This window comes from Dreissena polymorpha, chromosome 14 (assembly GCF_020536995.1).
Source record: "Dreissena polymorpha isolate Duluth1 chromosome 14, UMN_Dpol_1.0, whole genome shotgun sequence".
Lineage (NCBI taxonomy): Eukaryota > Metazoa > Mollusca > Bivalvia > Myida > Dreissenidae > Dreissena > Dreissena polymorpha.
In genome coordinates this window covers 61,203,454-61,337,302 of record NC_068368.1, presented here as the reverse complement: position 1 = coordinate 61,337,302, position 133,849 = coordinate 61,203,454, and the positions used below count along the sequence as shown (strand labels likewise).

The 133,849-nt window shown below is 33.6% G+C and overlaps 4 protein-coding genes and 2 long non-coding RNA genes across 11 annotated transcripts; 2 read left to right on the top strand and 4 right to left on the bottom strand.

The window, feature by feature from the left end:
- Window positions 1-2,712: 2,712 nt before the first annotated feature.
- On the bottom strand, window positions 2,713-5,048 carry LOC127858870 (uncharacterized). The gene is made up of 4 exons (XM_052396208.1): window positions 5,030-5,048; window positions 4,679-4,865; window positions 4,147-4,344; window positions 2,713-3,139 (listed from the first exon to the last, which is right to left on the bottom strand). The coding sequence occupies exons 2-4, from the start codon at window positions 4,863-4,865 to the stop codon at window positions 2,895-2,897; spliced, it is 630 nt and encodes a 209-aa protein (XP_052252168.1). The 5' UTR covers window positions 5,030-5,048; the 3' UTR covers window positions 2,713-2,894.
- Window positions 5,049-12,371: 7,323 nt separating this feature from the next.
- LOC127858868 (uncharacterized) lies at window positions 12,372-26,052 on the bottom strand. The gene is made up of 4 exons (XM_052396205.1): window positions 25,860-26,052; window positions 19,475-19,648; window positions 18,356-18,646; window positions 12,372-16,199 (listed from the first exon to the last, which is right to left on the bottom strand). The coding sequence occupies exons 1-4, from the start codon at window positions 25,937-25,939 to the stop codon at window positions 15,425-15,427; spliced, it is 1,320 nt and encodes a 439-aa protein (XP_052252165.1). The 5' UTR covers window positions 25,940-26,052; the 3' UTR covers window positions 12,372-15,424.
- Window positions 26,053-42,368: 16,316 nt separating this feature from the next.
- LOC127858887 (uncharacterized) lies at window positions 42,369-43,897 on the bottom strand. The gene is made up of 3 exons (XR_008039174.1): window positions 43,612-43,897; window positions 43,181-43,370; window positions 42,369-42,749 (listed from the first exon to the last, which is right to left on the bottom strand). It is a non-coding gene; the product is annotated as an uncharacterized LOC127858887 (long non-coding RNA).
- A 4,928-nt stretch (window positions 43,898-48,825) lies between these two features.
- LOC127858886 (uncharacterized) lies at window positions 48,826-55,125 on the bottom strand. Of its 2 annotated transcripts, none has more exons than XR_008039172.1 (3): window positions 54,983-55,125; window positions 51,174-51,415; window positions 48,826-50,622 (listed from the first exon to the last, which is right to left on the bottom strand). It is a non-coding gene; the product is annotated as an uncharacterized LOC127858886 (long non-coding RNA). The 2 variants fall into 2 exon arrangements; XR_008039173.1 differs by lacking the exon at window positions 54,983-55,125 and adding an exon at window positions 53,732-54,020.
- LOC127858871 (uncharacterized) lies at window positions 53,208-93,612 on the top strand. Of its 5 annotated transcripts, none has more exons than XM_052396209.1 (3): window positions 53,208-53,303; window positions 90,929-90,968; window positions 91,647-93,612. In XM_052396209.1, exons 1-3 carry the CDS (start codon window positions 53,229-53,231, stop codon window positions 92,090-92,092), a joined length of 561 nt encoding a protein of 186 aa, XP_052252169.1. In that variant the 5' UTR covers window positions 53,208-53,228; the 3' UTR covers window positions 92,093-93,612. The 5 variants fall into 5 exon arrangements, 1 of the variants encoding a protein (XP_052252169.1); XR_008039144.1 differs by lacking the exon at window positions 53,208-53,303 and adding an exon at window positions 65,285-65,645; XR_008039142.1 differs by lacking the exon at window positions 53,208-53,303 and adding an exon at window positions 65,709-65,879.
- An 8,877-nt stretch (window positions 93,613-102,489) lies between these two features.
- LOC127858867 (uncharacterized) lies at window positions 102,490-106,725 on the top strand. The gene is made up of 9 exons (XM_052396203.1): window positions 102,490-102,615; window positions 102,708-103,019; window positions 103,394-103,648; window positions 103,804-104,046; window positions 104,185-104,481; window positions 105,050-105,184; window positions 105,391-105,525; window positions 105,645-105,678; window positions 106,124-106,725. Exons 1-9 carry the CDS (start codon window positions 102,564-102,566, stop codon window positions 106,203-106,205), a joined length of 1,545 nt encoding a protein of 514 aa, XP_052252163.1. The 5' UTR covers window positions 102,490-102,563; the 3' UTR covers window positions 106,206-106,725.
- Window positions 106,726-133,849: the final 27,124 nt, after the last annotated feature.

The following is a 133,849-nucleotide window of genomic DNA, read 5'->3' as shown; positions in this document are numbered from 1 at the left end:
TTATTCGATATCATAGGTTTTCACCAAAACCCAAGTAATAATAAAATGTGCATGAAACGGTGATAGCCTAGGTTCTTATTTGAAAACGAAGGTTTCGACATACGTTAAATACACGGGTCCGGCTATGTGCTTATGCCTACTTTCGAGAATCATCGTGAAATTATGGACGTACTTAACGAACAAACATGCCTAAGCTTATTGAATTAGAGAAAAAACAATCAAAACGGAAAAATTAAATGTTCATGCATATGGCAATGTAAAATCACGTCCGTACACTTAACATCATTAACTTAGGAAAGGAAACAACGAAATACAAAGTTTGGTATGATATACATGTGTCATTAAAGATCAGGGTGTAATTAAAGAGCATGTCAAGTTTTGAATATATATATGCTGAAACGTTATGTTATAATACACAAATGTTTTACTGTAACATAACTTTTTTTACGATAAGTGGTACAGAAACTACACGCCGAATATCTGTATAAAGATATTTCTTGTTTTTGTTAATGACTAACCATAATTCTTGTACAGTAATTTACCATCAATAACAAAAGAAACTCTATGGATATATTTTAATATACTAGTATGCTACTAATATATGTATGCAGAGCTCCAGATCAGACGCTTAAAGTCGTACAAAATGAAAAAAAGGTTTAGTAACAAACTTACATTATGTGCGTACGGTAACACATTGAAAAAATAAAATAAGAATTCAAAATTTGCGATCATGCGTAAAACTCAGAATCAATGCATATATTGTAAACATTTGATCAATGAGTTCTCACTCGTCTAGGCCCACATTAAAATTATGAAATCAACAGCACTTTGACGTTATTATGAATTACAGACCATCTTTAAAACAGTAAAAGCCAAACGTTTTCCATTATCTGGTCCTTTTTTCGCAAATAGTCTGCTGTAACCCGGAAATTGTCATGAGCTCTTCTTAGACTATACACCTAAATGCTGATGTGCCAAAAATTATACTTACCGGTAAAAACGAATTAGTACTACGCTGTAAGGCTGGATTTTTTACTAGAGTGTAAACCAATATTTTGCTGAAGAAGTTATCTGGAACTCTGTATGTATGTTGAAAGGAATGCCATTACTTAATTTCAAATTTACTAGAGTACACTTATATTGCACCACATAAAAGGCTATAAAACTATAAAATTGAAATGCACATATAAACTTAAATATAGATGGGTAGGTATTTCGTGTCAATCTCTTTCACATATGAAAGAGCAGTCGGTCATTTGGAAGTCATGCTATGCTGCTTAAAGTACATATAGATGCATGACTTAATTTAGATTAAGGAAACTAAAACACTAGGTATTTGCCAAGATTCATAAGAGTCAAATATATACGAGAAGTAAGAGCGTAATCGTGCGCAGCGAGACTTGACATATAGAATTGAACCTCTTATTTCTTTCTTTTGAATAGTTTCATGTCTCCGAACTAATATGCAATACGCCCGGTGTTTTTTATATGCGGATTAATACTCCGTTTTAGAGCCATAATTAATGAACGCATCAATATTTTCAAAAATAAACACCGGATTAATGTTCACCGACATTTTTCATACAGTTTTGATATAAACATTATAGAGCTGAACAAAAAAAATACATTAAGCCCTGTTTTCCCGGCACACGCGCTGTACATATACCTAAAAAAAAAACGCTATACCCATTCGAGTACTTGTGCACTTAATTGATTGTAAACAATGACGGTTGAAATCCGTGCGTGGGAATTTTTCTAGTAACCAAGAGCGACGTCAACGTTCATGAAGCGTTCCATTCATAAATATGTGCGTCGGATGTCAAAACCAGCTCCACCAACACATCGGCTCCGTTATGTCCTGAATAAAATGCATGTATATTTTCTTGAGTACCAACTGCAACTTACAAATATAAAAAACATTCACGGCAGTATTTTTTGTGCAGGCCTACTGGTCTTAATGGCAATTATAAACGCATTTAGTTTAAGGTTCATGTAGAGGCTTCAGTTTGAAAAATGTGGAACCCCTAGCATTAAACTCAAATTTGACTAAACGAAGAGTGCCACATTGAAAATGTTTACATATTTGCTTAAAAGGGTGGTTTTCATTCAAACTGCTACCAATTTCGTGCAGCAAAATCTTATACCATCGACAAAATCAATCAAAATACAAAGCGATTTTAACGCAAAAATAGACATTATTTTCAAAAATCTGAATGAAGTTTATTCAACGTTTTTCGGCGGAAAATTATATAACTAGTTAATAATATCGACATTGATGAGGGCAAGTTACGCTTAAATAATGAATCTTAATGGAGATTATTAAACAAAGGGAACTTACTCAGCTTTTTCAGTAGAGTAGTCAAAATGGATCGTATGTTTTCTCTTTTTTCATTTATTTAACATACGGAAAATAAACGTGCGCCAACTGCTGTCATAATTTTGTCACTTGCATTCTGCGTAGTTACATTATATTTACTGTCTGTTGCTAACTGCCGTTGTTAATGACGCTTAGTGGCATATCCGATTATGACTGGTTACAGGAATAATGAACACACAAACATTGGAAAGTCACCAAGCATGTTGCAACAATCATCAAGTATAACCGAAAAGACAACAAGCATGTTCGAATTTTCATGAAACATATTAGAATTAACATCAGGAATAATGTTTATATTCACCATCAATGATGTAATGTTGCCACAATCATAAAGTATAAACGAATAGACAACCGGCATGTTTGGAATTGTCATGAAGCATATTAGAATTAACATCAGTCATAATGTAAATATTCACCACGAATGATTTTTACCGAACTACCGTTCCATATATACCCATGAAAAGGAATATAACACAATTTCCTAATGAGTCATGATGTATTAAACTATCTTGGGAAATTATTCCGCTTGAAATGTCTGGCTATTGATGAGCAGTTCGGAGTAATGTTGCACAACATCTTCAACTTCGCGTGGCACTTCAGCCAGCGTCAACACCAGGGCACATGTGTTAACCCGAAGCGTGTCCCCAAATTCCACATCAATAACTTTATGGAAGCCCACTGCCGGCATTGTCGCTGATCCCGTCAGCCACATCAGCACGTCATTCGGCTGTAGCTTAACCCCGTTGACAGATGCAGTTGATCCTGAAATATAAATAAAATTGCGTTTTGTACAATAATTGTTTCCCAGTTGTGTGTGTGTACGTGCGTAAACGAGCGCTTACTTCGTTTTGGAATTAGCTATAATTATATATCAACAACATAGCATAAAACATATAGAATGTCGGCAATATGATTCTTAAACTTGGACGAATTCATTTAATCTATCATAAATGTTTCACACCAAAAGTCCATTATGCTTTATTTAAATCCCTTCATTGTAATGCTGTAGGTAAAATTGACTTCTTTCTACCACATAACAGTTAAAAATTGTTTATTTTGGTGGCCGTTTCTAATTTTGGCGGACATTTTTGGTCTGTAAACAGTATTAGATTGTGTCATTCAATTTAACATAGATATGTAGCAAGTTTAAGCTTTATGTAATAAACATAAGTCCGGCAACGATTATACAAATCCCGACAAATCAATAAGACTGGCTATACTAAATTGTAATGCTGTGCCTCGTATTGTCATACAGTTTAGCAGTATTGCAAAATTTTATAGAAATGACTTAAGCACGTACAGGGCAGAATCCCCTGGTATTTTGCATGTAAAACATTGACACATTAACATACTTAAATAATTATCTAAATTAATATGGGTGCTCTATTGCATTTCAAGGCCTGAAATGAATGAAATTATGTGCTATTGCAATGATAACCAATTAATGCAAGCACTCGCGCTTATATTGATACTGTTAGTTGCAACAATATATCTTTTAGTTGCCACAATATATATATATATATATATATATATATATATATATATATATATATATATATATATATATATATATATATATATATATATATATATATATTGCAATACGATTTCTATGCAGAGAAATATATAACAAAACGTTTTGCGCGACAAACCCCCTTGTTAACATTTTTCGTTGTAAGTTAATATTTGGACACACTGTGTCAGTCATCCCATGTGTTCATAATGTTAAATAATACGTATGATCTACGCTGTAAACGTTTATTATCTACCTTTGGTAGCTCGGAGGAACGTCAGAAAACCTTGAGCTGTCTGCTGATCAGTTTCTGCATGATTCCCAGTCCGATATCGGAAATGCAAAAGCAAGCGAACTGCTTCTACAGTCAAAGGTTTTGTTCGGCCGCTGAATATGCAGTAGCTATCATCAGGCCTCAAACGCAGCAACTCAAGGACCTGATGAGTCTTCAGTCCTATGAATATATTTAAAAACATTGATCAGTAATGTGTTGAACTTGATACGATTTACTAAATCAAAAAGTTACAAATCAACGAGCTATTTTTCACAGCGGGGAGCACAGCCTCTGGCTGGGACCTCCGGCAAAAGATGGCGCTATTCTTATTTACTACTTAGTAATTTCGCACGAAGAGGAATTTCAATGGATGCAGAAGGGTCAAATATGGGAAGGATAAAGTAAAAGGTTAAGCAGTTTTTTCAAAATAGGTGAAAGTGTCATTGTTTGAATGACTTATTTTAAAGAGTTCGGCATTAATTCAATTAGCAGTAGGCTGAAAGACATATCTTACCATCGACAAACTGGTCAAGCTCAACCCGACTGCTCTCAACCAGGTTATTGACTAGGGCACCAACCAGGGCTGGTATGAAGCTCTTGTTGAAGCTGGTGGATGGGATTAGAAACCCAGCAGTACAAGCTTCATCAAACATCTGTTGGAAGAGTGTTTGTGCTGCAGCGTCACTATCGGCCTCCTTCATCTGAAAGTTAATACGATCGACATTACACAGTGCTTCCATTCTTTACTTACATTATTGTAACTACACATGGACGTTTTCAACTAAACAATTACAACCGTGCCACCCGGCAGCGCAGCGGTAAATACATCCAAAACTAGAACATGGACACTCCTGCTCAAACCGACCAAATAGAACAGAAATGAGACAAATTCACAAACAGAATAATGCTTGGCAGTTAACCTCCAAACAATTAAATCTTCGGAAGGAGACCTATGTCCGGTTTCGAGCCTATCCTTGACCGTTCTGATAGCATAGGCGGCCCTGCAGTGGGAGCCACACTACCATACCCTGACTGTTATAAGGCATGCAGTTATATAACTATCTACTATATCGTCACAATTTCAGACATCCTTCTGCAACCATGACATGCAAAGTAACATAACAAATATACAACCGTATACACAAGAAAGCAAAAAAGACACAACCGATCAAGAAAACTAACAAACAAATAGGCAAGAAAAAATTGACACAAGTGTCCAAACCAAGGTGTCTATAGGATGGGACATTAACCCTTTATATGCTGAATTATCAATTTGATTGCAGGTCGTCATACGTGGTGGCCAACGGCAAAATGACAGTGCACTCCGATCGCCTCCCTAAAGTAATTAAAACGTCTAACAATATAACGTCACTTAAACATGATATGCTTCCCAAATAAATGCCGCTGAAGAAGACCGAGAGGTCGAAAGCTACGGCGAATTTAATCAAAGAGTTTTAATTTATAAACGGCTAGAAGCGACTTCGTTTTATAATATATATATTATATACATATATTATATATTATTTATTTATATTTATATTTATCAGGTCAGTAGTGTTTATGTCAAACAATGTATGGGGCTATTAGGGATTAGCTATCAAGCCAACAATTTATCTACAAATGAATCAATTTTAACATAACATACAATTTCATACGAACAAATACGCAAAACAGACAATTTCATAAGAAAAAATACTCTTTTTACAGTTCAATGACGTCATCTATAGAACATTTCATAATTTTAGCGGTATTATTTCAATTCAATCACATGTATTGCACAGAAAGTCAAGAACAATGATAATTTTATTTCTCGACCGTTCAAGATTTAAATGCCTCGCAATTATTTTTTTGTAAGTCTCATGTGATATATTTCAAAATGATGGGCAGTAATCTGTAATTCTTTTCTTTATACGCCCTACTCTGGTCAGGCATTTTACATTACATGTGATAACTTAGTTGTATAACATGACGGTTTGCTTTTGTGAAATAAGCTTACCCAAGCCCTTGGCTAAGAGCTTGCCCATGTCAATCCCAGCAGTAGACCTGTAATCTGGTCTGTCAAGGGCCGTAAATCGGACTTTGATTGTTGTTGTCCGCCTTCTGTCGCCAACATCGACCCGGTTTATTATTCCCCTCCTTCGTCGAATGGTTTCTGTTGGGGTGGTTCTCGCGTAGTACGCAAGAGTTGGCAGTCTCGACACCAGCTCCTCGCCGTGTCGTAACGCCGTTACATCGTCTGCAAATGCTGTCGTCTCGGCCATGGCTGCGTTGATATGTCGTCTAAATATGTCCGCTTTAAATAATCGATTATAAAGCATGAAAATCAACTTGCAAACAACATATTTATTTAGAAAATATATTTTTGTTAATTAGACATCACTTAAGTCATTGATATTGTCGTTTTAAATGATAGTACGTGATTAATGTTTTTCATACTCGTTAAAATCATTGGTAAACAAATAACAGCCAGCTGAAGTCTGACATAAATTGTACCCGGGTATTTGAAATTATCACATGTCTTATGGTAGATTTGGATATATGGAGCTTTAAGTATATTTAAATTCGCAGAATGATCCATATATGTAAGTAAATAACAGTTAACATATGAACGCGAAGTATGAAGAGGTTGCGTTGTGCGCTTTTACAAAATCAGATTACAATAATGAACATCGAAAACAGAAACGAATCAACATTTACCGGCATTTCTCGGTGTGTTCGGAATCCGGAACTCATCTAAATCCGAATCAACGGAGTTTGCCATCTCGCTTTCCACTGAAGAATTGAAAATTTAAATTGAACGAACATCCGAAGGTTAGCAACTTTGCATATTTTGAGGAACAATAACTCATTTCTTTAACCTCAATTGCATGGATATCATAAGCAGGATCTAGTGGAGATTGAACCAGCAACCTAATTATGGCTTCTGTCGTCACATTGGATACATTTGGATAGTGGCATGTAGTCACATCTTACTCCAACCCCTATAGATCTTAGAAAATGTTCTGTCTGTAACGAGATGAGTTTCATCACAGATCTTGAATTCTATTAAAATTACTCAGAGCAATTTACAACCCGAAAACAAAAGAAAAATGTTAAATTGATGTAACTTATGATATCTGAAAACCAACATTTTCTATTATTACTTTTCGGGGAAACCATTTACCATGCTCTTAAATATCTACTATATGCATCTTATGGTGATATGAAACGAAACGAAACGATTGAATTAATTGTTAAGTTCTGTTGTCGTGTTATTTTGGGATACTACGAGGATTGCTTATATTGGCAAAAATACATCTACTCTGAGCATGAGCATTGATGGCCGAGTGGCCTAGTCTTTTTACTCAAGGACTCCATAGGTCAGTGGTTCGAGACCTGTTGAGGCTTATTTATTATTTTCCTTTTTTAACTTGAATTCTTGTGTTGGTTTTTAACTGGAGATTTTTAGTTCAAATGTTTAAATTCCTCAATATAAATCATTTCATGTCAAGCTTCAATACATGCCAAAATCTGTTAGACGGACCCTTTAATATGTATTATGTACATGTTTTGTAGAATGATGTGTACTTTACTTGTAAACATGTCAACTGTTAATTCTGATTGTAAAAGAGTTGTAACATTCTCACCAATAATGTACTAACAGTCTGTATTCAGCGTCATATAGTCTAATAAGGCGTATACGAACGAACTTTGCGATCGTTTCATCATACAATGCTTTTTTGTTATACATGTTACCAATAGAAGATAGAAGTATTTAGCACGCGTAGTTTTATCATGATGTCATTTTCCACATGCCTGTCAAGTGGTCTTGTTCAGACTTTTAAAACGATTTTACTTCTAGAGAAAGACAAGTCAGTCATTCTTTGATATTTTTTGTTCTAAAAAGTACTTTATGCAAGCTATCTTTTTTGATACGTTAAAAAGTAGTACGATTCCTTTTACCAAAATATGAACCATTCTCTGCACTCATGAACTTCAAATTATGTCACTCTAAATGAGATACTAATAGACTGATCGTAATGACATCGATGATTTCGAAGAATGTGTATGTCTTACAAGTACACTATACATGACACGCAGCCATCCTTCGTTTATTTTATATATGAGCCGCGTTCAGAGAAAATTGGGCTTAATGCATGTGCGTAAAGTGTCATCCCTGATTAGCCTGTGCAGTCTGCGCTTGTATGATATTTTTAGTTTCAATAAAGTCAATCCTTACAGAAAATCTAATGTATGCGGACAATGTCGTACCTTATAAGCCTGTGTGGACTGCACATGGTAATCTGGGATAACTTTTTACGCACATGCATTAAGCCCAGTTTTCTCAGAACAAGGCTCATATATTTATTATAACTTTTATGATGAATTATTCCTTAAAAGGCAAAGTCATACGGAAAAACTTTATTTAAACTTTACGGATATAAAATACGGAAAAATCATGGTTATTATAATATATCATTCCTTCACTCAACTGAATAATATATCTTTGAATAGCTGTTAATTTTGTAGTTTTAATTTGAAATGATCTTACAGAGTATATTATATATTACGATTTTGTAGTGACTGTCATGTTTTATTGATAGCAAACACAATGTACCCATATCCGTTTTTTTTCATCATTTAAAGTTTAAAGTTTCAATTGGTTGAAAACTATAAGTTGGTTTGTTAACTACTTTTAAAATAAAAATGTTTCCTAAATTGACAATGGGCGTATAAACAACAAATAACGTCATTTTCTGCAATATCTTATACCTTAAGAATTGTCAAACTGTTCAATAAAGATACATGTTTGGCCAATTTCAATAAACAACATCAGTGTGACAATCGCTCCGTGTTGCGAGTAAAAATTGGTTATGCACTTTTTTTTATTGTCGAACTTAAACATTATTGGAAAACGATCTAGTATATCAACGGACTATTAATAAAAAAATCTATATTGATAGATCTTAGTGTATATTCAAAAACTTAAATTATTGTTTGCGTGATGCGGGTATGAATAAGCCAATCAAACATAATTATTTCTTTAAAATTGGTTACGCACGTAATTTCAATTTCAATCGTAATTGTGAAATGTTTACGGATATAGCCGAGATACATTAATGAATTAAATTGTGTGTGCGTAAACGATTTTTTTGTAAGAATTATAGCTTACCTTCAAACTCTAATCCAAATTCAATGTCGAATATAACAGAAAACAAGATATAACATGTAACGCGTTATTATCACGCAAACTTTCGCCAATAGGTTTCCAATCAGATGGGTGAACAAGTGTGTCTTAATTGGTATCGAGAAAATTGTATTGACTAATTGGATAGGACCACTGCATTTATAGTGTCGAATTATGAGCTATAACAACAGCATGTCATGAATGTTCGTGGATAATTATCTGCACCCTTTTTCTTCAGGAGGTCGCGAAGCCCCTTTCCTACCAACAGGCTCCTGTCAACTGTAGATTATTGTAAAAACAAGAGGGCCATGATGGCCCTGAATCGCTCACCTGACTCATTAAGATCAGATGAAAACTATGACCTCTATTGTCTACACAATGTTTTTCTATGATTTGACCTAGTGACCTAGTTCCTGACTCTAGATGACCCAAATACAATCCCAATCCAGATTTCATCAAGATAAACATTCTGACCACAGTTCATAAATATTGGATGAAAACTGTGACCTCTATTGTCAACACAAGGTTTTTCTATTTATTTGACCTAGATTTTTACCCCAGATGACCCAAATACAATCCCACCCAGATTTCATCAAGAATTCTGACCAAATTTCATAAAGGTTGGATGAAAACTGTGATCTCTAATGTCTACACAAGGTTTTTCTATTATTTGACCTAGTGACCTAGTTTTTGACCCCAGATGACCCAAATAAAATCCCAACCCAGATTTCATCAAGATAAACATTTTGACCAAATTTCATCAAGATTGGATGCAAACTGTGACCTCTACTGTCTACACAAACAAATTGTTGACGGACGGACGCACGGACACACGCAGGCACGCACAACGGACGCCGGACATCACACGATCACATAAGCTCACTGTGTCACTTCATGACAGGTGACCTAAAAATATGTGTCGGAGATAAACATGAACAGTTGTGGTTAAAATCCCATAGAAACAAGGGCTGTTTGTAAAACATTCATGCCCCCCTATATGGGCTATAAGTTGTAGTAGCAGCCATTGTGTGAATACGTTTTTTGTCACTGTGAATGGTGGTGGTGGTGGTGGTGTAGTAGTAGTAGTAGTAGTAGTAGTAGTAGTAGTAGTAGTAGTAGTAGTAGTAGTAGTAGTAGTAATAGTAGTTGTAGTAGTAGTAGTAGTAGTAGTAGTAGTAGTAGTAGTAGAAGTAGTAGTAGTAGTAGTAGTAGAAGTAGCAGTAGAAGTAGTAGTAGTAGTAGTAGTAGTAGTAGTAGTAGTAGTAGTAGTAGTGGTAGTAGTAGTAGTAGTGGTAAAAGTAGTAGTAGTAGTGGCAGTAGTAGTAGAAGTAGTAATAGTAGACGTGGTGGTGGTGGTGGTGGTGGTGGTGGTAGTAGTACTAGTAGTAGTAGTACTAGTAGTAGTAGTAGTAGTAGTAGTAGTAGTAGTAGTAGTAGTAGTAGTAGTAGTAGTAGTAGTAGTAGTAGTAGTAGTAGTAGTAGTAGTAGTAGTAGTAGTAGTAGTAGTAGAAGTAGTAGTAGTAGAAGTAGTAGTAGTAGTAGTAGTAGTAGTAGTAGTAGTAGTACTAAGTAGTAGTAGTAGCAGTAGCAGTAGCAGTAGCAGCATTACAAGACCAATACTTAAGAATGGTCAAATGGGAAAAGGTAACAGCACCAGCAGTAAATATGGGGCTCATTTACAGGTCAGATTTGGAATCTCTGCTGTAAAATGAGATTTTGAATGAATTAAAGGGAGGCAAATCTGTAATAAAAAGAACATGCATAAACCGTAGTTGTTTCCCTTGTTTGAACCATGCTAAATCCTTACAAGTTTGGAAAGAATTGGATGAAAAATTTGGACTTTATTGCATAAACACCATTTTCTCAATTCAAGGGGAGGTAATTCTGTACTTCATGGACCAATAATGCTAATTTTTTGTAGGATTTGTGTCCTCATTGATATAAAGACACTGTGCAAATTTGGAAAGGATCGGACAAAAAATGTGGAAGATTTTTGAAAGTTTTCACAAAATAGGCAAAAACGAATAAACATGCAAAGTTCAACGAGCTCCTGCGGCCATGTTTTTTGACGAATCAAATTTCTTTGAACAACTTTTTCAGGGGAGCCCTCAAAGGTCATCCCTGTGAAATTTTTTGAAAATCTGATGAGCGGTTTCTGACAAGAAGATTTTTTAAGGTTTTTACCATATATGGTCATGGCGGCCATCTTGGTTATGTGATCAAATTTTTTTTAACAATTCTTTTGTCCCATGACCTAGGGATGCTCCACATGAAATTTAGTTGAAATTGGCTCAATGGTTTAGTAGAAGAAGATGTTTACAAATTTGTATACGGACGGACGGACGGACGCCGGACGCTGAGTGATCACAATAGCTCACCTCGAGCTATCGCTCAGGTGAGCTAACAACATGCCATCGATTTGTTAGTTGTCACCAAAGCAATAATGGTAACTGTTAAAAATAGTTAATAAATAAATAGATGAATGAATAAATAAATAATAAAAAGAAGTTTGCTCTATCTGATGATTGGGGATCTTTCATTTTCAAGAATCACGAGAAAACAGTTTTACATGTAATACACGTTTATTCTCAACATAATTTAAAAATGCATACTATGTATTTTAATCTGTATACAAGTATGTGATAAAATACTGCAGAAATCTGCGATTGTCTCCATCAATATCCTTGTACTGAAGACAAGCGACCGAAAACTAACGGGTTACGGACATAAGCCGTCTGGGACATTAGCCCCTTCAAAAGTGTGCACTAGGACGTTAGCCCCCAGGTGTTTTTAAACGTTGATAACTTATTTTAAAGGAAGTATTTTTATTCCATTTTCATTTCATATGTAAATACATACAATTATTATAAAATGTTGAAGTCTTATATATATTTTTTCCAATATATAGCTTGTACAACACGTATTTTTTTGTGTTTTTTACAATTTCGTTACTGTTTTAATTTTTTGCAATAGTATTATGATCTTGAATAATTGCCCCCCCCCCCAATAAAAAAACACTCTTTGATGCCTTTTTTTAAATAGATTATAAGTAATTACATGTGCTTACACATACAGCCATTAATAAAGGTGTGAATGCATAATGATGTTAAATGCATAATCATTTTTCAACAAACACCAATACAAGACAAGACAGTTTATTTCAATCCAATAAGGCATTTAAGCCCATGAGGACATATATACAATACAAGTATTGGCAAACAGTGCATACAAGAATACAAAAATTTAACAAAAGTTGCAGTTGTATGTTTCCAACATTTGGAGAAGATCGCTTTAAGAACAATATTTCAAAAACATACATGCAAGATATTTATGGAACGTATTCTAAGCATTTAGCCAATAATACAAACTATAATACAATACAACTATAATACAATATGTTCTCATCTCATCTTTTTATTTTATTTTATTTTTTTATTTTTTTTTATTTTTAATTAAAATAGTTTTATTTTAATTAATAAATTCGGGTAGTAAGGCTGCCTTTATTTACTTTAGTCTTGTAACGATCACTGGATGATATTCTATTAATAAAGTAGAAAACATAGAAATTGGCTTTTAAAAATGTAGCATATATTTATCCTAATTTGTTTCGTGCTATCAAATATCATCATATAACCATGATAGCGTGTTGTTTAAAGAAGCCTTTTGAGGCTGTATTCGAAACATACACGACGATTTCACAAACAATGACAAAAGAGTACTCATATATACACATTAACATAAATATGCTATATAACATCACTTTTTCCTGCATTATAGGTTTCTTTACATCTGCCTCTTCACATGTGCATCTACCGGATATGTTTATAATTTAGTTCGATTTTACTATTACGAAAAACAAGTAAAACAACCAATCGCAGAGAAATCTTTAATTACAAAGAGATAATAAAGTTTAATCATTCAGCTTGTATGAATTAAATATCTATCACAGATGGTATTTTATCATCTATAGAATAACATTAAGAGTGCCATAGATATATATATGCCTTACCGAAACCAAAATGTCAGACTTATATCATTGGCAACTGCTATCACTAACATCTGGACTAAACTTAACACTATATATTTACTTGTCGTATATTTGTCTTACCGAAAGACAAATGTTGTGGAAACTAGAGTTATAATGACACGTTATAATACATTAATTGTAAGATCTTAAAATACCTTATGCTTTAACGAGTAAGACATTATGGATGTTTTTGTCATATTTATTCATATGATAGAACGGTTACATGGTATGATATTAGCATAAACATCAGAATCAATTCTGCATTTAACAATTTCAAATTAGGTCACTAAAATACTAGTTGTACAGAGCAAATCTATTATAGCCTTGTAACTATAATAATACAAAGGGGCTTAAGGCAACATGTCATATCTATTTATCGTAATACAAAAAGCATGTACATCGAGCAATGTGCTCGTATTTCACTAAAATACATTACAGTTGTAGATAGCAAACACTAGCATAGTCTGGTTAGACTTAACACTTGAAACGTCATTAAGGCCTCATATCATACTTTATTTTCCCATATTACAAAATGTATGTAAAAGTAACCAACAAACATGCAAACATAGTCTGCGTATGGTTTCTGTATTATACCAAGGAACATACATCATACATCAGATATATTACAGTTTCTGCAGAAACACATATAAAACACATAGAAAACATAAAAAATATAAACAATTCAAGTACAAATAAACACATAGAAAGCATGTATTTACAGTATCGCAAGGAACACACATTATACATAAGTCAGCCATCTGCTATCAATTTGGCAGGGAAGACAATAGATACTTTCAACCTTGGATATTCGGCACCAATAATAAAATAGTAAACTGTAATACCAATTAACCTCATAATGTACTTGAATTAGTTGATGCAACACATATAGTACAGATTATGTAATACTATTGTTTTTTATCCAGTTGCTAAAATCTTTAATAACTTTTTCTTAATTTTTAATCACTCTTAAAATAACACAATTTCACAGTAGAACATGATTATTTATACATATTAATTAAGTGCTCTGTTACTAAAAATCTTATAAAAGATATGTCAATCTGATATTTTTAGCATCTTCTACCTTTTAATTGCATTTTATTTTTAAAAAGATGACATTTAATACCTAAGAAATATTTAAAAATGGGTAGGGGCTAACACACAAAGGGCAAAAAGTCCTATGGGCTAATGGGGCTAGCGTCCTGAGGGGCTTATGTCCTAGGGGCTAATGTCCAAGAGGGCTAATGTCCTACACTCAAGCTAACACGGTTAATATCTATAATTTGAAATCTCGTTTACATACATATTGCTTAACAAAACTAAATCATTTATTCAGAAAACTTTCAAACATCAAAAGCTAGGAGCTATAAAATTCCAGATATCAAAAGTTAATTGAAGACAATATTAAACATTACATTCATAACGTTTACTAATATTCCTGATTCTTCAGATAAAATCAGAATAGATAACACATTTTCAGCATTTTCATTTACATCCATCTGTGAATGTCTACCAGATAAGTAAGTCACACTTTGGATCGTGTTTGTTATCTTTTTTTTTCTATCTGCAATCTACATCAATTGAGTATACAAATTGGAATTAAACATTCCCATGCAAAAACAACAACTAATTCTTTTAGAAATTATGTTAAGTTAAACCTCAATAAAACGCTACAAAACTTTAAAATTCAACATGTATTTACTTTTTACTAAATAAGTACGACAAATTAGTCCTTTGAGGAAACTTCATACTGGTGTTCATATGTATAACAATATACATTAGGTACATCAATCAAACACTAAGTGTATGATAGCTTACAGGTGTGAAAGCGGGAATATGATTGCAAGTTTGTATCCCCTAACCCTCTGGGGGGGGGATGACAACTTGTTCAACCACGCAGGGCAAGATAGAGCATGCGGGACGTGGTCATCGAGGGTGGATGACGTTCTTTGAACCTCAGGAACAACAACTGAGTAGATGAGGAAGCTACTGAAACTTAGAAAACGACGAAGCCAGAGGTGTCCTCTGTTACAACCCATTGACCACTTAGAACTGTTCAGTATACGTCATTATATGTTTAATGCCTGGGAACAAAAGGACACAGCCTGTTCAAACAAGTCAACAGCCAAACCATCCTCTGAATACAAGGGTCTAATTCTATTAGTTAGTTCTGCCATTTGTTCATGGTCAATGGGTGTTGTAACAGAGAACACCTGTAGCTCATCGTCATTTGCTGAGGCTACAGGAGCTTCCTCATCTACTCCATAGTCCTCCTCTGAGACACTCAGTTGTTCCTCCTGAGGTTCAAAGAACATGTCATCAACCCCTCGATGACCACGTCCTGCATGCTCTATCATGCCCTGCAGATAAAGCTGGGTGGGTGTTCTGCCCCTCTCCTCACTCAGTCTGTGGCAGTTCCATCCGTCACGGAAGCGGTCTAAGGCCCGCTGAATGAGTGGAACATACACGAGGTGTAAGCACCACATGTGTACTTCCGAGCTCAGGTCCAAGCGACCCGTCTCCTCTAGATGTTGGAAGAGCTGGTGGAACACATTGGTACATGCAGAATACATGTCCCTCCAGAGCCGCTCGATCCTCTGGTTGTGGACGCTATTCCCAGTAATGAAGGATCCACGACCAGGGCCTCGATAGGATATCATGAAGGCTCCAACTCCTGTGTTTTCCAGACCTTTATCCGATCTCACTCTGGAAGGTACACCATACTGCCTAGTACCATTTATGAAGGCTTTCGTCATCGTGGTTGCACGGTTGTTGGTGGATACTTTCAGGAAGACACACAGTCTCGAGTATCCATCAATCCCACCGTGGACGACAAAGCCCCATCTGAAGATAAATAATTGGCTTTGAAATGACAGTAATATGTAATAGCGACATTTGCATGATGCATTATAAATTGCAACATATAAACATGATAGTAATTACATATTAATTCAATAATGATTTATTATATGCCTTTTGCTGCTTCAGCGGAAATGTGTGGCTTAAAATTTTAACCACACATATCTCTCTTTACAGCACCAATAATAATTACTACCTATCTAGGAATTTATACCAGTATATAACATAGCTTTTTGCTATCAGATAAAAGGCGTATAGAAGATGTTTATTTTATATTCTATGTAAAAATAAAATATATTAATTAGGCATGTCAAATCCATAACTAGTTAACCTGTTTTGGTACATGTATTTTATTGTTAACCAATTGTCATCATTCCACATAAATACCAGAAAAAGTAAAGAAGGAAATGCAAATATACCCTGTCTACTTGATAGACTTGAATCCGTATTATCTCATCGATTAAAAAATGTTTGGTACTAATTTTCATTGATTTTGTTGGACACTTACACCATGATTTAAAATTCATTCTTTATTTTATACATTTGGAATCCTAAAAGGATTTAAATTTTGCAATACTCCACATCCAAGAGTTGAACAAGAGCTGTCAGAGGACAGTGCGCTCGACTATTCGAGTGCTTGACAGTATAACGTAAGCCATCATGGAGGAGAGGGGGGGGGTATAACGAGGGTGTGTGGTAATTTAATAGATGATCTTTCAAAAATAAGGAAAAAAAAATTATTATTTTTATTATTTTTCTTTAAGGGGGGGGGGGGCGGATTCTGGGGTGGAGCATGGGGGATGGTTTGGGTGGAGGGCATTGTGGTATGTCAGGTAAGTGTTGTTTTGTCAAAGTATGAATCAAATGTGATCATAAATAAAGAAGTTATGGCAATTTTAGCAAAATGTTCAATTATCTAAGTATAAAAGGCGCCATAATTCTGTCAAGATGCTTGATACAGTTGCCTGCTTTTGTTTATAGATTGGGATCATGTTGGTAAAGAAGTATGCAAAATATGAAAGCAATATGTCAAAGGACATAGAAAATATTTGAGGTGGTACGCAAATTATTGATCAATCTAAGTATAAAAGGGGCAATAATTCTGTCAAAATGCTTGATACAGTTGTCTGCTCTTGTTTATAGATTGGGGTCATGTTGGTAAAGAAGTATGCAAAATATAAAAGCAATATGTTAAAGGACATAGGAAATATTTGGGGTAGTACGCAAACTTTAACATTTGATGCATATTCTAAGTGGAAAAGGGGCCATAATTATGACAAAATGCTTGATAGATTTGTCTGCTATTGTTTATAGGTTGAGGGTCATGTTGGTAAAGAAGTATGCAAAATATTAAAGCAATATGTGAAGGGAGAATGAAAATATTTGAGGTAGTTCGAAAACTTTAACATTTGCAAGCGGACGCAGACGCTAACGCTCACGCCGACGCCGGGGTGAGTAGGATAGCTCCACTATATATATTTCATATATAATAGTCAAGCTAAAAATGAAGGTTTTGATGCTTCCAAGCCTGCTTTGTTGGAAGTTTGGAGAACAAAACTTGAGAATATTACTCTTAAATTTTCCTTAACAATAACCTTGCAATACTCAATATTTCTAATGGAGGACTGACTTTTTTTTTAGCTGAAATAAGGCCCCATTCCCCCTGCAAAATATATATTTTTTCCCCATATTAAATACAAAATTCTCCCTTCACTTAAGCAAATTGATTGCCATAGACTCCAACTTGTCAAGATGTAGAACACAGTGTTAAAACTAAATAAAATTGTAATACCTGTATAAGGTGTTTCATATAAGCAGATTGTGGCTAAGTGGTAAACAAATACTCTAATAATATTACGTTCTATGATCTATGCCTCATTTAACCCTTTATCACTTAGATATGTATTTTGACGCATTTGTAGTCTCTTAGAAAGTTACATATAATTAAATATCTTTTTAAATGTATTCAAGTTTTAAAGGTTTCATTTCCAACCCTGAGATACTGATGAGCAGCAAACAGCATAAAACCTGAACAGACTGCGAGTTACTCGAAGGCTGTTTTGGTTTTATGCTGTTTGCACAAAGTGATTTTCTTTTTTCTTCTGAGTGGGAAATGGTTATTAAACGTTAGCTGTTTTAACCTGATTAACTTGTGGTTTCCATCAATATGCCACAATGAATTTGGTGCTGCAACCTTGTAGACCCGTCGTCTTATGGAATGACACCATCTCAAAGCCACTGCTGAGGCATCAACTCGTATTAGGCTGTCAGCAACTCTCTGCCTCTGAACTCTATGTCCTCGGCTCTGCAGCAGGCCTTGAACCATTCTCTGACCAAGGGACGGGTTCCCTTGGGTCACTTCTCGTACAAGATCATCTAATGCATTATTTGACAGCACCGAGTATGTCTGCCTCAGCTTTAAACCAAAGGATCTGAAACAAATTCAGCAGGCTTTCAGCTGGTTTTCTCACATGTGTATCATGCAAATTGCATTTGAATAATGATAGACACAATCTTCACTTTAGCATTGTTGAACAACTAGCCCAAATCTTTATGCATTAATAGAACAGATTAAAATACCCACTAGCCCGATTATTTGAATCTGGAAATTTTAATAGCCAAAATTACATATCACTAGCCCCGGGCTGTCGGGCTAGGGGTTAGCGTCAAGACTGTAGACATATTTAACTATAACCAAAACTATTAAATTTACTTAAAACTAGTTAAACCATTTCTTTGTAAATAAATCTTGTCTAATTTATCAAAAAAGGTTCGATCTTATCCAAGTTCACCAACCAGACATGCACACAATAATTCATTGATCAATAAAAAGGGTTTAATAAGACCATAATTAATTATGAAATAAGTGACAAAACATTAGACTCAAACCATGGTTTAATGCACAATCACAAACTGAACTACTCAATCTGTGTCTATATCAGGGGACTCTCTCTGTTTTTGGGGAACAGTACCTGTACCCTCAAGCAGGTGGAAATTATGCATTATTTATCCAAATAGGGGAATTTAAACCAAAAATATAATGAAACACAAAAGTATGTTTTTAAATCTCTATTTTAAATCTATAATTATATTTTTTTTACCACAAACAACTAACATGATGCAGTGACACAGGCCTTCAGATTATCTGGGAAATTTGTGAAATGAAGGGTGCTTACAGGTAATCATTATAAACTTTCTTAGGTAACAGGAGAAACTTCATGTAAATATTTCTTTCAAATTTCAAATATTATGCACTATACCTAAGCCTTCGCTTGACCGATGAGTCAGACACATGCAGAAGATCTGCCATTTGTCGTCTTGTAAAGCCAGCTTCAATGAAGAATTCCAGCTGTTCTCGAGAAATTACATACACAGGACGACCTCTTGTCCTCTGTTGATTGGCAGAAAAGAACCTGACCGATGGAAACGAGGAACTAAAATCAGATAAAAAACACTTTGAACTATTAATAAGCAATGCTCCTTAATCATATGTCAGCATTCGTTCCCAATTACCTGGAACCGGACCTATTCCAATTATTGCAAATTAAGAACAATCCAAAAAGAACACATAGTTATACGAAAAAGGCTGAATACCAAAAAGACTACAAACATACCACAAAGGCAGAAAAATGGTTTTGGGTTTTGATTTTCTGCCTCTCTGGATCCCAATCATGCCCATTATCTATATTGATACATGTATGCATACTCATGATAATGTAGTGTTTCCTTCTGCAAAAATATTTCCATTGACAGTGAACATTCAGAATAAAAAACAACAAGATGTGTTTGTAAAACAATATGTCGCCCATGTAATTAACATTTGACCTTGAACAAAGACCTTGACCTTTCACCACTTAAAATGTGCAGCTCCATGAGATACACATGCACGTCAAATATCAATATCGCAAAAGTTATGGCCAATGTTAAAATTTGATGCAAACCAACAAACCAACAGACAGGGCAAAAACAATATGTTCCCCAGTATAGACCGGGAGACATATAAACAGTGTTAAGGCTTTTGGTCAACATTCACAAAATGAGTAACCGCTGCATTGAGCTGGGAATCCTGGAAGAACTATGCAAATAATATGTTGTTGATTAAACATAAAACTTATAACAGTGTCCAAATTATAAATACGAGCAACATCTATTTAATATTGTCGTCGGATGTTTCGGGCCCCAGGTGTTTCCACCATGCATGTTTCCCCCTTAGTCATTTCACTTCAAACTTGAAGTGTCATTGCATGACATGGTTTACCAAGTATCTTTATCTTCTATTTACAATAAGACGTTTACGATAAACTAAACTGTATTTGTTTTAAAAACGTTTTATGTGTCATTTCATGCTTTGTTTTGAATAAACTATACACGAAAATAACAAAATTAACAATAGCAAATTAAAATAAATGTTGTTTTATTTAAAAAAAAACGATAGCAAAGTGTAATCAAATTTGTTTAATGTATGCGAGTTAGTTTAAAAGTAAGTTTCAAAATAACACGGGTCATACAGATATCTATTATATGCAATGTTTAATAATAAAGAGGAAGTGGTATTTTGCTTTCTTTTTTTATTATTTGTTTTTCTATTTATTTATACGTATACTGTGTGTATGTACATTTCTGTATACTTATTTAAGAACGCGACCGATTAAATTTTTGGCAATCGATCTATTGTCGACCTTTTAATTGTACATGTAGCTTCATTGGTTGTAAATTAAGAATTGTTACTTAATGTAACTAACTAATGGGGTTGTCTACCCTCGGAACTTCAGTTAAAAACCATTGCCCGAGCACACTGCTTAACATAGATAATATACTGTGCGTTAAAAAGGCCGAAAACAGGCCATATGGTCAGCTCAATTTAACTGGGCTGAGCCATAAACATAATAGGGTACTTTGCAGCGTTGATGCGGTGCTTTAATAACAAGGGCTGTTTGTAAAACATGCATGCCCCCCATATGGGCTGTCAGTTGTAGTGGCAGTCATTGTGTGAATACGTTTTTTGTCAATGTGACCTTGACCTTTGACTTAGTGACCTGAAAATCAATAGGGGTCATCTGCCAGTCATGATCAATGTACCTATGAAGTTTCATGATCCTAGGCCTTATTATTCTTGAGTTATCATCAGGAAACCATTTTACTGTTTCAAGTCACTGTGACCTTGACCTTTGACCAAGTGACCTGAAAATCAATAGGGGCCATTTGCCAGTCATGATCAATGTACCTATGAAGTTTCATGATCCTAGGCGTATGCATTCTTGAGTTATCATCCGGAAACCATTTTACTATTTCGAGTCACTGTGACCTTGACCTTTGACCTAGTGACCTGAAAATAAAACGGGGTCATCTGCCAGTCATAATCAATGTATCTATGAAATTTCATATTCCTAGGCCAAAGCATTCTTGAGTTATCATCCGGAAACCATTTTACTATTTTGAGTCACTGTGACCTTGACCTTTGACTTAGTGACCTGAAAATCAATAGGGGTCATCTGCCATTCATGATCAATGTACCTATGAAGTTTCATGATCCTAGGCCAAAGCGTTCTTGAGTTATCATCTAGAAACCATCTGGTGGACGGACCGACGGACCAACATGAGCAAAACAATATACCCCCTATTCTTTGAAGGGGGGCATACAAATCTAATAAATTAAAAAAAAAAAATTACTTTAACAATGAAATATATAATATAACAAGATACTCAAGAATCTATGCATATAAAACTACGCTAAGAGACAAGATTACCTATTTGCTGACTGCATTTTAAAAACATGGCGTTGATTGGTCCGAATTCCTTAACTTGCAAAATCTGTTTTGAGATGAAAAATTTGCACAATGAAAGGCCTTGACATTAAGTTTACTATCTACATGTATAACGTAAACAATGTAGAATTTCATGATAGGAAATATATGGAACAAAAAAAGGATAATTACATCCATTAGTACTTAAATTTATTTGCATTTAGAATGATTGTTTTATACTGTTAAACTACCATGAAGGTGTTATATTGTTATTTTCATTATAATTATTATCATTATTATTCTATTGATGTTATTTGTGATAAAAAGAAAGAGGAAGAAAGAGAATAGCCCAATTTATATAAGTAGTGATGGTGAAAACACATACTATTATAAGTGGCATCATCATTACTAGACCCATTGTTCAGCGTATGCTGCAATGGAGTTGTTGTTGGAGTCTTTTAACTTTGTGATCTGTGTTTTTTGATGTTATTATAATATTAAATTATTTATAGTTTTATATAAATTAGAAAAACAATTCACAGGTGTGTACTTTATCTAAAATAAAAATAATATTAATAGTTTTGGAGTTTTCTAGACCACAAAGTGGTTCAACAATGCCACTATTTGTTAACAGACATTATATGACTAATGATAAGTATAAATCTGATGTTAAGGTTGTATTAATGCATATAAAGTCATAAATTTACACCGGTTGTATTAATGTATATAAAAAAATAGACAAACGTGGAAAGTTTTTTTAAAACTTTATTAAATTATGCAAGTAGAGCCTGGTAAAATAGCTCCCCTTTATAGTATCCCTATTGCTTAAGTGCATTAATTTATAAGGAAAAATGGTAAATATTGTATTTATATTTGTATTTTAGTACATAATTGTATGTGTATTGTAATTTAGTATATATTTATAGAGTGGTATAATGTTGAACACTTGCAGACAGGGAATATAGCGGTAATGCTCCAACATAAGATCCTGTCTGTATGGGACTTAGAGAGAATGGGGCTATGAAGAAGAAACACCCCCCAGAGTGGCGTTAAGACAATATTTAAAAGAAAGTTAATAATAATATTTATATATCCAAAGGTAATGACGTACTTGTCGCCATACAGTCACCTTTATAGGGCCACATACCGGTAACAATTTGAAAGTAAAACAATGTACATGTACTTTACAGTTAAAAATTAAACAAAACAACTATTTTATACATAAAAAAGGATTATTTACATCATGTACAATACTATATGCATTTATTTATAAGTTAAATTCCAGTTACCACCCTGGGGGCTAAAAGGGGAAGTTTTGGAAGTGTAGGCAGGAATGAATGGGGGGTTTCCACTTTCCAGCAGGGGTAATACCACTGGGGTGATCTAAGGGAGATAATTTGTATAGGAGAACTATTTGAGGATGGTTTTGTCCCCTGGACCAGAGGGAGTGCATGGTAAATAGAAACTAATAAGAGTACAAATGGAAAGAAAAATAAAACAATATGATATTTGAGGTACTGGCATATTTCCGATAAAATATAAAATTGGCAAAAAGACCAAATTATACTTGAATGATGAAAAAAAACACAAAAAGCTCTTATCCCTCCAATATAACTTAAATATAGGGGATAACATTAACAAAAGAGAAAATAGTACAAAAGTACCTTATTTGCTATATAAAATAGCATTTTTAACAAAAATTAAGGAAAATACAAAGGTACATTATTGGCTATAATGAACAAGATAGCAATATTAAAAAAATCTACAATAATACCAAGAAGTTGGCATTACCCCGGAGAGGGCTAATTAAGGGTTTTGCAAGGTATAAGGCACTGCACCGTGCACTCCAGTCTGACATGGCTCTTCGCATTTGAAGGGGAAAGGGTGGGGTGTCAAAGCGCAAGGGAGGCGGTGCAATGCAGCCAACAAACCCGGTTTACTGGACAGCCTCGTCCCTTCTTTTAATAAAAGCTGCCATAAAATATGGTTGTATTAAGAAACTGAGAAATGTAAATGGCGATCTAGCGTTATACTAAATTAAAAAATGTGTTAAAATAAAGAATATCAGGTCAATGCCATTGACCTGATTTATATAGGGCGGTGGAACAATAAGCCCAATAAAGCTAAAACAAAGTTGTGTCAAAGTGACACAAATCCAACACAATTACAATAGGATTATGTCAGATTTGTGTAAAGATTACACGGTTTAGAAGAATCAGTCTCATGACTGTATAATTGGGTGGGGATTGTCTGCTCTCCCTCCCCCAATGACCTAGATCTTGTCAGTTATCTGACAGTCTATAAGGTATTTGGCGAGGGCAGAGTAGACCGGGCCCCTAGCTGCTCCCTTGGGGTCGAGCACCTTGGAAAGGTTAAAACTAGCCCATGGGAGTGCAATGCAGCTTCGAGGTGGTCCCTCTGCGTCTTATGGTTTTGACAGTGCAGCAGCATGTGGGGCGCAGTGAAAAATTACGGCAATTTAGAACTTTTCTTTTTTTCGTTAATTGTGGTTGACAATCCCATTAAAGTCTTTATGATCTGAACAATTTTTAATATTTCATTATTTTGCAAAGTACTGAGCAAAATAAGATATAATGGTCAGGACAAGATGTTTTTGGGTCAGGACATATGAAATTTTGGTCCCTGGTGCGACCAGACAACTGGCTTCAAAAGTTTATGTCGAGCCCTGAAATGTACGATTAACTGACCATTTATTTACTCAAACCGATAAATATGACAAACTGTCACAAACACAAACAGCTGGCGATCTCTATCAAACTCTTAAAAAAGTTGGTTTACTAAGAATAAATCTATATCAACTTAAACTTATCAAGTACATGTAGTTAATAATTATTTTGTTTAAAAGATCCATGTATGAGTAATTAAACTTTTGTAGACCACACTAGACAATGAAATAAAGCTTGACATGATTTTGATATACATGTATGAGAGTGAAAATGTAATGTAACACTGACCCGATCTTATCCAGAAAATGAACTATAAAAGCGCTAGATGATCCAGAACGATTGATTGGACATCCTGAGTGCATGTGAAAACTGTTCAGACCACCTGAGTGTACTAAAGTATCAAACCATATTATTGATTACAATCTGCGATTTATGTTATAACATTACACACTAAATGTCCAATAGTGTAATTGACATGAAAAACTACAAGTATCAAATTTTTAAAAAATGGGGGCGAAATGATCAGGGAGGAAAAACCTTGGGAGCGAAACAAAATGCGAAAATACTTTGGCGCAAAACGTCCACAAATCTTTAACATAACAGTTAAGCAACTCCAAATGGAGTTATTGTTCTGCGCTTCGCAACAGTGAAAATAATATCTATGATCACTCATGGGCAAGACTGAACTTTAACTGTACGCAGTTGTTTACCACTATCAACAAAGCAGGGCTTTGGGGGCAGAAGGCTATAAGCCCCAGATACTAAGGAATTATTTAGGATAAAAAGGGTTATTAGGTGTTGCGTTTTGTGTTAGGTGTTGCATGCTAAGCAACGACGAAAGTATATGCTTTTCCATTCTTTTTTTACGTACTGGTTAAGTTCAATCGTCCACACTCATGAAATAAAATGATAAGCTACCCTGGTCCATATAAACATACTCCCAGAGCCTTTGATGATTTTTGCTATGGCGGCTTTGGGTTATACAGCTGAAGGTTGATTTATTGCAACTAATGCTACCCAAACCAACAAAAATCCAGACATAGTATCAGCCATAATTAACACTGTTAGCCATATATTTGAAATGATGGTCATCAAAATATTCAGTGACCTATTTATCAGACCTATTCACACACCCATGTGCATTGTCACTTTAAATATGTGCCAACACAATTAATCATATTATCATTAATTCAATTTATTAAAACAAAACTCACTTCTTATGTTGCTCTATGGATTCAATCATACGGACAATGATGTTAGCAAGTTCTTCCATCCTCGGATGTTCGGTGCACATTCTCCTAACATTCAGCAACAACGAATTAAGGGTAAGGAGAGAGTCGTCCAAAACATTCCTACTTTGATCACCAAGTACAATTCTACCGCATGATAAAATAATTTCTTTAGCTCTCTGAACGAATTGCGCCCCCATTTTCTTCGAATATAGCATTTACTGCGGGGTCAATATTTCTTTTTTCAAATTATTTTACTTAATAAAATCATTAAAGGACAAAAACATATGAACAAACACATGAATAAGCTCATTAAATATCTTTATTCTTCCGTATTGATTTTATTTAAATTTATTGTTAAATATTTAATTATTTTCTTTAAAAAATCTCGGTTTGTAGAGGCAAAAATGATTGGTTGAAAAATGACCCAAACAAAAAAATGTAACAGCAGGCATAAAAATATACCAACAGTCATAATTTGTGAACGCTGTGAAAAAATTGTAACCGCAGTGACAAAATAAATATCACCGCAGTGATAAATTTATTACCGCAGTGACAAAAATGTCACCGCGGTAACAATTTTGTCACCGCTGTGATATCTATTTTTAGCTGTTGGCGTATCTGTACTTTTGACCCAAAGGGTACGTCATAGATTCAACCGGGAGAAAGTTTATACACCAAGTCATCACAGAATCAACAAAAAATCACGGGTAGGTTCAATTAAAAAATATATATATTATGTCAACCTTTCAAATCGTAGTAATTTTACTAAAAGCTGGCAGTTGCTGCAAAGAATGATAACTATAAAAGTTGGCTGTTAATTTGTTTGACAGAGGAAAAAAACCATAAATGAAATGGAATTTTAGTGGTGAGACCGCATAATCTTTTAGCAAAAATATATATATTCGGTTTAAGACAATTTTAAATGTCAGACCAGTGTCTAATTAAATGAATTCATCTTTTTAAGATTGACGATACGCCTGATGATACCACAGGAGAAGGAAAGATCTACGAGCAGCCTGGCAGTACGTTTTGTCCAGTCCGATGCTTTGAGAAGTACCTATCTAAACTGAACCCTAAACTCGAAGCATTATTACAAAGACTGATAGAATCACTTTCAAGAGGCCAGTGACATTTTGGTATTGTGCTGCACCTTCAGGAAATAATACTTTGACTGTGTTAGCCAGTGAATTTTTTTATTTTTGTTATCAAAATATAAATGGTTATTCATTGCTGTATTTAAATACAATTATTGAATATTAAAATTGTTCATAGTTCTTATAAATTGTTCATGTTTGAAAAGTTTGTTCGGTATAATAAAATAAATATTACATGGCTGAGAGGGTGACAGTAAATTGTTCAACTTTTGGAAAAATACTGTCAACCTCGGCTCCGCCTTGGTTGACAGTATTTCCTCAAGTTGACAAATTTACTGTCACCCTGTCAGCCATGTAATATTTATATAATGTAGAGTAGAAAATGACTTTCAACTTTATCGAGATTGTCCAAGTTATGATGTGCTTATAGTAGTGGGCTTTCAGAGTGATTCACTGACCGAGACTTACATTGGTATATTTGCACATATTATTTATATTACAGTTCATTTGATGTAAGAACTTTTATACTAATAATGCTTATATGATTCCATCTCAGCTTGTACAGTTACCTTCTTTGAACAACATTGTAGTCCTGCATATATGTCTATGTATATAGAAAATACGCATTAATAAATTGTATTATTGCTATGATACGTGATACTTATTGTAATTTTCGGACTCATTCGTAGAAACAATACGTTTCAGTTATTACAACGCATGTAAAATGTTTGAAAAATGTTTTGATATGTATGAATGATGCATTGTAAGCGTTATTAGTTGTTCACTTGCGGAAAGTCGTTGAAAATTTGTTTGGTAATTTGTTTGCGTATTCTTTTGCAAATGGCGTCGTTTTGAAGATTATTTAAAGAACGAACAACTTTCACAAAATGATTCTGATTAACAAATCAGTGCCAAAAAGAAATGAAAATTACTTCATATAAATCAGAAAGAATTTCCAGTTTTCGAGTTTTGAAATAAGATCGTCTTGGTTAATCTTAAACTTCGGACCCCGTGATTAATGGTCGTTAACTGAAGTTCACTTGATGACACTGTAACAGTGCTGACCATATTGCAAAACGTGAAATCATTGAGGAAGAACTTAAAGATTACCAGCATCGTTTAAAGGAATCGGGAAACTTAATAAAGAACTTCACGGAAATAAATGTTAAATTTGCATCCTTTAGAGTGAGTGTGCAAAATAATTCAAATACTAACGTTTTTTACAGTTCAATGAAGAGTTTATTTCCTTATATTTTGTAATAAGTTTTCCACACCGTTATGCGTACCTTGTTGTCCAAAAGAAATTTCCTCCCCTCGCACTCTACGTCAAGAACATCCTTGATTTTACCATTATAAATACTTAAGTAATCCGTATAATGTTTCGCAAACTTTGCACAATATAATTTCAAGTATACGATATTATATACAAAGTTTAAATTAAATATCTTTTCTTACAGGGCACGTTTTAAAAATATATATAGAACATGACAAGTGTGACTTCCGTTCTTTAGAATTTGTATCACGAGAGTAAGTCAGGAATACCACTGATAACATGGATTGTGATTTGTCACGGCGCCACACTATTGTTACGCGAGTTCAATGAATGACAAATTCAGACTACTCGAAATGCACTCATAACAATTTGCTATACGTTGATTGTGTGGCTTTAAACACTTCGTTGACGAATTGCATAAAATACAAAAAAAACGAAAAAAATTCATGAACGAATACAACCGTAAGTGAAAACATTCAATATTCGCTGTCATTCATCAGAGGGTACATGTACTATGTTGAACTTAAAAAAGGCAAAAAATTCCCTCAATATAAAATACAGAATTTCAACAGCAGTTTCTTCTCATTTCTAGTCGTTCTTTATGCTTTTCCGCTCTTTATTTAACAATTTCCGACTTGGTTTATGTAGTACATATCTTTGTCATATGGCTGTTTGTTCCTGATAATATTGTTGCGAGATATTAATAAATCATAACAATGCTTATCTAGAAACCGGAATTTGAGGAAGAACTGTACATTTATTCTGAGATAGTGGTGAACACATGAAACAATTTACAATGTGGTATTGTTTGGATTTGACCTTATCGACAAAATGTCAATAGATTCTATTGTTTCCACAAAACTTTAAACTTTCGCAAGGAATGTCTCACGACGAACATCCGTTCCTTGTGAAGAAAACGAGCAAATTAAATGTGTATTTAGTCCTTCAGAAAGAATTTCACACCATTGTTAATCATTGTTCAAATGTATGGTCAAAATATAGTTGCAATTCAATATTTCTGTTACAATATAGATATATAATTTAGTATGCTCCAATATAATTTATAATTTCTCAAGTCACTATGTATGTTGTAAATAAATGTAGACGAAACTTTGGACGATAATGCGTCGTATAATAGCTACATGTTTATCCTCATATTTTGGAAAAAATGTGTAAGTATGTAACTTCATAGTACCGGTTACAGAGCTAGTACACGTGCATCTGGTATCCAAAAGGTGATGTATACTGCAACTAATTTCAATTATGAGCAATTAAAAGCAAGAATTTAACTATTGTATTCATACGAACAACATCAGAATGAAACACATATCAATACTTATAATCAGTCTAATGAGTGTAAGATAAAGACTTTCCCATAACTCTGAAGACTTCGACCCGTATCAGTTTGAAACATATGTTACATATAAGCCCAATGAAGCTTCCAAATTAGCTATTATTTCTAATAAATTATTAGTCTTCATATGGTCTTATCTACCATACTCTGTGTTACTCTTACTGACGTATGCAGGTCATCGTGCGTGGATATTTCTGTTTTAATACTTTTCTGATTATGAATCTCATTTCTTGCTCGATAAAAATATTTAAATTGTAACTGACAATACGGATTTTTATTTATTTGAGCGAATTTAACTTGTACTATTTTATGTTGCTCAATGTATACATATACTTCACTGCTTTGTAATTGGGCATTTTGAAAACTTATTGTGGCTTCTTCCTGAATAGCATAACGTTAAACTGGATATTGTATCTGTTTTGATTTCACTTCGTTGTGCTCAGAGCGTTACGATTCATGTGCTGTGGTCTTTGGTTTCGAAATATGACCGTTCCAAGGCGGTGCTCGGTTTTTTTTTTTAATAATGTGATATTTTTTTATTTTTACTTAGGAATCAATTCTAATAGATCAACTATAATTGCGTTATTTATAGGTGGTCAAATATTGGATAATACTTAACTATAACTAATAGTAATACGGACGGAAATTTATTATTTATCTTATGAGTCTAGCTTTGTCAGCATTTTGCAAAGCAGTATGATCCGATTGAAAATACGGTACAAGCATTGTATGGGTCGAGTGTTTATATAACTTTATATTCCTGTTAACCTGCTCTTTCTTATGTATATAACACTCTTTAAATACGTTGATTTTCTGTTATGGTTTTTGTACACATTTATACACTTAGCATGCTGTTTGTATGTTGTACTTGCAGTTGTAATAATTCATGCTTCATGAGTATGGTTGAACACCAGTTTACGGTTATCAAACTTGTCTACCCACTTGCAGAACTTCATAGTCTTCAAGGCGATAATCGTACATGGTTATGCCAAACTTATTTTAATGCTAGGAAACGTGTTCTTAAATCAGATATTTCAGTTTAAACCCGATTATGTACTGATAGAATCCATGTCGTAACAACAATTAGTTTTTTTTTAATTCCTGTTAGAATATAAGGTCAACTATATTTAATACACACTTAAAATGTGTAAAGAATTGAACATGAATTCATTCTAACTTTTATTGTCAACGTTCATAAAATATAATCTTATTGTGAAATTAGTTCATTTGAAACTTGTTAAACTTTATATAATAAGTTGCAATAAAATTATATACATTCAAGCAATGCAATGAACATTTTGAGTCTGGATGTTTATGTTACAAGCCTCGTACGAAACGTGGATACAATATCAATTAAGTCTTAAATGTGGACCAACAATATAAATCAGGAAAGTAAATATATAGTTAAAATGACAATCCCTGATTTTCACTGGACTTCTTTAAACTTTTATGCAATGAGCACGAGGAAATAAAGTCAAAGTTAAATCAAGGGCGTACAATAACGTATTCTTCGGGAATCACGTGGCTAAGTGCTGGGATGGTGTTTCGTTGTTGAAATGTTGAGTTGCTTTTAAATCAAATCGAAATGTATCACTGATTATTACAGCGACAGTATTATGTCCGATGCTGAGTACGATGCTATTTAGGATGAATATAATTGCAATGATGATGATATCACTTTTATTCATGTGTTATATTTAATCGTGATATAAAATTATAAGGCACCGACATTGTTTAACCCATTTATGCCTAGTGGGCTCTCCCATCCTTCTAAATTGGATCAATTTATTCCCAAAATAAGGGACGTTTAGTATATTTATTTCTATATTTAGAATATTTCTTACAAAAAATCCGTTAAGCAAACAACACAGACCCTGATGAGACGCCGCATTATGCGGCGTCTCATCTGGGTCTACGCTGTTTGCCAAGGCCTTTTTTCTAGACGCTAGGCATGAAAGGGTTAATCGAGACGAATACATGGACGTTTTAGTTTGATGTACCTGTTCCAAAGTGTGCTATCAAAACAAAAACTTCTGTTATGATTATTTTCACTTGTTTATATCTGTATCAACTGTTTTAAATTAGTACTCAAACTGGTAGCAATAGATGCGCCACTGTCAAGACATTAACAAAGGTGCAGTATTTTAATTCATCAATTGAATTACATTATTTCATTGTCAGATTTACGAAAATTCTGTTGTCCAAATGAAATAAATAAAAAAATAAAATAAAAATAACAATTCACTCATGGTACGTTAGTTTTTCTTACAAACAGATACGAATCCGTATTAATATTAATACATGTCAATTTGTGTGATATTATTTATGTTTATTGAAGAATCTCAGAGATTTTTTATGTAATTTGATTAACTTATTAACTTAACAGAAAACATGCGAAGTGGGTGAGATGACCTCTATCAAAGTACTTAATGCATATGCAATTAATATATTTCAAGATTGTGTTTTCATTTAAGAATTAGCTTCGGGATGACAATTATTATATTACAATAACAACGGTATCAATTACACCACTCATACAATCCAGTCAATTAAGCATCAATGAAAAGTAAAATAATGATACAAATAATATCAACCTAAACGATATTTCGGAGCAATCCTGTCTAAAATAATAATTAGCAAGGACTATCAGTATGTATATACATAACTGTTATTTTTGACAGTGCAAAACTTGATACTTATTGGTAATTAAACGAAAGTGTTTAACTATTTTAGTCGCCTGATTAAGAAAGTTTTAGTAAAGCGTACTTTCCACCTTTAAAGGCGATAATCGTACATGGTTATGCCAAACTTATTTTAATGCTAGGAAACGTGTTCTTAAATCACCAAGAAAACAACGAATAGTTGTCAATTAATCTATTTATGTATTTTATAATTTAACGGTGAAAGAATCCTTATTGCACAAAAATATGAAATTCACAGTTTCTGACATCGTTGCAACTCCAGAGTCGAAAAACAGATCGCATGAAAACCCTTGCATTTTTCATATTAAGCAGATTCACGAAATAAGAAAATTCAGATTGAAATATTGTATCATATCTGAGATATAACCCTGAAAAGTTCCATCATACAAAAACACTAAAGGGCAATAACTCGTATTAAAGAAAGTGAAGGGTTATGGTTTTTAATCATTAATCTTCTCATAATTAATATTAATACACCCATGAAGTTTCATGTTGAAATCTTGCAAGGTATCTGAGATATAGCCCTGAAAAAATTTATCATACAAAAAAGGCAATAGCCCTTATTAAAGAAAGTGTATAGTAATGGTTCTTAAGTATGGCCCTTCTCTTCATTGCTATTTATACACCTATAAATTTTCAATTTGATATTTTATATAGTTTCAGAGATATTGCCCTTAAAAGTTATGTGACAGACGGACTGACGTACAGACAGACGGACGGACGGGCAAGCCTTTGGCGTGGGATAAAAAACACATTTTGGTTAGTAAATTGAATGGATTTTTTTAATAATGGAATATTCCGACCATAATTCTTAAGCGATGTAATCAGAGTTGTTCAAATACAAATCATACGAAAGCAGGTCATAAACTTATAACTTTTGTACAAACCTGTGTATCGAAATGATAAATTCGATTCAAATTAAATTGAGTATGAGTGAATGAAAACACCCTAACATCAGAACAATACTTTTCATTCTTGAGAGGTTACAAACATATAAAGATCTGTAGTTTGGACAGCTGAAACAAGCTGCGATTTCTTCATCCCAACAAGATACAATTTACATGTATGTGTACTCTTGCCTTTCGACTGGCTATACATGTCATCAGAAATAAATTATTTTGCTTAAAGTACTATTTATAGAAAAGTAACAGTGTTTTCTATAATGTGTCCCAACAACTGAGTTTTGACCTTACATAACTGAGTAATTAATGAACTTCTCAAAAGGTTTCATCAAGGTAAAATTCAAATCAGGTTTAATTAAGTCTGGGAAAAAATGTCACTTAAGTGTAGACAAGAAATTTCCATAAATTGAAAACATGACCCAGATATTGTACTTTTCAAATGTCTCTAAAGATGAATATATCTACAAAGTTTCATTAAAATCACTACTAAAATATTGCTGCAAATGTAGATTTTTGCATTTGTTTTACCTGATGACATATATTTAAACAGTTTCCAGCCTGATAGAGATTTTACTAAGTCAGTAATTTTGGCTAAGGTTCGTGATGATTATAAGCAAAATATACATAATTAGATCAAATCAGCTTTGGTTCAAGTGAGCTTATAACAAATGTACCTTTTAACAATGAACTGCAAAGTATTAGGCATAAACTGGTGAAACATGTTAAAGCTTTTGACTTCCAAAACTGCATCTTTTCTGGTTTCTTCTTCGAGAACTTTTCTAAAACCACATGCTTCCAGCATACACAAATGTATGCCCATATTTTTCAAACAAACCACTCATGTCTGAATCTAAAATCTTTATAAAAAAACTAGAAGTACATGTAAGTCACCATTAAATTCGATGACATTGACGTATTTGTTAATAAATAATAAAATTCAAATAAAATTTATGTGAGCAAATATATGGAATCAAATGAAGAATAAAGAAAACATTTTCAATAAACACGACCTGTTGAAGAGACGGCATATTCTATGAGTCCAAAAATTGCAACTGAAAAAGAAACCTTATTCAAAATAATTTACCTCTGTAAGTGCAGCAAGGGCATCCACTCGTGTTACTTCTTCAATGGAAGTATCTTCAAAACTATCAATTTTTCCATTCAAAATGTAATCTACCACATCTGTTTTAGACTTCTAGACCCAGGATGCCCACTAAGGACAACCATCACTACCATCTTCCCCAATGCTTTCTTTGCAAAAGTTTGCTGTCGAAACTTAGTAGGTTAGTTTCGAACACTGGTGATTTTTTAAACAGAATTGAAAAAAATTCTCGGGTCAGTCCTCCTGCATCTACCCCTTCTTCGCCAATAATTGTTATACAAAGTTTCTTGTTCCATTCCTGGTCTAGAGCCTCTTCCATTTCTGCCATGACCTGTGGAATAAGCATTCGTCGTAAGACAGAGATGTCCCAAACCTTCTCCTGATTCGGTGTGTTTTTAACACATATTCTTGAAACGTTCTACAAAAGACGATATGAGTAAGAGTATTTTGTAACACATGCAGATGCAATGTATATCCTCAAAGTCATCTACAGTGCACAGGAGGGGCAATCAGCTGTTTTACAAACAACTTAATCAAATCTTAGTCATGTTGCTTCATACAAGTAACAATATTAACAATATTAAATCTGAAAATATCTTTACATTGACTTTAGCTCATTAAAATGAAAACAGTACAGCAGTTTCAGACAAACATAATAGACAGCTTCCATATGGTAGTAATCTTGTTTTTGTTGTTAATAACTAAATCGGCATACACTACATTCCAGCTTTTAAATGTGTTTCTCCAGTTGTTTGCGTAAATATGCAAGATTCTATTGTTAAAAATAAATAAAATTCTCCTGACTATTTTACAATAATTGTTTCCTAATGTAAATATATTATTACTAATGCATACCAACAATGTCAAACAAATTGAAAATTGCGGTAGAAAAACATATTGTAAAATAAGCTGATGTATACATACAACATAAAACTTGAAGTATATAATTTAAAAATAAATTATTCAAAGAAGACCATGCCATTAATCACTAAACCTTCACTGTCCTTTTCCAAATTGTATATAAACCGTGAGTCAAAGAATTGCTATTCCAATGGTTGTACCAAAACATCAAAATATCAATTACTGTTCCTAAATATGTTTATACATACGCATTCAAATCACAGTTAGTGTCTGTTATGTTTCATTTCTTTAAAGTCATTTCATTGTCTATTTTTTAGTGAAACCAGTTCATTAGTCTGCTGGAAATTTTGTTAACTCCTTAACTGTCTTTATTACTATTTTACAATAATTGATTAATTTAATGATGCAGCTTTTAATGAATGGAGGGATATTCAAATTGGAAATAGCATCTAAATGCCCTAATGTAAAAGGTTGCTTGCAGACATGTGGTGAAGGATAAATATATTTTTTTCTGAAGATCTATCAAACACAGGTGGATTTTGTTTTTTCTTCTATAATGCATTTACTAACCCAAATTCAATAGTGCAAGGGTACCAGTAAACTTCTTTAATGCACTTTCTACCATCACATGTGCTTTCTAAATAGCTTAATATTCATTGCAGTATGTTATCTCCTTACGTGATAATTACATTGCAATGTAATAATCTACATTTAATTTAACCCCTGTAATTAACTTTATTGAAAATGTTTCAAATATCACAATGGATGTATGATACAAGTTTTTGTTAATAATTATATTGGAAAGCAAAGAAGTGCAAAAGAAGGTACATTTATTTTACGTATCTTACTTTACATGATTTTTGTATGTCACATTTCATATGAATCTAAGTGTACCCACATGACTGCAGCATGCATATTATGGACTTATAACAACCAACTTTCACGTTTCTAACACAATAACAATCAAATTTCAAGATTCTAACAAAATAACAATCAACTTTCAAGTTTCGAACAAAATAACAACCAACTTTCATTTCAACAAAAATTTTGACTAGTGAAAAAACGTTTTATTACATTTGAATTTTACCTGAAGAACTGATGCTTTGTTTCGTTTCTGTAATACTAATAATGAGAAATAATTTTCAATTGTGAAATATAAAACATATCCCAAACTCTCATTAGCATATCAAAACAACAGCAGACTTGACTATTCTCAGTGTTGGATAGTATTATGAAATACTATTAATGTTTTTAAGATACTTAAAATTTTAACCTGTGACCAGAAATAATGACCCCAAAGTCATAAGAGGATAATCAACTAAAATCTTGTTTTGTTTCAAATGTTTAGCTATACACGAACCTTAACAAACAGTGATACGGAAGCTTGTGTACAGGTGAATGTAATATTCGTGGAAAAAGTTGTGCTAAAGAGTGAGGCTGATTAGGGTTTGGGTTTCTTCTACTTCGTCTGATGAGCACGGACAATTAAACATGAATGATTTGTTTTTCAAAATCCCCTCACTGATGTCACTATATTGCCCAAATAACCATATTGTACTATTCTTAGGCATAAACAAGTTCAGGTTAATGGTTGAGCACACAATATTTTCGTTGTGTCTCGCCTACACAAATATTCCTCCTTGAAACTTTTCCAGCCTATAAATGTGACCCTAAAAATGATCTATCAATATATCTGTGTCCATGAGGTTTAACTTTCACAGCAACTAAGGAGTAAAATCAAGCTTTTGGCATTTAATTCACTTTTTGTGGTTTAAATGTCAAGTAATTTAGATGCAATTTCTATCAGACTACCATTGAAACAAGTGCTTTGTACAAGATAGTATGCTTTTATTGGAAATGCACTTAACAAAACTAGAAATTGTATCAAAATTGAGTTTTGTAACAAGGGTCTTGATTTAATTGACCTTCCAAAAATATTCTATGATAAAAATGTACGTCAGTTGATTCCCCTTATTTCCGCAATACTGAATCACCACTAATTTGCTACAAATATAGTAAACCTGTAAGAAGTATCGTTTTTAATTATAATTCTATTTCCACAGATATAAATCTAATAATAAGAAATTCTCCTACATTATGTGACTCTTCTAGTTCCAAATATAAATATGGTCCAGTTAGACATGTTATTACTGGAGGCCTTAATTTCATTCAAAATAAAAATCTTAGAAATTAACTACGCAGAGGCTTTAAGTACAGACTGCCTATTCCTGTTGATTTTGATGACTGCATTAAGAAAATCGTAACATCCTTACAGGCATATTTTACTAAATGGTGCAGGGAGGAAAATGCTGAAATTACTGCACTCAATGATTGGAAAACAAAAATATTTAGTATGGCCATGAATAAGTATGTTTTTATTATACAAATCCTTTAGCCCTACCACATTCGCCTAAATGTAATAAACAAAAGCTCTGTAAATTGCTTGAAGACTTAAAATCTAAATTCGTCATAGTTCCTGCTGATAAGGCTGCTAATAATGTTATAATAATATGACGAGTGTTTTATGTTCAAACTATTTCACAGAACTTTCACAAACTACATCATATTGTGAGTACAATAAGCAACCTAATGAAATTATTGCCGACCATATTGCTCAATGCAAAAAAATAAATGTAATAGTCAATATTACTGACAAAAAATTGCCATCACTTTACTGGATACCTAAATTACATAAGACGCCATATAAAAGTCGTTTTATCGCTAATTCAGTGTCTTGTACCACCAAACAATTATAAGTGTATTTTATCATATAGCTACATTTTGTAATAAAGTTTATGAAAATAGTAATATTAACCTATTTTGGTCAATAAAAATCTCCTTAGAAGTTATTGATAAAATTGAAAAGAAAAAATATAAGGTGTCACAGGTAAGTACTTATGATTTTTCTACACTATATACAACGCTTCCTCACGCTTTAATAAAATCCAAACTTGTTTCTTTGATTGAAAAAACTTTTGCTAGAGAGAAGTGTTTGTATCTAGCTTTAAACACTAAAACAGCTTTTTTTACTAATCAGATATTAGATAATAACATCATTTTGACTGGTCTTGACTTTTGTGCAGCACTTACTTTTCTTCTGGATGACTTGTTTTTTGAATTTAATGGTAAAATATTTAAACAAATTATTGGCGTTCCTATGGGTACTAATAGTGCGCCACTTATAGCTGACCTGTTTTTATATTGTTATGAAAGCGAATTTATGTTAGAATTATCTAAAACTAAGCAAGTAGATTTGATTCATTGTTTTAACCTTACTAGTAGGTACATTGATGACATACTTAATTTAGATAACCCATTATTTGAACAATATATTCACAAAATCTACCCCAAAGAACTAGTCTTAAATAGATCGCGTCTATCCAATACAGATGCTGCGTATTTAGACTTACTTTTAACTATTAATAATAATTTGATCAAAACTAGTTTATACGACAAACGGGACGACTTCAACTTTGAAATTGTGAATTTTCCGTTCCTAGATGGCAACATCCCTAAAGGACCTTCCTATGATATTTACATTTCGCAGTTGGTACGTTATGCCAGAGCATGTTCATGTATTAAACATTTTAATGATCGTAATCTAATATTAACAAAAAAATTGCTAAAACAAGGCTTTTGTATTATAACCTTAAAAGTAAATTCGCTAAATTGTACTCTAAGTTTGGTGATTTAATTTCAAAATATAATGTTTCTTTAAAACGGCATTTAAACAATAGAATTTCCCATCCATCATTTTATGGAGATGTTTTTAAGCGTGTCCGCAAATTGAAATATGTTAAACCAAATGTTCTTATTACACTTTTCAATTTAATTAACTTGTTTTTATCAAAATGATACGATGCTTATGTACCTAAAAACACGTGCTTGATGGTTTTCGATTCACTATATCTTTCTTCTCTTAAAATTTGGAATCATTAGTGATATTATAGGCATTGTTCACTATTGAACAAAATTGTGTCTTTGTGTCGTATGCACGAATCTGCATAAAAACTACATTTGGACTCACATCGTACATCGAATCATTTCTGTCGTCAGTTGTCTAAACACCTATATACTGTTTGATTCCAATAATGTCGCTTTAATGGAATTACCATTTTTATACATTTGATTCTTAATATTTAATCAACTAAACTTGTTTTATTAGTAGTTCAATTTTGCAGTAGCCCCCCATTAATAGCTTTATCATTACTTTACAGTACTGCCCCTGGATTTTGTTCACGTCATTGTGTCTTCGCTTGTCAATTACGTCATAACGCTTTCTCTGTTCCTGGGTACATGGATTTTTTGACGTCATACGATCAACTTTCCAGTTGTAATCTACATTCATAGGTCATTGGGTTTATAACATTGAATTTTATTGATATTTTCTCTCTGATAGGCGTTTCTTGTTTGATTTAATTATTATTATTATTATTATATTTTTTTTACCAGTCACATAAACACCCAAGCAATGTAATGTGGAATTTTTACAACCATTATTGCTGCTTCTTCCTGTATTTGCGCGATGATTATCTGAAATATTAACTTAATGACGCTATATTCTTAAATCTTTTTCTATAAAGAAGTAACGTAGCTTTATTCATATTTTGTGTTTATATTGGTTTGTATTGTGCTGTATTGTGCTGTTTTGTACTGTTTGGGCTATCGGTCACTTGCCTTAAATAAAGGACCAACTAATTGTTTATAATGAGAATTCAATACTGCTCCAGCAGCTGGAGTTTCACTTCTTTAGATTGACTATTTTAAAATTTGTAAATCAATTAGGTAAAAACAGTGTGAACAATACTAGCTAAAAGATTAACGAACAAAACTTTAATGGAAACTTAAGTCTAACGACCCTTGATTAATTTCATGAAGTTAAAAAAACACAAGTTGTTAACTATAAGAATCAGCCTCTAAAACTTTGACTTGAATTTTTAGCCAATAAGGGTAATAATTTCAGATAACTTAAATCAATAACTATCTACCTTGGTATTGTAACATTTTAGATAAACTCCTGAACATATCATGTAGTTTCAAATACAAATGCAAATTACATAATCATAAAAACATTTCAATTTCTTCATCAGAAACTATAACAAACAAGAGCTGTCTCCATAGGATGAGATATGCCCCCGAATAACGCTTTGATAGATGTTATTAGCATATTTCGAAACCTTAAGGCAGATTTCAAAACCAAAACGCGGACCCTGAGTTTAAGGTAAAAGGGGTAAAATTTGTGTGCGTATGGAAAGGCCTTAAACATATACACATGCATACCATATATGAAAGTTACATGTTAAGCGACATAGAAGCTATGAGTATTTTTCGAAACCTAAACGCAAAACGTGACGGAAAGACGTTCCGATCACTATATGCCTTTCTAGGACATAAAAATTCTAATATAAAGAAGGGCAATAATTTGTAAGAAATTCAGTAACGAGTTATCTATTTTTGTAATCTTACACTAAATTATATATAACATCTCCTTAATACTGTTTTAAAGCAATGCAATTAGTAACAAGAGATGTGTTTGTCAGAAACACAATGCCCCCTATTGCGCCGGTTTGAAGCCATAAATTTCACCTTTGAACTTGAAAGATGACCTTGACATTTCACAGCTCAAAATGTGCAGCTCCATGAGATGCACATGCATGCCAAATATAAAGTTGCTATCTTCAATATTGCGAAAGTTATGACCAAGGTTAAAGTTTGGACGCCGCTTTGAAGCCATATAGTTGACCTTTGACCTTGACCTTTCACCACTCAAAATGTGCAGCTCCACGAGATACACATGCATGCCAAATATTAAGTTACTATCTTCTATATTGCAAAAGTTATTGCAAAACTTTTACCTTGACTTTAACCTAGGTTAAAGTTTTGGGACAGAATGACAGACAGACAGAATGACAGACAGACAGAATGACAGACAAACAGGCCAAAAACAATATACCCCCGAGCATTCGATCCGGGCGCAAAAAAAATGGAGTGATAAGCATTAATGTTCTTGCATGCCAAAATTTAAACCAAAATGCAACACCAATGCCAATTCATGGGTGACTGCAATATCTCTCCATATTCATCAAATAGTCTAGCTAATACTTTTTAATGATCATTCTGCTTTTAGAAAATACAAACACATGTGAAATAACAAAATGGCACATCAACAGTATTCCTGTTCCGTTTAGCTTCAATTGATGTATTCACTACATTCTGAAAGTTAATTGTTATGTATCAATAAAGGTAGTACAACTGTAATGGGCAATATTCCAAAATCCATTAAAAGTATTATTTTCATAAACTTCATACCATATGTAGTCTTAATACACATTTTTAGGTTGCTTTCAATGCAAACATATTTTTCGTGATTTTTTCTGTATAATATACCAATAATTTGAATTTTCTTCTAAATTAAATTACTCCTGGGGATAAATAAATTCAATAAACACATATTTTAGCATTTTTTGTTAACAATTTCGGTATATTTAGTACAGGATATGATTGTAAATGATAAAATAATATTATACAAGACAATTGAGTGATAACAATAATGAAAAAAATCTCATTAATTATTTAAGGTCCTTCAAAACTACAAGTTCAACCCGTGTATGCAAAAATCACCCCTAGATAATTTTCTTCATTTTTTATAAGTTGTATGTTTTTTTTATTTGAGCATTTATATTTCATCAGAGACATGTGATAAGCTTAAATCAAAATAAAAAAAAGCAATTTGCCCGTGTTTATTTTAAATAATTCACTAAAATCTAATAGGACTATTAGAAATATGTTTCAAGAAATTCAAAACCACATAATGGCAAATGGTAAAAATATGCAAAATAAACAGAGTCATTTGCCAATTCAGTTAACAACCTGCAATGTTCTTACTCTCTTTATACATATATTTACAACATTATGCATTTATGCTGAATCTGCCAATGTAGGGATGGCTTTTGTGAGGTTGGGGGGGGGGGGGGGTGGAGGCATGAGTAGGTCTAAAAAGTGAAAACAATACACAGTTGTATACTAAGTATTTTACTCTCAAGATCTATAAAATCGTAAGATTTTATCCATAATGACCATCTACCTAACAAGCTTGTATTCATCTAATAACAAAGTACAAAAAAATATTAATGCAAAATTTCATAACGAAACTAAATAAGGATATACATGTACTTATAAGTTCCTTTGACATTGACAGGGCTTTTTACACTATAACCTGCGGTTGGTTACAAATACTCCAGCAAATTTGGTGAAACTTGGCATGCATATTGAAGGCAATCTATGGGTTAATAAGTACAACCCGTCATTTACACCTTATGTGATTGATAAGGTCACTGTTACTAAAAATAGAAAAAAACAACTCATATTGACACTGGCTGCACAGCTGATCCAATGAATGTCATTGTCCGACACTGGCTTCACAACCTATCCAATGAATGTCATTGTCCCATCAGTCATTGAAATGCCTGTAATTTGTAAAGCCTCTTGACCTTAACAGTTGGTGTGACGTATGTTGCGAACTGACTACCAGACTGGACTTCCACTGATGCATTTGAGTAACCTGCGGGGGTTCCCTTCCTTCAACTGGAAACATAGTTGAAATTGCAATGTAGTAAAATATAGATATGCAATATCACATTTAGAATGCAACTAAACATAATATATTGGAATTATATTAGGTTAATAATCATACTGCTGATCTACCAGCCCTAAAATTTGTTTCTAGAAGAAAACAATCATGATGTTTATAAGAAGATTATTGTTATTTTTGACATATTATTTTGGCTTTTATTCTAGGATTGGAAAAATGTTCAACTAATTGAGCGTAAATACTTGTATTTTGAGTTGGGAATGGACAAACATTCTGACCCTCCGTATTTGCCTTAAAAGGCCAGCTAAACATTGTCTAACTTACACTTGTGAGCTTTACAACTCATTTTATATAGTTTGATGTTTTGCATGTAATTATATAAAAATTGTATTGTAACCGCTGATAATCCAAATAATAGTCTTACGTGATTTCATTTAAGATAGAATCGCTAGCTGCAATCCTTGCTGATTCAGTCGCAACTTGCTCCATCAGTCCTCACCAGCTGGCTGTTCCATTATTTTTAAGTTGGTGTCCAATATTGTTTTGAGGTTTAATGTGAACATCATATCGTTTACACGGGATGGTCCACCCAGGCTGTCAACCATTGCTAAATGCTGAAACAAATATAACTATAGCAAGGATACAAGTAAGTTCAAGATCTAAAATATATATATATATTTACTTCTGGTTACTGTATCTTGATATTTACAGTACACATAGCATAGACAAAGGCCACAGTATAATCATAATAATGCCAGTAATTTTCATCTTTGACCTAATTGTCCGTTTAAATGATTACAGTATGTGTATTTTATATAAACGTTCTGATCATAAATGATCTATCTGTGACCTTACCTGTTCCAAGTTTTGTGTTGACAACAAAGCATGGTATTCCACTTTTCCAGGCCCATTTTCCCCATTGTCTTTCACGTTGTTGGTTTTACCATCAGCTGCAGTGTTTACCAACTGGAAGTTAATTTTTCTACACTCTACGTATAGATACCCTCACAGTCCTTTCTGTAATTCTTTTATATATTTTAATGTCACTGGAACAGGTCAAAGTCCACATGCAGAACAATTCATTAAACAATTCAGCATCACGTCACATTTCACTAACCGCCGACCTATTTTCCACGATTCCGTCGACGAAGACGCTGGTGTGCTATCAATATTTTGTTAAGACCCATAATAGCGAGCGAAGCTCGCTTTTACGGCAACACGTGTTTTTGACTACTGGTTATTGTTTTGAAAAGTTTGGTATCTGCGCGCGCAATTACCGGATATCCGCAATATCCAAAACCGGAACTGGAAATTTTCGAAGTAAATAACCAGCGTCCCTGATTGATCATAATGATAAAATAGATAAAAATGATCAAATTTACGGCTTTAAAATATTCTAAAAATGTTCTCTGTATTTATTGATACTAGAGCGCTATATTTTTAATACAGCATCAGCATTATTCGTGTAAAACATTTGTCTTCATTCAGGGACTTCCCCGTTCGATGACGTCATCACCAAAGTGTTCAAAGTAACAAATGACGTCAGCGTTGTGTGTACATAGCAAGTATCGAAAAGTAAAACAACGACGGCTACTCGCATTTTTTATTAAAAATGATGACAAAACAAGTAAGTGCTATTATTGGACGATTGCCACTGAGGAACAAACACACGATTGGTTCGGCATGTAATCAGGTACCAAAATTTTCAAAAACAACCTGCACAGTCAAATACTCGATTTCATAATCATTTCATATAGTGTATTTATTTTTCTTTCACTGTCTAAGTCGTGCATTACATTTAAATTTACAGGTGGTAAATCACATTTGAGTATCATTTCAACATGACCAAAATTTATTATCTCATCAAAAATTATATATCAGTGGTTATATTCTGAATATCTATTCTCTTCTACTGAAAAATAACAACAAGGATTTAGCTTAATTTTGATGCCTCACAAAATGGAATGATTCAAACAAATATTGCTACCTTTGACAATATCACATAGTGAGGGAAATAGTTCTCTTATTGACATTTGAGCTAACCTTTCTGGTAAAGAACATTCTAAATTAATTTATTAATTATTTGATAATAACTACAAATAGTGCAATGTTTATAGATACTATAAAATGTGATTGATTCAAACAATCAAAAGATGTGATTTATCATATTTAAAACATAAATTCAAATAAGATATAAATAACTTTGAGGTGGGTGACGTGACAGTCGCTACCTTTAGTACGGTGGCTGACTTGAGAGTCTCTACCTTGAGTACGGTGGGTAACGTGACAGTCGCTTACCAAAATGACTTTTAGTATTTTGGTACTTAAAAAATATATACTTACAAGTGTTAAATTATCAAAGTGTTATATCAATTGTATTAAATAACATGTTTTGGTGGGTGATAATATTATTACTGACCTACCTTGCATTAATTCCTCAATTATGGTAATTTGAAATTACTTTGACTTTATATGCTCAAAAAAGAAAATAAAACAAATATGCTGCCTGGCCCTTGTGAAATCTAAGTACCGTATACAACATGGAAACATCATTGCTGATGCCAATGACGATGATGTGCACCTGAAAATTATAATTGAGAAGGTAGCAATTGTTGGATGTTCTAAATGTTTACTTTGTGTGTTCTAGTTGATTGTTTAGTGTTTTAAGGAGGTAATGCAAAGGACATACATACTAGATTAATAATTATGTTACTATATATAGTAACAAAATTGACTCGAATGCATGTGGTTATCGGTCTAAGCAAGGTGATTATCAAGTTTGGTCCAAGAGCAATATGTTGATAATCGATAATCGATCAGACGCGATCTTAACAGCCAAGCTATACCAAAGAGCTTTGGCTCTGTATTTTCTCGTGAATTTAAAAGCAAATACCGAGTTTCCTATGATATCTCTTATGATCGTTTTCCCAAACGCCTCAACTGCATGAACATTCACATCTGACCCAGCCACTATCTTATTGACCATGTTTTTCAGAATAGGTTTAGCTGTGTATGAAGAGCAGGTTGTAATATGTGTCTGCATTTTCTCTAGATCAAAAGAATCCCCTTTGATGCACGCCTCAGTTGAATCTTTGTTTTGTGGAATTGAAGTATAGGTCAGATCTGTGAAATCCTGCATCCCATTGTTGTGCTCGGATGATGCAGATAGGGTCCAAGGGGGTTGCATTGCCTCGGCAATTTCACTGCCGCGAGTTAGACCACATGTGGTCTATAAACCCATCATCAATGTGTGGTCAATGACAAGTTCACGTCCTAGCCAAGTATAGCATTGATGGCTCCTACGAACAACGTGACAACCAATACCGAACTTTTGATAAACGTCTGGGTGCGTTTCCTCTAGGTCGCTTATTTGCAGCAAAAATGGATAGCAAATCGGGCACTGCCTGCTAATGCATCAGCCAACACTCAGTAAGATATGCTTTTATGCTTCCTGGGTCATTTCGGCTGTACGCTGGCAGTGTGTATGCCCTTTTCAACAAGAAGATGGTCCCGTGAAGCCCTATGGACAATTTTTCGTGTCACAATGTGCACAATTTGCGCATTTTCTCTATAGACTGAAACATGCCAAATTTAAATCAACACTTTAAACTACTTTGTGGCGCATCAGTGACGATTTCGGCAGCCTTCCAATACAAGGGTTGGTCAAACGTTACAACAATGGTGTGAAGGTTGTAGCAAGGTTGCAAACTAAGGCTTATGTTGACAGAATGCACGCTTTGTCCCCATTGTACATATTAATCATAGGCAAGAATTTGAATGACAATTGCAGACCTGAGTACTGTATTTTCTGATTCAAGATACGCATAATTTCCTGCAAATTCAGTGTTGCCTGAAGCTGAAAAATATCGATCCTCTTGTCAAAATCCAAAAATCACGGCAGGTACAAACTATGGCGTTTCACAAAACAAGCATCACGTCAAAAGTATTGGACTTGTGGCCCTTCGTATTTTGTCGTTTGACGCCATGTGAGATTTCAGTGTAACATAATACACTTAAACTATGTCTGACAATCGAAATGTGTTCTTTGCCCCTCGAAATTTCGGTATAAACACCAAAATCATCAATTGTTAAAGTTACAATGATGAAAGGTATGATCATTAATAGATTCAGGTGGCCATATGGGAGGCCATTTTGGACGCCATGTTGGATTTGTGTTTAATATAATAAACTTCAACTATGTCTGATGATCTATAATGTGTTCTTTGCCCCTTGCAACCTATGTATAGCAACCAAAATAATCAAATTTGAGTGGATATTTACATATAGTTATGATCATTAATAGAGTTTTGCGGCCATCTTGGCGGCCATTTTAGACGCCATTTCGGATTTGTGTGTACTACTGTAAACTTAAACAATGTCTGATGATCTTTATGTATTCTTTGCCTCTTGAAACCTAGATATAGGCACCCAATTCATCAAATTTGAGTGGATAGTTATATAGTTATGATCATTAATATGTTTTGGTGGCCATCTTGGCGGCTATTTTGGACGCCATGTTGGATTTGTGTGTAATATAATAAACTTAAACAATGTATGATGATCTTAATGTGTTTTTTCCCCTTTAAACTTATGTATAGCCACCAAAATAATCAAATTTGAATGGATATTTACATAGTCATGATCATTTATAGGTTTTGATGGCCATCTTGGCGTCCATTTTGGACGCCATGTTGGCTTTGTGTGCACTATGGTAAACTTAAACAATGTCTGATGATCTTTATGTGTTCTTTGCCCCTTTAAACTTAGGTATAGACAACACATTCATCTAATTTGATTGTATAGTTACATAGTTATGAATATTAATATGTAATTGGCGGCCATCTTGGCGGCCATCTTGAAAAAAATAATTTTCCGGAGGTCCGATTGTGGTAAACTTTTGATATGTGCTTAAAGACCTTCTACCCTACCAGGATCAGTTAAAATACCCTTTGTAGCAATTTTTTGGTGGATGAAGGTATTATTTCATATATTGACCGTACTAGTACTTCTTGCTAGAAACAGAGTATTGGCGGCCATCTTGAAAAAATGCCGCTTATATGATTTTTCAAGTGGCTAACGTGCTTTTTGAAGAAAGGGGTACCTAATGGTAATGTATGCCAAGTTTCATGCTTGCATCACTAATTGAACGATTTTTTTTCAATAATCAGCGCAGCTATTTAAAGGGGATTAAGTATTAAAGAGGTTAATACCATCGTTGATTGAGGGCCAGAAGTGATATTCGGCCTTGGAGTGAATAATCGCCCGCAGGCCGCCCTCAAGCAACGAGGTATTAACCTCTAATTAATATATATGTCATTGGTATATACCAATCTTTGTTTGCTACACATGTTGTTGATAGTTTCATGTGTTACGCAACTATTACCTTCGATCTATCTTCTCTTCAGGTATACATAATTTTGATATGGTTTAGATAATTACTTATAAAAATATTAAAGTTATTAAGTTACAAGATTGTTCTGTTGCTCTTATCGCAGTTGGTATTCGAACAATACATATTTTAATAGATTTGTGCAATATAAGGTGATTTTATCTCAACTATACACAGTCGACAAATAAGCACCTTTTTTATACCAACATAGCTTTTGTGGGCTTTTCAAACATAACCTCATGTGAGCATTTGAACTAACAACATACCGTTCTATATCATAACAAAATATCAATAAAATGTTATTCTTTGTAACATTTTCCTAAGCAAGGTAATCATACTATTACACAGAATTGCAGTTTACCTATATATTTTTCAAAAGGTCAGATAGCTTAATTGGTAGGGCAACCCAGGCCAATATCATATGATCATTATCAGCAGACGGCGCATGGATGGATTCGGGTTCGAATCCCGATCTGACCGTCGTAGGTAAACCTGTGGTTGCAAGGCTGGAAAATGATAGTGTGAAAATCTGTTATGGGCGGGGTTTTGGGCTAAAAGTTCTGTTCATCAGGTCGCATGAAACCCTTTAATATGGTCCATTTCTTGTTTAATTGCTGATTAATATAATAATTCAAAGTTCATTTCTATATTTATTTTTTTATACAAGTGCATATATTATTACCAGTGTTTAAGAACTCCACGTACGTTCTTCTGTTAGGAAGTGCCAAATAATTTAATTAAAATATCATCTTTATTAAAGTTTTTGTTAGTTTCTTCTATTAAACATTAATCGAGCTCGCTTTGAGGCTTTGCCTTATTTCATATTATGAATGATCAGAAAGACTTGTTTTCTTTTTTTCTACTTCTTTTCTACTCGTTACCGTCTTTTTGGTTACGATTCACGATTGTTGTTTGTTTATGTTGTCGCGAAAATATATTACTTCCGGTTCAACTTTACACAATATTTTTATGAAAATCTATTTTGACGTCGTTATATATTGAACTATGTATATCACCGATACAATCTATTATGGAATTATATAAAACATGTTTTTATTTAAGATTTATACTTTGTAAATAATAAACCTAACACAACGGACATCGCACGACTTCAGTTGCGTTATTTACCGACATTAGCCGATGTCAACCGACCTTACAAAAAACGCGGGAAATGATTACAGTTGGACTACCTTAGGAGACAAATAGCACTGTCATTAAAACAGTAATGGTAACTGTTAAGTTAATTATTTTCGAACAAATTTCTATGTCAACTACACTCTCTATTATAAGCTATCAAAAGGCATATCACTTAGTTTTAATTAAGACATATAATTCCAATAATCTGTGACAATTAAGAAATAAAAATTAACATGTACCAACTTCCAAGGTATAAGTTCAAAATAAATGTATAGAAGATAAAACATTTTGCACATTTCCTCTCTCAAAAATAAAAAAAACTGCTTAACAACTAGAATGAGCAATTTAAAGATAGATCCTTGTACAAAACTTTCTCGTGTATTGATTGTTGTATACATTTACAGACATACATCTTATCCCCCAGATTTGTGCATGCTCTCTCAGAAGTCTCATAGGAATCATTGTACAGCATCTTATTCCAATCCTCTTGAATACCGGTCTCATCTTATAAGATGACACCGGTATTTCTTACAAAAACATAATGAAGAAATATGACAGATAACTGAGGGTCCTTTATGGAAAGAAATGCAAAGTCTATTGCTCTCATGAGTTGCAAAAATTCCTAAGGAATCAATAGGCATCAAATAATAGTCTAAAATTGCAATTTCTGTGTTAAACACCTCACTTATCTGTCTTGCTTCCTGAGAAGGATATTTGCCTTTTCATAATGGCAGGATCCCACAATTATCGGCTGGTAAAACTCAAGACTTTTTCCAAGATAGTTTTAAATATAAATTTCAGGTTCTAACAAAGAGGACAATCAATGAACGCTTGCAAATGAAATCGGCCCTGTTAAAATTACACATTATGATAATTACTTATAGGTTTTTACCCAATTCAGTTTGTACTTGTCCACATTTTTACCAATTATTGTAAAACTCACAATTTTTTGAAGCGCCGTTTTCTAGAGAACCCTGTCAGAGGTTCAAATTGAGTGTTTATACTTTATACTTACTGTGAATTCTTCAACATCATCCAATGAGACATTCCTCTGTATTGGACGAATGTAACAAACAGCTTGGCCGTTATTGTTATGATTAGCAAGAAAGTTGACATTATAACCGCCTTGTGGCATTTTCATAACATCTAGATCACATTTACTCCGGGCCTGCGTCCTCAATAATTTCAATCCCCCAATTCCTTTAAGTTTCGGGTGCTGTTCCTCTAGCTTAATTTAGAAATAAGCCGAGTCGTAATTCTTCTCAAATGGTATCCTTTTCTCTCCTAAACAAGCTTTATAAAGTTGATCTTTTTGTTCTTTGGTCGGAGCCGCAGTCTAACTGTAATACAAAACAAATTACTCTTATTATTACATTCCACATAATCAAAGTTAAAAGGGGAAACATTGTGTAAAAAATTTAATTAAGTTGTTTTGGGCCATCTGCTCTCATGTATACATTCTCCATATTAATGCAGAAAGAGCAAGATAGTCTTTTCCGATTTTAAGCAATAATTTTCTAAATAAGAAAAAACATAGAGTTCAAAAATTTTCATTCTATTTCATCCTAATTATCTCAACATTAATATTAAGAGTTATTTTTTGTACATATTGAATAAAGCCATGGGAAGAAATTGGCACAAGATTTTGATGTTAAAACTGAGTACCTATTCAAGGTCTTTTGTGCACTGGATAATATGTACAAATCAACAGAAAAAAGGTAAAAAATCAGCTGATAAGCCTTTACATGGTACTTCTTTGATAAAAATCAATACCATGTGCCTGAAAATGGCAAAAAACTAAATTGTGATGAAGATCTTTTTTATCGCAAAACTGAAATAAACACACTATGTTGTATTTTTCTAACAAAAATTAAGAAACAAGCAGGCACACCTCTGTTGTGTTTGGCAAAACACAAAATCTGTGATTCCGGAAACTCCTATTGTTTGAAGAAATTGCAATGGCTCGTCTTCCACGTGTATTTCGTGGATAAGGGGGACAACAAAGACCTGTAGCAGCTACAGATGAGGTTGTTGTTGGGGTCTGAACATGATTACTGCTTCCAGAAAACTGCGCACTTTCTTAGGAAGCAGCAGCTTGCTTTAGGGGTCCAAAGCTCTCTGTTGGCTCATGTTCTGAAAAAATAAAATAACTAGACTTCTATAAATATATTCTACATATGGGTTACCATTTCAACATCGATTAGAAAATTCATGCTCATGATAATATTCAAGAGGTCAATATCCAATTCTCCATGATTGAAATGTTTAATTATAGAAAAAATGAAAACATTCAGGTATAAATGGAAATAGCTTGTTCGGCCAAAACCTATTCGGTCTTTGTAAAGTAAGCACGCTCATTCAGCCCTGGAAGTTGGGTTTTGGGGCATTTAAATTCTTTTTTTTTACTTATTTAAAATAATTACATATTTCATACTTTGTTATATATTAATGGTTGGGAAACGGTAAAAAAATAAGGAATAAAAACGAACAATCGTCTTTGTTTTTTATTAAAATATATGTCTGAGGAATGTTTATGTCTGTATCAAAATACTTATGTATTTCTCAAAGCAAAACTGAAATTAGCATTACAAGTATTAAAAAAAAACATTTTAACAATAAACAAGGATATCAGTAAAACTGATTGATGCTCCCAAATGATGCTTTGTCCATATATGGGTTCATAGGTAGTGGTCCACGCAAGGTACCTACATGCCAAATATGTAAGAGATCGGTCAAATAGTGAAGGCGCTATGAGAAAATGTAAAAAAGTGTGACGGAAAATCTATAATTAGCCTCCGTGACTGTGACCCAAGTGACGTCAAACCGCATCAAACGGTCGAAGTTCATGCAAGGTACCTACATGCCAAATATGTAAAAGATCGGTTAAATAGTGAAGGCGCTATGAGAAAATTCAACAAAAGTGTGACAGAAAAATGTATTATTAGCCAAGGTACCTACATGCCAAATATGTAAGAGATCGGTAAAATAGTGAAGGCGCTATAAGAAAATGTAAAAATAATATGGCGGAAAATCTATTATTAGCTTCGGTGACCTTGAATCCAGTGACGTCAAACCTCATCAAACGGTCGAAGTTCATGCAAGGTACCTACATGCCAAATATGTTAGAGATCGGTAAAAAAATGAAGGCGCTATAAGAAACTGTAACAACAACCGCATCATGTTGCATACGAATTCACATGGCTGAATAAGACATCTACTTGATTTTCATAAGGTCGAATAGGCCATCTAAATTGAGGCCGAATGAGCTGAAATCTTAAAAAATAAAATTTGATAAATAAGTTTATCTGTTTATAGTTCTGTTGTACATGTATGCAAACTTTGTTGCATGTCTGCGTAAACAAGTGTCACTGGGGGCTGACGAGGTCAAAGCGTAGTCCGTTTCGCTACGACGTCGGGTATATGTTTTACTACGAAAACATTGTTTAAATACACATTAAATCGAGAACGGATTAGTCGAAAATTGTGTTTTAAATATGTAAGATTATGCTTTTCTAATAACGAAACTCTGAATTTAAGCACAATGACATTTCATAGGTCTGTTACATCAAATTATAATCCAAGATGTGTCTGGTGTATGCCGTTAAACATGAAATATACCGCTGATTTATCAAACCGAAGTCAAGTTCCCCTTTAAAAAAATGCAATTAAGGTTTACAACTGTGTTTTATTGACACAATTTTACAATTTCCATATTTATATATGTATCGTTATTAAAGCAACTGGTGTGTTTAGAAATGTGTAGGGTGACCCAGCTATCAGAAATAAAGGCTAATTATTATTATTAGGCATGATCATGTCTCTAACAGTATACGTATATGGCTCGCTACGACAACGCTTTAGCGTGTATGCGTTTCTCACAGAAGACGTATTGGTTACCTCTCAAAGGCAAAATAAAGAAAAGTGTTGTTTTTTTTAATACGGAGTCATGGAGTGGTTGGATGTTTCCTTTGAGGAAGAGGTAGTAACGGCACAACATGATCCGAAGCGAACAGTCGACATGGTAAGGCACATTATTATCATATAATTCAATTCACGACTAGGCCAAAGGAAACGATTAAAATCGAAAATCCATATATACGATGACAGTTGAGATTCGAGAACCTAATATCGTCGGTCTCAATACAAATGACGCATCTTCACCTTGTAACAATCCCTTATATGTTCATTTTGATAGAGACCTACGATTGGTTTTCAGCAGACGTTACTCTTTATCAAATAACATTCGATTCTCGTTATCCCCAACTCGCTTATCTCGAAACTCTGCTTAAGAAAATCCCATGTCCCAACTTCGATCATTATTTATCTCATACGGATTTTGATTTTTACATTGTATATATCAAAGCGATTTTCTTGAAAATCCGTTCTCATTAACTAATTTTGAGATGAATTTCATATTCGTATACATGATTTTACCTGTAAAATTCATACCTGTAACAGCCGTAAGGCGTGGAAAGTAGGACCCCAATGGCACAAATCCGCAATTGCATAATCAATATATTGTTTTGAAGGTGTGGAGGTGGGTTTCTGTCGCAGGTTATTGTTTACTGCGTACATGACGGCCGGTAAATTTACCTCGTATTACAATGCGGTTAAGGCCCAGTCTCAATATCATGCCGGCGGAGCCCAAGTGCGTGATCAGGCATCTACCGGGATGAACCGGGACCCTACCGGAATGAACCGGTGCTCCACCGGGATGAAGCGTGGACGACCGGGGACAACGGGGGCTCCACAGGGAAAGTATTAAAATGTTTAATACCTTCGGGATGAACCGGAAGTTACCGGGTAGGACCGGCATCGACCAGCGTGGCACCGGGAACAACCGGGACTGTACCGGGGACAACCGGGACGGCATCTTAGCTCCATCAAGGCCTAAACACACCCCGGCAGAGCTACGGCAACGCCCCGGTGGAGCCCCGGTGAATGCCGACAGCTTCCCTTTATAGCTACGTTACATTAGTAAACCGATGCTTTGACGGTACCGTCCCGGTTGCTCCCGGTGCAGTCCCGGTTGTTTCTAGTGCCAAGCCGGTCATTGCAGGTCCGGTAACTCCTGTTTCATCCCAGATGTGTTAAACATTTGAATACTTTCCCGTTGGAGCCCCGGCTGTCTTCGGTTAAACCGGGGCTTTGCCGCAGCTCTGCCGCGGTCTGATGCCGGTATAGCCCCGGTGAGTGCCAGCGTAGTGACGGTATACCGGGGCTCTGCCGGCTTTTACCGGGTTCAACCTTTTCGTTTTGATGTTCATGCGCACAGTGAAGCACGGCATCTTTTGCACTGGGCAATGGCAGTCTGCAGTAACTGCAAACTGCATGCGATATGTCCTAAAATGTATACAGAAACTTCGTTGAGCAACCTATATATTTGTACTTATTTGCGAAACCAATTCATACTCTGTGCGAAACCTTTACATAAAGCGACTTGTAATTTCCGTTGAAACAAAGCATTTGAATAATTAAAACACATGTTCGTAACCTGTTTTGTACCTTAAAAACGGTTATGAACACTGAATCAAAGTAACATGTAGTTTTATGTAATTTAAGTTACCGTTTTTGGCTATTTTAACAGAATAGCCACCTTATGCATGGCTTCATATCAAACTATTTCGATTATAGCTCAAAATAAACTTAAAGGTTGCAACTACGCGCATTTGTTATAAGTGTTTTATTGAAAATAAGTACCTATCATTACAGGATGTTCCGTTCTCTAATCCATAAACACCAGAAATGATAAAACTCGCCTGATAAAGTAGTGTATTTACACAATGTTTTCGTAGTAAAACATATACACGACGTCGCAGCGACACTGACTACGCTTTGACCTCGTCAGCCCCTAGTGAGTGTAGTATAACCGATCCATAACTAAACTACATGGTAGGGTTATGTCTGGCCAAGACTCAAACCAGGGCAGAATAAAGTCAGAATACTATTCCTCGGGCCGATTTCTCAAAAATGGATAATCTTGTTATTTGAGCTAATTGGCTTAGTAACTCGAGTTAAGCTTATCTTTTTACATTAAACAATTTCTCAAAAAAGTTAATTTTGATGTTTGTTTAATCTAATCCCGTTATTTAATCATGTTTAGTGCATGAAAATGTGAAAATAGTTCCTTTAAATATACTGAAATTGCATTTCGTTATGACTGTTACAGTTAAACAACCTCAATACGTGTCATCCTTCTCAACATCTCACCTGTCACTCTCCAATTGAAGAGTATTTTTCTGGTTTGTGAACTGAAACGAGCTGACCTGGGACTTTAAACGCGATTAGTAAGTCGTCATAAATTTTCTTTTCGTGAAATTAGGTTATTTAAACATGATTAGTTAGTCGAGTTACGAGACTTAATCTTTTTTAAATAATCCATTTTCAAGAAATCGGCCCTTGTATACTACTGAGCAACATGAAACATTATCTTATCAATTTTTTTCAATATAAACATGTAACCCGTAACATGCCATGGTTTACCCCTTACATGATTATTATATACATAACATTTCTATCCATGTTTTTTATTTGGGTAAGGACCAAGACAAAGTTAAAATTTGGTTACACATTCACAAATTCTCAAAGAGCGTCTCGTTTGATAACACATGTATGGATCTGGTCTTTTCGCTACCTGTCAGGTCGCTGCTTCTACTATAAACTGAAATTGTTATTCTGAACGGTACGTTTGATAAATCAAGCAACTATAACTGCACTCTATTAAAATTAATCTCGTTACGCCTGTCATGCTCTGACGTTGATAGCATGAAGATAACCCCATGGTACAAGCAAACTCAAAGTATGTTCCGAACTGTTTATTGTTTCGTCTTGTGACCATAATGCGATAAAATACTACAAAAGAAGAAAATACGAATGTTGACTATATTGCCACAAAATCAGTCAACAATCAGTCAACTATCGCCATTTAACGTTGGTACCGATGCAGCACATTTACTAAGAATACGATAACACGCCACTTATTTTGTTATAAACCACTACATAAGAGAATCCGAGGGGCTCTGGACAACACAATGTAAACAAATTATGACTTACTCAGTGTGGCTGTCTTCCCTTTTTTCGGCGCTGAAATCAACATCGCACGTCTTTGGATTTTTCTCTCGATGAAAATTTAGTCTCAACACCGGGCGGGACTAATTATTATTTAAACAGCGACTTCTTTCGTCATAATACAAGTTGTAAAAATTGGTTCCCCGCTTCATTTCTTTGATAATCATAACATTGTGATGAAGACGATTAGTTTATTTTGAGAATGCTTAGTAGACTTTTAATTTTTCAAACTACGTATTAGTTATTTCCATTAGGTTGCTGTTCACTATTACTGATTAATTCAAAACATCTAATTATGAACATGTGTTATGACATGTTTTTAATTTAAATTTATTAAATGTTATAAGCCAGTATCAATATATATTGTTAACATGTTTTTACATTTAAATAAGCAGTGCATTTATATAAAGGATATTTACAAACATGCACAAACACACAAATACAGCAATTCTATAAACAGAAATTCAATTCTTAAATTATCAATAGCAACATGGAAAATAAATTGCATCAAATACAATGCCATAAAGCGTAATGCGCGAACTGGTGGATATTCCCTTCCATACGCCTTAACCCTTGTACATATTTTAACGAACCTTCTCAGAAATTATCATTTGGTGACCCGCTTTCAACATTGTTAAGATCGATCCGGTTCGTTGCATAGGTATGTCATCAGAGCAATAGATTCTCAAACATCTCTGGGACCAAAAATGGTCACGTTTTTAATACTTGTTGAGTAACAACGTCCATTGGTACTCTACTAAGTTTTTCAAATCATGCCACTGGGGTCGAAGATGGCCACGCACAAAGGTCTCATGATTTATATAGACTTAAATAGGAAAATAACTTAAAAAATCTTCTTATCTAAAACGACAAGGCCTAATTGTGTAATATTTAGCATATCACATAATATGTTTGCCCTCCAGCAAATTTGTTCAAATCATGACCTAGGGTCAAAATTGGCCCCGTCCTAGGGATAACATATTTCTCCTATATCTATATAGTACAATCTCAAAACAGATCTCCTCTGGAAAAAAACAACCCCGAAAGGCCGAAAGTTTTGGTATTTTGAGCATAACATCGCATGGTAGTCGACTGCCAAGTTTGTTCAAATCATGTCCCTGTGGTTCAAATTGTCCGGCCGTTAATGCATACAGTTTGTTTGTACTTTTTTTCGTAAAATTTCATATTTATTATACTGCAAACAAAAACACACAATTTAACAAACCTCCTCAGATTCATTACAATTCTTGTTCGTCATCTAGAAAAACTGGCTCTTAACAAGGCTCTTGGTGTGTTTTAAAAGCCATTTAAACCCAGGGTTCGCACAGACCTTAAAAAAGTGCTTGAAATAAAGATTTACCTTGCAAAGTGCTTGAAAAAGATCTTGAGTGCTTAAAAATGCTTTTTTTCGACCATAGCCTTAAAAAATGCTCAGAAAGTGCTTCGATTCCAGACTGCTTGACATTTGAAATGTTCAATTCCTATGCCATTTCAAAGATCGATAGAAATCATGTTAGGTTGTTTAAAGGGGGCATGAGGCGAATCGTGGCTAAAACATAACAGGTGTTAAATGAAAATTCAAGAATCTAGTTTTAACCAGTCTCCCCAGTAACGGAACCACCCTATTGTTCATCGTAGACGTTCGTTATCGTCCGGCAGCGAATCATATTTTTCGCTGCATGTACAATTATAGCCTAAAATATGCTGATCGACTACATGTATATTTGTTTGTGGGAAATCTGCGCGAAAAACAACATAAATTGATCAGAAAACGAAAGGCCACACTTTTTTTACGAAACAATAGCAACGCAAATTGTTTTTTTTCTTCGATCAGCGACAGGAGTAACTATATTTTTTATGTTTTTTTATTTATAGCATTGTATTACATATATCTAGGAACAAATACTTCAATATTAAGAATAATTGTATAAACCATTCCTCTGCATGTTCTCTGCAAAAGACGAAATCTTAAGAAAAATACAGCATAGTTATACCATTGCACATCGATGTACTGCAATTTCATGAGAATGTTTGCTATTGTTAAACAATGTTTGCTTCATTGGGATTCATGATGAAATTTATCTTACAGGTGTTTTCAAATACTAGTCCATGAGGTATTATTAACTTAGCTATCTTGTTCAAGTCACCATGTTGTGTTTGCTTATTAATTTTATATCTATGTTCATTTATCTTGTGTCAAGCTTCGACATGAACAGCAATTCAGCAAATAATTTGATTGACACGCAGTCGCTTAAATAAACTTACGCTGATACTGGTTATCTTTTTCTGCAGGTAGAGTTATCTTGAGACCAGTTATGACGCAGATCAAACAAGGTTGATTGCCCAAAGATTATTATATATCTTTATCGTGGGCAAAGATCATGTTTTTTCTTTTCATGATGCACATATTACGAGATACTGCTGATAAGTGTCACATGGGGAGGTGACAACTCAGCCTGTTTGACTGTTGATTGTGTGAAACCCGAGTTTTAAAATGTGATAAAGCCTCGTTTGAAGGACTCATATAAGCCTAGGTGTATTTTAGTTACCTGATTCCTGTGTTCGTGATTACCCTTTTTGTATGTGCTCTAATATGAACATTCTTTGTCCCCACGTTGACCTACCTAATTACAGTATATTTTACATGGTCAGTTATAAAAAATAGTAAAAAGTAATTTATTTTTTCTAATCAAAATAACCACTGGGTATACATGTATGTCATGTAATTTTGCTATTAATTTTTCACAGATTTTCACCAGTCAGTAAACATATTGTAATGCTAATATCTAGTTATTTTAACCACTAGTTCATTAAATCATTGTCTGCAAATTTCAAAATATAATGATAAAGAAACAATATAATCACGGTTTGGGCATCACGTGTGCTCATGTAGTGCCTTAGTCATTTGTTGATTAGGGCTTTGAGATTAATTTGAATTTATGATAAATCATTGACATCATGAATACGGGATAAAATGCGTGTGTCTTTAGGAAAAGGTTTAAAAAGCTTAAAAGTTTTATTGCAATTGTATCTGTTCAATTAAACAATGTTTAAAATTGATATGGGTGGTTGGGCGGATGGTATAGGATGGTTTGATGGTTGGATGGATGGAAAGATTTGGGTGGGTTTCGGATGGATGGGTGATTGGAAAGAGTGAGTGAGAGACAAACGACTTGACTAACGGACAGACTGACATCTACTATATAAGCTATTATAATGGTGCACTTATATCGTCTAAAGTCATACAAAGAACAACAATTTAACTATAAATGAACACGAACAGTTATTTTAAAATTATTTATATTCCGTTATATTTTTGGCTTGAAGAATTTTACTTATATAAAAAATGTTTTTGTTTAAACAAAGCCACTTGTTTCAGCTCATGAAAGCACAATATGCTCATGGTGAGCATTTAATTTGCCTTCTGTCCGTTGTTCGTTGTGCGTCATCAATCGTCAATTTATCTTGTTAACACTCTAGAGGCCACATTTATTTCCATTCTTCATAAAACTTGGTCAAAAGATTTGTCCTAATGATGTCTCTGCCGAATTCAACGATGGGTCATGTTAGGTCAAAAACTAGGTTAATGGGTCAAATTTAAGAAAAATCTCTGTTGTAATCTGATCATATGTCGGCCGAGTTCGAAAATGGTTCCGGTCCGTTAAAAAAACATGGCTCCTAGTGGGTGTGTCACATTTTTAGTATAATCTACATGAAACCTCGTCAGAAGATTTGTTCTAATGACATCTTAGCTGAGTAACGGTCAAATGAAAACACGGCCGCCATGGGGCGTGGCAGTTTTATTTATATGGCTGTAGTGAAACTTTAATAAAACTAGAAGTCAGATTTTTATTCCAATGTTCATGAAACTTCGTCCCAAAATTTGTTCTAATAATGTCTTGGCTGATATAACAAATGGTTCCAGTACATTTGAAACATTGCCACCAGTAGCGGTGCAGTTTTACTAATATATAGTGAAACCTTGTTAACTCTGTAGAAGTAACAAACATTTTTAGTCCTTTCATCATGAAACTTGCTCATAATTTTTTTTTCTGATTATATATAGGACCAGTTCGAAATTGGTTCCGGTCTGTTGAAAAACATTGCCACCAATGGATGGAAAGTTTTCCTTATATGGCCATCGCGACAGCTTGTTAAAACTATAAAAGTCGCATTTTTTCCCAGTCTTTATGAAACTTTTTGAGAATATTTGTTGTAATGATATCTCAACTGAGTTCGAAAATTGTTCCAGGCAGTAGACAAATATAGCTGCTACAGGTTTTGTTAGTTTAGTCTGTAATTTGGGATGAACTGCAACCTTTTATATAACACAGGTTGATGTAGCTTCTTGTTGAAGAGACTTACAGCTATTAAAGTGATATATATATATGATAGTGTAATGTTGAAACTGCTTTTGATGATAATGATGATGATAGTGATGATCATGTTGATCATGATGATCATGATGATGATTGATTCAGAAACTTGTAGAACAACCAGAATTTCTAATGTTATTGAATTACTTAAATATTCCCATTATTTCAGATTATTATATTTTTTTCCCAAAAAAAACCCTGCTAAAACCAGTAAAACAACAAGAACTATTTATTTTGAATATTATTTTACCTATCATCCTATTTAATGTTACGTACTGAGATGAATGTTATCTCTCCATTTGATATATACATAATTCACAGATGACACATTCCATTTTGCATAGACAGCCTCTTGTACAGGAGCAACGGTTAACCAACTAGCTGAGTTGTTTAAGTAGAGTTTACCCTCCCCAAAAATAATTATATATGGTTTTAACATGTACATATACATGGTTCTGTGCTGAAAATGTTTTCAATTAAAACAAGTTTGTCAAAACAATAGGCATATCAATTTTATATGTATTTGTCATAAAGTTATTTTATTCAAGGATTATTCTCACAACTGGTTGCAACAATCTGTTTGCATGTCTGTATTTATATATAATATATCAAAATCCTGTTATAACTCAATAAGTAGAAATATAAATTGTTTTATATCATCGTCGACAGCTTTTTGGATGGTCTTTTTGTATGCTGTGTCATATCCGCATTAAACAATCCATGTTGTGAACACTGTAGATGTGACATAATTGGCTGATCTTCTTGAAAGTTAGTCAGGAAAAATTACATTAAATGTTGTCTATATGATATTTTGGCTGAGTTCTATACTCTGTCATGTGGGGTCATTAACTAGGTCAGTTTGTCAATTTGAAATACCTTATACCATTTTGAAAATTCAGAATAAATAGACCAGTCATCATTAAACTTGCAAAATAGATTATCTTGGTCGATTAATATTCATTTCGAGTTTGAAAATGGTTCCAGTCCGTAAAAAAAACTGTATTGCCAGAGGGTGGGGCAGTTTTTTGTGTTTGACTTTATTGAAACGTTGTGGACAAGCAAGAAAGCACATTTTTTACCCAATCATCATGCAACCATTTCACAACCATTTTGTTTTTATATTATCACGAATTGCTTAGAAGAGTTTAGACATTTTTCGATAAAATACCTGGCTGCAATGAGGTGGTGCAGTTTTCCTTGTATAACATGATTAGTATGTGTACTATAATTGTATTTCATCATTTCAAAACGGCTGACCAATCAGAAGCCTTCTTCTGTGCTTAATTATCAATATTTGGAAGAAAATCTGACTTATTATGTCGTTTCCCACATTATAACTTTATCATAAGGGGTAGAAAGGCTCAGTCAGAAGTCAATTTTTTTAAAAATTATCACAAACAAAGATCAGATCAATAACTTTTCTTTGGGTCGCAGGGCTTTTAGTCCTTTTCTCAGGATTGCTAATGTTTGCTCTGTACAAACCCTGTAAATTAATTGCTCAAAATTTAAAATGTTTAACATTTTTTGTCCGGGCTTCCAGCTTACTCCATCATATAAGTTCGTAAATCGATCCCCTGACTTAAGGAGATACCTATGTTCTATAAAATAAGTAGTCATGTTGAAGTTTTTATGTCATTATTGGGCCTACAATTACCTAAACGATTATTTTGAAGTCTGTATCAATCAAATTGTAACTCCAATGATATAAATTGAAACTTTAACATTTCTATGAATATTGTTAATTGATTTTAGTTAAGCATTTGTCGAATCAAAAATATATACCTTATGAACAAAGGATGATATATAACAATTGTTGATATAATGTATTATGTAAGCTTAACATAATGATATGTTAAGCAAGAAAGTGCTTGAATTTATCATATCTGTTTGACCTTGAAAAATCCTTCAAAAGTGCTTGAATTTGTTTCGAAATTACTGTATGAATCCTGAAACCACATTTTATACCTAAATGATCGGAAACGTGGACGCTACATATAACCGTTTAGTATCAATAAAGTTAACAAACAAATCTGCTACAAGTGCATTGTCAATTTTAAATTATGTTACCATAAACGGTGTTTGAAGTGACAATGATGTACGAATCTTTACTACAGAAAAAAGTCATATAATTCATTTGAAGTAAGATAGAAAAAGAAAAAAAAAAGACGAAGCTCTCTTATACAAGCCACTATATGTATATGGATAATATAATGTGCTTTATAAATTTATAATTGAAATACTTAAATAAAATAGATCTACCTAATACTATAAAGAAAACAGATCTATCAAATATTTTAGCGAATAATGTTTCATATAATACTTTTTCACTGTCTCAACATGTTTTATTATTCTTCAACTTTTAAATATCAATCTTATTAAACAAACGCTAATTCAACTCTCTTGTCTCCAGTCGGACCCCACATTTGAAGAATTTATTTTCGATCAACTGGAATGTGTTTATGCATTTAGTTCTTCAGTCATGTCACAGTTAAATAATAGCAATTTGCATACCAGTATACAATTCTTGAATTTTCAATTGAGAAAGTGCATTGTTTTTAACATTTCGGTTTAAATATTTTACTGTAAGAATACTGTGAGTGTGTTGTGTGTTGTGATATGACTTTGTTCATTGTTCAGTGTTGTGTTTTCCATTTCATTTTTCCATTTTTCATGTCAATACATTTGAGTAAATGAGGTTTCGGTCCTATAAATCTCAGTCCGTTCCTGCACGTTTTAAAGTCCACATTACAGAATGTCCTGTGGACTTTAAATACTTTTGGGAATGTATCATTATACCTTGTTGTGTTGTTCTTTGTGTTGTTTGTTTAAAGTAACATAAAAAATTAAAATAAACGACTATTTCGCAAAAGGTTTCGTACAATTAAGATAAACTATTAAAATATAAGTGTTCCTTACAGCAATAGGCAAAATTTCAACGCTTGATGTGGTATGGTAATTTAGATTTAAAGAGATACAAAATGCTCGTTTTTTGTGGCATAATATATTCCATTTTAATTTCCCACAACGATATTTATTCATACACGTACACTAACTTGGTACATAACCATGTGTTGAATATATTGTTGCCCCCCAAAATTAAAAAGTAAATGCATTTTTTATCTTGTTAAATCTATGTTACCAGACCACATCTAGCGTTGAAATGTTGACTATTGCTATTAGGTACATTGCTTTTTTATGTGTTAACTTTATATTTTAAAATGTTGTACTTAATTTTCGTTGATTTTGAGGGTGTATTGGCTTTTAACTGGATGTGATTATGTAGTTATTGATTTACTGTACATGCACAAAATCAGTAATTTACATGACATGATGCAGCGAAAGTAACGTGCTATTACTGGTAAATTGTTTTTCATAATCAATCTTGAGCCACAACTTAATCGCTTAATTATGATCTAACAAGCAAACCTGCAATCGGTGCTTTGTAGGTAAAAACAAGAAATAAGGAACATTTAGGGTACCCTTTACGTCTGGTTTTATTCGGATGGTGTAATTTGAGATTTTCCCTAAGATATAAGAAGAACCACGCGGTTTCGTATTCTTGTGTTAACATATCGATCTATCCTTCCTGTTCGTAAATATGTAGCGCTTAGTTGAAATAAATGTTCTTATTGTCCCCTACCGATAGCAATATGGAGATTATGCACGTTATTTCATTTTGTTCCTACGTCAAGAATTCTGGTTGCTAGGGCAACACATTGACAATAAAAATTGCTGAAAATGGTGGATCCTGCGATTACTTTTAAAGTTCTTCATATTTTTTCATGAAACTTGAAACATGGATAGATGGCAATATGGAAATTATGCACGTCATTTCATTGTGTTCCTACGTCAATAATTCTGGTTGCTATGGCAACAAATAGACTAGAAATATTGCTGAAAATGGTGGAGTTTCACCGGATTGGGACCATATTGCTTGACAATAGTCTTGTTTATATCTCATTTTTAGGATTATTGCCATGAGCAGTACTGTGTTTTTTGTTTAAAGCTTGGCAGTGTTCTTTTCAACTCAAGGTTTTATTAGCGACACAACTTATCATCTAGGCGGTATATTGACTACTCACAATATTAAAGCGAACTAGGTCGACATTACAATCAGTTCAAGTGAGACTACTCATTGACTTAAAGGGATAATTAATTTAAGGAAAACTTACACGCACGCTTTCAAGCATATATAAAGAAGTTTTAAACGCTTTATTATGTCGTCGCATATTGCTATTAATATGAGATTATTTGAATACCTGTTTTCGTTGTATTTACCATTTAAACACGCATAATGTTATTCCATGTTTAAATTGTAGCGTTTTTATAAATTTTTTGAAACCAAAAGGTTTAGTGCCATGTTTAACCTGTACGTTTTATTGCGTAAAGAATTGCGTAAATTGCGTTAAGTTGGGTTGTATATAAATGCAGTTATCCATTCAAAATTTTATTTACATCTGTTAACAGAGTACATTTAAATCCACCTCATTCACACATTCAACAAAGGTGTAAATATAGTGCACACTATGATCAACTTAATTTAGCGATACGTTCATGAACTTAAACTCAAACGGCAACATGAATTGTATTTGTGTATTTTCGCTCATGTGCCTGTTTACCACAAATTTGTTATAACTTGTACCGATAATTTAATACTCAAAGTAACATTCCGCGATAGTTGTAATTTGTTCTCAGTCCATTCGTGTTTCTACACAGACATTCTCGTTGGTTGTGATTTTTGTGCTTGTTGGATCTTACAAATACACCATGGCAATGTCTTAATGTGATTCTTGTAAAAATTACCAATCTGGCATAGCTCGTTATTAAAGAGACACATAATCTCAACTGCGTGTCGTGAGTGAAATAACACTAAGGAGGAAGCAGTAGTAGTACAAGTAGTAGAAGCATAAGTTCTACCGGTACTTCAGCTTATTTACTACATGTAAACACTTTCTTCTACCATACACCACGTTAACCATGGTATTACTTATCATGCAATTAATTGGCAGCGCACAACTTTATTAACGAACGTGTATAGTGGACCTTTAAGCTACTGCATAGCAATCTTCTTTGTTTAATCTATTTTAGGAATAAAGTACATTCAACTACTGTGTCGTTTATTGTGTGATCATAGGCGTAGACCTTTCAGAGAAGTACACATTTTATGTTTGTTTTAAGATTAGACTTCGTACTCAAAATATAATTCTTCTTTAAATGTTCTGATTGTTTTTATATGCCGATAAACTACGATTAACAAACACGTATTTATATTAGTAGTTATGATTTAACCCAATTATTTTATTTAAGAATTTTTGTTTTTACGAACGAAGGTATGGAATTTAGTTAAATGGATATGCTTGCAAAACATCGCTGTAGTTGTAGTATTTAAAAAACAATTATTTATTCAACACTTGACTGCTGGTTTTATATAATAAAACGTTTGTTAATAATAGTGTAAATGTTAGGACTATCTGAATGGCATTATTAATTATAGTTAATTTGTCATAATGTTTTATATCGAATTACTGATATAGTATATGTTCTGACGCACAAAGATAGAAGACACATAGGCCGAGGTATAGGCCAGCTAAAAATAATAATACCAGTGGTTATCAGATCATTGTGCATTGTTGATGGCAATCATTTATTATTAACACGACTCTTCTGTAGAAATACCTCAAAGACGATTAATTGTTATATATGTTTTTGTAACCGACCATATTTTCGACCAGGCGTTCATATTATTTATATGTAATCGCGTTTAAAAAAAAACAAACTATGATGAGTGTTAAGAGTAAGTAAACTTAGTATAAAATGTATTGATTGACGCAACAATTGTAAACATAACATGTAATTAAGAAAATTCTTAAGTTAACATAAGTAGATGCAGTCTACATGATCAAATCATATCAGCTGTTTGAACATTCAATGCATTTTGGTAAAGCAGCCTCTATATTAAACCGACGAGTAGCTGTATAACGATATTCTAGGCTTTTTCTTTGACTTTTTTATAGCCGTTAGGCGGTGATATTATTCCGATGGCAGCAATATTGCTGCAAATTTGTTAAGCTTTTAACTGGCCACAACTCATAAACAGAGGGTTTAATATACAAAAATGTTCGTTAGGGTCTGTAGATTTCAGAACAAGATGTCGTTTTTCTGGAAAGTGCTGGAGGGCTTAGAAATCCAAGATGGCGTCCAAGATGGCCGCCGTTTTATGATTCAATTACTAATAAAGATGAATTGAATACGTCTATTGAACACCTATATGTACTGACTTTAATATCTGATAGAAGTAATCCATTGATATAGGGCTTCTACCAAACAGATCACCAATGTCACCAAAGGTCAAGGTCAAGGTCATTTCATGGTCAAAATGGAAAAATAAACGAAAATTTGAGTATTGACATATCATTTTCTTTTTTAATGCAAATGCTTTACATTTGCTGTGATAACTAACCTCTTTATTATAAAGCCACATTTACAAGCTTCATTTTAAACAAAAGTAAATGCCTAAAGTTGTGTTGGTAACCATGGTAACCAAGACTACATACGCTATGTGGCCATTTTCCTGGTTCGTGAAAGTCATTTGGCATTATAGTTCAAGTTTAATAAGTTTGCTTTTAATCTTTAATAAATACTTTAAGACTTATTAAGGCAAATGTAAAGAACAGCTATGCAGTGTTCCATGTATCATATTTATTCAACAATCAAATCTAACCAGGTATAAGTGCTTGACAGACTCATAAACGTTATTTACAAATGTTGTAAATTATGAGGTTTTACATTGTGTTTACTAATACAAATGATGCAAATAACAAATTATGTTTTTCAAGTTACAAACACTGAAAAATAACTCCTGTAAACCAGGAAGTGACTGACCGTCAAACGTCCTACTTGTTGCTTTCGGAAGTCGTGGAATCCTCGTTGACTCGGCTGGCGCACTGCTGACCAACATGCTTGTCATCGCATGAGTCGTCCTTTTACCATCAACTGTTCGCTCATTCAGATTCCAGTTATCAGCAGCTGCCACTACAAGCTTCCCCCTTTGGTCTCTAGGTAGTATATTGTCTGGTACAATACCACCAGAGTCTGTTATTTCGTGTGATGCAATGTTCTGTTGGGCTGCTGATGTCAAGAATAACCGAAGATCTGGATATGAGATGGAATAAACAAGAGAGTACATATCTTCAATCAGATGGCGGCTGCCAAACTCGTTGATGAGGTGTATCCCTAGGCTCAGGTGTTTAGGGGATGGGTTTTACGTGACAAGTGTAGTTAGGTCACAAGCAACAGCTAGACATCTTGTAATGGTCCTCTCAGAAGCTTCCTTGTAGCATTTTTGTCATGTAACCAACACACTGCCTTGTAAAGAAGAGGCTCCACAAACTGCTTCTGATCTGACAATTTGATTTCTTCTGGAGCGTAAAAGAAGTCATCAAATTTAGGATTATTCTCTATAATTCGTCTTCTCAAAATACCCATCGCCTTATGAAATACAGCTTCATCTGTGTCGTACTCTGACTCTGGTAGTTCATCGTATAAACACTCATTGTCATCTTGAATGACCTGTTCCATCTCCTTTGACTTTCTTACAGCATCATTAATAGTCAAACTAGACGAACAAACTAGGTCAGGCTTTTCATGCTGATGAATAAAGGATACCTCTGGCCATAATTTTTCAAACAACCTTTTCAAATTGGAACTTTTATAATAGTTTGCATCATTTGAAAATCCTTCTGATTCAGCAATTTCAACAAAACGTTTTTTTAATGTAGGAAAGAAGAACACCTTTTTATCAACAACACTAGAATGCTCAAATTCATTTTTAATTATCTCATCAATTATTGTGTATGAAATTGTTTGGTTTTCAGAAGTGGCCTTATTAGGTGTCAGCCCGAAAAAGTTTTACACTGGTAGTATTTAGTCAAACAACCTTTTTTCTATGATATCGAGCCTCAATGGCTACAAGATCACCATTTGGAACACTTGCCAATCTGTCAATAATGGCTACATCATTTATTGCAGTTGCAATATATTACACTTTGCGATATATAGAGTTAGAGTCTGAAGATATAGAAGTTTCAACAAGGCCAAACAAAAAAAGGTGTGTTTCGGGTAACCCGACCCTACCTACGATTTTGGTCCCGACCCTACTTTTTTCGTCTTGTAAAAAAAAGATCTCTGAAAAAAATAGTGCCCAAAAATAACCGCGCATTTGCCACTGCCGCTATCGTTATCAATCATCCGATTTTACGCCCGACAATAATCGATTGCACACTATAATCCAGCGTAGAATTTCATAAATTTCCAAGGATACGCATAGTATTGACGATTTTGACAGACACGCTCCATTATCCGCAAAGAGTCGCTTTCGCACATTTTAATCCCTTTTGTTGAAACATCGCTGTCTACACAATAGGTCAGTAGAACCGCTAAGCGTGTTTTTTAATGGACCGGAACTTATTTCATACTCGACCTCGAAATCATAAGAACTAATGTTCTGAGCAAGTTTAATGACCATTGGACAAAATGTGTTTTTAATTGTTTACATGGTTTCCCAAACGCAAAAAGAATCATTTACAAACTCAGCCGAGATATCATTAAAAATGATGATTGTCTTCTAGCGCGTCCACAATATATCACTATAGCCTCGAACAACTGCCTCACCTCCTTGTTTAACTATAGCCACATAAGAAAACTTACCTACCCAACGGCGGCCATGTTTTTAAAAGGACACGGGCCATTTGTTAACTATGCTGATATATCATTTGAAAAAAAGGTTCTATGCAAGTCTCATAATGATTGTGCAAAACATCAGACTTCTAGAGTGTCACAATGTTTGACTATACCCATGTTATAACAGCTGCTACCCCCCTCCCGCAGACAGCCATGTTTTTAACAAACAAAAATCGTTTCCAAACCCTCTGCTGATATATCATAAAAACACATGTTCTGGGTACGCTTCATGAAGATTGTGTAACACATGTTTCTTCTAGAGTTTTCACATGCCCTTTTTTTTAATCTGACCTAGTGACGTTGTCCAAAATATCATTGCGACAAATGTGCTGAAAAAGTTTCGTGAATATTGAGCAATCCATGTGTGCTATGAAGTGTTAATATGGTACATGATAACGAACAGACGACGCACACAATATTGTCACAAAAGGTTTTCGTGAGCAATGTGTACTCAGATAAGAAAAAAATCATTGTGCACACATCAGCAGTGAAAACAAACAGCTTGGCGAAGAAATCAGAACATGCTATCAGTAGAAATCACTTGATGGGGATATTTGTCTTTACATTTGTGCAGAGTTAAGATTTCCCACACTTAATGATAATATCCTTGTTTTTGGAGAGCTTGTCAAACAAACTTCTCACAGGCTATCAAATAATGATGGGAAATTGGGTGAAATATTTGGGTTTTCTTTACGTACGAAATATTGACAAGTATATCAGTGGCGAGTATGCATGACGGTCAAAAGATTAAATATTTGGATCTGGTGTATGTTTAACAACAAGGATAAAATCACTTTTATCTTTTTTTTTGGCTGACTTAGGAATTAATTTCAAGCAAGGATGTATTTGGACACAACTTAAAATATAAGTCGGGTGAAATTACAGCAACATTTGCCGAACAGCGCCAACGAGCAGTAGCACACTTTTGGATCTACCTTTAATCCAATTCCAAACACACTTGGAAAAAAAATGATTTAGATGAACACGTTACTGAAAAAAAGTAGTTTACCGCCCTATAATAATTTTTAAACTGAGCACTTTTAGATTACAAGATAAACGCGTTGGTTTCTGTCCACTCAAACAAATGTAGCTGATAATTTGCTCCGATTAATGCAGATTAACTGAGGACTCTCCATATCACGTATGATAAATAGCTTCTCATCTTTGTTTACTTGTCAGGATTACGGTATCCACCGACGGTTTTTATCCTAAAGTGAGTAAGAATTATCTGTAAGTATCGACTGTTTGGGAACAATATCTTGTTGAGAACATGGATGTGTAGAATCTTGCAGAAATGAACCACTCTGTAGCATCTATTGACATAAATGTCAAGCATGTTTATACTTGGAGATTAATCTCCCAATATTAGAATTGTGCCTTATTCATGATTAAATTACATGTGCTGATATATATGTATGGAGTGTCTCATTTTAAACAAATATGCACAGTTTTTGCAAGCATAATATAATAAGTACACAGGTTATCAGATAATTTGCAAGTAGAATTTTACAAGGTTTATTTAAAAACACGTTCAGGTTAAAAGTGGCAATATGCATTATTTCATTTATGTTAAATTAAAGTCATTATATCTGCCCATTAAACTCTTAACAATTGTTCCATGATTTGGAATTGGGTTAAAACTAATTAAGTTTAAACTTCATGATCGTTATACGTGATGCATTTTACGTACATAAACTACAGCTTTGTCACAAACATGACTTAACATACCCTCTCACCACTTTGAAACAGCAAAAAAAATTGTGTCTTGAACATTATACACTTCATGTGTTATTGCCATATTTCAAGTTTCAATTCTATCGCTTGAGAAATATGGAAAAAGATCACTTCACAAACAGAGAAAATTGTATACGTTTGCCATAATAGGTTTACTATCAAGGCTAAATAACTCAAGAACGTGTGGATCACTGCTCATGAACAAGTGTCTTGCACATCTTCACTTTAAAGGGGATTACATATTCCAAGTTTCGATTCAATAGCTTGACAAATGAAGTCGCTCAACAAACTTTAAATATTTGATTCGGACAAACAAACAAACCGATCAACCGACCAACCAATCGACCGACCGCCCAACAGCGTGACTCCTACATAACTCCCTGTCAAACTTCGGTGTATAATTATGTCAATCTGTTGTTGTTGTTTTTTAAAATATAATTAGCAAGTAAACGCCCACATATAGATCTATGAAGTTGACACAAGATATGGTAAACGTACCGCTTATAAGACTTTTTAATAGTGTTTTTTGTGTATTTGTTGTTATACATCAACCACTATTTTTTTTATAATTTTGTTTTTCTAAATGCTTTTCAGTACATAAAACTTGCCTGGTATTCGTATACAACTAAAACATGAAACCCGGTTGACGACGACCCCTATTGGTACATACGAGCTTGACACAAGATTGTCACTGCACAGTTTATATTTTGTCTCTAATATATATATATAATGTAGTGATACTAATGTGAGCATGTAATATACAAACTGTTTATTATTGCTTCAAACAGGAAAATTGTGAATCGAATTACGTGTCAATGTTTTTCGAACAGTTTGAATAACAGTTATGAAGGGGGTTTATTCCGCCTGTCTGAAAACTGGAAGGGGGTTTGTTCCGCTATGGAAGGGTGTTTCCTCCGTTTATGCAAAATGTGAAAGGGGGTTTCTTCCGCTATTCTGTTTTTAGGGAAGGGTGTTTCTTCCGAAGGGGGTTTATTCCGGGATTTGTTTTGACAACGCCCAACACTTAATCCAGTTTCGTCTGGATTTTCTGTTGCACCAGTATACAGTACAATAACTGTTTCAATAGTGACTTATGTAAACGTCCGTAACGATAAATAAACTGTGTTTGATTTGCAATTAATTTTGAGGAAATGTCAAATTCGAAATCATTCGCTATATTATTCTGTTAAAATTTACCACGGAACATTAAACGGAAATTAAATGCACGCACGCTTTCCATGCGTTTGACGTGACGTTGTTCATGTAGGGAATAATTTGCGCGCGCTTTTTTCGAGAGAAAAGATTAAACACACTGTACATTTACAATTTGTTTGAAGAATGTGATAACGTCGAGTAAAAATTAAATAGAGAAGAGTGTTTCGGATTACAAATTTAATTATGCGCATTTGAGAATTCAACAAGAAACGGAATATGGTCCAATTTCTAGGACGCGCATACTTCAGTAGGATGGTTTTTGTCCCGGATATTCCCATCGCAAAAGCATGTGAGCCATCGCAAAGACAGTCGTTTCCCGAAACACATAATTTTTTTTGTTTGGCCCTAGGGACCAAGTTCTGCTAAAACCTATTGATGTATTGTCTCTATGACGGCTGCAATTTTCGCCACAAATGAAGCACTATGATTTCGAGTCAAAGTTCTCAAATGTGGACCTCGTCTTTAAAAGGTGTTCTTGTGTTTTCCTTGTCATCCATTGTTGAGTCATCATAGGACCATCTGGGCCTGAAAAACAGAAATACATATAAAATCCTTTGCAGAAAAATGGAGAATTTGAAATGACATTAATGTTCTACTCTCAATGATCATGTTTGAGAGAAATCAATCTATGATATTTATGAATATCATTATCATTGTCATACCAGACCAGGATCACCACATGGTTGTCATATATGTCTTCAGTACACTCCTCTGCTCCATTTTTTTGAAGCAAACAAAAATCATCTTTGATTTAATAATAATTATAACTTGCCTGTGTTCTCATTGTAAGTACATTTATATCTAACTATTTAGTATACACAAACCTCTTTAATAAATGACTGCAATAATGGATCAACAGAATTACAATTAACAATACATACTTTCTTACCTTGCAGTCATAGTAGATCTTTAAGCTCTCTCCAGATGTAGCCATGTTTTCTTCCCCGAAGACTGTGGCATTCCCTTGGCTGATGAAGTTCATTTGTCAAACCTATTAATATATTCCAAACAATAGTTTAGAATAGGCAGAAATCAACATATATTAGGCATACACAATAATTCATCAACAGAAAAAAAATATAAAAAATTCAAATAAGTTAATTTACAAGATAATAAAATGAGTTAAAACAATGTCCGCTTACTAGTACCTATCCGAGTCCTACTCAAGTTTTGGAAAAACAAATATTAGCACCTCTTATTAAATACAAAGGACAGTGTAGGTTTTCAAATTTTCACGCACACTACTTTTGCATGTATTCAAACGGATTTTAGTAAATATATGTGATGAATAACATCAATGACAAATTTCCTTGTGATGATGTTTGAGAAAATGTTTTATCAATTAAAATCTATAAACATAGCATGTAGTTATCAAACGAACAATGAATAAACATGTTAACTATTTACCATATTAGATGTACATGGAAATGAAAACTGTGAAAATGACAAAACAAGTTTCACATTGGTGTCTGCTAACTTGTATGTGTATGGTAAATTTATATCAAAGGGGAGTAACTCAACAAATGTTTAGTATCTAAAATCAAATAATTCTTTATATTATTATAGTTGTCATAGCTTTCAGAGTTTTAAGTTGACTCAGTTCATAAAAATGGTATGGTATATAATTCCATTTAAATGGATAACATATTACTGGTATAAAATCATAATTTACGTTTTAAGCTATAAATTAACACAATGTATCAAATGAAAGTACAGTTACAAATCACTTCATCAATTAAAATATTATTTAATGATATCTGGATCGTATTCTTGACCATAAAGTTTTCTTTTTCGTTTGCTTTAAAGGATATTAATACACTTATTAATTTTACCTGATTTTAAGTACATTTTAATCAAATACTTGATAGTTATACATAAAGATATTAGACTTTGCCCCCAAAATTGGAGCATTTTTTGCTGATTTTCAGTAAAATATGCACACAAATGCATTCCATTACATAGTAAAAGGTAAATAAAGCATTTAAGATACACACCCCTTTCATTTAATGTTGATTTAGAAGGAGGATAGCAATTTTCCCCACATAAAATAAAAGTTGTAATGTATACAGTGAGTAGGACACTTTTGGCGGCCATCTTGGACGCAATCTTGGATTTTGAAGCCCTCCAGCACTTTTCGAACAAATGAAATCTCATACCATAATCTACAGACCCAAACGAACATTTCTGTATATAAAACTCTTTGTTTATGATCAGTGGCCAGTTACTCCCCTAAATAATCGACTTATGTGTGCCTGTTAGCAGCACTACAAACATTTTCCCCGTATCCAGTCCACAATTTCCCAATTGATTGTTTGACTAACATATCGTTGGAAATATACATTGTAAGTGTAGGAATAATGAGTTTTGAAGATGTAAGATATACTTTAATGGTATGTTCATTTTCATAAAATACCTTTTAAACAATTATAAATAAATAAAATTAGTTCTTTTACGAGCCCGATGTCTTGTAAAAATGGAAAAATTGAAAAACAAAATTCTTCGAACTCACTGAATTATGTGTTCGTGTCGATGTATTGCATGTTTTATGTACAAAATCTAATTTTATTCGATTTACTGAAACGACTTTTCAAATACTAGACTCTACTTGCTAAAACAGCCCTCTATATATTGGTCATAATTATTGGCGACATTGTATGTCGTTATAATTTTGCTTAAAAAAGGCACTAGCCCAATCGAGCTACATATTCCATAACGTTGTAATCAGATGCACTGGCCGCGGAATTCGGGCTATTGGTGTAGCTTGAAGAATGCGCGCATAGAGTAGAATCTTGAAATTTGATATGAACATAACTGAACTCAACACTAAATGACATATTTGTTCATGTCAGTGTAAGATCGTTTGCTATTTCACGAGTGATCATAGAAAATATATTTTCACGAGTGGCGCAGCTACGAGTGAAAATATTATTGTTCTATGATCACGAGTGAAATAACAAACGAACTTAAACTTACATGAATAAATTTTCTGTTTCTTTTATGCCCATTTTTCAAGAAAATAATTAACAGCTGTTTCCCTTTCGCTGAAAAGTTACCCTTTCTCCCATGGCGTGCCTCAATACATTTCAATACACAAAAAGACCTCATTATTCAAGCGAAATTCTCCAGTTAAACTCTTTTCCAATGTAAATAAACCTTGAAAAAAGCATAAAATAAAACTTAAATTTGTTGGATTCGGTGGAATACCCATTTTAATCCACTCGTGATCATAAAAAAATATCATTGTCTTGATATACAAGTCTAAAAATAAAAAAGTAGTTCCGAAAATCTGATCTTTTCACCGGTGAAAATAACAATTTGTTTATTTTCACTGCTGTTCTTTCACTGCAGAAATGTCATATTTTATCATTTGGTATAAAAGAAAACATGGTATGATTGCTGTTCATAATTCATTTTCATCAACTTTTCATTCGAATTTCAAATATATTATGTATATTTTGTGTAAACTTATCGGATTGTTTTGTAATATCGAGGGGTTAGAGCCAGAACGTAATAAGTCCATTTTACAAAAAGTGGAGAAAAACGCAAAAGAAGGTTTGACGGACTACAACTTTTATATGAAGACGAATATCAGCATAATATTATGTTACAATATATGTAATAGTACTGTTATGGCATTATAAACATAATTATTATAGAATTGCATACACTATGTAATGCTTTTGTATTCAAAATAGCACATACTTCATTATGACATAAAGGTAAAAGATATATATTTTCAATGTGCCACTGTGTTAAGCGCACTTGGTGCTATTTAGCATAAGACTAGTACCCTGCTTTTCCGATGCCATACAGGTCTAAGTGCCCTTAAGGCAAAACAACCCTGTGCTATGCATCTATTTTGAGAGACTGAACGAAACATGTGCACTTAGCACAAGTAAATATTAATAATCATGGTAGTAGATATTATTTTTTCAGAAGTACATCATTATTTCCTTTTGCATTCTAGATTTTAGCAGAACATACACATGTAACAATACATATATTTCAATCAGTATGGACTTGTTTATCTCCAACCTTCAAAATGGAAAAAAAGTAAAGATTCAGATTTTCTATTCCACATTTGAATCTGCACTTTCTTCAAATGTATCTGGTTCTGGAAGACTGTCCCTAGTTGTCTTGTCAGATGGAGTATCCTTGAAATACTGGTCATGACGGAATTATTCCATAAGAGCAAAGTGATGGCAGGTCTTGGCTGCTGTAATTGGATGTTTGGCATCATACATGGGTTTTAAGTCACATCTTATAGAAGGTCATTTCCTTGAGGATTTAAGTTTCACACACTGAAAACTGGTGTCATCAAAACTGCACTTAAAAAACACACGCCCGGATCACTTTTTTGCTGTTTTATCCATTTTATTTGTGTCCATTAAACGTTTTGTCCACTTACATTTACAACGTTTGGCGGTAGTACATATTTGGCTACATACTTGATATAAAAAAGTCATAGTATTTCATCGGCACTACAACATATGGATTTCTTTTTCGTGCAACACTCACCATTGTTTCTCACTAGCTTGGTACATACACCGATGTAAGTTTCTTTGCTCGTTCTATCGAAGCATGTACACTATCACACCATCTGGGTATGCCCACTTTCTAAATACTTTTGTTTAATGTTGTATATATTTTAACAATTTTCTAAAGCATGCATCAATGCAACAGTTACAACCACAACAACAGTCAGAATATAAAAAAACAGACACTCTCTACTGTGATAGGAAGAAATATCATGTAAGTCAAAAGACAAGTTCCCACTTCACAAGAGCCCCGTTTTCCTTCAGTTTCATTCCACAAAAACCATGTCGAACTTGCGTTTTGTAAAGAATAAAAGGACAAGATTGTAACAACTGAGCTTTCTTATATAATAAACTTTACTCACAAAAGAACATGGAATCGATAAAACAGCCTCTAGATCAAATGTTGCAACATGGTATGACTTGTCTTGTTTTGCGCGAGACTTATCCGACTTCTTTTCATCTCTAGCTCTGTTTTTTCTTTTGATGTGGCCTTCAAATGCAATTTTCAAATCGGTGCTATCTCCTTATTTCTATACACAGCGCATGTCTGACACTGGTCCTTCTTGGTTATATGGAATGAATAGTTAAACTCCTCACAGAAAATTGTGCGATACATTGAACTTGAAATGTATTGCCTGCCCGTTTCTTTACACTTTTCTTTGTATAATAATACATTTTACCAATATTTAATTCAGATCCTAGAAAACGCCCTTTAGTGTCTTGGCGTGTGTAATTTGCTTCCTTCTACTGTAGGAAATGATTCTATATGATTACGAACATCTTCTATGAGTGTATCTGGGGTCTTGTTATGGGGAGTGTGCTTTCCGCGCCTGTCAAAGGAAGCAAATGTTCCTGAAGATAGTGATTTCAGTGATGTATCTATCATTCTTCCACCAAAAGCTAACGTCTTCTGGAAGAAAGTTTTGCAAACACGTTTCTTATCTACTCGATATACTCTGGAAATAGCTCTGCACTTTGATGAGTGTGTCCTTACACGGCTCGGCACATCCTCCGTTAATGGCAATTGTAAAATATTGAAACCAATCCCTGAATAATGTGAATATGCCATGAGGTTGGATTAAAAAATATCCCGATCAGACTAGAAAATTTAATACAAATGTATACCCATCGCCTGGTATAAAAAACATAGGTTTTAACTCAAATTCCTCGTGCATAATAATAGTATGCTTACTATGTTTAAACTTATTATAATGTGTGTATTATAAACTGGTAAGAGGGAAACTTATGTGTGTTCTCCCTTTCATGTGTGTGAATTACATTTTGAACTTCAGTAAAATACTTTGTAATTATTTTTTAAGGAGAAATAATAGCGATTTCTGTAGCAGAATATTATCTTATTTATTTGTATACCTTCTTGTTATACCATTTGACCCTAACATATTGACTGATTGTGTTCATAAATGTAGCATTATTTGTGTTAAATAATATTTGTATGAGTTTTATTGGCGTTTGTGGTCATGTGCTTCATTTAAATATAAAACGCCTATGTGATAACAGTGATACATGCGTTGTAAAATATAACACCCTGATGTGCGTGATTCTATTCGAGACTAAAGGTAGACGTAACTATTACTCTAAGAGGGATTGGCAGGATTTCACATGCTATGAAGCATGCTGATAATCATTCATTGCTTAACCACTAGAAAGTGATCTACGTAAATTGATGTGGGGTGTTACCAAAAAAAGATTATAATCATAGATAATGTTCGAAGTTTTTGAGGTCCTTCCGAAACAGGGTCTGCATTGTGTGAAGATCCATAGTGGGTCCCACCACTCCTATTTAATCACTAGTCTCACGCAAGTTGAGACGAATTTTTAATTAAAGCTTCAGTTTCCAGCTACATGTGTATTTAGGTTTTACTGACAGTTATTCCATTTTGGTGTGGTATTATGCTGCGGGGAGGGGGAAGCCGGAATACCCAGAGGAAACCCACCTGTCCGGGTCCAAACTCACATGCCCTGGGAATGGGGATTGAACCCCGGTTGCAGAAGTGAAAAGTACATGTACCCACCACTGCGCTAACCAGATAGCCTTTTAGATAATATGTAAACATAAACCTATTTAAATTGAGATTTTGAAATTCAGGTCAACGCCTTTGCTGCATAATAAAACTAAATCTGGTCAATGTGTTTGCTGCATAAAACAATTAAACCAGGTAAATGTGCTCGTTGCACAATAAAACTAAGTCAGATCAATGTGTTTGCTGCATAATACAACTAAACCAGGACAATTTTGTTTGCTGCGTAAACAACTTAATCGTGTCAATGTGTTTGTTGCATAATGCAACAATCAGGTCAATGTGTTTGCTGCATATTGTAACAAACAGGTCAATATGTTCACTGCATAATACAACAATCAGGTCACTGTGTTCACTGGATAATGCAACAAGCAGGTCAATGTGTTCACTGCATAATACAACAATGTGTTGTTTTGCATTAAACAACTAAATCACTTGAATGTGAATGCTGCATAATTAAACATTCACTTCAATATGTTTGAAGCAAAATGCACCTAAATCAGGTCAATGTGTTCGCTGCATAATACTACTAAATCAGGTCAATGTGTTCATTGCATAATACAACTAAATCAGGAGAATGTGTTTGCTTCATTATGCAACACCCAGGTCAATGCGTTGGCTGCAAAATGCAACACAATCAGGTCAATCTGTTTGCTGCATAATTCAACAGTCAGATACATGTGTTCGCTTCGTAATGCAATCAGATTATTGTGTTTGCTGCATAGTAAAAAATCAGGTCAATGTGTTATCTTTATAATGCAACAATGAGGTCAATGTGTTCACTGCTTAATACAATAATACACCAATCAGGTCCATGTGTTCTCTGCATATTAAAACAAAATCATGGCCATTCATTCCTTGACAAAAAAAGTTTTTAAAGTGATATATACATTTGATTTTGCGTTCATTCGTTGTTCTTATTGATATGCGAGTTTTTCAAATAGTAACGTTATATCTTCCTCTGACATATTGCTTAAGTGCTTGAAGGTAACACAATTGCAGGGCATAGACCTTATTCTTGTACGTTAATACATGTCATTTACCCACAATCTATTTCATTACATTTCTATTTGGTTTATTGTTTTTAACCAAAGAAAATACCATTGGAGCAGTTAGGCAAAATTTCCGTGTCATACACATATTAACAATCAATTATAAACATCCTTAAGGGTATGGCAATTTAAAAAAGTGTTATGTTGCAGATAATATTATAACATGTATGTTGCCTTTCTACATTTTGCTTGTCAGCATGATCGTGGCAGTCTAACTAGTGTTTTCCGGTCAAAATTAGCAATGTTTGTATGAAACCGGAGCGATATATACATAGGACAATTTTTTAGTGACTATCTGATATATCTGTAAGTTGTAAACACTTATCGTGTTTAATTTGGTTGTTATTGTATCTATGAACTAGGATGTTTATAAAAGCAATACTTAACTATCAGTCCTTCACAGTCAACATTTAAGTATGCCCTTTCGTTTACCAGATCTGCTCCTCACAAGTGGTTATTTCCGTTGATATTGATTGATTGTGACACCAAATTGTGTGTGGTACTAACATTAATATATTTAAAAGTAGACCCTATCCGAAAATATTGTGTATTGTATTCCCCGGCATTGACTGACTGTGAGGTATATATTGATTGACCCATCCTTCCTTCTCTACACGGTTAACACAAAATGACACATTTCATAGAATATCATTTATGTTTCCTACAAATCTTTCATACTTGCATGGATGTTGTCCTTGAACACTATAAACGCACCCACTCTAACCTTACCTCATGTTGCTGTTTACGCTGGCCTACAATCGGCTCAGACTAATGCAGAGTCCAATCTCTTGTTTAACCCTTTACCGCTTAGATACTTATTTTGTACACATTTGCAGTCCCTTAGAAAATAATATTAAATTAAAAACCTATCTAACAAGATGCAAGTTTTAAAGGCAGGCTGTTCTGGTTTTAGGCTGTTTGTACATAGCCATTTGCACTTTGCTTTGAATGGGAAAGGGTTAGTTAAATTTTATGCATTCCATATAACATCATTTACGCTTCCTACAATGCTTAAATACTTACATTGATGTTATATATGAATAAGGAGGGGTCTCTACGAAAAATTAACATTAAAGATTGAGGTTTTCTTCACAGATGTAAATATGAAGTGATATGTCACTGATGTAAATATAACGTGGTATTTCACTGATGTAAATATGGCGTGGTATTTCACTGATGTAAATATGCGGTGGTAATTCACTGATGTAAATATGGAGTGGTATTTCACTGATGTAAATTGTAAATATGGGGTGATAATTCACTGATGTAAATATGGGGTGGTATTTCACTGATGTAAATATGCGGTGGTATTTCGCTGATGTAAATATGGGTTTGTAATTCACTGATGTAAATATGGGTTGGTATTTCACTGATGTTAATATGTGGTGGTATTGCACTGATGTAAATATGTGGCGGTGTTTCACAGATGTTAATATGGGGTGGTATTTCACTGATGTTAATATGGGGTGGTATTTCACTGATGTTAATATGGGGTGGTAATTCACTGATGTTAATATGGGGCGGTATTTTACTGATGTTAATATGGGGCGTTATATCATCGCATTATTCACAGTACAGTTTATTTATAATGATAGAGTTAATATCGAACAAAGAATGGGTATTTTTGTCCGAATAAATATATAATGCAAAACTCAGGGGCATAGAAGACAATTTACCAACCCTCTTTGTCCTGCTATGGTATCAGTGTTTTTGTTCAAATTTGGATCCGGTATGGGGACAATATATATGTTTTCCAAATGGGACATAAAAATTCCCAAATGAAAGTTTCAAAAAAAGATTTTTTTAATAAGTCTTAACATTTCAATTATCTTCAAATTCCGCTCTATAGGTTGAACCTTTGAAAATATTATATTGAAACACTTTTATGAACACTTTTGAATTTTTCCTAATTTCAGTTTTCTTTTGCGCACAATTTTCCCAATTCGGGAAATCTCCGGGAGTGAACAAGTTCCATTCTGAGCTGATCATATGTGAATATGATCCTTAAGAAAGGCATTTTGACAGTTACCAATTTTATCTGAGTTATCGACCTTTGTGATTTTTCCGTTTGTGGAATATCATAGTGGATTTGTTTGTGTCAAAACATGTGCCATGGGGGGACATCAGTGTCTGCGACACATTTATAGTTTCTTTTATAGACTAAATAATTATTATAAACATATTTTCTTCAACTCAACCTCTCTTTAAATGCTTTGCAAATTTCACTCAACAGCTGAAGAAAGAGCAAGCATAATTGATCATAATGGCAGGAATTGTTGATTCAATCAATTTATGCAGAATTATGGCTGTTTGTCATTTTTCCAGTATTGATAAATATATAGGTGCTTCATTAAATTATGATACTTAGTACTATTGTTAAAGTATTAAGTATATTAAAATGTTGGTGATAATCTATATTTGATTTGTCTGTGTCCAAACATGTGTCATGGAAAATCAGTGTCTGTATACTAGTTTTGTACGACTTGGGCGGAAAGTAACACCTGAACATTCAGAGTATTGTCGAATCCCTTGAATGGATTCTTGTTCTTAATAAACTTATTGTTTTCTTTATTTGTATTGTTCACATTTTTTCTCATTTGTATGTAATAGTTTTTAATTTCGTTTGCAGATTTCAGTATGAAGGCTACATTTTATTTTACATGAAATATTTAAGCTAGACATTGTTTGGTCTATTAAAAAAACTTTTAGATTGAAATTTTGTTATGCTTTCTTCTAAAAAACACTTTTAATAATTTAACATTCAGACTGGAGGAGGATCAATAGTAGATTGTTCTCAAGTGGTTCAATACAGAGTCACGTAAGCATACTTCAACCACTAGTTAATAACTAGGAGTGTTCTCCTTAACAAGGAAGATTTTTTTAATAATGAGAAATGTTTAATTGAAACTGAAAGTGATTTCTGAAAGACACACTCAGCTAAACAATACCATCATTGTGACTATATACTTGGAATAAGTATTTTGAGTATGAAAGATTCAGTTCGTACACTTATTATACAATGTTTTAAGCAAGCTCCACAAGATACTTTGCAAATTATTTGTAATTGACTTACATGTATAGATTAATCATATAGAATACATAAATGCGCTATGTTATCTCCTAGACCATATATGGCAGTATAGTACTTGCAAATTTCTGCACATAAAAGTGTTATCATTTGTTGTCAATGGTTGTTATACCTCAATATAAGCAATAATTTCCTGTTGCCTTATTAAAATGGCATGAGCAAAAATGTTGGTTCAAATTGCAGTATAAAGTGGATTTTAACAAGTTTGCAATTCCACTGTAATTTACAGAATCATGTTTAACTTTGCTTTAATTAATTATCATTATTCCACCACCCTTACCTTTATTATGTAGACAGAGTTTAAAAATAAAGGTTAATGTGCGATAAATCATGTGGTTATACTGCAATAAATTATGAAGTTATTCTGCAATCAAAACCTGTAAGTGTTGTAGTTTTTTTTCCTTATTTGCATTAGCCTGGGTCAGCCATCGCACAATTTTGGCACAAGCATTTCATAAAATCTAATATATCCACACTATTTAACAAAAACAGCCTTTGTAAATTGTTTGACATTTAACAGACATTTTATATTCAAAAGTACAATCCATCCGTCTGTCTGTCACAAACATTTTAGGGCTGTATCTCATAAACTATTTTAAAAATTTTAACATGAAATTTCATATGTGTCTATATATAAATGCGGAGAAGAGGGGTACCAATTCAACCAATTTGCTTGTTGTTAAGTAATTAAAAGTATGCTACTGGTGAAACGTAAGCTAGGCTAATAAACAACACCAGTGCATAACACCATTAGTAAATTGTATAGTAAAACTTGAAATTCTTTGTTTAAAAAAGTCAGCATGGGCGGAGATCCAGATTTGTTCGAATGTGGAGTCACTTTAAAGAAATCACAGTAAGATTTTAGCATGCACTTTTACAACGAAAATACCTTGAATCAGAAAGATGTGACGAAAGTGAAAACACTCGAGTAATGTAGTACTGGCAGAGAGCGAGGCAAGGGCAGCAATTTTGAGTAGATTTTCGTATTGTTATCCGTTTAAATGTGTAAATGTTGTTTAAAGTTTGAATAATTTCTTTTTAAATTGATTAAATTTTATTTTCATGAAATGCATTTTAATTTCAAATATTGTAAATAGTATGATGTGTAGGGAATCCTATGCGCATGTGACATGGTATTAACTGTGGATCATTGACGATACAGTTAACCTGTCAGAATTGTGTTGTTCATATGATGTATGGAAAGCAAAAGTGCCCAGCCAATGAAAATATTTTACTATACCTATGCATAAAAAACATAATTTTACAATTTCTTCAAGTATGTGAATAGTGTTAGTAAATTTTTGAAGAGTTTGTGACTAAATTTCTCACAATTTTGAAATTTGTGGGACTATGTTTTCAAAAAATTGAGCGTCTTACTTTTACTTCACGAAAAAGGAAAGAGAGCGCTCTGTTTTGATGGTAATTTAAAAAATTCACCGATGTTCAGTTCAGTAAATATGCCCCTTTAAATATGTGATACATGAGACGTTTGACAAACATATCATTTCTGCATTCGGCCCAGTGAACCACATTTAAGTAGTACAATTTTCATATGTAAGTTCCCAAACCTGTTTACTTGGTATACATTTTGCATGATTAGCTTAATATTTTTATTGAATGTAATTATCTCAAATAATCTTAATGAACCTAACAAAATTATTATAATTTTAGTGTGTTGTCGTCATGAAAACACATGTATGTATTGTTTTGTGGAAAAAAGGCGTATTATGTATAACAAATCATGTTACTTTTAAAATTATATAAATCTAACGTTGTTTGTTAATGTAATAACCAAAGGTTTGTTATTCTGATGCTTGTTATTAATTCCAATCATCGGAACTCCAAACCGTTGGTGATTACCTCACGAAGACAATTATTAATTCGCTTCTAATTAACCCATGTCCATTTTGTCTGGGTAAATCAACAAAACATGCAAAGTTAAAGACTTTCTTGCCATCTAAGTCGGGACCTACAAGGATTTCATTACAGTTCATGACACCGACAGCAAAGTAGAGCACAGTTACAGTACAGATCTAGTAAAGGAAACTCCGATTTTCGGATAAGGCCAAATAAAATATAGAAGTAAAAATGTTTAAATCTACAATATTTAGGTCAAGGTAAAATTTGGGTCAAATGTTATCAAAACCCTAGTCAACGGGTTAAAGGTTACGCGAAAGTTGTAGAATTTACCCTTATGACTAAATGTTGATGAAATTTGGTAAGAATAAGTATCATCACACTATCACAACAAAGATGAAATCTAAGTAAAGTGTATTTAAAACTTAGGTTACCATGTCAACTCTTAGAAAAAGCTTATGAACACTATAAATGCTTTGATTGTTTTAACTTAGTCAAGTGAAACATAGCCGAAATGGTTTAGGATCGCATGGTTTATCTAGATTTTATAAATATCAACATAATATTAAACATCAGCGCATTCAAAATGCAAAGCCAATAGGTTTCATATTATATATGTTGACTAACATCCTTGTTAATTATGATCCTGGAGTCTTAACATTCCGCACTCAAGGGACTTCACCATTTAAAACACTTAGATAGATCAAAGACTACTTATAACTTGTTATATTCTGAACCGCCTTGTCACTTAGGTTGTGTAAATTGATGCCTATGTTGTAAATGCATAGTGATTCTCTACAGCAGTTGTTTAAATTTGAATGCAGTGGTAAAAGCTGGTCACAAAACGAGGTTCACATTATTTGTAGAACAACATTGAGAGATTAACCGAGACTAACCTAAGTTGAAGGTTGATCACAATTTCGTCGACTGCATACTTTTTAATCTTCTGTGCTTTAGTACTTGCCGTGCATCTTGTATTTTGGTCCTCTACTTTAGCTAATGTGGTAATTGGCCTCTCTTTGTGTTGTTTACAATCAGTTTCAAATCTTCAATTCAAACACTGGGCAGATTCGAACAAACCTTCACATAAATGATCAATGGATGATTCTCAATCAACGTTGTTCAAAATGTTCCAGCAAGATGCATGCATTGATCATCATTAGTACAGTGGCATAGAGGTGACATTCACTCCTTTTTGTTCATCACTCCTCTTGTTTTACATTGCACTCCTCGTTTTTTCTATTTCGTTCCAACGACATACTTACTTGATAGAACGACCTACTAACTCGAGGGAACAGTCTGCTAAGACGAGTGAAAATAATAGAAAAACAAGACGAGTGCACAACTAAATGAAAGAGGCGTGCAATCAAAATAAGAACGGTGCAGTAAATATAGGAGGGGTGCATTAAACAAAAGAAGAGAACATTTTAACTTACTCAATGGAACGACTTACTTACTCGTGGGAACGAGTTAGCTATGCTGTGGGAACGTCTTACTAAGTAAAGGGAACGATCGAGATAGACAAAAGAGAAATGCAAAACTAAATTAAACAGGAGTGCAACAAAAAAAAGAGCGGTGCAGTAAATTGTGTAATGTACTCCTTTATTTAATGCACTGCTCTTTTTTTATTGCACTCCTCATTTATTTAGTTTTGAACTCCTTTTTGTATCTCGTTCTCTCGACTTAATAAGGCATTCGCACGACACACTTTACTCGTTCCCTCTAGTTTGTATGTCGTGGGAACGAGATAGAAAAAAAGAGGAGTGCATTTTATAAAAAAGAGGAGTCAATGTCACCTCTATGCCACTGTACATCAGAGAGCTAGATATTTTTTTAATCTATATTTTAATAATAATTATATTTATATTAATAATATTTGTTAAAATATACTTCGAACTCTTTGACCAATTTATGTACTATTGTTCCATCTTAATCTGTAAAGAAAAAGACACTAACACAGGGCATCTATAAGAACAATCAAGAACGTTTCCTTTAAATATTGCTCAATCTGTGTCAGTTTGCAACATGTGTGGAATATATTGGTCCGTGTTTTACTGATAAGGGATTTTATTACAGAACAAGAATATATCTTTAAACATTTTCTATAAAAAAAAATATGTGTTCGTCAATTGCAGTCAACAAGTTGACTGCATAATGTTACATGAAATACTGCAAGGAGAAAAAATCAGTTGAGGAAGCAAAGAAATCATGCGAGAATTTCTAGCTGCTTACCTACTCTGGTGTGTATGGGTTTAGTTTTAACCAACGCCTTATATTTTAATTTGAGTAAATATTTATGTTATTCAAATAAAAGTTGGTTTTAATGAAAAATTCAAAGATTCTATGTTATTCACTACAGTAAAAATATACGAACAATTATTATAATATTCTATGTCTTCAGAATATCCACAAAACATGTGTTTGTCATAAATCATTAGAAATAGAAAAAAATTATGTTTTATTTAAATGTTTTGTCCACCAGTCCATACTTTTAAACATAAAGTTTGACGTTTTCAAACGCAAATTCCAATGACGTCATACTGTGGATGCACTTATTTTAAGGAGGTCTCATTTTCGCCCACCCACCATTTCTCCAATTTATGATCACTGGAATATTGACCAATTAGGTTTTCCGCATTCTTCACGTTGCAAGTGAAACGTCAAATCAGATTAGTCGTAACACCCTATGCCGTTATGTTTGAACATAAGACGTTCTTCTGATGTTGATATGAACATAGGCTCCAGTAATCTTGGAAGATTCTGTTGCTTTCATCAAGTGAGAAGATATCTTTACATTTAAATCTTCAATTGCATGTGACATGTTTTAATTTCTTTCCTGGCACTTGCTTTCCATCTGTACTTACAAAGTCAAGGCCATGTACACGTCGGTGTTTTCTCCTGCTCTTCTTCCACTTTGCAGGTTCATCAACTCTCTTCCTCTTTCTGTTAATATTAATTTGACTGATGTAACAAGCCTGCTGTATTGGTGTTATTTGAACTCTTTCCAAAGTTTCCAAAGTTGAAGATGACATCGATGGCGGTGTTACTCTCCTAGTTTCTTGCAAAGATGTCTCTGGTGTTTCTTAAAGGTGCTTACTACCTTCTAAATTGAAACATGCATCATAATGTTCAAAACCAGGTATTTGAAATAAAGCTAGATTGATTGCATCCTTCTCTTCTCTTTCTTGTGTAGATAAATATAGTTGTATTTCATAGACTAGATTAACTCGGTTACTGCAATAAATTTTCAGAGTCCTCCCTAACAAATTTGCTAAAGCAAGTGGCATTGCGTCAGCAAGATCATTCGGCAAATGACCTTCTTCACTTAAGTAACTGATTTGCTCAGTGTACATTCTTTGTTTTTCATTTTGACAAGAATGTCTTTCAGAAACTAAAAATGCCATATATGTCTGTGGATTTTCACTAAAATGATCACACAGTTTTTGTCTAAGATTTTGGGGCGTAGGGAACTCATTTGTTGACATATTGATGGCACTGAGCAGGCAATTGCCATCACCGTCCACATCTTTCCTTTTTAATCCGTTTCTTGCAAGCAGAGCATCTATATTTTGCCGATGTGATTCCTTGAAAAGAGTTCTTGCTCTATTTGTTTTGTAACTTTCCTGTTTTGCTTTAGGTATTGCATGATAGACATAAGGTCTTCCTGGAGTCACACGCTTTTTGCTCGATAGAGCAGTTTGTTTTCTTTTCCATTTCTTATCTCTAATACGATTCGTCAAATATTTTTTGCAACCTGATATTTTGGTTTTGACTTTTTGCCATTAATTTGGAATTTTGATTTCGTATGAATCTGTGTCTGAATCAGAATTGTTCAAATCTTTCTGGTGTACCTTATATGTTGGATCTCTCACATCGTCATCCAAGTCTGATTCATTTTCAGTAATACTTGACTGAATAAAGACCCTTTTAGTTCTCAAATATCTCTTTTGAATAAGCTTTGCCAGAGCAATTTTTAAATCACTGCCAGAATCACTGTCCACTTTTTTACATTGGCTTAATGGCATATTGCTTGACTTTAGTTCTTCATCATTGGTTTCTATATCCTCTGTGATCAATGGATGGTGAATACTATAGCCTTCTGTATCGGTCTTGGTAGCCACAATCTCTGGTATGGTTTCTTCTTTCATTTCATCACTGAATCCAATATATTTAAAATCTCTTCCAAGTCTTCTTCTGATATTGCCATGCTGTAAAGAATGTTGTAGGAGTTCAAGGCCCTATTGCTTCATATTTTAGGATGATTTGTTTAAAAAAAAGATTCGGCCTTTGAAAACGCTTGGTAAAATTATAAGAACTACTTTGGTATAATAAACATTTATAAGACAGAAAGTTAATACATGCGCAGCTTTTAACAGGCTTTTTCAAACTTTCAATGTGTAATGAACTGCTTGAATGCTATCACTATAAATTATACCTTTGCAATAAAACCTGTCTATAGCGAACATATAGAGTGGCACTGAAGTCAGAGAGACATAAACATGTAATGCAAAAATAAAATTTACTACTGCAAAATCTCAAAAGATAGGCAGTGATTTCTTTCTGCGCTTTCAAGTCCAAATTTGAAGCATTTTAGTATTTTAATTATAATAGACACAAACGTAATACTGAACAACTTACCTTTTACTATAAAAGTAGTTTTCTTTGAAAACATCTTCTTTCCATAAGAATGAACTTATTGATATTATTTTACCATCTTAGTGGAAGAACAATGTCTTTAATCAACATAAACACCGATAAAGTCATATATTTCCCTATCTTATTACTAATTAGCACACAAGTTTGTGTATTCGTGTTGATATAAACCAGATACAGTAATTCCTTTACAATGTAAGGGCTTCTTATTTGTTTTTTACCTTGAATAAGGGGCAAAACTGGCTTATGTTAAAATGATTTAAGTGCACTTAAATCCTTTTGGCAAATGTATTTCCTCTCAATATGTATGAAAACATATTGTGCTAAAAATACTTAAGTGCACTTAAAACTTTCTTGCAATCATGAAATGGATATAAAGCATTCTGGCATACACCGGATTTGTCGAAAAGCACTTAATGCACCTTGGTTCTGTCGGATAAATCATGCTGTATCCAAGCTATGATTCTGGGAAATGGTGCAAATTGAAGAGCATTGGAATAACTTTCTAAACTTGCAAAAAAGTGCTTTTTGATAAAAAGTGCACTTATCACGTTCTGGCTCTAACCCTTCGATATATCGGGCTAGGATCACAGATAAAAGGCAAAAAGCCTAACCAGAGAAGTGTATTGGAATCGTTTAACACAAGGTCAACCACATACATGTTTTTTACGGAATCCAGATAGGGCCAAGTTGATTGTCGCGTGTCGACCTTCGAGGTCGACGAACGACATTCAAGCGACGCACGATATGACACTCGACATTTGAAGTCGACATGCGACAGTCAAGATTTGAGTGTCGCATATCGCGCTGGGTTTTACAAAAAAAAAACATTGCAAAAAATCTTGACTGTCGACTGTCATATCGTGCGTCGCGATGAATGTCGCGTGACGCTTCGCATGTCGACTTCAATTGTCGTGTGTCGACCTTCGAGCGCGACACTCGACATTTGAGCGACGCACGATACGAACTTATAGTAACCTTTTCAGCCATTATTTACTTGTAGCTGAAAAAGTTACCATAACACCGTGCTTGCAGTTGAACAAATTACTCCCACACCGGTCGACATGCGACACTTGCGCGATATTAGCTCGATATAGTGTCAAGTGTCATATCAATGTTAAATAGCAAACGGTTTGAAATGACTCTTATTGGATCATATGTGCAATACTTGACCAAGCAAATACCAACTAGAAATATAGATATATTTCGATCTATTGCTATGTTTTTAGACGTTGGTAAATTGCTAAACGTTGTTATAAAATCATACTTTTATATTTGTATTTTCAGATGACACTGACTTTACTGTTGCTGATTCTGATGGAGTGTAGTAAGTTTTGATTTAAAATTGCATTTTTATATGAAACTATTGTCATGTTTATCATATTCGTTTAACCTTGTGTACTTAACGAAATGCTGACGGCATTATACTTTTTGCTCGTCTAAAGCTGCTTTTCCATATGTAAACAGAAAAATAAAAGTGAGGCCAAAATACTGCTTTGCAATCTAAATAATACTAATCCCATCTTACAGAATAACGTTACAGCATAATTAAACGTCAAGTTATATCGGGCTTCACATTAGATTCCTGTAGCTGACTATTCGTATAATTATGTTTAATTTTATTAAATTTAAATTTAACCTTTAATGACTAATTAATAGCCGTTAATGCCCAGTTAGGCTTTACATGAAACAGAATCACATTGAAGATCCATCATGCATGGCACTTTACAAATATTTAACACTCACACCATTTAGACAACTCTTATTTCTTGTATTTTGGACAATGTCTTTATACTCCTGCCAATTGTCACACTTTTATTGAACAGAGAAACACAAGGAATTTCACAGGCCCCGTTTTTCTTATTGGATTAATATATTAAATGTTGTAAAGTGTACGAGATCTTCTATCAAACTCGATCAAGATTTAACGTTTCGTGTGTGTATTTTAACAATGTCTGTCAATTCAATAGATTACATGGACGCGTGTTGATCTTTTTTTTTCCAGGACCTACTTTGTACTCATTATTCCACAGGGAAGTTTATGCAACCGATGGAGAAACTATTAATCTTGAATTCGATGGGAAACAACCTTTTCAAATAACTTTTTCACAAAGCAATGACACGTTTACTATTGGAGGCTGTTCTTCGTTTGACGTCTGCTATTTCATGAACTCCTCACTAACCGAAAAATACAAATTGAAATTAACTTCCAAAGTCGGACATTTAACGCTGCTCAATATCAGTAATGATCATTATGGAAAATACACAAGCATTCGTCTGCACACCGAAGACACCGAATCGATGTCATATTCAGTATTACCCAGGTACAATATGGTTAAGAATGGATGTGGTGGCGCTGGAACAATCTTTTCTGTTTGGACTGTTCTTGGATATCTTACCTGGACGTGTGTTGTGCAAAGCTTATTAATGTTGTCTTCACGAATATATTAAACCGAAAATATATTGTACATATGGGTGTATCGATATATATATAGAATATTTATGGGAAGATTATTATGTATACTGTGTTCAAACCTTTGAAATATGCAAGCCTAAGATTTTACAAGATCGTTTGTTGGTAAGGTTTATTCTGAAATTTAAAATTATACTTGATATGAACGTTTGTGAAGATCCCGTGCAGTTAAACGACAAATCCTACTTTGAAAATGATGTTAATAAATATACATATGCTTAAAAGAGGTATAATCACAAGACAAAAGGAAACTGTGACATTATAGTCACATATTTAAAACTGTTTGTGTTAATATTAACGAGACTGGATATGTTAAATAATTGTGCACACTTTAAAGCAATGTTAAGTTTGTGATATTATTGTATATATTTGCAATGTTCAATAACAGAACTGTGTTGTTAATGTTTGTTTAATATAGATTATGTTTACATAGATGCTGAATGTAACTATTTAAGACAATGTTTTAACAATTTTATGTGCATAATTGTTCCTTTAAGTGAAAATAGAATAAACATAGTAAAAGCTAGAAATAGTTATTAAAGCATTATTAGAAAAACATTTGTGTATGATTAAACTATATCACACAGACATGATGTTGCGATATTAAATTAGGCACATGTTTAATGTTAAGGAATATTAGTATCGGAAAGGAGTTTTGAAAATAAAATGTAATCAACAAACAACAAAATTTCTACATTGAGCCCCAATCTGATGCATAAATGTTAAGTACTTTTAGTCAGATATTTAAATGGGGAACTGAAGTTATTATGAATATTTTTACATTTAAGTTATTGTTAATGCATTTGAACACAGACACATTGGTTAAGCTACTTGGCCTTATTTCTGCGTGTATCTATAAGCCAATGGCATTCGGAACAATCGAGCTCAAATATAGATGTATCAACTAAAATAATTGTTGTCATTGCGGTCTAACATCCATCCTATGTGACATCCATCCTATGTGATACTATGTGATACAAGGATTACAATGTTTAACCATGGTGATCATGATAATTGGTTTTCTTGGATGGACATAAGTGAACTTTTTTAGAACTATCAAGATTCTATACATGTTTGTCTGTAAACAAAAAGCAGCTATGCAAATGTTGTCAAAGATATTTTAAGAAGTATCATATTTCCTATGTTAAGTTAGTCCGTATGACAATCAGTGCCTGCAAATAAATGTTTTACTAGTTATTAAAAATCTTACCACAAGAATGTACAAGTCACTTGACCACCGTGTTGTGATCATTTTTAGTAAGACAGTGCAAATCTAAGTAGTAGCTGCTGGCTTTTTTATTAAACACATGTATATGATTTCTTGTTTATTGTGTAATTAATAAATCGGCTGTTACTTGTTGTTCCATGATTCAAAGACAGCATGGTAATTTGTTTTAGATAATAAACTTTGTTACTACTAAGTCTTGCTAACAAACTGTATCTTATGCTGTATTATACTTGTTGTTTACTAAATAAATTAAATAGTGTATGAAACATATGTCATTGAGTTCGCTTTTGTTCAAAACATAACATCACAAACATAAGTACAAACTAAGTGTAAGAAATTTAGAGTGTGAATTGTGAATTTCAACAAAATTAAATGCCTCGTTTTGTAGTGGCAAAACACTTTTTGTGTGTTGGCTAAATAATTAGTTAATAGGTTATAGGAAAAAGATGTTCAACTTTGTGAAGAAAGCATGACACTTTGTATACTACCATTTTAAGGTATGTTGAATGCAATTAGAAGTGAGGACACACGATTGGATTACTCTATATGCCCTAAAATGGGGCTCCAAAAGGGCCCCTGTTTTAATTGTTTATTTTTGAGTAACATGATAGAAAACAAAAACAATAAAGATTTTTTTCATTTACTATTGTTTCTTTATCTAAAGATGTATCAATATTTAATAAATCAAACATTTTATACTAAAAACACAGTAAAATTACAAAATGAGGCCCTAACAGGGGGACAATACAATAATGGTTAACATAGACATTTAATGCTTAAAAATGTCCACTTATAGAGCTAACATAGAATATTTAACAAAATTGATCTTAATAAAATATCCTACAACTTTTTAAATGCAAAACTGAATAATTCATCCGCAAAAATAAATGAGGCCCCTAATGGGGAATACTAAAGTAATAGTAATGCAAATAATGTTGAATCACTGGACCAATAAAAAATCTTAAAATAATTAATCATTTTCGCATAATTTATATCTCATAAGTATTACATATTTAATTATTAAGGTTAAAGCAATATATGAGGCCCTACATGGGAACATACTTATAACTGTTAAGTGTATATCAGCTTCAATACTGAGTATCAGCTTCAATATTGAGTATGAGTAAAATGAGAGCGTGATTAAGCCAAACTATACATAATATTAATTTTTTCATAACTATTCATAAACATCAGTTCATATCAAATGCATGATATATCATAAAATAATTATATTTCAATTACAAACAAACTAGCTAACAAATAAACTTGATCAAGTCTAAACAACTTTAGTTTTGAATATGTTATCTTAATTCTGTTTTTGTAAGATTCGATAGTAGTTATTGTCTGCTTAACAATGATAATTAAATAGTCAGTTCAGGAATGGTTAATGCATAATTATACACAACTAAAATGATCAGTAGATCAAAACTCGGAATGAGGCCCTATTCTTGGTTTTTCATGTATACAGGTATTTTCTAAACATATCATGAAATGTATTATAGATAAATCCATTAGTTCTATACAGCCGTAATTCGCACTTAAGTCATATATTCATATCATATAAACCTATTTATAATAGGGTGTATGCTAAAATGTATCTAATAATTGGAGTATATACTCGTATTATGCATATCATTCTCTTACACAAAGGCCCTCACAATGGCACAACTGCGTTCAGAGTGCCTTGATGCATGTCCATCTACCAGAGCAGGTATTTTACAGTTTCATTTGATAAGCTCTCTACAACTCTAGGCAGCTTCTGGAAGAGAACTCTAAAATGGGACCCGAGTGTCATTGTTCTTGGTCCATCCCTTTCACTAGAATTAGGCAACTCAGGATTCGCAAGCATGGATTGACCCTAATTTTTTCGTTCCACAACTTTGAAATCCTCATCTGCAACAGATGTTAAGGGACTTGACAACCGGTTAAATACTGGAAAAGATGAGGGAGCTTAATGAATAGCGTGAATGCTGTCTTTTTGCCAATGCCTGCAAATGCAGAGACATTATCGCATTCTGACAATGCATGAAGATATAAAAGGCCAAACGACACATCTTTGCAAAGACGAGTGGCTATCTAATGAGCTGGTATATACCTGAAATGTTTGGCGTGTCCAAATGCTAGCCACAGTTCACAATTTTCCAACTGACTGATGGTGTAAATCGTTAGCACTAGGACATCTGTGTCAGTTGCATAAAGCATTACCCGCGTCTAGCCTTGTTTATACGCATCCACAGTATGCACAATCATACGAGAATCAGCTTCTTTATGGTTGCAAGGCTAGATATTGCTGATATCTGGTTTAGTGCTGGTGTTAGCAACTAAAACATTCTCTCTATAAGTGATCAGAACCACCTCCCCTTGTGGTGTTTTCAAAAGACTAATTTGTGTTGCCAGAAACTTGTTAAGTGTTTTCTTGTTTTCATCAATCCTTAATAATAATTTATAGTTAGCAGGAATTCGAGTTGATTCGTTTTCTCTGATTGTATAGTCTGTCACTCGATTCTGTCTAGTATATGCTTTGAGGCTGTCGGGTCTGTATGTATCCCATACTACATCAATCATGTCCACTGACATTAGCTGCTTAGATATATAAGGTAATTCAAGCTTCAATGCATAATCATTGAACGTTAAAACTCTTGTCTGACCTGTTGGGATCCAGGGACTGAACAATGGCAGCACCATCTAGTATGCTAACCTCTACAGGAGGACTCAGGAGGACGCATCTCTGGCGATTCCTCTTCTCTTTCTAGATACTTCAGTAGGTCTACTTTACTACCTAGTCTCACCGTGTTTTTTTCGGCTAGAGATGGGGGCCATGCATGGTTTTCGTGTTCCAAAAAGGTGCCTAAATCACTGTCTATCACCTGACATAAAATAAACTTTGTAGAAAATAAATTAATGTCACTTTTCATACTCCACTTTTGATGCCTTTGCTGCTTTCTTTCTGGACCCAGTTCGAAAAAGGGAAGCGAATTTTTCTTTATTGTTTCGTAAAAACCTTTCATATTGTTGCTTAGACGTTCAACAATCATCGATTCGTACTGAGCTTTTTCAATTCTGCTGTCTTGACTGACATGATAACTACAGCAGACAAAACAGTTTTGTGTCAAGTGTATAAAGGTCTGATTTGTCTTCTTCGAAGGGATTTCCTATATCATCTATTTTTTCGACCAGCTGGCATACCTGAGTCTGAAACTGTTTTTGTTTATATTGCTTCCATAAGAATGCGTGATGTTTCTGTTGCAGAGACCATCCATCTTCGAAGTGCATCTGGATTTTCGGTTAGACCAACGAATCCACCATCACCATTTACTATAGCATTCTGCTGCTCATGAATTTGGTCGTGAGCAAGTGCTGAAAATCTGTGTTTAGTATTATGTGTTACAACGCGTCCTCTTGTGAACTCTTCGTTGACATCGATACTTCTTTCTTGAAGTAAAATTAAATCTTGTGAATGGACAGTTCGCCAACGAGCATAATGAACATGGTCCGTTGCAAACATCCATGGAACCATCTTACCCAGGCATTCTACATACATCTCGAAATTAGCCTCCCTTTGAGATTTTATAAACTGTAAAAACAGTATTTCAAGCCCCATTGTTTTATTACAGTACGCAAATTGAGGGTGGATATCTTCATTATCCATCATATCTGACCACTGTTGATAATTTTACTTTTCAGCACTATCTGTGACTCTTTCGGTATACTCTTTTTAAGCTTTACACTTCAATATCTAAAGGGCAGGTACCATCGCTGACCACGTGAAGTACTAGCACCTTTCTGTTTGTTGTCAGCTCTACCAGCCGTGGCTTCTCCACCTGTGGTTATTGCTTTTATCCAACCACTATCATATAACAATTCACCGAGGACTTTCAAAAATGCCATCTCCATGTGAAGTCCACCTATTATTATAACATACTTTCTCTCACCGTATTCCTCTCGCGATAACCACTGGATCTGATTTTGCAATAGCACGAAATAAAGGTAACAAAGCTGTAATTGCCGTGACTGGTGAAGCTTCTAAACATTTACTTGTAAAATAAGCCGACGACGACATAACTGGAGTTTTGTAATTACTATTCATGCTGTACAACTCATTGACATGGTTCAACCACTCATACTGTGATTGGTCAGACATTTGTAAGGTAGATCGAAGTGAACAACCGTGGATAACTGGTGGATTTATATGACTTTGACTCACTTCAACAGGTGATACTTCTATATAATGTTCCGGCAATTCTTTGATTACCTTTGATTTCACAATACTTTCATTTTACAAATAATTCTGTAAAATCTGATTTTAACTCTGCACTTGTGAAAGGTGTTGAGTTAGGAATATTGCAGTTCCGTGGAAAGAATCCTTTGCTGTTGCCGATGTCGGATTGTGGTCGATATTATCCAAATTACCTGTTATAAAGCCATTCTCTTGAACAACAGGGTGACACACCACTCCGCTATCTTTGTACATGGATATAACTTAATTGGATACAGACGAAGATACATTTAACACACGGGCATAGAATACAAAAAGTCCTTTTTCGTACAGTACGTCTATAAGCTCTTTACGGCTGGTTTTATTGTGTACTGTAAGGCCCACATTGTAAGGGCAACATTGTCTGTCTATCTAAAGGATGCTGCGTACGAACATGTTTTGAATCTTTCTTCACATGTTTTACAGCATTAAAAACCAGGAGCTGTGTCATTGAAGAAGCAATATCTTTAAGGTTATATTCTGGTCCAGTCTCATGACAAATATCTTTCCCAGAGAGTATCAGTTCAACTAGCATATTTAAAGATTTGGACAGATCTTGATACTGGTCATCAATCAAAGAGCCTTTGAATTGTTACTTTTGCTAAATAGGTCTTTTTGTACAATACTTGCAGCTCGTTATAAGAAGGCAGCTTTATTTTCGTGATTTATACTACATGCACAAAATACGGCATCACCAATGTCTTTCTTAAATAAGAATACAACCTCATAGTTACTCTTGTTGGCTTCTATAAGTAGCTTCGAATCTGTAAGGTCATGGGCAATTTTACGCATTTTAGCATCTAATGATAATGTTTTTACCTAGTGAAAATCTCCAAATATAACACTATCACAGAAGAAGCATGTCAATACAGAAGCTGTGTTTGATTCTGAACTATAACTAGCTGTTTCCAATGTTCTATATCTCAACTTTTTCTTAACTGGACTCATATTTGACAACTGATCACAAGTTTGAAGATTTCTTTACTTCAGACCTTCGTTTTAAACTATTTTTACATTGGCATACAGGTACCAAAATAACAAATAGAACTGCTATACATTTTAAATAACTTTATTTATTACATGGCCAGTACTTGCATCACATTTACTTAATCATCGAAGCCCTAGCTTTTGTCACTTAGATCGATGTAAATACTATTTTTCTATCAGTATCGTTAATTATTTTAGTATTAGAATTAAACAGTATTCTAATCCTTCACTAAACAAAACAATAGAAAGAAATAGTAAGACCTGATCATCTTTTAATCAATGGAAAACTGTCAGTGAAGTTTGCAGTGATACATGTTTACAAATGGGAGTTTGGATACTAAGTGAAGTAAAAAATGTAAGTCTTGTAAAAGGTAAAGTAACAAGTGCACTATCTAATATTGACAAAATAAGGTTTAATATAATGATTTTCCTATTGATTTGAAATGAAGGTAAATACTATATGATACGGGTATTAAATATATTTTCTTCTAATGTTATACAAGTTTGTATATGTACTAAAGGTAATGTACTTATAATCTCCCCTTCCAAGTACGAATTTGGAGGATTATCATGCGACGCATCAATTACTATCCATACAATTTCATCAGTTCACGCACCTCTTATTCATAATATTGCATTATTTTAACATTTAAATCATTTTAACACAATAATTGTGGCATATAGAAATTTCAGGAAAATCTCAATCTCAGAAAAGCCATTGTTTACCTCCCTTCTTGAAATTGGTTTAAAGGTAGGTTCCAGCACAGAGCGTGTCCTCACATCTTATTTTATTAAGGATATATTAAATAAGCTGCATACAAATGTTGGTGCTTTCTTCGGGAAGTTGAACATCTTTGGTATTTTATGTGCCATAACCTTTTCACTTTTTTAATACTAAAAACACAGTAAAATTACAAAATGAGGCCCTAACATGGGGAAAATTCTAAAATAATGGTTTATATAGACATTTAATGGTTAGTTTTTAGTGGCGACATAATTTTAAACTAGGCGACAATAGGTCGCGAAATAAAATGCATACCCTGCGAGATAGTGCCTGTATATATAAAGTGTTTTAATTGCATACCAAGTTTGTTGTACTTCTACATATGTATTGATATTTCTAGAATTTAAATTGACTTCTCACATCACTTTGTTTTGATGTTAAATGACTGTATGCTATAATCAACAGCTTTAGCCATCTTTACTATATACTTTGTCATAATAGCTCGATTGCATGAAACCCTGAGTCTTATTGTGAGATTCTCGAGTCCGTTTTCTGGGTAAAACCAGTACTTGTTGTCTTGAGGGTAATCTTAAAAACGTTCCCACTTTTGGGATTAACCGCGAGACCTCACAGTCGCTAGCGGACACCATATCCACTACGCCCCAGCCAATTAGCCAGCGTTGAATTCCTAAGGCTAAACAAATACCAAAAAGTACACTATTTTACGAAATTAGATCTAATAGCTTGTAAGATGTATCAAAAAGCCATAAAAAAGGTTTAATTGATTGGGTGAATTATTTTTTTATTGAACGCATTATACTATTTTGCAATGCAATAATGTCCTGATATTTATTGATTTATTACCATATATTGTAACAACCAGTGAATAGTACATTATTTTAATGTGAATCAAACATTACATTAAAACTAGTTACCTGAATGTCCTTGTCAACAGTATGATTGTTTTCATTCATGTTGCTTTTCCTAGCCTGGTCATATAATTAATAATGCTGACCAATTATATATAAAAGACCAGCCACTAATATCACATGTTTAGGCTTGAATTAATTTTCCTTCATACTTTCGATTTTTACTCCATTGTTATTGTTAAAATGTCTATACTTCCGGTTTGAAGATAGACATTTGTTTCTTAAAGTTAATGTCATTATTTAAGAATTCATACAAAATAAGTAGCAGCTATCAAATTTTAGTCATATTGTGCACATTTCTGCCAATGTTTAACAGTTAGAATTGTTTACATCCATTGCGTTTTGACTTTAAATTGTCACACTTGTTTCTTCGAAATCGACGGCAGCCGTCTTAATTTTTACTGTGCCCGTTGCTAAGCAACTTATGTCAAGCCGATTTTTAAAGTCCTTGAGCCGTATTTTGCATTTGCAATAATGCTTAAAGTTCTGAAATGAATGCAATTCAAGGCAGAAAACGCTCCTTTGAGATATGATGATGTTATTTTATGTTGTTGCACAGTTTAAAGTTGCTTTCAAGTTACAAATTTTCTATACTTATAAACATTCTATTTGAGCACCTGTTAAAATGCCCATAGGATACTGTGTCGGGCATATTTTTTGTTGTTGCAGGCACACTGTGTCACGTGTATGACGCACTGTGTCACGTGTAGGACACAGGGCACAGTTTGTCATTGGAAAAGTATATATACCTAAGATTTTCTGTGTAAAACAACAACCTTCCATTGATAGTAAAACTACGTTCTAAATTTGTGTTAAGAACTCTGGTACCAACCTGAAGCTTAATATTTAAACATTGTGTAAGTGAAAAATTTTCTCAGTCTACTTTACAGTAAATAATGAAGAATATATTTCATCATACATGTTATATTATCTTCTTTTAAGTTCCTTGCTCGACAATAAATTACATCGAATAACTTAAGTCTGGGTTGCCTAACTTTCATGGACAACAATGACTTTATATTTTAAAGCCATACTGTCATAACTATTTACTGAAAGAGAGCTTACGCTAGTTATACCTGGTATAAGGCTTGCGCCTGAAGCGGAGCACAACACTATGGTTTTCCCGTAAATAACGTAGCACATATTATCATATTATTGCTGTATTATATGGACAGTGGATTTCATTACCAAATATAACAAGTGTACAGATGAAGAGCAATATGAAGGGGATCAACTTTTGTTTAATTTATTAGGTTTTTAATAATATCAAGGCCTTATTAAATCGGCTTATAATCCACAAAAGAACATCGTTTCAATTAATTAATTAAAACACCCAGGGTACCTAAAATCTATTAAATATATACGGTTTGGGATGTGTTTGAATAACTCATGATGTGATGGGGGTTAGAAGAAAACAACACATGTATGTATACTTTTAAACAGCGTGTATTTGGTGTTGCACACACAATAGGTAAAATGATATATCTAAATCCAGTCGATTCGATTGTAATACTAATTACTTGATACAGAAAAACTAAATGTGGCTTTCAAAATCTCGTTATTCACACCTAAATTGTAACTCGAACTCGGCAGAAATAATAATGCGCATAAAGAAAATACAATAGGCTACCACATTTCATCTCAGCAAAATCGTGTTTTCAACTGTGAAACTGAATTTTATTTCGTTTTTATAAATTAAATTAAAATAGAGTAAGACATTTATCCTCATTAGTCCTGGTTACTTGTTACATGACTTTGCATATAAAAATGAGTTCGAATGACGAAGCAACAGTAAAACAAGTATCATGGTTACTATATCATCTGCTACAAATAATATACTTCCTAAATACATAATGAACATTTTCGCATTTCAATTAGTTTTGTTCGGGACTCTCACTAATGTATTATAGTTCATGCTTAGTGTATGTTACACCATTCCCAATAGTATTGTATCATGTTTTATACTGACATTTATTTTGGGTCCGAGGCTATTGTTTACGAATTCAAATAAACTTCTAAATGTGCAAATCCTGAACAAATTCATTGACCGTATTTCAGATCTCAATAATAATTCTGAGTCTTTATATAATGCAAATAGAAAATGTTTAATTTCCTGTGATTTTGAGTTTTATGGTTAACCAAACGAATGTATATATGTAAGTATCACGTGAGTGGTTATGAAACAGTGCATACTTGTTCGTACTTATTCAAAACAATTTTGTTTAAATTGTTCTATCTGAAAGGAATATAATCATTAAGTTCCGTCTTCGAGTTTCAGTAATAAACATAATAAACATAATATTTTGCGGCGGTCTGTCTTTCCATAATGGCGTATATAAGTCTTGTATTTGTTATATTTAAAATAGGATATTTAGTTGGTAAGTTTAGCACGTATAAAGATACATACTAAGAGAAATGCTATGCAAATAGTATGTTAATAATTGAACATGTGTATGTTTATCTGTTGTAGCTGTCACACCATCAATAAGGGTCGAAGAAGAACACGGGAAATATGTTCTGCTTTGTAATGTTTCCGGCTTGGGAATGGACACTATATACTTTCTCGAAAATGAAAAATATGCTGCTGAAATTTCAAACAAGTTCAATAAGTGCAAAATAAATGTATTTAAAACTACCATAGAATGTAATTGCTATGCGGAATATGTGTTCGCTTGCATTTTAAATATGCATACGTACCCAAAATATTGCTACACATGGAAGTGTTCTGCAATACACGACAACATTTTAAAGCAAAGCAATTCGATAAATGTGTGTAACAATGGTATGTATGCTTATTCGTAAATATGTATATATATTATAAGTCAATTTTTTATTTTTACTTTAGAGATATGTTCACAAAACGCATTTGGTATATGTCTAATTAGCATAATTATTACATTCTACTGATTGGCATGCCATCATGATTATATGGGCAAAATAAATTTGTTGTTTTTCTTAAATCCACATATTTGCAATGATTATCTTTGAATATTTATTTTGCCACAACATCAAAATAATAAGTATGCAATTAATAAACCAAATTAATCCATTATGATCATGTGTATCATATTAAGGATTCACTTTGATACGGATCGTATAGCCCACTTTTGGTTCGATGACAACTAATATAGTTAATAAATTTCACTTACGTTTCAGTCGAAAATAGCAACACAAAGAAAACATCTGAATCAGATTGTTCAGCTGTCTCAACAAATGTTTCCATGGATCATGTGCGATGGGTTGTAGATAACACACACAATATAGATGCTGGGTTTTTATTTCCAACGGGAGTTTTTAACAACCAAAATATAAGTTTGCTGATGAAATCGATGCAAAGGGAAGAAAATGGCTCAATTGTTGTATGCAAATTTGACGAAGAGATGCAACCGCAATGGAACATCAACATACTATGTACATTGATACGTAAATACAAGAAATATATGTATATATATATCGGGAGTAAAACATGTACAAACTGTATTCAAACATTTTACAAATTACGTTTGTTTATTTCAAACGATATATCATATTCCTGTCTAAATCAAAGCATTTCAATCCGTTTTCAGATCCACCAGCACTATGTTCTGCCAACGAGTCTATATATTCAATAAATCACACATGCACACTGTCCAACGGAAACCCAATAATAAAGATCGTAAGAAAGATTAACGAGGCTCCAAAGTGTCGAGCAGATTCTACGACACTGTATCCGGATGTGTTGACGCTTTGTGACGCTGTCAATATGGTAAACACAGGGGCAGAAAGTTTTGTTGGAAATAAGACTGGTCGTTTCAAGCTGGAGATTCTTTGTGAGTGAACATTGAAATGTATTGACGAAAAAGTCAGAATGCAATAATTTAAACGCGGGTTTGTCATTTTGTTTAGAAACAAAATGGCCAGCCTCTCCTAAATGTATCATGCTTCTTGTACAATGCCTTGATTTTCAGACAATGCATTTATAACGGAATTCCTTGTGGAAGGGTTTAACATCCAGCAAAACAAACCGTTCAATGAACCGCGGCAAGTAACGTTCAAGTGCCGGGGTGAAGGTAATCCACCTCTTGAAATGTCACTAGTTAAAGACGGAGTCGAATACGGCCGAGGACATTCGCTGATAGAACATAACATGACACTAAAACGATCCCAGGATTGTGGAAATTATACATGCATAGCTGCTAATGCATTCGGTGTGGATAGTGAGGCGATACAAATCAGCTGTAATAACGAAATTGATTTTCATCAAGGTCAGACTTACGTTTATACCAATTTACTTTTCTTTCCTACATGAATGATTAATTGAGAGTGGAAGTACAAGAAATAATTAAAAATTCTTTATGTGAACCAAGTTCTCATCTTTTTTATGTTTGATATCTCAATGTATGTTTTTTTTTCTGTGATGTACAACACATTGGTCACTGGTCTTAAATAAGAGACAAGTGTATACGTTGATACAAAATTCAATACGGGCGGAACTTAACATTTAGAATAATTGCGCACATGTACGCAATCATTTTATAATGAATAGGTTTTATGGAAGTCACTTTAAACCCTTAATGTTACTGTATTTAATTTTGGGTCGTTTGAGTAACGTATTTGATTGTTTTGAGGTGTATTTCAAGCGTAAAGTTCTACCTTAGAAACTTCAAAATACTGGTTGATGTAAGAGGGCAGGGATTAACTAAGACTGTGTAAAGATGCCTATTTTATTTCACGTTTTTGTATATATATATATATAATGCATCTTTTAAAGATATACATTCATACCTAAAAGTATACATAGTAAAACAGTCATGCAGTGTTGTCGTCTTTCAGATCTGTCTCAAGATGCTACAACAATCATCCAGCTTAACTACATCGTAATAGCTGTAGCAGGCGCGTTGGTTCTTATTGTGATAATTGTAGCCGTGGCATGTGTGTACCGAATTTATAAACGAATGAAGTCAACAGGTAGAGAGCATTCACTTTCGTTCCACTTACATTTTCTAATGTATTTACAATACTGGTTAATTTTCTACGTACTCACAAAGCTTAATTATTTTTTATGTATTTTAGTATTTTGACATCAACAATCCAATTATAACTTTGTGTTAAAATTGTAATTTGTACCGTATGTTCAACTGTATAAATGAACTATATTGAAAAATTACTTACAGAGAGCGTCGTTTTACCAATGACTGACTTTTTGACAACATCAGCAACTGCGTCATCGATACTCGTTTTTGATCAGAGTGTTATTTATCATGAGATTGACCCACTGATGATTGAGTCCGATAGGGCAGAGGTAAACGGTAAGAAAATCAGAGCACTTAACAGCCGAGCATTTCGCATTTAGAAACACTTACGTGCTTGCATTTTACACGTCACTCACATTCTATGCAACATCTTCATTGGTGTATTTGTTTTCTAGACAGTACCAGAAATGCTTCACAGCCCTCGTTCATGTAAGTATTTAAGCATGAGTTTGCTCTTAAGCGGTTTACATGACATTCTTTCCAAGACAAAAACGTTTTATGTAGCATAGCGCAGATAGAACGACTGTGTGCGTTCGATTGGAAGATATGTCGACTTATAATTATCATACATTAAAACGTATTCCATAGATGCAACTATGTATCGTGTCTAATATCTAATCGTATGGAAAATGTGTAGATTTGGTGTGTAAACTAGTAATATATGATATAAACGTTAAACATGGAACAACGTTGCTCTATTACATAAAAATTCGTATAAATTACTTAAACAATAAGCATTTAGTGACACATAACAATGCATAAATTATTTTAATCCACTTAAAATGATTATTTATGCTATTGGACTGTCGCATAGTACATAGAAACACAATATGTTCGAAAGAGTTCAGTTGTACTTTGTTTGTTTTGTTTACAGTGAAGGATCAAGACAATACGAAGGATTAGATCGTTCGCGACATGCGGATGAAGAGCAGTACCTTAGAGTGGTCGCTGATTGATATAACTATGTGTGCCATTTTACAAAATGTATATCTTTTAAAAACCTTTTTTACTGACAGTCATATTACAAACAAACCCTTAACGTGAAGAACACAAAGTATTCCACGGTGAAGCAAAGTTTTTGAATAAGTGTCACATATACATGATTTAGCAATCACGGATTGTAATATTATGTGAATCTCTACGACATCGCCAGGAGAGAAACTTTTGGCATCGTCACAAGATAAGTTATTTACAGCAAATGAAGAATACATTTATAACTCGACATAATACATTAGACAACAACTTTCTACCGTAGTTTGATTTCATAATGAAAACATCTTTATGAAACTGACGGTCATTGCGGGTATTGTATCGGTTGAAGCACTTCTGATTGGTCGGTGTGTAAAGATGTGATGTTTGTTATGTCATGTGCTTTGGTAATGTATAATGATTGAGTGCATGTGTTTTTATTCAGTCGATTTTAGATGTTTTGATTTGAAACACTGAGATTGAAATGCCGTGAAGGAAAGTTACATATTTAGGAAATATATCACATATTTTAAGCAAACATGGTTTTTTGCATTCATTCTGTTGAGTTGGACCTCAATTCTTACTGCATAGTGTTTGCATGGCCTTGCGCCAGTGACATCGCTTATCTGTTTTGCACAACATAAGGAACACTGATTCTGGAGGGTGTCATGATCAGCACGCACAACCATCTCGCAATGCGCAATACTCTGCGATTGCGAAAGTAACCTTATTATCACAATAAGAATCAAGAGAATAGCTTCCAACGCGATCAAAAACGGCTAATTAGCCTCCTTATAACGGATGACTCCACAGGCAAAAACACTCTGTTCTCTTACTCAAGACGCCCACCGATCTCTTGAAAAAAGATATTAGTCAAATGTTCTTAATTAGTGACAGTATTGCTTGAAATTCTAAGTGACGTCAAATCTACCAAAAAAATATTTTACAAAAGACCATTTAAACTGATAAATAAAATTATGCAAAAGATGTACATAATGTGATTGATTGTATCGTTCACACGCTCTGTAACAAAATAAACATGTAAAATGTAAAAGACTAAAGCCAATGTTCAGAGATAAATGATGGTAACACGTATCATTAGCTGGCAACAATGTGGCAACAATAACTGTGTTTTACAAACTTAGTCAATGAGTTCTCTTGTATGTTTAATGCGTTTTGTTCCAAAATCATTGAGTTTCAAATATGAATTGTTGATCGACTTCCAAAGTTCTTTTACAATAGATGCTTAGCAGTCAGAATGTCTATCTTTCGAAATACGGATAGAGTTAAGTTTCGCGAATAATGCGAATGGGTGTTGTGTTTACTTTTAATGTAAACGACGCCAGTTGAGATGAAAAAACATAAATGATTAACTGGAAATTAAATTACTGTATTGTCTATCTCAAATTTATTCATGTAATTGTACTCTGACTGTATCAAAGAACACACAAAATTTGTACTAAAATAAATAATGCGTTTAACTTATTTCGCGCTTAAAATGCCTTACTATTCAATAATGATTATGATTTTTTTTACTCACTTGAGCGTGTTTATGCTGAGCGAGCTATTGTAGTGGGTGGCTACATAGTATTCATCGTCGTGTGTCTTTGTCGGCGGTCGTGAGTCGTCAGTCACCAGTCGTCAGCAGTTTGATTTATATCCTTGTAAACTACTACACACTTTCCATAAACCTCTAAAAGAATTTTCATATTTTAAAGAAAATTGTGCATGAACATCAAGTGGTCTTCTTTGATTTTTTCTGAAATCAATGCCCTGGGATCATGATTGACTACGTCCAATTTGACACATGATTTATAAAGGTTAATATAGCAACATTAAAAACTGTTTGTCTTTAGAATAAGAGAGGATCAAATATGCCATGGTATGATTGTCCTCTAAGAAGATTATTCAGATCATGAGCTTGCGGTACAAACTTGACCAGCGATTAGATTTCTTGATTTCCTAATAGGTTAATGCACTATTGTATGGAGATCCTTTACCACGTTAGTATGAATTTGGCACACTTGTTTTCTTTATATGTGCATTGCTACAATTTAATAATATTGTCAATCTTTTCTGAAATCGAAAGTCCCATAGGTTTGGTAGTGTGCATGTAACATCAAATGTGCCTATATCATTTTATGAGAGTCATAATTTGCTTTATCCTAGAGATAACTTGTTTTCCCTTCAGACATATATACTAAGTACACATTTAAAACTCTTTCCTGAAAAAGCGAGATTACGAGATTTGTTATTTATCATGTATCTTCAAAAAGTTGGCCTAAACTTATTTTGATATTTTGAGCGCATGTTTTATAGGTTGGGTATTTTGCATATTACATCGAATGGTGGGCTTCACCAACTTTATTCCAATCATGCACCTGGGGTCAAATGTATTCGAGCCTGGCGGTTACCTGTTTTTCTTACATGTGTATAGCTAACGCATTAAAAATCAAATCTCCTCCAAAAGTAAAGATTCTCATAAAAAGGTAGATATTCGGAGTTTAGCATCATATTTTTTACTTTTGCAAATTTTGTTCATAATTGGTCCTTTTGGATACAACACAGGCAATCCCCACGAAGTCAAACAGTGTTTAAAGATAATACATACGGAAAATTACGCTAGTCAAGTGTTCCAATAGTTTGTATCAGTCGAGTGGCTTGTGTGATGACGTATCACACGAGAGGCGGAGCCTCGAGTGTAATGCGAAATAGCACAAGCCACGAGACTGATACAAACTCTTGGAACAATTGACTAGCGTAATATTCCTTTTATTATATACAACAACTAACGAAAACAGTTAACAAGTGTATTTTTTGCTTTAACAAAACTGACAAAACAATGGCTAAAACGGTACGTCATAGTTTATTTAAGACGCGTATGAATACAGTTTATGTAAATGACCGTGTAAACATTTGAACCGGGAAAACACAGGTTTCCGACACGCTTACCTTAATGACATCGTCAATCCAATGTTTATAACAATTAAGTTGACAACTTTAATCAAATGTTTATAACAAAAACGTGGAAACGATATACACTTCCACTTCTATTATTCCATGTCTTTATCGAAACTTAGTTTAAACCACACTATTTTATTGTATTCCTATCGAAATTTAAATTCATGCATGATAAACACACACTCCGAAATACGTTTTGCATTCGTTCGATGTTTTAAACAAATAGTTTACTGTTAAAAAAACACCACGTCCGACATGTCCTTAAATTCCAGAGAAAACTATTGTGTTTCGTCACAGAAATGACGTCACACGATGTACTACGTACATGTAATATATTTCGTAATATAAAATAGGGGTTTGCTATTTTCGGTGCGCGTAATGTGACGTCATTAAATGGGTCGAAGAAAGTAGTCCGGCTAGTATGGTAATACGGAATCGGAAACAGCGAGTTGCATCATACGGGATTTATTTCAACGATTGATACAACCTGTGTTTTGTTTAAAGCATTACACAGGTATATAATAAAAACTATGACTTCACAAATGTACTCTGAAACTACAAGGACCAGATTTTACGTTTGTTGTAGGTAACATGATGTAGCGGTATTCTATCGAATGTATTCAAATATTGACTCTGTTGTCATAATTTGACCAACCATGTTGGTAACTTGTTGTCCTTATTGCACGTAGTTGAACTTAAAACAAACATAATCATAGCTAAAATAGCATTAGTATTTTCAGGGCAATTCTGGATAGCGATATAGAACCATCATGGATCTCTTGTTAGTGTAGTTATGTATATACATTACAATACGACGAAAAATGCTCACTCTGGCTTATGTTATTCGCATAATAATACAAACAAGAAATAATCTAGAAGCCCGCTTATTAAAATGTAGTATTTATAAGATTTAGTTGACATATAATGAAGACTTAATTTTTGATTTTCTTAATAAACTAAATTTGTATCCGCTGCTAAAAAAATTACAACGTTGATATGAATTCTCAAACGGGCTGATATGACAATGCATTACACCGCACATCGTAATTTGAAATGAGGTATGGATTAAGTCGTAATTGTTAGACAATCGATAGAGAACAAAAATAAAAGAACATCACAAATACACAAGGAAAGGTAACGTGGGCATCACCGCATTTGAACGGTAAAAAAAGGCAAGGAACAAACTATCAATTTTTGACGATGCTGTGTCAGCATCGTCTAGGGTATGATACCATCAAAAAAATCTTCACAATGGCAACCTATGTAAAAGACCGAGCCAGTCCGATTGAGAAAATGCTCGGGTCGTCGAAATAACGAAATCCCCGAAATTACCTAAATCCCCCGAAATCCCCAGAAATCCACCGAAATCCCCAGAAATCCCCGTTAATATTGATTATTTCCCAAATACTGCGAATATTAATATAGAATATTGCAAAATACACTGATATCACTGATGAAACATTGTTTTTATCCAAGTTTGATCGTGAAAAACTAAAATATAAACATTATTATTGGGATTCCAAGTATGAATTCATAGTGCATATTTGCACAAGCACGATCAGGTACCGAAATCCCCGCTGTAAAGACCTTCAAGTGTCAAAAATTCATCTGGGGCTTTTTTATATTATAAAGCAGCGGTACGGTCAAAAACTTAACAACAATATCCCACTTCTGTTGAAAAATATTGACTTGTATCGGGGATTTCGGTAATTCTACATTCGCCTGGCAGAGTTGTCGTTCGTGTTTCAACATTCAAATTGTTTTACTTTTTTAATCAGTGTATTTAAAGATTTATTAACATAGCTCCAGCATCAGAGCTTCAGGCAATGAATATTTCACCCCCTGATATTTTTTCTAATGGATATTTTTGCTAGTTCCGATATTCAATACAGTCAGATATATGTTAAGTAGTATCTGTACTAAAGATTAAATTTGCACATTAAATATTATTTTTAGTGTTAAAAAGATAAAGTAAAAGTGTTAATGCTAGATGAATAAAGAGCCTTAGTCAAATTTTGTTTCGTACCCAAAATGTTCGTACCCACATACACAATTGCGGTGATATAGATAAACTTAAATTGATGTTTTATATCCGACCTCTTCAAAAACATCGTCATACCAGTACTGTCAGTACTTTGATTATTAAATCGAATACCGGACTAAGGTTAATATTTGTAGTATGTGTAGCGCTTATACATGAAAACATTCCAACAAAATGTCGACTTTGATACGGCCGATTTGAAGGTACACCATCATGAAATTTAAAAATCAGATCAGAACCATGGAATATTAGGACGATGCTTTTTATTTAAAGATTAAAATCTTAGATCACATATCTGTGTTGCATGTGCTTAGTAATCTGAGTACATATAATATTTTGAACTAAACGTGTTTAACACATATAAATCATCCGAAATCTCAATAGTGTTTATATCAAATGTCTATTTATCTCCTCCGATATGCGGATGAAGCTGTCATTTCCGCAGAAACTACAGAACGGCTACAGCAGTCGTTTAATAATCTAGAACCATATTAATACATGGCGTTTAACTGTAAATATTGACAAAACAAAAATAATGGTGTTGCGAAAAGGGGGCGTGCTAAACAAAAATACAGAAAATAACTGTCCTTTTTTTAGAATTAAGATCCAAATATACATTTAAACACTTCACAATAAGACCAAGTATGCATACATTTTCGAAACTTTTAAATAGTAATAATAACGGGACCCAAAGGAAGTTAGCAATATACTATTTTACATGGTAAGAAAATGATTTGTATTTTTCTAGAACCATATTAATACATGGCGTTTAACTGTAAATATTGACAAAACAAAAATAATGGTGTTGCGAAAAGGGGGCGTGCTAAACAAAAATACAGAAAATAACTGTCCTTTTTTTAGAATTAAGATCCAAATATACATTTAAACACTTCACAATAAGACCAAGTATGCATACATTTTCGAAACTTTTAAATAGTAATAATAACGGGACCCAAAGGAAGTTAGCAATATACTATTTTACATGGTAAGAAAATGATTTGTATTTTTCTTCAACTCAACGTTTATTATTGTCATAAATGAACCATATATTATTAAATGAATATACATTGTTATTTCTCTGTTAACGCTGATATTTGTACATGTACAGTCTATTATGAAATGAATGTACTATTTGCCGGTTTCCAATGATCAAAATCAACGAAAAGTTCGTACAATATTTCGAAAAATAAAGTTAACACATAAAACACAATGTTCCTCATAGCAATATCCAAAATTTCAACGTTAGATGTGGTCTGGTAACATAGATTTAACAAAATACAAAATGTTATTTTTGTGTGGGACAATATATACAACATTCAATGTTCATGTTCCGTGTTAGTGTTCGTTTGTCATATGGATAGATATCATTGCAGGGAATTAAACTAGAATATATTGTGCAACACAAAATAAAAACTAGCATTTAGTATCTCGTTAAATCTATGATGACATACCATATCTAGCGTTGACAATATGGCTATTGCTATAAATAACACTGGCTTATTATAGGTTAACTTTATTTTAAGAAGTATTTTGCATTAATATTCTTATTACGTTACTGAGTCTGCACAACATGTGTTATACGGGCGTATTCAAAAAGGCATATGAATAGGAATAGAGTCCAACATGTCTTCTGAACAGAATGAAAAATGCTAATTTAATAGTAAATATCAGACCATTAGTATAAAATATGGCTGGGATATACGATCGGCCAATGTAATAACAAAGCATTATATTTAGAAACGTACATGCTGAGCCGTCAATATAAGTTACCAAATCTATAACTTAAGACATGCTATCGAAACAAAGTTGTAATATTGTATTAGTTATTTGTCGTGTGAGCACTGATGTACATGTTATTCGGAATAAAAGTTATATAGTTTTCAAGACTGTTTAAAAGATATTTTGGCAAAACAATCCAACGTATGTTAAGAAACGTGCATTATATACTTAACATTGTTGGTAATGAAAACGTAAACTACAGTCTATGAGTGCCGATTCATATGTCTTTGATGAAAAGCCACCTTATTTTTATAAATGGATGCTAATGAGAATATATTTGCATTGTTATTTATGTGTAATATATAAGTGTGTGTATTGTAACATTTTTATTTTGCAACTAAATAAGGATTATCCCTCTATAAAGTAGCACTAACTACGTAATAATTCACAAGAATTATTTCATTGAATGCGTTCCAAAATACAGTACTTCAATTATAATTGCATGTACAAGCTGCGAAAGCAAAATAACACAATTCGCTTTTATCAAACAAGTTGCAAACGACATATTAATGTTTAAACGAGGGTATGATGCCAACAGCTTTACTTGCAAAATGTTAACATTTACGTCTTACAATAAATAAGCCATTGTTAATGATTATACTGTTAATATCGGTATAGAATAGTTTGACCCATTGAATGAGACTTTCACCAAAGTTCATATTTTCTAAGCAAGAGAGCATAAATGAATGATCAAGCGAATCGACTGCCTTTTCAAAGTCTGCAAAGAATATTAGACCAGGATTAATTGAATTGTTGAAATAGTTTATGCATTCTTGGATAAAACGAACGTTTTCACCAATGTAACGTCCTTTTATGAAACCAGATTGAGATTTTGAAATGATTGATGGTAATATATTTTTTATTCTGTTTGCTATACTTTTAGTTGCGATTTTATAATCATTGTTTAGTAAACTAATCGGGCGCCAGTTTGATAAGGATTCTAAGTTTTTTCCAGGTTTTGGAATAAGTGATATACTGTGAAACCATTATTAATCGTCAGGCATTAATTTTCATAAATTTCGTCAGTCGACCGATCGGCGAATTTAAGATCCTAACGAACAATCATGCTCTATGTTTGAACAAAAACAAACACTAAGTTGAACAATATTTTAAAACTTTACCGCAGACATGAGGCATTAAATTCCAACATAATCCATGCACACATTCACTGCTGTTTCGTAATCAAGATTAATCCGGTTTTGACACAAAGGAATGTAGATTACACAAGGTACTTAACTGAAACGTTACACTTCTTTAAAACGCGTGTGCAGTACAGCTGTATCGAATGCGTTGACTTTGTGTATGTAGAATGGTAATGAATTAGCGCTTATTGTTTATAACTTTATTACCTATTAGGTGCATTGTGTTTTTCAGGGGTGTTGCATATTAGCCATGACGCAGCGAATGCCGATGAAAGACAATAAACCAAATGAAAAGATGACGACGTGTGATCAACATTCGTATTTATCACAAAAAATATTTTAATTGCTGTTTGTTGTTTGATTGTTTGCGTTTAACCACACTTATTACTATTTTATATGTATCAATTTATTTATTTTTAAATTATTGACATTAATGATTTATATACCGGTAGTTTACTTTTTAAGAACAAACACACACATAGAGTTTATAATTTTAATGTTGATATCAGAATAAAAAAGCATTTTATTCAATTATAATAATAGAATAAGACTAATTGGCAATTGGCTTTGTTGTTACAAACACTCGTTAACGGTTATTCGATCCCACTTGTCCGCTAATCATAACAATGAACGTGTGAATGGCATACATTAAGAGGGTCCATTACTGTCCATTGATAACAAAAGACTAGTTAATTGGCATGTGACAAACAGGCCCCACCTCGTGCAGTGATTCTCAAGTGTGTTCTCGCATATGTATTACACACAAATCGGATATTGACTGACGCATTTTTCTTAAAGTCAAAATCAAAAATCGGCGAATTTAAGTGCTGACGAAATCGTCATTTTTATAAAAATGACGAAATTTTGTGCTGTCGAAAATAAATGGTTTCACAGTAATACATTGTTTGTGTAGCGTAGTTAAGTTTTCGTTGTTAAATGAATAGTTAAGTGAATTAATTAGATGTGTTTTTATATCATTCCAGAACATTTTATAAAACTCGATTGTGATGCCATCAGATCCTGGGCTTTTGTTATTTTACATTTCTTTTAGGGCTAATCCACATTCATATTCATTAAGCAACCCGTCGCACAGTTGTTTTTCCTCTTGGTTTAAAGTGTGATGTGTGTTTTTAAAAAGGGTGTTATTTTCAACATTTTTTCGTTTATAGAGGGTTTCGAAAAATAAACGTTGTTCTTCGAGTATTTGAGTTCTGTTTGTTATATCTTTGCTATTGACTACTAATTTGTGTACAGTTTTTTGTTTACTTCTACGTTTTTCAATGTTTGCGAAGTATTTTGTGTTTTTTTCATTGTGTTCAACATATTGTGCACGCGCTCTTAGTATTATTCCATTGAGATGTGTATGATAGATTCCATCTAATATTTGTTTTTTTAATGTTATTTCATTTTCAATGTCGGAGGTATCATTTGTGTTTATTTGATGCAATTGTTTTTTCAAGTGTTTCAATGGTTTTGATGGTTTCAGTTTCAAGTTTGTGTGTTTCTTTTTGTTTAAATGATGTGTATCTAATTGTTGTGTTACGTATATTTCCTTTAATTACTTCCCTTAAGGTGTTTGGGTTTGCATCTTTATTATTTTGAACTGTATCTAATAAGATGCTGTTGTTAATTATGAAGTATCCTGGGCCTCTTTCAGGTTGTACATTGTGCAGTTTAAGTTCAACTAGAGAGTGGTCAGTCATAAATCCTGGTTTTATGTTACATGTATCACTAATGTTGCAAAGAGATTCAGATATTAAAAAATAGTCTAATCTACAAAATATTGTTGGTTTTGTGTTTGAGTGCCAGGTGAATTTGCTTTCGTTTGGGTATACTGTACGCCAGATATCTATCATATTGTAGTTTTCAATTATGTTATTTAAAATGTTTCTTTTTTAAGGATGAGTATAAAGGTTTCCATTCTTTTTATCAAATAATGGATTCATGACAGTATTGAAATCACCACCGATTATAATATTTTTATCTTGGTTATTAATTATAAAGGATTGTAATGTTTCGTAAAATGTGGAATCATCTATGTTAGGACCGTAAACGTTGATTAATGTTAGTTGTGTTTCATGTATTTTGATATCTATACTTTCTAGTCTGCCAATTATTATTTCATCAAGGTTATCAACTGTGATCCCTATGTTACTTTTATCAGAAAGGCAATGCCTTGTTTATTAGTATGTTGTCCACTGAGGTAGATATCCCCGTCCCATTCATCTTTTAAGGTTTGTGCTAAAGTGTGTGTCAAGTGACTTTCTTGTAATAGGCATACATTTTTTTTCGTCTAACCATTTGAAGATTTGTATGCGTTTGTCTTTATTTCTGAGCTCTTTTACATTTAAAGTACATATTTTAACCATTGAAAGAGGTGAAGGGTGATGTAAATGATAATTTGTTTGCGCTTGTCCAGTTGGTCCCTATTTCAAATAATGTCTAGGTGGTTTCTATGTTAAGACATAAGATATCCATACATACAAACAAAAAAAGGAAACAAAAAGTATGGATACAAACAGATGAATATTCCATAGTGATTGAGAAATAAAAATAAATAATCACAACAATGAGAACAAAACAATAAAGGATAAATAATTAAAGTTAGACATGATAGATCTACAGGAATAAAGAAACTATCGGATCCAACTATAATTTTCAATGCAAAATAATATAACAGTTTACATGTATAAGAAAATATATGTACAGTGAGACAGAATAGGTCACCAAACAACGATACAAAATATAATCGCTGTAATGTAAATGAAAAAGATCTGTACAGTGAGACAGAATATGTCACCAAAAAAAAGACGATACAAAATATAATCGTTGTCATGTATATGACAGTTATATATTTCGAACAATATAACAACATAAACAATATGAAAAATAGAAGAACAAAAAAAAAACACAACGCAGCATGAAAACCTGGTATGTATACTCAGTACCATTGACCCGGCACCCGTGAGCTAGATTAGCATTTAACATTTTACGCATAAATGGCACCTTTTATTCGCATTCAATTTTATTTTTGCACGTTTTGCACGAGAATTATGTGGCGATAACCTAATACTTAGTCAGATAGGATGATTACAATTGTTAGTTATTCGCAAATGTACTGCTTTAGCGTTAAGGTACTGATTATATGTTCATTGGTTAAGCTTAGTGCCAGATTATTATCTAATGCCTCAATAAAATAACATTATTCATGCTCTATAAACTATATGTAAAGTGAGACAGAAAAAAAAACGCATCAAAAACAAAACAAGAATATATGCACATGTTCTTCGAATGGAAAAAAAAAACATCAAGACAATACAAAAATACATGCACATGTCATTTGACAATACACAGTATAGAAACAAATTATGAAGAGACTGATAAATGGTACACACTAACAATTGTTTTGTACAGCTCTAAAGCATTTTTCCGACATCCTTGAACTCCATTTGAATTTTGATCTTTTCATCATAAATGTTATCGTTATTTACAGTCAGTTTTATTCGTGCACGTGATGCACGATTTTTATGTGGCATTAGCAGTATGATTTGCGAGAAAAGTATCCATTGATTACCATCGTATACAGATCGTGAAGTAATGTCCTCATTGTAACGGTAAATGACTAGATTCATTCAATAAGAACAGTGCGAGATTTATATCGGTGAGATTTAGGCGCTTTTATTTATTTTTATTTATTTTTATCAGTACTTCCTAAGCGAGACAAAAACTATTATTTGTACATACTCTATTATTTTGTAGTAAAAACCATATGCATACAAGGTAAATAACTTTGTGCAGGGCAAGGATTACAAAAATAATTAATTCACACAATATTTGTATTACAATGCATACATAGAGGACAGTAGCCAAAGTGGTATCAACATTTATATGTATGCAAACAGCATGGTATAAATATATAAATACCGTGGAGACGGTTAGTACAGAGAAAGATACGGTTTAAAATATAAAAATAGAGGTTCAAAAAAGCGTGTGCATATGTTAACATAGGAATACATGATAGGTAAAATGGAGTAAAGACAGTCTGGTAGCAAGGTAAGTAAACAAGAAGGTGGGTTATTTGACCGTACGTACGCAGCAAAAACATTTGTGTAGGTAGGTGATTTGAAAAGGGAGGTAAGTACACTGCCAGGTATAGTATTAAGTAGCTGCGTATCGAATATAGATACGCTGGCAGGTAAGTATGGACATAGGCAAGAGTGGAGCAAGTTGAAGGAAGGAGTCGGAGGCTGGTACGTAAGTATAAGCAAAAGTAGGTACGTAAGTATGAGCAAAGGTAGGTACGTAAGTATAAGCAAAGGTATGTTTGAAAAACACACAGGGTGTTATGTACATGGAAAGAGTAGTAGAAAGGAGCCGGAAGCTAGGTACGTAAGTATAAGCAAAGATAAGTACGTAAGTATAAGCAAAGGTAGGTACGTAAGTATAAGTAAAAGTATGTACGTAAGTATAAGCACAGGTAGTTACGTAAGTATAAGCAAGGGTAGTTTCATTAACTACACAGGGAGTTAGGTACATTGACAAATAATAAGGTAACATATGTCATCAGACAACTTATACAGTGTGAAGTATATATTAAAAAGAAGTGATCGTAAAAATGAAATATTTTTTACGCAAATAACTCTTATAATCAAATTTTTAGATTTAGTTATCACTAATGTATAGAGTATGCATTCGTTTATAAATTGGAACTTCACAACGATATGGTATTTGAATGCTTATAAGATTGCTGTCACCTTATGAGGAAAAACACATCATGGTTGTCACATGTTCTATGTATTTCTTTTTACTTGTGTGTTGGTGGTCGGCTGCTCGCACCAGAAGACGATACTTTTTGAGCGTATGTGGTCGTTTCTTTGATTGGCCACGGTTTACTCAGCCAGCCCTGGTATTGATTAAAGTGTACATGTTTGTTACGCTCACTGCCCCTATACCTCACGAACAGCTTGCCCTCGAACGACCAAGCCTTTTCAACACGGCCCGGCTCTTTTAGGCGCAGAGATGCTAGTACCTCCGCGTTTGTTTTTGTTAAGTCTTCATTAATGAATAGTCCGGTGCTTTTTAGATTTCTGGCTCTTTTCATGATGTCAATTTTCGTTTGCCGTCGCACAAATTTAACTATAACTGGTCGATTCTTATTCGGCGTGTACTTGTCGAGCCTGTGAGAAACATCAATGTCTCTGCATTCAAGATGAATGTCTAAATGTTGGTTCATCATTTTTACCGTTTGATCAGTTACTTCAATGGACGACTGTTCCGGCGTCCGTACTGCTCAAGATCATTTATACTGGCCTCGTAGGTTTGTTTTGAGGACTCATTGCATTTTTTGAGAATTTCTATTTCCTTATTTTGCTCATTCAGCTTCTCTTTGAGCGACGCTCATATTTTCGCTTGGTCAAACATATTGCTTTCTATTATTACTAATTGTTTCACGACTGATGCTAATAATTTCTCTTTGAGTTCTTCAAGTGTTTCTTTTATAATGTTTCTTATTATGTCCGTATCGCCTTTTGTTAAAACCTTGAAAGTTTGGTGCTTATTTCATCCAATCGCTTCTCAATAGATAATGGTTCTGCACTGCTTGGTTGGGATTCATTTTGTTTGGTTGTCACGAATTCTGTCATAATTTTTTGGCCAGATGTTACTTTGTCAGTTTTCTTTTTTTTATTAGATTTTTTGTTTTGTTTAGGTTCCTTGGGTGTATCAAATAGTGACGTTTCCAGAAGACTACTGTCAGTAGCCGCCCCTTCACTTGCTGTGGAAGAATACGCCCTTTTTGCATTCTTATAAACACAATGCGCTGCACTTTGCTCTGGACATACGAGTGTAATTCAGTCACTGTTATAATCACTTAATCACTTGTAATCACTTTCATATGTGTAAATATGTTAGGTAGAAAGGCTACGCTTTGCCGCATTCTAGGGTTGGTCGAATATTTCAATAATTGGTTTGATCATGGTTTGATTCATGCGTGACGATTTAACAGTCAAATAGGACTTGATATGAACCGGTTTTTGCTGACACGTTCAAATGTTCAAAATAAATCCATCCCCCACCCGGAGAAAAGGAAAAGGCAATGCTTTGTTTATAAATACATAATTGTCTGTTTAATTTTCAGGCAAAATAACATACTTGAGCTTCTGGCTTAAGTCCATACACATTATAAATCCATGAAAATGATAGTTTTCACACCGATAAGTAACTTTTAATTCCATGTTATTGTATCATACTAAACAACAAGAACACCATTCTGCCATCACCGCCATAATCCCCCATCGCCTTCGTCATCAAAATTTTATCGCGATAAAAACTGAACCGTCATCATATAATTATAATATTGACGCCATTATCACCATATAATATTCGACGTATACACCATCATTATAAGAGAATAGACCAAAATTTCACAGAAATAATTCGGTAACTAGTAAGTACGGAAACTTTTATGGTACACCCCAATAATAAGGTCATGCCGGAATAATTTATATTGACTTACTGTGAAATAACATGGTATGTCGACATAGTTTTGTAGCTTTTCCCAACTTAATTTTACTCGTCATAACGACATTAAGTTGAAGTCTGGACGTTAATGTTTCCGGCTTTTCCCGAAAATATATTTGGTCGACATGATCTAAGTCGACAAATCTACATCATGTTTGGCGTCATGCTCTTGTGAAAATGACTTGCCATCATAATTTTAGTCGACACGATGAGTTATTTTTTACGCCATGACACCTTTTTCATATCATGTCGTCATAGAATTTTGACATCATCTCATTATTGCAACATTGGTTTATGACTTCCGAGCGTCGAACATAATTTTAGTTTCTGGTATATTCTTTCGAAACACGCAAGACCTCAGACAGTCCATTTTTACAGCAGGAATGCTTGGTATAAACGTAAAAATAACATACACTGTTTGCAAACAATAAATATTAATGTGTTCGTTTGGATTATGAGCATTGAGAGAGCTTAAATCTCGATTGGTTCATTCAGATATTTCTCTTTAACTAATACATGCAAAGCGTGTGTTTAACGACTCACAACTTTTTTATATTGCAGAGTTGTGTCTTAGTGGTACTGATATATGTTGACTCATCGTTAGCTGTACTTTCAAATCAAGAAAGGGATGTTTGGATTTCGCGTTATCACAAACAGGGCTATACGCGTCTGGATATACTTAGTATGTCGACTCTTGGTTTTCCTACACAACTCTTCTCTCAGTTTGAATCAACTGAAACGGATACTGCGAAGGTTAGGGCTCAAAAAACGCAACGCGTCGTCTCCTCTTCCAGACGTTATACGAGCGATTCGTTCAGTATATAAAAGAGGGATGGCTGAATGTGGTTATAAAACTATATGGAAACTGGTCAACATAATCACAAATGTCAAAGTTACCCAAGAAACAACAAGGTATTATTGAAGGTAATTGATCCTGAGGGTGTTGCTCTCAGATCTGCACATCGCCTGGGACGCATAGTCTATACCAATAAAGGTCCTAATTTTACTATACACATTGATGGGTATGATACGCTAAAGCCTTTTGTAATTGCTATACACGGGGCGGTTGATGGATTTTCCAGATGCATATTATGGCTGGAGGCATGTTATTCGAATAATGACCATCGAATTATCGCGGGCTTCTTTGTTAACTTTGTGAAACGGATTGGTCGCGTTCCACGTTTGGTTCGTGACGATACAGGGACAGAAAACGTTTAGGTACGGGCTATGCAGATAGCATTGAGGTTTAATGACAGAGATAACATGTCTGGAATGAACAGTTACATGACTGGGAGATCCACTGGTTATCAAAGAATTTAACGTTTTGGGGTAAATTTAAGAGTCAGTTTTACTGTGTTTTGGAGGAACTTTTTTAAGGATATGGTAGACAGCGGCTCGCTTCGGATTGATGATCCTGTGCATTTAGAATGCTTGAGATTCTGTTTCATACCATTATTACAACATGATCTGAACTCTTTTACCCATCTATGGAATTCTCATCGGATTCGGCAGCAAAGACACGTGGAAGCACCAAATGGGATACCAACGGTAATGTACTTCCAGCCTGAGGCGTATGGAACCCGAGATTTTTTATTTCGGATTTCTTGCGAATTGGAAACCATTGATCGTATTCAAGAGAGATACTTTGTAAAGAAACCGCAGTTTGGATGTAAAGATGACTTCATACCCGTCCTAAAACATGTGTGTGAAATGCAGCAAGAGCAACTGCCAACTCCTGAATCGATTGAAAGTGCGACTTTTTTGTTCTTGGCCTTGACTGAAATATTGGATGGTTACTAATTACATATGCAACAATATATGCTTTAAAAAAAGTGGTTATATTTGGCAAATTCAATCGTTAAGTTAGTTTAGTTCAAGTAAGTTTCGTTTCGAGTTTTATTTACAATGTGTCGATAATCAACAAAAAATTGATACTCTTGTTATTGGAATTGATCATGAAGTAGTAAAACGGTGTTGTTGTTTTTTCTTTGCTAACATAAATTCACTCATATTGTTGTACACATTTAAAGACATTGCAAACATGGCAAAAACAGATAAATCATGTTCTTCATTTCATTGTTAGATTGCAAAAGAATGAATGAAACGTCACTTATTGTTTGAAAACATGGCGGTCATTTAGTTATAAAATCATCGTAAATTGTGAAATATTGCTTTCAAAAAACGGTTCTTTCAAAAGCTGTATTAACATTTCATCTCAAACTTCAATTTATCACATGCCATACCCTGTTTCCCATGTTGTATAACCATTACATTTTTTATAGTACACATGTGTAATACAACATTTTTAAGCGTTTTCATTGGCTTAGTTTTCGTTTAATTGACCAATCGCATTTTGTTATTTTGCTGAAATGACTGCAACGTCAAATGACGTCACGAAATGTAAACAACATTCGGGATTTATCATTATGTTTGCGTAAATATTAATTTAATTTGCTGATTAAAAGCATGTTATAAAAAAGATCTGACACTCGTTGTTATATCATACCATATTTTATTAAACTCGTCCAGGAAATTCGTTAGTAAGCTCGCTAAAGGCTCGCTTACTAACAAAATTCCTGAACTGTTTAATAAAATATGGTATGATATTAAAACTTGTGCCATATCGTTTATATATTAAACGAAACGACTGTTGTAAATCGTATATTAAATATTAACACGGGCGCAAATATATGATATGTTTATTTTGTATTTTCTTACAACGGCCACCGGAAAAACTTTGCGAAACCGAAATTTCGCAAACTTAAGTACCCTTTTTCTTGAAGGTTTGCTTATTTGTGATAAAGTATAAGATAAAAGTCTAACTTGTAATTAATAATTGGTTATTTTTGCTTGTTAAATGCGTTTTCTTCACTATGAACTTTATTTGCAAAGTTGGGGTTCCCATGGGATTTTTGTATTTTCCCATGGGATTTTTCATTTTCCCATGGGAATTTTGGTTTCTCCCATGGGATTTTTCTCCAGCTTTTTTTATGGGAGAAAAAATCCCATGGGATTTTCAAAAACATAAAACACGTTCGTTTGTGCTTAGTTATCGATTTTAAGCATTGTTAAAGTATTTGTGCTTATTTTCGTTCAATTTACTTTGATAGAAAAAAAATCCCATTTTTTTATGGGAAAAAAAATCCCATGGGATTTTTTTCTGATTTTTAGAGATTTAGTCATGTAACCTTCAGAAACACTACCTTTTAACAAATGATGAGCATTTCTCGCGATTTCAACGCGTTAAATCGTGTTTTTAAAAAAAAAAAATCCCATGGGATTTTTTTGTCCCATGGGATTTTTTTGTCCCATGGGATTTTTTTCCCATGGGATTTTTTTTTCCAATGGGATTTTTTTAAGGTATAAGTTTCTAAAAGCTATATAATAATAATAATAATAATAATAATAATAATAATAATAATAATAATAATAATAATAATAATCGTGCTCAATATGATGAATTTGTACTTTTAAGCGACTAACATTTTTATTCGAGCCGATCTTCGAGTCCGAATGGTGAGTATAAGAGCAATTTACCAGTACAAATAAATCTCACTTGTGTAGAGAACGCTACCGTTCTATAAAATAATCTTGATAATAAGTCATATCATTTCTCGACAGAAAATGAAAACAGTATCCATATTGATGTCAGCAATGTCCCCTGCTATGATAAATATTGACAAAATGAAAAACCTTGACAATAATTCCGTGTCGAATACGCATTAGGTTATAGCAATCAAATTCATATAAGCATTGATAAGATAATATGCGAAAATGGGTCTTATGTCAAATACGGCCAGCGTAGCTCCATGCCATAATGTCCGGTATTAAGTCACGTCAAGTTTCGTGGTCGAATTATAGCATAATAATCATTTTCACATTACGCGAATCATATGAGTTTCCCTACATATATTGTGTTAACATTTATGTTACACTAATGTGCGATGATGAAAAGGGGATTTCGGTAATTCTACATTGGCCCGCCTAGTACCGAAATCCCCATATTTACGCCTTAAAGGGTCAATAGGTCATCGGTATGAATGGTTTTTGACTTCACATGAATGTTAAGGTGCAAAAAAATGATATTAATTTTAATTATTAAGCACTCTTGACAGCATTAAGTTGCCTCTCAGTGGGGATTTCGGTAATTCTACACTAGAACTTAAACGCGCGCCGGTACCGAAATCCTGCTGTACAAACCTTCAAGTGTCAACAAAATTATTATAGTGTTTTTTTTTCATTAGCAACCAGTGACATGTATTATCTCCCATTCGGTTACTTCTTTTGGAAAATAATTAGCGGGGATTTCGGTACTGCTACATTCGTACGCCCAGAGCCGAAATCACCCATGTTTACGCCAATCCCCCATATTACGCCTTAAAGGGTCTATATGTCATTATGTTTGGGTTTTGGCTTTGCATTAATGTTGATTTGTACACAATCATATTAGTGTTAATCATTTAAACACTCTAATCAGAATATTTTTTCCATTATTAAATAGTTTATTAATGTGAAAAATGTGTAAACGAATGTAAAAAAGGTAAAATGTACATTTAAAACATTGGTTACACAAAAGTATATGTAAATATAACATGACATACTAATAATAAGTCTTCAGAAAGTATTTTCCAAACAAATTTGATGAAACAAATGATATCGTACTACCTTATTTACAATATGCTATACGCTTTTGCAATTTAGTTATCAATGTTTAATCAAAGCATAAATCATCATATGTTGCCTCTTAGCGGGGATTTCGGTAATTCTTAACAAGCACATAAACCCGCGCCGGTACCGAAATCCCCGCTGTACAAACCTTCAAGTGTAAAAAAATACTGATTTAGGTTTAAATAAAGGGAACAATAGTATTTTTGGCCACCAAAAAGCCCTTCCGCGTCGACAAAACGATTGAAATTATGTCAGAAACCCAGCTTTTCATTGTATATATTGCAATACACCATCGGCCGCCGAGAGCGGAATACTGCGCTTGGCCGCTAAACAATGTGGATTGCATCAAATTAAATGTCAATTTTCGATTTTATTACAAAAATAAACACTGCCTTTTTAAAAATATGTCAAGCACGTACACTTAACAAAAAAATCGATATATCTTTATGTAATGTAGAAAAGTAAAGCGCTTTATATATAACAATGTTTTGTAATGTCTCTCTGGTTGAGAAAAAAAACTAAACAAAACCATGTAGAACATATAATATGTTTTCATAATTAAAAAAAATATATTTAATGATGCACGTGATGTTTTATAATTGATATAAGTTCACGTGTCATTGAACGAGTTAAGGGAGAGATGCGAATTAAATTACACATAATTAAAAACGGATACTATACTGTCAGCTTGATTTATAAATTGTGTTCCATCGCGCCAATATATTCATTGTTCCATGAAATTTTCTATAAAAGCAAAACGATTGAAATTATGTCAGAAATCCTGCTTTTCACATGAAATGATCTTTACCACTTTATTTATTCCAATCAGGTAAATAACAACAGTGCCCCAGATAATTATTTGGGAAATAGGGTTTTCACCCATTGATTTTGAAAATTAGGGTGATTTCATTTTTGAAAAAGTTGAAATGAGTAATACAAATGTATACATTAAAATCATTGCTGCTTTACTTCTGTTGAAGCTGCTCATTTGTATTGATTCAACAAAACTTAAACTATCATACTTAACTGATTCGGCACTTATTGGCACTTGCTTACTTGGTTCGGAAAAGTTTCCGATCGACTTATATTTTGGCGCAACAATCACGGACGTCTTTCGACCCCTCTTAGACATTTTTATTTCGCATCGTAATAAAAAAGTTTGCGATCCACTGATATTTTGGCGCAACAATTGCGGACGTCTTTCGACCCCCCTTAGACATTTTTATTTCGCATCGTAATAGAAACTGAAATTACAGACGCTTTACAAATTCATGCACAATGAGCGACGGATTAAGTCAGATTGAAAACGCATGTATGTCGTCGTATAATTTGGTCAGGCGCTTAATTTACGTGAAATCTAGTCCGCAGAGCGTTTGAGTAACCTTGATTAGTTTTCTGCACCGTTATCCAGGTGCTTGCTGAATGAAAGCCTCGTCGCGTTACGAGAATAATTCCAAAAAGAAAATACCGAAAGGCAAAGCATTTTCGATCAAAGCTATTGTATCGTAGTTACGCATCAAATTTGAAGAATTTGCGTAAAAGTCAAATTGGTTGCGTTTTCAATACGCATGATATTGTATTTCTTTGCGTTTTTAAACATTTTAATAGGGTGAAAGACGCAGATACGCAGCTTATCTGGGGCACTGAACAAATACAATAATAGGGGAAGTCTATACTGTGTATTAGAAACTTGTTGTGGTGATCCCTATCTTATCCGCTCAATACACATCCACCTGGCTACTGTACAGAAAAAAATAGATTTACTTCCAAAATAACTGATTTCCTTAATTGCTAACTTGTTGTCTACATTTTAAATTAACAACGATAATGGATCAACATCACCGTTGCACAATTATTAAGTTCACAGTAATCTGTACTTTAAATAGATAGCCTAATTAAAGACGGTGCTAATAAAGAACAAAGCGTGAATGTGGATAGTAAGAAATTAGATCCTTTTTTGCATGACACTGGCAGTATATCATTTTATCTTATATAAATAAGCCACATTTAAGACATGGATAAAATTAAAATAAGACACATTTGCATCTTTCATTTCTTGAAAAAAAAAATAAGCACGCAGTCACATATAAATAAGATACATTGAAGACACAGACAAAAATAAATAAGACACATTTGCATCTTTCACTAAATTTTCTTGAAAAAACATGTGAAACTGAAGAAAAACATTTATTACTGACACATTATTCTAAAAGTCGACTGACAACTTAAGTTCAAAGAGGGATTTACAATTAAATAAGATCCATTTTCGCATGATGCTGGTTGTAGAGCAAGCAATACATTTCTTACTGACACATTATTCTAAAAGTCGACAGGCAACATAAATTCAAAGAGGGAACCACAATTAAATAAGATCATTTTTCGCATGATACTGGTTGTATAGCAAGTAGTCACATATTAATTACAGCTTGCATTAGTTGCAATAATTTTGTTAAGTGCGCATGCTTCTGAACGTTGCGTTAAGCGAGAGTGTTGTCATTTTGTTATTTTTATATTTTGGTATTATGTATGATTATTGCTTGTTTTGAATTTGAAATAAACGCTTTCTGGCAAATAAGCATCGTCTTAATTTTAATACAAATAATGAACATTTGACATACAAAATGTCCAATAACATACCGGCAATAACATTATATATATATTAATTTCTTTGCATGTTTATACCGAAATTATAGCCGACATCGGCAGTTAGGGAAATTTTGTGACACACTTTAACACATCAAACATGCATGATAGTTCTTTTTTCATATGATATTCCCCTATTTGCTTACCGGTGTATTGGTGCAGTTGATAACCCCGCCGGGACTACAGTAGGGTGCTAATACACACGTGTATCGTGTTCAATACAATCGTCTTAATTTTAATACAAATAATGAACATTTGACATACAAAATGTCCAATAACATATCGGCATTAACATTATATATATGTTAATTTCTTTGCATGTTTATACCGAAATTATAGCCGACATCGGCAGTTAGGGAAATTTTGTGACACACTTTAACAAATCAAACATGCATGATAGTTCTTTTTTCATATGATATTCCCCTGGTTGATTACCGGTGTATCGGTGCAGTTGATAACCCCGCCGGGACTACAGTAGGGTGCTAATACACACGTGTATCGTGTTCAATACCCGATCCATGCTACAACGTGTAAGAACGGGAATTTCGGTAATTCTACCTTTTTAAGCTTGCGCACCTCTAATGGGCACATATCCAAATATAATTTAATTAATTATTTTCCTAATCAGCATCATTTCACTAAACTACATGCAAATTTGTAGGTAGGCTTTCCACGCTTAAAAAAAATAAACCGATTTTTTTCAAAACCACCCTCACGCTCGGCTTTTGTCCAGTTTATTTTCACCCCTGGGGTATATAAAAGTTCCATAATTCATTCAAATTTCCAAATATGGGCATGCAGTTGGTGTGTACAGATGCAGTAAAGGTGTTTAAAGTTTAAACAAGATGAAATAAGTATTCTTTTACAGACATTTATTTTTTACAAATTTTAATCTATGGAATAGCGCCATGAAAAGTAAGTGATTTCAGCCAAGTAAAAATTGGGTCGGTTAAAAACAAAGTGTCATAAAATTCAAAATAGTATCAATTAAGTTATATTTTAAACTAAGTTTTTATAGAAACACTATATACAGCAAAAATACCAAAAAATAGACAGATTTACCGTTTACTTTTTGAAATAAAAATAAAAATGCAACATGCATCATTCGTATTTTCAGCAGTAAATTAATAAATTTAGCCATAACGTTGTTTTAATTTTAAAATTGAAGGATGTGCATACAATTTTTAACATATTTAACAATAAACATAGCTTATGTGCTATATTAAATCAAATTACGTTAGAAAAGAAATAAAACGCGTCGCAAAAAGTATGCGATGTCGGCAGGAATCGAACCTGCGCGGGAAAATCCCAAAAGATTTCTTATTCATCACCTTACCCACTCGGCCACGACAACTTCACATCTGTGTACCCTTAAATTAGATATATATAAGTAAACAGGTAAAAAGGCTCGCTCGATCTTTGAAGAAATCGCGAAATCGTATTTTTCAGATGATAATTGGATCAAAGTCAATATTTATAGTGAAAATAATGTAATCTAAATGAATAAGTTAAACATTTATCAAAATTCGAAGTTTGAAAAAAATAAAATGCATCTCTCGGAAATAAGCGATCATTGAAGATCGGCAATGGCTTATGTATGAAGTGAAAGGACAGTTGAAAGTTTCCATTTTGCACGTTAATGATTCTGATAATATGGTGACATATGCAGCAGTCCTATGTAGTATTGTGTTTGACCGGAGAGTAGCGTGATCTGTGTCGGTGTTGGGCGCTCTGAGGGCGCAATCCGGCTACATAGGTACATAGGAACCTCTTGTGGCTATAGTCCATGGATCGGGTTCGGCAGACAGGGAACATGTAAATTTTTATATGTATGTTTTATATCTTAATTACCTAAACGTATATTTATCCTGATTACTTATTTACTGAGGTTTGAGTTAGTCGCAATGATTGTAGATACGTTGTACTATATTTAGTAAGTATTTGGAGGACGAGTGGCACGGACACGCGCTTTATTATCACTTATGCAAGGAACGCGTTTTGTTTATATACGTATTTTTGATATTCCGATAGGCTTAAAGGAGGTAACTTATTCAAGTAAAACGCGATATTTTTTGCGATGCCTTTTTATAACTCTTGTTTAATTAATTACATACGAATATACAGCTAAATTTAAGATGATTTATACCAGAAAAAAATTTCGGAGAAAGATATATTGAGATTTTGATATTCCATAGAATGCGAGTCTCCATATATATTTTCTATTGCAGGGGAGGTAATTTAAAAACTTTAAAGTCTCCGAATTGGTCTTTGTTGTATCTATTTACGTTTATTTTCAAGCTAATGGCGATTAAAAAATTAATTATTATTAGTATGTGCTCACATGGATATTGGTACGGATATATCGTGTTCATATAACTGTTACTACATCCATTTCATTCATCATTCAGGTCGGGCTACACAAATCTCGTGAAGAGGTCAGTAGGATCGAAAAATTATGAAAAAGAAAAAAAAAAGTAGGACCTGTAAACAAACTCTCATACACACTCTTCACTCATCGTGGCGCTCTCGCATGTCTGAGGCGATATATAATACTGTATTCGCTGGTATTTTCGGTTGATATGTTTGATTGCTTAGGACGCAATGAATATAGTGTATTTATATTTAATGGAAGTGAGCTCATTGTTGTTTCTGGCGGTATTCAATTTCTGGTAATAGTTTCGCGATTAAAGACGTCGGTTCTCGGTTAGGTGTGGAATGTTCTTATTTGTTAATGTGCCAAGTGCTTAAAGGCGGTTTATCGCACTTTATTAGTCGGCGTTTCAAGAGAATGGGTAATAAATGCAAATCAGTAGGTGCTTAGAAGACTTAAGTACGGCAAGAACCACAACTCACTCTGCTAGGAACGATTACCACTGCTTGTCTGCAGCAGACGACAAATGATTCTGCTCTAGCAGTGAATGTATATACCAGCTTGTAAACGCCATTGGCCAGTCTAGTGTTTATCATTAAAATATGCACATATTGGCTGCTTTCATGGAAAACGAGGCTTAATGCACGTCAAATAAGATTAGCCTGTGCACAATGATAAGCATATGCAATGCGAACAAGCTAATCAAGGACGACAACAGCGAACAACTTCAGTGCCTTCAGCGCTTTGATTTATAATATACATTATGTCCTATGTTATATGGCGTATAGCTACTAATATATGTGTGTATAAAATATGTTAACCGTCTTTATTTTTTAAATAAATGAAATCATACTGAAACTCTACGAATTGAGGATTTACATGTTTTTATGAGCTGTCAAAGATTATTACGAACAACAATTATTATCTTTTTTAATGCAGACACTTTAAAAGACTGTGGGTGCGGACCCAGGATCCTGCGATAAATCAAACGGAAAGGTACTTTAGGTACTTAAGCTACGTTGAAGAAACTCGGACATTGTTGACGCCCTGTCTTCAATAAATACTGTTTTTGAGTGAGGTAAAACTTACAAATGTATTTGTTAGCCAATTGACGTGTATCGTGGTATTTTGAAATTATTTTTAAAATAACTGGGCTAAGCATTGGTTTCGGTAGAAAAGTACTGCAGCAATTTCGCTAGATTTGAACACATTTTAACACTCCGCATTATGATATTTTGATTCAATTTTTCATATTTATACCAAGTGAGTTTTCATTTGACCGCCTTGCGGATACAGATCCATTAGCATGTGCTTGTGTATTATAATAACAATTAATGAGTTAATTTACTACTTACAGTATCGTTATTTTCATCAACATCATCGTTATCATCGTTATCATCGTTATCATCATCATCATCATCATCAACATAATCATCATCTCATCATTATCATCATCATCATCATCATTATCATCATCATCATCATCATCATCATCATCATCATCATCATCATCATCATCATCATCATCATCATCATCATCATCATCATCATCATCATCATCATCATCATCATCATCATCATCATCATCATCATCATCATCGTCATCATCATCGTCATCATCATCGTCATCATCATCATCATCATCATCATCATCGTCGTCGTCATCGTCGCCCTCGTCCTCGTCCTCGTCCTGCTCCTCCGCCTCCACCGCATCATCAGCAGCAGCATCGTCATCAGCAACAGCAGCAGCATTATTGTCACTATCACCAACAACATCGTTATGGTCGTCATCGTCGTGATCATCATCATCAGTGTCATCATCATCATCATCATCGTCATTGTTATCGTCGTTGTTCTCCTCCTCGTCGTCGTCATCGTCATCATCGTCGTCATCGTCATTCTCATCATGAACAATTTCAACAACCGTAAAACCTATCGCCCAGCTCATTTTTGCAGTGAATTCGGATGTTATATCAAATCTTTTTGATTAATAGAGTTTGCTGCTTAATGTATTAATAACTAAATAATAATGTTGATAATATTGAATTTAAATGGTTTCAATTTTATTTATCCGTTTAAGATGCAGTATTTGACCAAGTCAATTTGTCGCTAAAAGTATTCATTACACATTCAATCCAAAAAGCGTTACGAGTTGCTATTGAAACTATAATCGCATTCCGATAAAAATGGTGTCTGTATTAGGGCCTGTTTAATTTCTACGCTTCATTGCAATTCATAAAAATATTTTTAAGGGTACCGGTATATCTAGACACACTCTGTTATCCAAACAATCCTTGTGATCATAAACAAATAAACAATGAAATATAAATAAAATTAGATGATAAAAAATGGTATCTTCCTTTTTGCTGTTGCTAGTTATCAACAGAGTAGCAAAACTTTTAAATATAAATTATATTCAATTCATAGCACGCTTAAAGATGTGAAGTTTATCTAAATCTATAAGCACAAACATATTTATGTTTGTTAATACAAAGCTGTAGCAGTTTTCTGATTGCGCTTAAAAAGATGTGATTGTTGTTGTTGCATTAATAGTATCATTAGTTTGTATTTCCAGATTAGGTATTCCACCATGCATTTTGTTTTTAATCAGATGTCTTATAATTGGCATTGCAATATTTCAATAACGAGTAATCAACACAATTGACTTTATGTATTTTTAATTGTTTATCCATATTATTATTAACACTTGAGGGAAAAATAAGCTGTGTCATTTTTTATTTTTTATTTTACTTATGGTTCAGACAACTCTGCTTTTACTCTATGCCGTAATAATTATAAGTTTCCGTTCACTTAAAGATATTGTTTTTCGTGTTGGAAAATTTAAATACGAAAAATATTTAGAGACAAGTGTGTTATGTTTGTTTGTCAATTATTTAATTGAAGTAGAAATAATACATCAGTGTACATAATTTTATTGTGTTGTTCCCTTCGTTCTTTACTTTAAAAATACAACTTAACAGCTTTGCAATCAACTGAAATAATATATAAAAAGTAAAAACAATAAACGTTTGGCTTTCTTAATACGATATCATTTCAAACGCTGTTGGAAGGAACCATTGCTTATTAGAGTTTTACAAGGTAATTTACCCAAGTACGCAAATGTAATGGTCGATTGCCCTTAGGCATGATTCTGTTTTATTACTTTAATCCGGTTGTAAAAATGCATGACCGAAGGGTCATCAGATAAGCAAAAACAGGGACAAAATCTGATAAAATAGCGCTGTTTAACTGACTGTACGAAAAGCCGTATGTCCGAAAATTTAGAATCATGAAAACATAAATAGTTTGGCTTAAAAAAGAAATGTAAGAAAATTTAGAATGTAAGAGAAAATACGGTGGTTTTATGGTGTTTAAATCGATTAGAAATAGCAAAACCTAAAGACATTATCTCAAGTGTGATTTTCAAAAGATTTGATATGAATGTACACACACGGTAAAACTAGTCTATTAAAATGCAATACCTTCATCGGTTCTCATGTTTTTAAT

What these genes read in the sequence shown, in the direction of transcription:
- LOC127858870 (XM_052396208.1), bottom strand. Translation starts at nt 4,865, where the DNA reads ATGAAGGAGGCCGATAGTGACGCTGCAGCACAAACACTCTTCCAACAG. An exon ending in GCTTGACCAGTTTGTCGATG is followed by an intron (nt 4,345 to 4,678) that starts GTAAGATATGTC and finishes ATATATTCATAG; the next exon opens with GACTGAAGACTCATCAGGTC. An exon ending in GTTCCTCCGAGCTACCAAAG is followed by an intron (nt 3,140 to 4,146) that starts GTAGATAATAAA and finishes TTTATATTTCAG; the next exon opens with GATCAACTGCATCTGTCAAC.
- LOC127858868 (XM_052396205.1), bottom strand. Translation starts at nt 25,939, where the DNA reads ATGTGCACCGAACATCCGAGGATGGAAGAACTTGCTAACATCATTGTC. An exon ending in TCCATAGAGCAACATAAGAA is followed by an intron (nt 19,649 to 25,859) that starts GTGAGTTTTGTT and finishes ATCTGATTTTAG; the next exon opens with TTCCTCGTTTCCATCGGTCA. An exon ending in GGAAACCACAAGTTAATCAG is followed by an intron (nt 16,200 to 18,355) that starts GTTAAAACAGCT and finishes ATTTATCTTCAG; the next exon opens with ATGGGGCTTTGTCGTCCACG.
- LOC127858871 (XM_052396209.1), top strand. Translation starts at nt 53,229, where the DNA reads ATGGAGTGGTTGGATGTTTCCTTTGAGGAAGAGGTAGTAACGGCACAA. An exon ending in CGAAGCGAACAGTCGACATG is followed by an intron (nt 53,304 to 90,928) that starts GTAAGGCACATT and finishes TTGTATTTTCAG; the next exon opens with ATGACACTGACTTTACTGTT. An exon ending in GCTGATTCTGATGGAGTGTA is followed by an intron (nt 90,969 to 91,646) that starts GTAAGTTTTGAT and finishes TTTTTTTTCCAG; the next exon opens with GACCTACTTTGTACTCATTA.
- LOC127858867 (XM_052396203.1), top strand. Translation starts at nt 102,564, where the DNA reads ATGGCGTATATAAGTCTTGTATTTGTTATATTTAAAATAGGATATTTA. An exon ending in TTTCAAGCTGGAGATTCTTT is followed by an intron (nt 104,047 to 104,184) that starts GTGAGTGAACAT and finishes CTTGATTTTCAG; the next exon opens with ACAATGCATTTATAACGGAA. An exon ending in CGATAGGGCAGAGGTAAACG is followed by an intron (nt 105,526 to 105,644) that starts GTAAGAAAATCA and finishes TTTGTTTTCTAG; the next exon opens with ACAGTACCAGAAATGCTTCA.